The sequence below is a fragment of the Rhamphochromis sp. 'chilingali' genome, assembly GCF_963969265.1.
Source record: "Rhamphochromis sp. 'chilingali' genome assembly, chromosome: 4".
Lineage (NCBI taxonomy): Eukaryota > Metazoa > Chordata > Actinopteri > Cichliformes > Cichlidae > Rhamphochromis > Rhamphochromis sp. 'chilingali'.
Window position 1 is genome coordinate 5,695,494 of NC_137948.1, and position 121,896 is coordinate 5,817,389.

Sequence of the window (121,896 nt, forward strand, 5' to 3'; positions counted from 1 at the left end):
ATATCTATGTTTTTGTTCACGTGTGTGTACATGCATGCATGCATATCTAGTCAAGTGGGGGTGTGGCGACCTCTACAAACCCTCTCCATCTCGCTGTGGTTCCATGGGAACCTGTGTGCAGTTAATCCCCCTTTTGGTTGGAGAGGGCTTCTCCAAACAAATCATCCAGCTCTAAGACCCGCTGCTCGTCAAGTGGGCTCCTGGCTCTCTTTGCCAAGCCTCACCAAAAAACCTCTTTTTTCATATGCTACACATAAAACAGCTACCTACCGTGAGGCAAATCCCCTCGTCTCTGTCTCTTTTCTTCTAAGAGCAAAGGAAGGAGGAAGGAATGGGGTGTGGATAAGCCAGACCAGCAGGAGACTGTCAAGTTGAAGAACTAAGATGACCTGTTTTGGAAATGGGAGTGAGTCTGAATAATGGCTGCTGGTAAAGGGGTCATTGTTTGATAGCAAGAAATTGAGGATAAAGGTATAGATCTCAGCACTTTGATGTACTTTCCTTTATTATACATAACAGTACTGTACTGTGTAATGAACTCTGTGTCAAAGTATTTGTCTGGACTGGACTCATTTTCTTTACTGTGTGTTTTTTTTTTTAATATCTGCACAGTCTGAGAGGAAGGAGTGTATCACTCTAGTAAATCCGCTGATTCTGACAAAGATAAGGAGTAAATCCGTCATCGTTTATGTATGGTCAGTTACGTATACTAATATACCCATTCGACAGTATCATTTGGTCTGTGATTTTAGTCCATTGTGGTTGGTTACCAGTAAACATGATGATGTATCGTGTGCCATTTAAATTTTAGGTAAATGCTATTGTTATGAAATGAAAATGAAAAAATGCTTCAAAAAGCATTGTATCATATTAAGTTTTAGATTTGGATTAATAACTTGTTACTAGGCAACACAACCATATACAATACAATACATATCATCACCACCATCACCTCTGATACAGGTTGGACCCTTCACAGTCCTAAAATATACCTGTGTGCCAATTTTATTTGCTCAGCTCCTCATCTTACCTCCACCAAAGAGCTCATGTGCTTGTTTCTGATTGTAGGAGGAGTTTGTGGGCAAACAAAGAGATTTTATAAATGATATTAGACCATCACCCGTTTCAAAGAAACATGAGTATAGTTACTCTTAATAATACACACTGTTTACTGATTTAAAATGGATTTAATCTGAACCAATGAAATTTTCAGTGGACAACCTACATGTTGCTGTGAGTGTGCTTATTTTTATCAGCTAATACCACTTAGGTTGGTTATGAAGTTACATATCAGATGTAGTTAGCACTAATTACATTACTATTTACTAAATAATGTATTATGAAAATATGAGAATTTCACCACATTAACTGAAATACTTCTTGGATGGTTTGTACGAGCAATAATCTTTGTCACGTATTCCATGAAAAAGGGTCCAAGAGTGGAAAGACGTCCACTTCAATGGCATGAAGCAGAATTGTGTCAAGCAGATGCTTTCCAGGTAGCTCACCAGGTAGATTACAAAACTCACCCCCACTGTTATGAAGAGGCAAACTATGCAGGTCAAATTCATCATTTGTACCATTCTCTAAATATCCATTTAATTCCATAAAGTTTAACATTTAAATGTTGCATTCTGTGAGAACTGCTTTTGTAAATAAATTCCTGTTTTCTTATTTTTTTTTCTTCTGTATTGTCTTGCATCCCTGATCAGATTGCATAAAATAATTCGATTATTTATTACTGACTCTTTGATTTGTGTAACCATCCACTTAAGAGTCTGGAATAGGGATTTTAATTCCACAGATTTATCAAAACCAAAACATATGGTAATGTTGTATGAATCTGGAAGTGCACTGGCAGACTCTTCGGGCTTCTGGTTTTACCTCTTCATTTATTGGTCTGCTCGTTATTGTTCAGCAATGCAAATATATTTTTAAAAGGTACTTATTCTACATATTCCTGTGGCACTCCTTTAAGACAAGCAGGGCAAGCAGTACTTGTGTTGTGAAGTCTAAATATAGCCATAAATTAAAATGTACCAAAGTAAATCTGTGTAATGGTATACATGTCTGTATAGCCACCAACAGTTCCTAAAACATGGAAACACACCACCTTTGAAATATAAAATCTGCAGTAGGCTGAGATAACAGTCCATCCCAGTTTAGCTGACTCCTGCACCACAGCGCAAACACCAATGCTGAAACGGTCCTTTAGGCATCTGTTGTGTACTGTGCCATCTCACGCTAGCTCCAAAATCATGTAGTGGGAAGTTGCCTAGAAATATTCAACATTACAAGTCCTAGCGGGAAAGGTTCCTGATCCTTCAAATACTGCCACATGATCAGGGACTTTCTTGGGGTAAAACAATGTCCCTAGAGCTTCATTTGGACCCTGGTCCCTCTGGTTGAAACAGGAAGACAATTTGAATTCTTCAAAAGCTTCTTGGTCCCTGCAGGGACTTCCCATGGGGGAGGTTGCTTCAGCGGCAACACATCCCCTCATGTTTTAGATTCTGAAGTTATGACTGTCAGCACCGAGGACAACACAGAGTGTGCACGCTTGATGCATGCTGCTACTCTATACGATGCAAAAGCTTTGATGGACCTTGAATACACACAATTGTAGCCCTTGAAACCCAGTCTTTTTCAAAGCCTGCAGCACAGAGGTTACTGCCTGCCCTGACTGCTTAATGGTAACAGGCTAAAGCTGCTGGTATCTGGGCTATTTATATGTGCAAGTAGGAGTCACGTCTGCAAGTGTAATCTGTCTATACTTAATAAATTGCATTCACACATTTTTGTATTTATTTATTTTAAAGTATTTAAAGATGAGATCCCTTTGTAGAGACGATGCACTGTAAAGGAAAAGAAAGCTCAAAAAAGCTTTATTAGTTCTTTTAAAGAAGGCTTAAAAGGGTCTTTGATGTTACATATTAACATTAAAGGATGGTTTATATTTAAAAGTTAATGCACCACAAAGCTGGTATTTTATTTTTTTTTTATTTTATTTTTACTATTTAATTTTTTCTTGATTCTTTTTCAAGCCTGTTTGTTAGGATTGAGGGACAGTTATATTGGTAGTTATCAAGCATCCACAAGACTGAAAAATGAAGCCAACATGGAAGTGTCAAAACTGCAGTTCATCTCATAGCAGGCTGCAAAAATGTACAAATACCGTAGACGTCATTTTAACGATGGTGGCCAAACGTATAGAGAAAGGTGTTATTCAACTACATAACACACACACACACAAACACCCAAGGAGCTGAGCACAGTATGAGAACTAACTCTAATATGAACCTGTTTAGATTTACTTGTTAAATGTTTTGTTGTCATTGTGTAAAAAAGCCGAATGCCATGAAGCCTGTCAGAATCTTACTGAATATTTTAACACAGTCTTTGTTGTAAACATGTCTTTATTTATTAACTAAGTCTTTGTTTATTTCACACGCAGTAAGACATTCTGAATGCAGTAAGAAAAATAAACCTGTAACCTAACACTGGTAACACTAACTAACTAACACTAGTTAGTTAGTTGGTAACACTAACACTAACTAACCTAACACTGTAACCTAACACTGAGCTTAAGCAGTTAAAACAAGACCTATCTGCAGGCTATTACATTAGTGTGCTATTATTAATAAAAACATTTAGCTGTGATTTGGCAATATTATTGAAATAATTGCACTGAATAAGAAAATCACACAAAAGCAGCGCTGTCTTTGCCGGTGCTTTAATTTGCAGATTTTGTAACATTGATAGTACAAAGAAAAGCCTGAAAAAGAATCAACAATTCTTTTCATAAAGCTGCCTCTGAATGCATTTGATGAATTGCAAAGATATGTTTTTACATAAAAGACAAAGCAAAATGAAAAAGCAAAGAAATAACATCAAAGGTTAATGAAAAATCAGATTTCGGTATCATCATTCAGTCTTTTAGCATAAATCTTTCCTGGCTCTACAACAAGCATCTCATAGCTGTTGGCGAAGGCCTCCGTCAAAAAGGGACTAGAAGGTATCGGCACATAATCTTGACAAAGCCTACCAGCAAGATTTGGCGCACACTCCACTTTGTATGAAAAGAAGAAGGTGCCATGCTTAAACATGCAGCTTTCGGTCACGTTTCCGCTACGCAGGTCAATTGAACACTTGCCAAGCAGATCACTGTTCCAGTATGTGTCTTCATCATAAACCACAAAACTTAGTTTATTTTTACTGTTGAGCTTGATGGGTCCAAACTCAAATACCTCTGACCATTTGGGATTATCATTGTTCCGTATAATGGCAGTGCGCTTTACCTGTTTACCATATTTAACCATCACTGAACCATCTGTCTTAGTACAGCAGTCACCATACAGGCCCTTTGCATAAAGTTTGAACACCTTCAATGTTGCGAGGCCTTTCCCAGCAGGGCAGCAGTTCGCCTGGACATTCTGGTTACTGTTGCAGACACAAGCACAAGGATCTCTTTTGTTCACTCTGTGGCCAATCTTACAAGTTTCTGAGCACTTTTTCAGCAGAGCATTTCTCTTAATGTACTTCTCCACCTCCAACTTCAGTCCAGCAATGGCAGAATGATTAGTTGGCAGTATGGTGTGCAGTGGCTTTAAGTTGTATTGGACCACATCAGGTGTAGTTTTTAGTGAGTTGAGCCATTTCTTATAAACAGAAGCATCTGACTGCGCTTGAAAGAGTACATCAGCGCCATCGATGTTTCCACCAGTGACCTCTGTGAACCGCTCATGAAATTTACCACTAAAGCTTGGCATGGACAGCTTTTTCTTTATTGAGTTACAGTACTGCATCATTGACTTAATGCTACTAGAATGAGCAAAGCGTCTCGAAGCCTCGACTAACAAACAATCATTGATTACTGTTGCTGACAGGCCGTTCATGGTCGCTTCGCATGTCCTGACAGCAGTGATGGCCTTCATGTCTCCTCCGAGAAGAACTTGTGTTATGTAATGCGTGCCATAGGTATCGATCAAAATGCGATATGATTCCTCTGTTTTTTGTGAATAAGCAGGAAGGGAGTTCACAGCTGATTCAAATTCATGCGTCAGTGGAGGTTTTGCTGCCAGTCTGTAGCTGTAAAAGACATGGATCACAAACAGTGGTTATAACTTCTTAATTTAAATCTCAATCAAAGAAAAAGTTAATTCTTTGTCTTTTTTTAACCAATTTGCTTTTTAACTGCTTTTGCTATAGGTTTAAAAAAAATGGAAAAATTCAAGCTAAGGATTTCCAAGTTAAGCAACATACACATTTGGTAAAGAGCAAACCACACTCACCGGTAAACATTACAAGAGAGAGAATGACGGAAGAAGGTGTAACGGTCTTTCTTTGACTTTTGCATGGCAAAGGTGCATTCTTTTGACCGGGAACCTCCATAAATTGGCTGAAAAGGCAGAGTGGCGTCTACAGAGAAATTAAGGCCGCTTTCCCAGTCATTGGAGACAGCTGACACAGAATCATTGGCAAACTTTTCAACGGAGTCGTAGACTATGCTGTAGACCTTCAAATCACACCTGGGGATGATTCTCCAGTCCACCACAGCAACAGGCACCTTCTGCTTTTCTTTTTTCATGAAGGGGTTTCTCTGCAGCTTACAAGAGCCATTCCCAGTCTTCCATGTTTCAGTGTCGATGATGGAGGCTCCTTTCCTCTCCATTTTGACAATGTCAAAACCTTCTCCACCCAGATTGTAGCCGGGGATGAAATTAGCCTTTTTACACTCGTCTGGTGTACCAATGAAGCTCACGCTGGAAGGAAGGCACGGAGGACTCCAAGCCCAGCACAGGAGCAGGAAGTGCCACAGCATAAACATCTGTGTAGATGAAATAAAAAATAACAGAAGAACAAAAATAAAATGGTTAAACAAAGCAATCTTTAAATTGACACTTTCAGCCCAGTGCAATAGTTTCATAATGACTATGAAGAAGACCTTACCTTGACTGTGAACTGCAAACTGTGATCGTGCTGTCAAAGTCCGACTGACTGTATACTGTAACATTAATATGCAGGAGGTGGAGTCAATACTGTCTCATCTAATTATCAGCATTCACACATTATGTGCACTTCACCATGTTCAAAAAGTCTCACAGAGACTTTTTTAAAACAGTTTTTTTTGTTTTTTGTTTCACATGAAGAATTTTCTGAAATTATCAATCTGAACAAAAACAAAAAGAAAATGTTTACTTGTCAGACTGAGTCCCAAATAAATGGATTCGTTTAGAAAATAAATACGAATGCAAAACAGAAGCAAAATGCATCTTTCAAGACATCTTTTGTTTAAAGGTGTCCTTTAATATGTCCTGTATCCCAACCCAAAATGAACAAATGTGAAGTCCAGAGAAGTATTTAATAAATAAAAAATGTGAAGAGTATTGATTGTGGGCGTGCAGAATAAAATAAATCGTATGTGTGGAACTTCTCGCTACTGGATTCCGCATTTTTAAAGGAGTTGGTCGTATAAAAACTACTATACACAAGAACCTAAAAATGTGAGGGTGAAAAGTTGAAAACGGGCTGAGTTAACATCACTACGGCTCGCCTCGCCCTTACACGTACACAAACAGCCTGTTTGCGATCACAGGGCGTAGTTCTGTTTCTGAGAAAGTAATGTGATACTGTGTTCTTTAAATGTGTTGCACAATGTTAGAGGAAAAACTTCCTATCAATGTAACATGTTTGTACATAAGCTTACGGAATCCTAATCCTGTGTATATATATATATATATTTTTTTTTTTTTTAAAGCTGGTGAGATCAAGTAAGCTTTTGACATCCTTGAACGTCTGAGAGTTAAACTATTTCCACTCCACCTTTACTTTGACCTTTTTGTAAAATATTTTCACAATAAAAAACAGAAATGAGTCCAAACAGATTCCTTCCATCAAAAAAACAAACAATAAAACCATCCATCTGCCCATCCATTTTCTTTTGTTTCTCCAGTTACAGGTGTACTGGAGCCTCAGGTGTCATAAGGCGGGTTTTCACACCTATAACAAATTTAAAATCACCAGTCGCTCAAGCATGTGTGTCTTTGCTCTGGCTGAAGAAGCCAAAAAGCCCCAAAGATTTTATCAAATTACCAGTACCTAGACCAGCTATATTCCACTACTTCTGATGTGTTTATTTTTTTTTGTTGATTTTTTTGTTTGTTTTTTTGTTTGTTTGTTTTTTTACATTTCTTCATTCATCCATCCATTTATTCATTTTCCTTCATCTTATTTTTTTTGAAAAAATTGTGGATTGGAGGAATCTCTCTGTATTTAAATACATATGTTGACATAATAGTTGCAAAAACAGTGTGTATGTTCAGATCATGACTGGTGGGGTTTGTACAGGGAAATATCTGGAATTTTGCACATGTGCATTTAGAACAAAGGTTTCCTTTATTTGCATAAATGTGGCTGTTTGGTTTGCATAAAGATGTTCGGCTTCTTCTGCTGCTGTCCATCCTGTGCTGCAGTGTTACTGCACACATCCATACTGGATTTCTGCTTCAGTGCTGTAAGTAGTTGCAGTTCACATATGTACCACAAAGCGGCGCTAGTTTCATGTAGAAATGATGGAAACACACATAACAGACTTCAAACTTTTCCATAGCTTTTTTTTTTTTTTAGATTTTCTGTATAATTTATAAACCTTCCATGTTTCTCTGTGCAGGAATAAATAATGCTATTAATATTTCAATGTGAAATCGATGATTGGTCAGGATGCTGCTGGCTGCATAACAGTCAGAACTATAAACATGCATTTTACCCTTCATTATGCAGTTAACACATTATAACGTGACTCTGTAATAGCAGGGTTACACTGTTTACCAGCTACCGTCTGTCTTTGTGGAGTGTGCCTTTTCCCTTCTGTCAAAACAGCCAGATGAAGTTTTTGAACTTGAGCTGTTTGACCCGAGGGAATTGATGCATCTATTCTCTATTTATAACACAGACAGGAGGTGTGCCATCACACAGAGGCAAAGTGATTGGTCGGGATCCTCGGAGGACTCTTTGTGCTTCTGTAAATACGCAATACACATGGGGAACATAGTTGCATCTGCTCTGTGAAAACATGTATGCATGCAACCATCCACGCATTGATCTACCGAAATGAATTCTTTGGAGATTGCAGATGTGTTCATGCATGCCCTATATGCATACAAGAAGGCAAACAAATTCACATGTATGCTTTAATGCCTATACACTTTCACAATGAAAGAGTTACAGTTTGCTGCTGGCACTCCCACATTATTGAAGCATACGTACGTATTTTCAAGATGTTCTGCACAAAATGAGCTTTTTCTTCCTTAAAGGTTCAAAGAAGCTCAACAAATACACACATATCATATCCACCAATGATGTCTGTGAATGTGTATATCATACCTAATATAAGTTTCCCACGTGAAGCTTTAAACTTCACGTTAACAGATACTCACGGAGAGAACTGCCTCGGTTTTCTTTCATTTAAGAGTGAAAAGTGGCACATGTCAAATCACTACCCACAGACCTTTAATGCCTTAAAACTGGCTCATGGATAGCTTTTAGTCTGACATCTACTGACACAATAATTCAGATAGATAATGTAGATTTTATTGGACAAACAATGCAAGAGACACATGCAAATGCACGCAATGATGTTGTTTTACAGAGTACAAGAATGCTGGGTTTTGAAAGTGTCACAAATATGTTTGTCATTAATAAATTAAGCAAAAATAAAACCCCAATTCTAAAAAAAAAAAAAAAAAGTGATGCTGTGTAAAATCTAAATAAAAATAAAGTGTTATCATCTGAAATCTCATGAACCCATATTTTGTTCATAATAAAACAGAAAACATAAACAAAAATTTCAAGGGTATTTTGAATTTGATGCAACATATCGCAAAAAGAGTTGAGACAGGGTCACGTTTACCCCCCTTTTTTAACATCTAAATGTCTGGGAACTCAGGAGACCAGCTCAGAGTCTTTTGAACTTCTCATACAAGATTCTAGCTGCTCAACAGTCCTGGATCTTCTTTCTATTATTTATCTTTTCACAATGTTTTCAAGTCAATGAACATCACCACAAATGAAGCAAACGCACAGACACCGATGTTGTTTTTGTGACTGCTTTACTGGCACGTTTTTAATAAGAATACATGAATGCAGTAATATTGCAATATATTTGCGATTACTATATGAGGCAGGAATGGTTCCACATGATAAGCAGTTAAGCAGAAATGAGAAGCAACAATATAAAAGTAATGTATGCATCACATATTCTCCCTTTGTCCTACTTCAAGTCCCGGCTTGACTAATTTGCCATGCTGCTCACCAGTTTCTCCAATGAGGATACCATTTCTGGTATGAAAGACTTTGGCCAAAGAGGGACTCATGGGTGAGGGGATATACTCGTCACAGTAGTCACCACCTAGGCTTGGTGCACACTCTACTTTGAAGGAAAAGAATAATGTACCATGATTAAGCATGCAGCTGTAATTAAACCAGCCTTTGCGTGGTTTAACCTGACACTGCCCAAGATGATCACTGTTCCAGTATCTATCCTCGTCGTATACATTTAACACCAATTTGTCTTTCGTGTTAATAGTGATTGGTCCAAACTCAAATACCTCCGACCAATTGGGGTTATCATTGTTTGGTATAATAGCAGTGCGCCCTATCTGGTAACCATATTTAAGCTCTACTGAACCATCTGTCTGAGTACACTGGTCTCCATATAGATTCTTTGCATAAAGATTGAACACCTTCAATGTTGCACGACCTTTCCCAGCAGGACAGCAGTTCGACTTGATATTTTTATTACCATTACAGACACAAGCGCAAGGATCTCTTCTGCTGGATCTGGATCCAATCTTACATGTTTCCGAACATTTTTTCATCAATGCGTTTTTCTTAATGTACTTTTCCACCTCTAGCTTCAGTCCCGCAATGGCATAATGGCTGCTTGGCAGAATCATGTGCATGGGCTTTATATTGTATCGGACCACATCAGGTATGGATTTAAGAGACTTGACCCAGTCCGTCATAACGGATGTTGATTGCCCTTGAAAGAGGATATCAGCTCCGTTAATGTGTCCACCAATGATCTCTGTGAATCGCTCACTAAATGTACTGCTGAAACTTTGCCCATGGTTTAACTTCCTTTTCATTGCCTTGCAATTTTTGTTCATGGTTTTAATGCTGGCAGAGCTCATGAAATTAACTGAGGCCTCCACTGTGAGACAGTCGTTGACATCTGTAGCTGACAGGCCATTCATGGCCGCCTGACAGGTCTTGATGGAAGTGACGGCCTTCATTTCTCCTCCTAGATACACTTGTGTGATGTAATGTGTGCCATATGTCTCAACCAAATTCCGGTATAAATGCTTGGTTGCAGATGAGTAATAAGGAAGGGCCTTCACAACCGATTCAAAATCATGACTCAGTGGAGGATTTGCTTTTAGTCTGTAACTGTAAAGGACAGAAATAAAACAAAAAATTAAAAAATGTAAGCAATAATATAATAAAGGTAATAAAATTTTACCCATATGATAAAATACTGTGGATGAGTTTGTCTGTCTGCAAATAACATAACTACTGGAATAACATAGAAAGATTTGCATATATAGGACTGTTTACTATTTGTAGTTTTTAGGAATTGAATTAATTCTGTTCAAATACTCACCTGTAGAAGTTACACTTGACAGAATGGCGAAAGAAAGTGTAGCGATCTTGTTTTGACTTTTGCATGGCGAAGGTAGATTCTTTGGAGTGGGAGCCTCCAAAACCAAGCCCAAGTCCAACGCTACCAGAAACAGGAATATCAAGGCCAACTTTCCAGTCATTGGACACAGATGATGTGGAATCATTAGCAAGCGTTTCAGCAGAATCATAGAGTGTACTGGAGACTGATAAACTGCACTTGGGGAACATTCTCCAGTCCAGCACGGTGACAGGGACCTTCTGTTTTACCTGATTCATGTAGCTGTTTCTGTACATTCTGCAAGTGCCATCTTGAAGTTTCCACGTTTCAGTGTCGATGACATAGGCGCCTTTTCTTTCCATCGTCACAATGTCAAAGCCTTCTCCAGCCAAGTTGTAACCAGGGACAAAGTGAGCCTTTTTGCACTCCTCTGGTGTACCAATGAAGCTCACACTGGATGAAAGACACAGAGGGCTCCATGCCCAGCACAGGAGCAGGACATGCCACAGCCTTCCCATCTATATGAAGGAAATAAAGAACAATAGAAGGAAATATAATAAAAGGCAATACAAGTTAAAATCTTGGGAAATTTAAAGCCATGAAAACTGGAAAATCTCAGAGTTTCACAGAATGAAGGTTTTGGGTGTCTTACCATCAGCATTAACAGGAAGTTCTGGTTGATGCCTCAAAATGGACAGCTTAAGATATTAGTGTCCAGGAGGTGGAGTCTTGAAAGGGTATTTAAAACTAGGTTCCAACAAATTTCTCACAAGTTTTATATTGAATCAGTTTTGTTCACACATTTTTACACACCCCACACCCTCCATTAGGCGTTGACGATAATTAATTAAACTTCTGCTAAGAACTAGAAGAAGAAAGAAGGCGACTTGTTAAAGACAAATAAATAAATAGCCAGAGGGTCAAACAGAGACCAGAATGAGAGGTTGGAACATTATCACGCAATACCTGAAGTGTAAAGTGTAAAGCAAATTATGGTGATGTTGATGATTATGTTTTGTGTATTTGATCTTCATGTTTGACCTCCTCCTTTTAAGTTGCTGTCAATATTTTTTGGTTATATATTCTGTAAAATATTTATTACATTTAACCTAAATGTTTTATAACATTCATTTTTTATATCTACTTTATATCTAGAAACAAGGATTCAAGCAATTTATCATCCTGGAAGCAAAAGTGAATGTTAAGTTGTAAATCTAATTGTAATTGTTCTATTTTGAATTCTGAACAGTACTGTATTGTAAATGGTTTTCCCCCTTTGGTTAATGCAAAGACTCACTGAAATTCAATGGCTAACAGCATAAAACTTATATTTTCTTGACAACACAGCATCATAACCCAGTAAAAAGCTTTGCTCTTGCAAACCTGTTGTGCAAACCATGAAAACAGAGTTTATTGCTGGCAAGCCCAGCTGCCAGAACTCTGTTGCAATTTGATACAATTTCTTATAATGTGATTTTGAAAGGATATTAATAGCTTACACACAGATGAGTGTTATCATTCCTTTTCTTACTGTACCTAATGTTTGATAAAAAATACAGACACATTCAGGCACAAGGAAATTCCAACATGCCTACCAGGATACGTACAAAGAATTTTGAAATATAAACCTGCTTGTCATGTTTATGAAGTACAATAGGAAAGCATATTTTTATATATCCCGGATAAAAGAAACATTGGTGTTTTGTGGGGTGCGTCAGCTAGCTCACAGTTGGTTAGGCTTTCAGATGGAGGTAGTTAGTGCCGTAATCAGCTTAAATAAGTTTCTGTTAACGTATTGTAGTAATAGCCCTCGAATCAGAGACTCGGACCCTTTGAACGGAGAGACACTCAGGACTTCTGTCCAGAGGTAACTGGGCTGAGCAGATGTTATTATAACATTGAATATTAAATAAACAGATGCAAGAGCAAGAATTCACACCAACACTTCACACCTCACCCTTACAAGTTCTTAAACACGCTGTTTATGTTCACAGAGCGCCGTTCAGTTGAAAATTAGTCCTGCATTTAGTTGACGCTTTGCAAATGTGTTGCACAGTTAAAGTCTTTTGCAAAAGTTTTCATCTGTGTTTTCTTGTTTATGCAAAAATGACAGTTTCCGATACTCATCAGACAGTGTGGACTTCACAGGAGTCCCACATCAGGAACACACTTGTTTATTTGTTTGTTTGTTTTTCCATGTGCAAAATTTCAAGACAGGAAACAATGCTTCTAGAATGTGCATTAACGAGGGGCATATAATTGAAAACAATGTAATAAAATCGCAGTTTCAAAAATGTTAAGCATGTTGTCCTGGGAAGTGGTGGAGCGTCACTAGGCAGAATGACTCCAGAACAGTTCAAAATACTTGAGTATTTTACCTTCAAGTCACTTCATACTTACTTATCAAAAAATATAAGGAGGAAAAATACTCTTTACTGAGTTACATGTACGTGTCTATTTTCAGCTCTTTGGCTTTTTACTTCTTGAAAATAATTAAGAATTAAATTAAGAAACTCTTATATAACTAGTGACTTAATAAGAATTGTCTAAAAAGTAAAGGCTTTACAAACATTTTGTGAAAACTTCAATAATATTAGTATTATTACAATATTTCTCTGCTGTAATAGAAAAACTCATTGCTATAGGCTCTTGCATGCTGCAGGCTGATATGAGTATGAAGAATATGTAAATGGCAATAACCAACTAAAAGGTTTTAACCTTTTAGATCCTGTATCCTGATGTTGGGAAATTTACAACTTTGTGTTTCTGAATCTTATATATTGTTTTGTTTAATAGAATGTTTAATACTTTTAAACAATGGGGACTAAATTTTGTTATGCTGTTAAAAACCCCACTGTCACTATGTGAGGATGTACTTGTTTTGTATCTTGTTTTGACTTTGGATGTTTTAGGAGATTAAAGACTCCTATGAGTTTTGTTTTTGTTTTTCAAATATGAGTAAATGTAAAATAATTTGACCAAATTGTGTTTATTTACAGGTTGGCTTAGTTCATTAGTTCCAGTGAAAGAAACTCTTAATTCTCCAGCATACCAAGACATTTTGGACAAATTCATGATCCCAACTTTGTGGGAACAGTTGGGGTTGGCCCTTTCCTGTTCCAACATGATTGAGCACCAGTGGACCAAACAAGGTCCATAAAGACATGGATGATGGTTGGTTTGGAAGAAACTGACTGACCTGCAAAGAGTCCTGACCTCAACCCAACAGAACACCTTTGAGTGGAATTAGAGTGGAGACTGCAAGCCAGGCCTTCTGTAACATCAGTGTGTGACCTCACAAATGCACTTATTGAAGAATCAATCAATCAATTTATTTATGAGCACATTTAAAAACAACACAGGTTGACCAAAGTGCTGTACATAGTAAACAAGTAAAAAGTAGATCAAACACACACAAAGAACAAAAAAAAACTCAGTCACAATTAAAAGCTAGAGATCAAAAATGTGGTTTTAAAAATGTCAAGGCTTGGAGAGATCCTAATTTCAAGAGGCAGACTTTTCCAAAGTTCGGGCGCAGAAATCGCAAAGGCCCGATCTCCTCTGTCTTTTAGCCTGCTTCTAGGAACAACTAGAAGCAACTTATCAGCTGACCTGAGAGTTCTATCGGGAGCATTTTTAGTTTAGAATGGTGAAAAATTCCCATAAACACATAAATTCCTCCTAAATCTCTCCAGAAAAGTTGAATCTGTTACAGGTGGAAAGGGTGACATCATATTAAACCCTATGGATTAAGAACAGGATGTCACCCAAGTTCATATGTGTGTGAAGGCAGACGAGTGAGTATTTTTGTCAATGCAGTGTACGTAAAGGGAAAATCATCTTCTCATCTTGTTACTTTAATGAGTGTCCAGCAGGTGGCGCTGTTGATATAAATTTGCACTTTATGCTGATCTTATTTCTCAGTTATGGCACATGCATTACAAGCCTAGTGCAAAGAATTGACAAATATAACTTTTCCTGACTTTTTAAGAATAGTAACTTTGTTTTTAGTTAAATAAAGTTATTATTTTTTCCAAATGTAAAAAAAATAAAAATTAAAAAGAAATAGGCGAGTATTTGATCACAACCGTATGTTAACTAAATGATATGACACATACCGTATATTTTATATATCTGTTTGTGCAAACTTTGCGAGACAAAGTGATGACTGCCAACTGCATCAGCAAAATTGGATTTTTCCTGCTGCCATGTGAGGGTAAAAGATTCTGCTTCATTTTCTAAAAACATTATTAAAATTACAGTTCATTTGAACTGCCACATTTTCTTTTATAATATGACCACAATGGGACACCAAACACAGTAATATGTGCAGACTTAATATATGAATCAATTTGACTGAAGCCATACAACTAATTGACATGAGTCATCTTAAGGGTTTTTTATATTATAAGGTTAAAAAACACACATAGCATATTAGATAGAGAGAATCACAGTGATCAGATGATTCCCTATGAGTCAAACACTTGGCGATAGTAAGAAAGAAGAAATCCCTCTGTGACGGAGGTGTGGTTTGCGGGCTCGAGGGACCGAGCCAAGAAGGCTGGCAGGGCAACTGAAAACCAGTAATTGTGGTCTCTCTATTTCAGTTATGCCGGGACCTCGATGAGCGGGAGAACAGGTGGAGGACACAGGGCAGTGGAACAAGATTTGTAAATAAACCACGTGGCTTGCAATGCTAAGTGATGTTACAAATTTTAGTGCTGGCAACACTCGAGTCTTTACTGGTGTTTACATCCTTTTAACAGGAAGATTTGCTATGAATGGTGCAGAAGGCCAGGAAATAGAAAGCACAAACAACCAACGGAAAAGAAAGGAAAACACAAACTGTGGTAACGTTTAGATACAAGTTAATGGCGTGCAGTAGTAGCATGTAAACACAGCAGGACAAAAAGTGGTGAATGCAGAAGAATATAATGCTAATAGATCAATGGAAGTCCTCCAGCAGCCTGAGTCTATAGCAACATGACTAAGATATGTTTGAGGGTGAGCTGAATGACAAAGGATGGTTTGAACCCAAACTGGCAACGGGATCAACAAAATAGCGCTCTGGTTGTTTTTCTGGTTGTAAGGTGCTATTCACCCCTCCACCCCCTCTGGTGCTTTTCTCACCAGGCCTTTATCTCTGTAGCTATACTGTTTGTGGTTTGTCACATTTGCTGTGTGTCATTTTTCTTTTTTCATCATTTCTTTCTCTTAGCTTTTTCCTCACTCGAACACGTCCCTGACTCTTGTTCTGCTGGAGCTCTCCCCATGCTGAAATGGACTTATTCACTCTCCGCTATCACCAAGTGCTGCTCATAGGCGTTTTCTCTTGCAGGGACTTCATCTGTAAGTTGGCACTATGTAAATAAATAATAGTTTTAGTGAAATAAGTTTATAGTTCTCAGCAGCGGCTGTATTTCCTGAGGAGGCTGAGGAAATTTAGTATGTCGGCCAAGATCCTCTGCAGGTTCAAAGACCCCACACACCCCCAACACAGACTATTCACACTTCTGCCCTCGGGACGAAGGTTTAGAAGTGTGAAATCTAGAACATCTTGACTCAACAACTCCGTCTTCCCCACTGCTATCAGACTCTTGAACAGCTGACCTATTTTAAAAGTAATAATAATTTTTGCACATCAGGTCATCTTACATATCAAACCAGCATATTAACCTAAGATATTCAGCATAAAATCAGATTGTTATTTAGTCATCAACTCATTTCACATCAACAGCTGCTCTTACACTGACTGACTCACCATACTTCTCCCCTGACGTTCCAAGAAGGACTCCGTTTCTGGAGTAGAAAACGTAAGCCAAAGAGGAGCTCATAGGACAGTGGTTCTTAATCTTGTTGGAGGTAGCGAACCCCACCAGTTTCATATGCGCATTCACTGAACCCCTCTTTAGTGAAAAATAAAATAGGATTTTTTTTCAAATTCAAGACATAGATATGTTTTTTACTGGTGCACAAAATGAGCCATGCATGTCATGGCGGAGGCTCTGCCGAACCCCTGAGACTGACTCACCGAACCTCTAGGGTTTGATCGAACCCAGGTTAAGAACCACTGTCATAGGAGAAGGGATGTGCTCCTACACCGATGCTGTAGAATCATTGTCAAGACTTTCAACCGACTCATAGACCGTGCTGGAGACTTTCAGATTGCATTGGGGGAGGGTTCTCCAGTCCACCACAGCAGCAGGGACCTTCTGCTTCTCTCCATTCATGTAGCTGTTCTGGTACATCTTAGTGCCATTTCCAATCTTCCATGTTTCAGTGTTGATGACATAGGCACCTTTTCTCTCCATCGTCACAATGTCAAAGCCTTCGCCACCCAAGTTGTAACCAAAGGGAGCTTTTTCAAACTCCTGTGGTGTACCAATGAAGCTCACACTGGAAGGAAGGCACAGGGGACTCCATGCCCAACACAGGAGCAGGACGTGCCAAAGCTTTGCCATCTATATGAAAGAGTCAAACAATAAGAGAAGAAAAAAATGATGGAGATAAACAAAGATTAATCAGTACACTAAAGCAATGATTGTCAGACTTCACAGGTTCACATTCGCATTACAGAAGTCATGAAAGTGTCACAACAAATAAGAGAGCATCGCAAATCAGTATTAATAACATCAAGGACAAATCAAGCACAAATAAAGAATCAGAACAAGTGCACTAAAATGAGAATGTGCACAACTTAAAAAAATAGTGCAAGGCAGGACTTAGCAGTCTTACCTTCAATGTTGACTCTGCTCTGATCAGCAGCTTCTGACCTATTTTATAGTTTTAATGTAGGGGTGGAGACCTGATCGCTAATCTCCCAAATATTAACTTAAGAACATCCAAGATAACAATGTGTGAATTTTACTTCCTTCCTACCTCACACACAGAGAGTATCATCTTCATATTTTAATGGATGCCCAGTGGATGGTGCTGTAGACATAAATGGGACTTTCTGCGGCTCTTGTTTCTCAATTATGGGATATCCATTGCAAGGCTGATTCAACGAATTGAAAATAATTTGATAAATTTTCTTAACTGTCTTCAGTTAAAGAACCAAAAAAGTATTTCTGTCTTAAAATGTTAAATATATAAAATTAATAATGTGACTGCTCCATAAAACCATATTTCAAGGCTAAAGGCTAAGGCTTTGCAACACAAAGTGACGATTGCAAACTACATAAACAAAAATAGATTTTTCCTGCTGGAAATTTTAAAAGAATTTAAAAAAAATCCCACAAACTATGGCAAAGTTTAGATACAAGCTAATGACATGAAGTAGTCTCATATACACACATTATGAGCAAAAAGTGGTGATTGCAGAAGAAACTGATGCTAATAAATCAGTGGAAGTCCCCTTGAAGCACACGTCTATAGCAAGGAGGTGGAGACTGAGAGTGACTTGTGCCATCGTTCCCACCTGTCTGAAGGCCTCCACCATCATTCCCGTCCCCCAAAAGACTGGTACAGACAGCCTCAGTGACTACTCACCTATAGCCCTCATATCTGTAGTCATTAAGTGTTTCGAGCGGATAGTCTCTCAGCACATCAGACATTGTCTACCCCGCTCCCTTGACCACCACCAGTTTGCTTACAGAGCAAATTAGTCCACAGAGGATGCCATCACCGTCTCCCGTCACGGAGCACTGACCCATCTGGAGAACAGGAAGAGCAATGTGGCGATTCTCTTCGTGGACTACAGCTCAGCATTCAACACCATGATCTCAGACATCTTCGCCACCTTCAAATCCCTCCCTGACACCTGCATCTGGATCAAAGATTTCCTCGTGGCCTCAGTCACCATGGTTGGGGTCATGATGGTGATGAGACAGCGTACAGGGCCAAGGTAGAGATCTTGTCCCACTGGTGCTCAGGAGGCACAGACAGGTGCATTGCCCTCTCATTATAAATGGCGAACAGGCAGAATCTGTAAATACTAAATACAAGTGTGTCTTAAAGCTGGCTGGGCCTTAAGGACCATTGTTTTGGTTTAGTTTGTTTTTTTCTGATCACCATATGTCACCTGCACCTTCTGTTGCAGACACAAGCACAAGGATCTCTTAAATTTTTATCTACATCCAATCTTACATATTTCTTAATGTGCTGTAGTGTGCAGGGACTTTGAGATGTATCAGACCACACCAGTTGTGGGTTTAAATGAGCTGAGCCCATTTTTGAATAGAGATGATTCTAATTGGATATCAGCTCCATTATTGTCTCCACTAATGACCTCTGTGTGTTTCTCATTAAATTTACTCATTAAACTTGATAAATATATAAATAACAGGAATAAAACAGACAAGAAATGTTCTTAGTTTTAATTGTGGTCAGTTTGGTGCAAATTCTGATTGTAAAGGCTGTCATCTTGTAGATATCCCAATGTGTTGCCGGTAATCACTTTTTTGCACCAGACAAATGCTCACTATATTATAAAACTTAATAAAAATAATAAAAACTAAAACTAATACTGAAACCAGTAAACACTGAAAGGTAACTGAACAGTAAAAAATAAAAAGCAGAAGTAGCTCATTGCGGCACATAGAAAACTTAGCACACATACTTGTAACATGATTCAGTGACCACGACTCCTTGCTCTCACACCACATTAACCAAACTGTCTGTTTTAGTTTATCTCTCACATGTTTAAGTACTTCACACTGAGACTCATGCCTGACTCATTTACTTGAATGAGGAAGCTTCATTTTGCAGGAGATCTTATCAGTTTTCTAATAAAATGCTTTTATGTGTGACGATATTAAAAACATCATTTTATTTATATTTATTCTTTATGTTGCATATTAAGGTTTTAACTATATGTCCTTCTACAATAAAACTACTGAAACCAGTTCCTGATAAGGAAGCAACCTTCAGTAACCTGACATTCTTTCTGATTCTGATTCCAGACTAATGCGTTCTTGTCTGTAAGGCCGTTGTGCATGTGTTTTGCTTTGAGGCAGCTGTTATGATTTAGCACTATATAAATAAAATTAAATTGAACTGAATTTCAGCTGTGCACTATATAAAACAGCTCACATTTAAATAAATGTGTCACTCTTTTAAAGGTTCGTACCACTTCCTCTGTAAATTTATTTCACTTCACTTTGCATACATTTTTGCTGTTAAGTGTACAGAATCATTGTTATTTTTATTGAGTAGGCAATAAAAGTGAATGAAGTCTGCTTTCTTTTCTACTGTTAACACCGCACTGGTTTGAGTCTTGATAATAGAAAAAGGACTTTTCAAATTTACATCTATCAGTGCTTTGAGCATGAGATTCTCCAGCAAATCCCTATTGATGATTTGCATATGACACTATTTAGCAGTAAGTATGTAGTCATTCAGAGTATATCATCCAGGGCAGTGGTCACCCTATGATCGGAAGGTCAGGGGTTCGAATCCACTGAACGGCTACCCTGAGGTACCCCGAGCAAGGTACCGTCCCTACACACTGCTCCCCGGGCGCTGGACTGGTGGATGCCCATTGCTTCACTGAGTGAATGGGTTAAATGCAGATGACTAATTTCCCTATGGGGATTAATAAAGTATACATAGTATACATTATTGCAATGAAGTGCTAATAGCATTCAGAGTTAAAAGTAAAAAGGCCCATGACAGTCATCTCAAGGGAACGCCCTATCTTCTCTGTTAATACTGAAACTGTTGAGTCAAAACTTTATCAGCTCTTTATCCTCTGAAAGATAATTGAGTTTCATGGGAGTTTTGCCCAACCAGTGTACGGTGTACAGGAGAAAGCATTCGATCGTGTCCCTCGGGTTTCCTTTATGGACAGGATTTTTAGGCATAGCCAAGTGGCGGAAGGCTTTCACTTGGGTGGTCTCAGAATCTCATCTCTGCTTTTCGTGGATGATGTGCCTCTGTTGGCTTCATCGGGTGATGGCTTCACCCGATGAAGTCGAGTGCAGTCGAGTATGAAGCGGTGGGAACAAGAATCAGCACCTCCAAATTGGAGGCCATGTTCCTCAGCTGGAATAGGATACCTCCTGGGCACCTCCTGGGTGAGGTGTTCTGGGCATGTCCCACCAGGAGGAGGCCCCGGGGTAGGCCCAGGACACACTGGAGAGATTTTATCTCTTGGCTTGCCTGGGAATGCCTTGGTGTTCCCCCATACAAGCTGGAGGAGGTGTCTGGGCAGAGGGAGGTCTGGGCTTCTCTATTTAGGCTGCTGGTCCCCACAACCTGACCCCAGATTAGCGGAAGAAGATGGATGGATGGATAGTCTTTGACTTGAAGAAATTTATTTAACATTTAAACCTATTTAAAATAAAATATTTTTTTATGTTTACACTCACTCTTTCAAATAGATGCAAGTAAAACACAGCAAAAAATAGATAAAATCAAAGAGTCGGCAGCACTAAGTCCTGTTGTTCTTAAATCTATTTTCACCTGTTTAGAAGAAGTGGAGCAGTCGGAGATTTGCCCGGGGGGGGATCCGGGGGGGGATCCGGGGGTTTCTCGGGGAATTTCACATTCTCGTGGCAGCGTGCTATGTGTTTGCTCACATTTGCAGTTAAATTTTTCTGTGTAGAAAGAAGTTTTCCTCCCAAGTAGAGTGTACAGGATGCTAATGTTTTTGTCACTTTTTACGGAATCAGGCTCAAAGTAAGGTCAGTACTTCCACACATTAAACGCTACATGGTCATACTCTCTAGTAGTAGTAATCTAATTACTTTATTGCAATAGTAATCTCTTACTTTACTTGTTACTTGAAAAAAGTAATTGGATTACAGTAATGTGTTACTTGTAACACGTTACTGCCCATGTCTGCTCTTGACACTGGTTATCACTAAGACTTGGTGCACACGCTAAAATGTAGGAAAAGAAGAAAGTTCCATGATTCAGCATGCAGCTGTCACTCAACTTCCCTGCTCGTAGATCGAGATTAACTCGTCTGTCCCAAATCAAGTCAGAATTATCAACATTAAAGGAGTCACTTCTCCAAACTAATACTGAGGATATCTCTAATTCTATTCTAAAACTAAAACTTCAATACAATCAGATTTGGGATCCAAGTCAAAAGCGATATTCTTAACTTTGAATTAGGAGATAAACCCCATAAATTACTTGCCAGACAATTAAAAGATGTCCAAGCCCAATGGACCAAACATAAAATTGTCTCCTCTACCGGCATTTTAATTCCTGACCCAAAGGTCAGGATTTTTTTTTTTTTTAAAGAAGAAACTGAACAAACAGTTACCAATATAAACTTGCAATAAAAAGTTTGTAAGTCGATTAGTTTGATTTTTATGTAAAAAGGATCTTATTCAGGGGGCTTGTTTTGATGTCTTTGTTTGTCTTTATATTGGAATTCACTAATTCTGTGACACATTTTTGATCATTCTAATTATCATGTACATTTAGTTTAAATACCACTATGAAATTTTGTATATTTTTAATACATGATTACTTTATGTCTTTGTTTCATCTATGTCAATAGCTCAGTAGGTAGAGCATTTGCCCCATGATTGGAAGATTGAGGGTTCAAATCCACCGAACGGCTAACCTGAGGTACCACTGAGTAATTTACCCTCCCTACACACATCTCCTCTGGTGCTGAATTGGTGGCTGCCCACTGCTTCCCTGAGTGAATGGGTTAAATGCTGAGAATAATTTCCCAACAGGAGATAAAGTATAAGAAAAAAATACTTCATAGTCCTTTCCTTTGAAACTTTAATAATTCCAAACTGGTGAAACCCTTGTAGATTCATTACTGTTTCTGTTTAAACTCCTGATGGCCACGAGGTTATCTATGAGTCTCCTAGTATTAGAGTTAATGATGGGTTGTTTCGATAAGATGCTAAATTGGATGTTTCTGCTTCTGGCAGAAACATTTACTTGTGTTTAAGGTGAATGTTAGATTCAATTCAGTATTCTAATCTTTTTATATAGATAACACACTTTTGCACTCTCTATGCAAAAAATGGATAGAACACCCTTCATTGCCGTGTTATATCAAAACCAAAAAAATAACGCAATATTTTTTTGAATACTTAAAAGAAACACAGGCGTTGTCGTTGCTGATGCTTTATTGCTAGATAGTTGAAACAATATGGAAAAAGAAGCATAGGAAGTGCATTACAGTTCTGAGTTCAAAAAAATATTTTTTCACATAAAAGTTAAAGACAGAATGCCATGAAGTACAAGCACATAGATATTCAGCATGTCGTCAAATCCATACCGGCTTCTTTCCTAACAACAACATGTGGCTTTAAAGTCTCTCATTGGCTGGCTTCTCATACTTATTCCACATCTTTCCAAGAAGAACCCCATTTCTGGTATGAAAAACCTCAGCCAAAGACGGACTCATGGCCGAGGGGATATACTCCTGACACTGGTTCCCACTAAGACTTGGTGCACACTCTACGATGTAGGAAAAGAAGAAGGTCCCATGATTCAGCATGCAGCTGTCGCTCACCTTCCCTGCTCGCAGATCAAATGAACACTCGCCTAACAGATCACTGTTCCAGTAAGTGTCCTCATCATACACAGCAAATTTAAGTTTGTTTTTCATGTTGATGGTGATGGTTCCAAACTCAAATGTTTCTCTCCATCTAGGGTTGTCATCATTACTTATAATATCAGTGCGCTTTTTCTGATCACCATATGTCACCTTCACAGAACCATCTGTCTCAGTCCACTTGTCACCATACAGACCCTTTGCATAAAGTTTGAACACCTTTAAGGTTGCCAGACCTTTCCCAGCAGGACAGCAGTTTGACTTGATGTTCTGGTTACTGTTGCAGACACAAGCACAAGGATCTCTTGCGTTTGATCGGTGCCCAATCTTACAGGTTTCTGAACATTTCTTCAGCACTGCATTTTTATTAATGTACTGCTCCACTTGTTGCTTCAGTCCCGCCCTGGCAGGATGATTTAATGGCAGTATGGTGTGTAGGGGTTTTAAGTTGTATTGGACCACATCAGGGATACTTTTAAGAGAAATGAGCCAGTTTTTATAGACCGAGGGGTCAGATTGACCTACAAAGAGGATATCACCTCCATCAATATCTCCACCAATGACCTCTGTGCGCCGCTCATTAAATGAACTGCTGAAAGTTTGATTAGACCCTAACATCTTTTTCTTTCTCTGACAGTGGTCAATTGTGGCATTAATACTGGCAGAATTTGCAAAAGAAGCTGAAGCTTCAACTGACAAACAGTCACTAACATCAGTATCTGTTAGTCCATTCATTGTAGCCATGCAGGTCCTGACAGCAGTGGTTGCTTTAATTTCACCTCCAAGAGACACTTGTGTGATGTAATGTGTTCCATAAGTGTCAATCAGATTGTGATATAATGGCGCAGTTTTAGAGGAATAAGGGGGAATGGAGTCAACTGCCGGCTTGAATTCCTGACTCAAAGGAGGACTTGTTGCCAGTCTGTAGCTGTGGAACAGAAAAGCATATAGATAAGTTTAACTTAATTGTGAAGATGGCCAGTATTTGTATAGCGCTTTACTAGTCCCTAAGGACCCAAAGCTCATGTACATACACACATACAGGTGATGGCAAGCTATATTGTCCAAGCCAGGGCTCGAACCGGCAACCTTCCGATTACAAGGCAAACTCCCAACTGCAGCTTCAGAGTCTGTGCGATGTTGACTTTCAGCACCCAAAGGCATGTCTGCATATGTGAATGAGCTGCGCTTTGTGTTTAAATTTTTGGGGGAATCCGTTTACCTGTTCTCATTTGCTGTTTTAGCTGTTTGGTGGTTGCTGAAATAGTGTTGTGAGCCTTAACCTGAGATACTTGCGTCTCTGGCAAAATTCAGGATTTAATAAATCGATATTGCATTATTTAAACTAAAATCTTGAATCGGGAAAATCAATTTTTTAAACGCACTCTTTTCACATCGTACAAAATGTTAATACACAGCTTATAAAATGATATGATATTCCAGTACACTCCAGATCTGTATGTATGTGTTCTGGGTGACCCTATGGGGGGAAAAGTGTTTAACATCAATGCAGTAAATGCAATAAATACTTCAGTGACACAGAAACCATTTGATTTTGAATCACGCTTGATGCTAAACTAAAAAATAAATAAATACATTAAAAAATAAATAAATTAAAAATTATCAGCAAATTACTCAAATAAGAAAAATATCCACTGACATACTCACCCATAGTAATGACAGTTGATCGAATGGTGTAAGAAGGTGTAGCGGTCTTGTTTTGACTTTTTCATAGCAAAGGTGGAATCTCTTGAGTGAGAACCTCCAAAGCCAACCCCAACCTTTGCTGAAGGATCTACCGGGATGTCAAGGCCAGTTGTCCAGTTGTTGGATACAGATGATGTCGAGTCACTGACAAGAGTTTCAACAGAATCATAGACCACACTGGAGACCTTCAAACTGCACTTGGGCAGGGTTCTCCAGTCCACCACAGCAACAGGGACCTTCTGTTTCTCTCCATTCATGTAACGGTTACAGTACATCCTACAGCTACCATTTCCAATCTTCCATGTTTCAGTGTCGATCACATAGGCACCTTTTCTCTCCATCGTCACAATGTCAAAGCCTTCACCACCCAAGTTGTAACCAGGGACAAAGTGAGCCTTTTCACACTCCTGTGGTGTACCAATGAAGCTCACACTGGAAGGAAGGCACAAGGGACTCCATGCCCAACACAGGAGCAGGACGTGCCACAGCTTTGCCATCTGAATGGAACCATTTAACAATGAGAGGAGATTAAATTACATGAACAAAAGGGAAGTTAAACAGTGCAAAATTCCATTCCAGCTTTCTTAGGGCAAGAGGCAGGGTACACCCTGGACAGGTCACCAGTCTGTCACAGGGCTAACACACAGACACAGACAACCATTCGCACTCATATTAAAACCTATGCACCATTTAGAGTTACCAATTAACTTATCCCCACTAGCTGCATGTGTTTGGACTGTAGGAGGAAGTACCCAGAAAGAACCTACGCAAACATGGGCAGAACATGCAAACACCACACAGAAAGACCCTGGACTGATGGTGGAATTCAACTCGGGACCTTATTGCTGTGAAGCAACGGTGTTAACCACCATGTCACCGTGTTGCACCCCAGTGTAAACTTAATACCCAAAATATCCAATATACCTCACCCAAAGTTCTTATCATTTCTGATGAAGTATGTGCAGGTAACACTTTGGTGAATTTATAGCTAGCAAGCTGTCAACATATACAGTGGCTTGCAAAAGTATTCGGCCCCCTTGAACTTTTTCACATTTTGTCACATTACAGCCACAAACATGAATCAATTTTATTGGAATTCCAGGTGAAAGACCAACACAGAGTGGTGTACACGTGAGAAGTGGAACGAAAATCATACATGATTCCAAACAGTTTTTACAAATAAATAACTGAAAAGTGGGGTGTGCGTAATTATTCAGCCCCCTTTAGTCTGAGTGCAGTCAGTTGCCCATAGACATTGCCTGATGAGTGTTAATGACTAAATAGAGTGCACCTGTGTGTAATCTAATGTCAGTACAAATACAGCTCAGGTGGGGGAATCTAATAACAAAACGTAAAATGTTTTGCATTTATCTTTAAAGCCCACATCATATTTTTGGACACCACTCAGGCAGCCAGCAATTTAGTTAGAATATTTGGCTAAACATGTTACTCTACTTTTAAACAACTAAGAATATATAATATTTCACGATTACAAAATAAACTGTAAGCAGTTGAATTTTGAAATAACTCTTGTTTTGCATAGTTTTGTTACATTAACCATCTTATCTAGTTTCTACTGGTCATGCAGTGATTTCATGCACCTCCACGGGAGCATGACCACTTTTTTCAGAGCCACTACACTAAAGTATTAACCAAAGGACAAAAAGACAATCATATGGAACAAAGGACTTGTTGGTCTTACCTTGACAGCTGTCAGAAAGCTTTGGTCAGTACCTTCTATTATCTTACCTAGAGGGTAGTGAAGATGAAAGAGTGAAGTTTTAGATGCACCACGCTCTTTTATACCTCACGATTTTAACACCCACAATCCAGCAATGATGTGTTTTACTTCTTTCACACCTATTTCACACATGGGGAAGCTGTCTTTTTATGGCTTGTTAATACATAATAGTAAGCGAAGTAAAAATATACATACAGTCATTTGAGAAAGAAAATGTTCTGAGAAGTGTACAAAATTCTGTGGAAAGAAATATGTACACCCCTTGTAAAACCACATTTAGCAGCAAATTCTTGCAGTAATTGTTTCATATATGGCTTAATGGTCCTTCACATCATTTTGAAAGAATTCTAGCTCACGTTGGAGCCTTGAAAATTTTTTATCATGTATATGCCCACACACACATATAGTCAGGGTCAAAAGTCAAAGTCAGCTTTATTGTCAAAGACCATATGTACAGTCATACACAGGAATTTGAAATAGCAATGCTCCCATGGCCCTGAGTGTACACTAAAAATATAAAGATAAAAAAGTAAAAAAATAAAATAAAATAAAAGTCTTATGTACAATACAATACAATACTTAATTATTTAAGCAGTAGTGTCCAAAGCAATCATAGTAAATGTGGGCAAGTGCATGTGCAGTGGGAGTGGGCCAGTCAGTGAAGGGGCAATGGTGGTGGGTCAGAGTCGAATGTTTGGGGGGATGGGGGGGGTTCAGAGGAAATAAGTGAATGCAGGTCTGGAGATCATGAGGGTGAGAGCAGGGGAGTGAATTCAGCATCCTGACTGATGGAGGAAGCTGTCTTTCAGTCTACTTGTTTTGGCCCGGAGGCTCTTCAGTCTCCTTCCTAATATCAGCAAACTGAAAAAGCTATTGGACATATGAGTGAAGTCACCTGTGATTTCCAGATGAGGCGGGTGCAGTAGATGTCCTGGAGGGAGGGATCCTCTCCGCTGCTCTCACTACCCGTTGTAACTTTTTTTCAGCAGGACCCAGTGCAGGAGCCATACCACACAGTGATGCAGCTGGTTAGGATGCTCTCAATGGTGCCTCTGTAGAAGGTTGTAGGGGAGTTTGCGGAGGAAGTAGAGTTGCTGTTGAACTTTACTGACCAGTGATGCAGTATTTTTTGACCAGGAGAGATCTTCTGAGATGTGTGCACCCAGGTAAGGCAAGGCAAGTTTATTTATATAGCACAATTCAACAGCAAGGTGATTCAAAGTGCTTTACAGAGACATTAAAAAACAGAAACAAATAAAAAGCATGATTAAAAAAAAAAGAGTACGTTTTAAATTTTAAGCTTAAAAGTAAAACAGTGTGGATTTGGTGCTTTAATCAAATGCAGAACAGGTGAGTCGTCAACCTGCATTTAAATAAACTGAGTATTTCAGCTGATCTGAGGCTTTCTGGGAGTTTGTTCCAGATATAAGGAGCATAAAAGCTGAATGCAGCTTCTCCGTGTCTGGTTCTGACTCTGGGAACTGATAAAAGACCAGATCCAGATGACCTGAGGGATCTGGAAGGTTCATACTGGGTCAGGAGGTCACTGATGTATTTTGGTCCTAAACCATTCAGAGCTTTATAGACCAGCATCAGAACTTTAAAGTCTATCCTCTGACGGACAGGCAGCCAGTGTAAAGACCTCAGAGCTGGACTGATGTGGTCCACTTTTTTGGTCTTAGTGAGGACTCGAGCAGCAGAGTTCTGAATGAGCTGTAGTTGTCTGACTGATTTTTTAGGTAGACCTGTAAAGATGCTGTTACAGTAATCAAGCCTACTAAAGATGAATGCATGGACTAGTTTTTCCAGGTCCTGTTGAGACATCAGATCTTTTACCCTTGAAATATTCTTGAGGTGATAGTAAGATGATTTTGTTATTGTCCTAATGTGTTTTTCTAAGTTTACGTCTGCATCCATCACTACACCCAAATTTCTCGCTGGTTGGTGGTTTTTAGGTGTATAGATTGAAGTTTTCTAGTGACCTGTAATCGTTTTTCTTTGGCGCCAAAGACTATTACTTCCTTTTATTTATTTGGTTTTTTTGTTTAGCTGGAGACGATTGTGGCACAACCAGTCATTAATTTCCTCAGTGCATTTACCAAGAGCCTGTACAGGGCCTTGGTCTCCTGGTGACATTGTGATTTATATTTGTGTGTCATCTGCATAGCTGTGATAGTTTATTTTGTTGTTCTTTATAATCTGTGCCAGTGGGAGCATGTAAATGTTAAACAGAAGAGGTTCCAAGATGGAACCTTGGGGAACTCCACATGTGATACTTGTCTGCTCAGATGTGAAGTTACCTATTGATACAAAGTATTTCCTGTTTTCTAAGTATGTTTTGAACCAGTTTAGTACAGTTCCTGAAAGACCTGTCCAGTTCTCCAGTCGTTTGAGTAATATGTTGTGGTCAACTGTATCAAATGCTGCACTGAGATCCAGTAAAACTAAGACTGACATTTTTCCACTGTCTGTATTCAGACATATGTCATTAAACACTTTGGTCAGAGCAGTTTCAGTGCTGTGATTCTGTCTAAAACCTGACTGGAAGGCATCGTAGCAATTATTCTGTTTTAAGAAGTAATTGAGCTGTTGAGAAACTGCTTTTTCAATTATCTTACTTAGAAATGGGAGGTTTGAGATCGGCCTGTTAGCTGTCAAGATTGTCCTTTTTCAGTATAGGTTTAATTACAGCAGGTTTTAGTGGTTCTGGAAACACACCTGACATTAAAGAAAGGTTGACGATTTGTAACAGGTCTGACTCCAAAGTCTTTGAGACTTTTTGAAAAAACTTGTTGGCAGGACATCTAAACAGCAAGAGGAGGACTTCAGGAACGTGGTGCTGCTTATCCTCTCCACAGCAGCACCATTGATGGTTAGTGGGGTGTGCAGGGTGTGAGTTCTCCTGAAGTCTATGAGGATCTCCTTAGTCTTCTCCACATTCAGGGACAGGTTGTTGTTGCTGCCAGATGGTTAACTTCACTCCTGTAGCAGGTCTCATCGTTGTTGCTGATGTGACTTACCACAGTTGTGTCATCTGCAAACCTGATGAAAAGGTTGGAGCTGTGTGATGGTGTGCAGTCATGGGTCAGGAGAGTGAAGAGCAGGGGGCTAAACACACATCCTTCGGGAGCCCCTGTATTCAGTGTTCTTGTGCTGGAGGTGTCTTTCTGTCAGGAAATCCAGCAGCCAGTTACACAGCGAGGTACTGATCCCCAGCAGATCCAGTTTGTGAATGAGTTGCTGGGAAATGATGGTGTTGAATGCTGAACTGAAGTCTATGAACAGCATTCTAAGGTATGAGTCTCTAGTGTCCAGATGTGTGAGGGCTGAGTGAAGGGCAGTTGAAATTGCATCATCGGTTGAGTGATTTGACAGGTATGCGAAATGGTTGGGGGGAAGAGATGTCTTTATTTGAAGCATGACTAACCTTTCAAAGCACTTCATAATGATGGAGGTGAGTGCGACCGGATGGCCGTCATTAAAGCAGGAGGGAGATAACTTCTTTGCTACAGGAGTGATGGTGGAGACTTTGAGGAACGTGGGAACGACAGCCTGACTCAGTGACGTATTAAAGATGTCTGTGAAGATATCTGTGAGTTCCGCAGCACAGTCCCTCAGTGCTCGTCCCGGGATGTTGTCAGGTACTGGGGCTTTGTGTGTATTGATCCTGGCAAGGAACACACTTTCATGGGAAAGTGTCACCACTCGATCGTTAGGGGGGGTGGCGTCTTCTGTCCACAGTCTGCTTGTAGCCAAGTGGGCTTGTAACCTTTGATGGTCTATATCCCTTGCCACAGCCTCCGAGTGTCTCTGCTGTCACTGAAGCTTTGAGAAATCCTCCTGGAGTACTGCCATTTTGCCTCTATGATGCCACGTGACAGTTTTGCCCTTGCTGTTCTTAGGCTCACCTCATCCCCAGCTCTGAAGGCTGCATGCATGTGACTGCATATTTATATAATTATTAGCTAGGGTTAGGTCTGCAACAATCTGCAACAAGAGTGGGGCACAATCAAAACTCAAGTTCTTTAACAGTGATTAGTGAAAAAGCATTCAGCCAAAATATATAGACAGGAAACATCTGATCTAAGTCTCATCTTTTAAAAATAATTATTAATCATCGCCTCACGTAAGTGTGAAGTACAACCAAGGTTTCCTGTCTGTACTTTGCGGGAGGTCTGACAAGAGGCTTTTAAATTAGATTTTCATCATGTTTTAAACTGTTATATAAATAGTCTTCTGTACTTTGTTCGTAGGACTGCGCTAAAATAGCAACCTAACTGCGTTAAGATGCTCTGATTATCTATCACACACTTTTTTGTCTTCTTCTCTTTTTTTATTTAGCCCCTGACATGATACGTGTATTTACACGTAAACTAGTTTAGATTTTACTACCACTAAAATCTAAACCAGGGTAAACTCAGCAGCCGACTGTCTGTAACGGGCTGAGAGTCACGTTAACCATAATATAACAAGCAGGAATAAACTGATGGACCTCTCCGTGTCTCCACCATTAAACATGTCTCTGGTTGCAGCAAGTCATGAAACGTTTCCCTGTTTCTCTACTATATAATATAACATGAAATATTCAGATAACCAGAGATTGGTTTGCTGGATGTTCTCAGATGTGTGTTATCTCATTTGGATAACTTTCCTACAAGATGAACATAGTGGGAAAATGAGCATTCACTCGCAATTTTTAAAATATAATATATATATTTTTAAATAAATCTTAGTTTAACATGTACATAGCTTTTGGAACATTTTTTTTATCGTTATTATTTTTCATTTACTTTTTTCTGTTGGTGTTACAGTAAGTTCACCTTTCAACTACTAATGTTTTGATGTGCAGTGAAAATCGGATATTGTGAGGCCCTCTGCATCAAATAGGTTTAGCCTACACAGATAACAGTGTGGTGCTACTGAGTTGATGGGAAGGACTCATATTGTTAAAGCTGAGCAACAAAGGCCACAGAAGCCCTTTAACACAAAATATACTTAAATGTATAAGTTACATTTTGCACTGAATGTTCTGACTGTATTCTGTGACCATGTAGATAAATTGTGTTTCTAAATGATTTTATGATTTTTATTTATCTTTGTAAAAAGCCATGCAGACTGCTGTTGTACTCTGTATTATTGTTTGGCCCCTTTACAAAGGCTAATTAAAACCTCACAAACACAACTAGTTCACCTATGAATGGATTTATTTCACATTTCCAAAATAAGCTTCAAACATTCGACCCACAGGCCAACTGCTGGCTTTGTAGAGTGGACAGTTTCAGAGAAGGAGGGCAACAATTTCTGCTTCTCATTGTTTTGAAACCAGGAAGAATGATCTTGCAAGTCATAAGATCACATCATGAGTGAATCTCATCATCAGCTTTACATCCTTCTTACTGACAAACACATTATCCAAAAAGAAACAGGAAGAACTCAAATATATTAATTTTCTTTATAAAGTATCATTTATTAAATATCAAAGTTTTCAGCAATAGTACTTTTATTAAAATAGTTTTTTGTTGTAATTCAACAGTTTGATCCCGCATAAATTCACACTGGGTTGTATGTGACCCATGAAGTAAAACTCAAAGTGAACTTTATTGTCATCTCTGCCATGTAAATGTATGCAAAGAGACAAATTATAAAGCTCCAGGTTTACACATAGTGCAAATGGCAGGATACTGTACTCTGACATAGAGAATAAGTTCACACAGACAAAGATACAAAATATCAATACAAACTTAAACTGTATGGTTAGTCTGCAGTAAACTCCAACACAGAAAGTATGGAATGATGCTTGTATTGATCAGCCATGTCCTGAGTTTATATACCGTACTCTGCAAGACACAAATGAAGTGGACAGTTGTAACTTATATGAGCTACACAGTTACAAATTTGCAGTACGTGAAAGTCATAGTCTGGATATAAAATGCAATGTCTGAAACTTGAATAGACATGAACATGACAGATGCAGTTTACATTCTAACCAGACAGCCCTGCACAGAAGCAGGAGCTGCCACAGCTTTGCCATCTGTATGGCAATGAGAAGATATGAAATGACATGGATAAAAAAAACGAAAGTTAAACATTCTTACACATCTCACACTGCAGCCCTAAACCTTTTCAGGCATTACTTACTGAAAATACATGTGAGACTATTAATATACAAAAAATGCTCAAGTCAAGGAATGTCTTTAAACAAGAAATAACTCTGTCGTCTTACCCTGACAGCCAGCTCAGATCAGTACCTGCCATCGTCTGAAGTATGCTCTAGTACTGATGTAGAAGTGGAGACTTCCTTGGGCTCTTTTCACAGATTGTATTTTTAACTGCTCTAACACCCACAGAAACAATGTGCACTAGTTAATTTCCCCTCACACATAAAACACATAGAGCCACTGTAATTTGTGATAACCTGTTGATGCATTACAGAAACTGAATAAACAGTTACCAATATAAACTTGCAATAAAAAGTATGTAAGTCCATTAGTTTTATTTTTATGTGAAAACGATCTCGCTCAGGGAGGTTGTTTGGATGTCTTTGTTATATACGGTGTAGCTCGGGCAATAGAGCAGGTCATCTACTGATCAGAAGGTTGGTGGTTCAATTCCTGGCTTCCCCTAGTCTTGGTTAAGATACTAACCCCAAATTGCTCTCTGATGCATCCATCTGGAGTGTGAATGTTAGTTAGAAAGCACTAAGAAAATTGTGCAAATGGGTGAATGCACAAGTTGTGTGAAGCACTTTGAGTGCTCAGAAGAGTAGTAAAGCACTATATAAGAACCAGTCCATGTATATTGGAATTCCCTTACTCCTCAACACATAATTCTTATAATGTAAATTTAATTTAAATATTACTATGAAATTTTGTACATTTTTAATAAATGATTACTTCAGATAGTTGTTTCATGTATGCCAGTAGTTTATAGTCCTCTCTTATTAACCTTTATTAGTTCCTTTATTAGTGGCCAAAGGAGACGGAGCCAACAGTGTGGACAGCCATGCAGACGAAGGAGCTCTGCAGGACGACCTCATGCTGGCGGTGCAGGCAATGGGGATCTGGAAGGCAACCAGGAGGCCAGTGACGAAGACAGAGCACAAAAGGTAAAAGACTAAATGAACAACTAATTAGGAACTAGAAATATAAAAGATTAAATTAGGAAGCAAAGCTCAAGACAAAGAAACCAGGAACTACACAATAACAAAAAATGACGGTCCAAAAGTCCAAAAACACAAAAACAGGCAGCCAAAAACACCTTAGACCATGGCAATTTTTTTAATTACTCAAATGAAACACACGCATTGTCTTTGCTGATGCTTTATTGCTAGATTTTTGAACGACTATGGAAAAGAAGCATAGAGAGTGGCTTACATTGCCCACAAGCATGGCTGAAATATTTTTGCATATAAAAGTCAAAGACAGAATGCCATGAAATACAAGCACATAGATATTCAGCAGATGGTCAAATCCTTATTCTCTTATTGACTCATCTCTCATCAGTGACATTTAGCATTGAACTCACACATTTACTGACTCCTCATACTTATTCCCAATCTTTCCAAGAAGAACCCCATTTCTGGTGTGGAAAACCTCAGCCAAAGACGGACTCATGGCCGAGGGGATATACTCCTGACACTGGTTCCCACTAAGACTTGGTGCACACTCTACGATGTAGGAAAAGAAGAAGGTCCCATGATTCAGCATGCAGCTGTCGCTCACCTTCCCTGCTCGCAGATCAAATGAACACTCGCCTAACAGATCACTGTTCCAGTAAGTGTCCTCATCATACACAGCAAATTTAAGTTTGTTTTTCATGTTGATGGTGATGGTTCCAAACTCAAATGTTTCTCTCCATCTAGGGTTGTCATCATTACTTATAATATCAGTGCGCTTTTTCTGATCACCATATGTCACCTCCACTGAACCATCTGTCTCAGTCCACTTGTCACCATACAGACCCTTTGCATAAAGTTTGAACACCTTTAAGGTTGCCAGACCTTTCCCAGCAGGACAGCAGTTTGACTTGATGTTCTGGTTACTGTTGCAGACACAAGCACAAGGATCTCTTGCGTTTGATCGGTGCCCAATCTTACAGGTTTCTGAACATTTCTTCAGCACTGCATTTTTCTTAATGTACTGCTCCACTTGTTGCTTCAGTCCTGCCCTGGCAGGATGATTTAATGGCAGTATGGTGTGTAGGGGTTTTAAGTTGTATTGGACCACATCAGGGACACTTTTAAGAGAAATGAGCCAGTTTTTATAGGCCGAGGGGTCAGATTGGCCTGCAAAGAGGATATCACCTCCATCAATATCTCCACCAATGGCTTCTGTGTGCCGCTCATTAAATGAACTGCTGAAACTTTGATTAGACCCCAACTTGTTTTTCTTTCTCTGACAGTGTTCATACTCTGCTTTAATACGGGCAGAATTTGCAAAAGTAGCTGAAGCTTCAACTGACAAACAGTCACTAACATCAGTATCTGTTAGTCCATTCATTGTAGCCATGCAGGTCTTGACAGCAGTGGTTGCTTTAATTTCACCTCCAAGAGACACTTGTGTGATGTAATGTGTTCCATAAGTGTCAATCAGATTGTGATATAATGGCGCAGTTTTAGAGGAATAAGGGGGAATGGAGTCAACTGCCGGCTTGAATTCCTGACTCAAAGGAGGACTTGTTGCCAGTCTGTAGCTGTGGAACAGAAAAGCATATAAATGCATTAATGTCTGAACCATTTTATTTGAATCACTTTAGATTTTTCTTTCTATTAATTCAAAACAGAATCACAATACTAAGGAAACTGCCTCAAACTGTTGAGAAACAGGTGTGTCAAACATATGACCCACAAGTGAATCTGATCCAGTGTTTTGCACCAGGAAGCATTTTTAAAAAAAAAAAAAATCATTATGAAATGATTGCATCTTTACTCAGTCTTAACTAGAGGTACATCATCAGTTTTACATCGTCTTACTGAAAAATGCATTTTAACCATGGCCAGCAATACTGAGGAACAATAATTAAGCTACAGACAGAAACAGGAAAAACTCAGACTTAATGATCTGATTAGTAAAAGTATGATACAATGAATATAAAAATTTTCAGTATATCATTTCTTTACATTTGACAATGTTTTTAATAGTTTTTTATGCGATGGTTTGGCTGCTCCACGCCACATAAAGTGCAATTGGGTTATACATGGCATATACAGTACTGGGAAGGTCACCTTTAAAATGTATTCCACAGAATACATGCCCCAAAGTATATTTTGTAACATATTCCTTTACCTTACTCAATGAGAGTAACATATTCTGAATACTTTGGATTACTTAATATATTATCATGCTTTTTACAACTACATGAATGTACTATTGCTGTGTGATTTATTACTATTACTGCAGGTTACTCGCCATATCAATACCAACTAGATTTTTAAATCTTAATATAAATGAGTAACAGTAGGGGGGACATTAGGTAAGGCTGCACTTTTTGCAGCTCGTATAGAAAACTATTCCGCGCGTATATAAAACAGGTCCACGACTCCGAACCGTAGTAAAGGGACCTCTGACTAATACGTCGGGTTCTGTGTCAGGCTCGTAACCGAAAACTAGCTTTACTTTCTTGTCTGGGTCAACTTTGCTAGCGAGAGACAGAGAGAGGCGTTGAAAGGCTGCTTCAACGGAACTTATTGTTTCGGAGGAAAAGACGAACACAGTGTACAGTCGAGTCTTAATAGCTTACTTACAACTGCGCTCGTCGGGCACTCTTTTTGGCTGCAGTGGTTATTATTATATTTACATGCTTCCATCTCCCGTTTCTGGTTTGTCACAGCTCGTACTTTTTGACTCTCCTTTTTCCTCTCTCCCTCGCGCTCACAGACACATAACGGGAATGGCAGTCCATTCTCCCTGCAGCGCGGACTACACTGCCCATAAGGCTACATTCTTTAGGGCTATGCCTGTAACACTCTGCCTATTGCCTTCATATTAAATACTTTTTTGAATAATGATTTTTAAAAATATGTCTTCACGACATTATGCGGGCTGCAAGTAGGGGTGACATGGGGCGCGGGGTTGAGACACAAGATTTTCAAGATTCAAGATTCTTTATTTGTCACGTGCATGGTTATACAGGTATAACACGCAGGGAAATGTGATGTGATACGCTCCTCGACCGTGCAAAGAAAAAAAGAGAGAGGGACAGACAGAACTTTATATACAGTGAATGAGTATATACAAAGATGACATTATGTGCAGCAAATGGGTGAGTTATGCAAATTATATAAATAGAAATAAAATAAAATAAAACAATGTGGAAATTTACAGCTTGTGTACATTGCGTGGGAAGGGCGTTAAAGTGTCTTGTGCTTTAGCGAGGCCAGAAGGGTCAGGATGATATGAGAATGTGGTGATGAGTCCTGTCTCAGTCACTTAAAGATGATGGGTGGGTGGGGGGGGCTGATTCAACACACAAGCAATAGAGCCTCTTAATGCGTGTTTTGTTTGGGTTTCCACCAGCGTGGAATTACCAAAAATAGGGAACAGTCTAACACATGAAACAGGAAAAGACCACCGTGTACTCCATTTAATTCAACAAAGTAACTGTATTCTGAATACCACCTTTTAAACGGTAACTGGAACGGAATACAGTTACTCATATTTTGTATTTTAAATATGTAACGGCGGTACATGTATTCCGTTACTCCCCATCACTGGGCATATAATTACGAATTGTTTGACACCACTGCTGTAAAATAAAATAAAATAAAAAGTCTCAGTAAATTTTAAAAAAAGAAGACAAATATCCCCTGACATACTCACCTATAGAATTTACAGTTGATCGAATGGTGTAAGAAGGTGTAGCGGTCTTGTTTTGACTTTTTCATGGCAAAGGTGGAATCTCTTGAGTGAGAACCTCCAAAGCCAACCCCAACTGTTACTGAAGGATCTACCGGGATGTCAAGGCCAATTTTCCAGTTGTTGGATACAGATGATGTCGAGTCATTGACAAGAGTTTCAACAGAATCATAGACCACACTGGAGACCTTCAAACTGCACTTGGGCAGGGTTCTCCAGTCCACCACAGCAACAGGGACCTTCTGTTTCTCGCCATTCATGTAACGGTTACAGTACATCCTACAGCTACCATTTCCAATCTTCCATGTTTCAGTGTCGATCACATAGGCACCTTTTCTCTCCATCGTCACAATGTCAAAGCCTTCACCACCCAAGTTGTAACCAGGGACAAAGTGAGCCTTTTCACACTCCTGTGGTGTACCAATGAAGCTCACACTGGATGGAAGGCACAAGGGACTCCATGCCCAACACAGGAGCAGGACGTGCCACAGCTTTGCCATCTGAATGGAATCATTTAACAATGAGAGGAGAATAAATGACTTTTTTTATATGTATAAGTTTGAATATTTCATTTTTTCTAATACAGAAAAGTAGTTTTCACACATGAACAGCAGTGAGACCAGAAATCAACCAGAAACGTACAACAAATGCTCAAGTCAAGAAATTTCTTTAAACAAGAAATAATTCTGTCGTCTTACCCTGACAGTTGACAGCCAGCTCAGATCAATAGCTTCTGTCATCTGAAGTATGCTAAAGTACTGATGTAGAAGTGGAGACTTCATTGTGCTCTTTTCACAGATTTTATTTTTAACTGCTCTCACACCCACAGAAACAATGTGCACTAGTTTTGTTTCCCCTCACACCTCAAGCACATGGGGCAACTGTAGCTTGTGATAACCTCTTGATGCATTACAGAAACCTAATAAACAGTAACACATTATTTTTTGAATAATTACATGAAACACACATGTTGTCTTTGCTGATTCTTTATTGCTAGATTTTTGAACTAAGTGCATTACAGTTTTGAGTTCTCACAAGCATGTTTGAGTTCAAAAAATATTTTTGCACACAGAAACACAGAATGCCATGAAATACAAGCACATAGATATTCAGCAGATGGTCAAATCCTTATTCTCTTATTGACTCATCTCTCATCAGTGACATTTAGCATTGAACTCACACATTTACTGACTCCTCATACTTATTCCCAATCTTTCCAAGAAGAACCCCATTTCTGGTGTGGAAAACCTCAGCCAAAGACGGACTCATGGCCGAGGGGATATACTCCTGACACTGGTTCCCACTAAGACTTGGTGCACACTCTACGGTGTAGGAAAAGAAGAAGGTCCCATGATTCAGCATGCAGCTGTCGCTCACCTTCCCTGCTCGCAGATCAAATGAACACTTGCCTAACAGATCACTGTTCCAGTAACTGTCCTCATCATACACAGCAAATTTAAGTTTGTTTTTCATGTTGATGGTGATGGTTCCAAACTCAAATGTTTCTCTCCATCTAGGGTTGTCATCATTACTTATAATATCAGTGCGCTTTTTCTGATCACCATATGTCACCTCCACTGAACCATCTGTTTGACTCCAGTCATCACCATACAGACCCTTTGCATAAAGTTTGAACACCTTTAAGGTTGCCAGACCTTTCCCAGCAGGACAGCAGTTTGACTTGATGTTCTGGTTACTGTTGCAGACACAAGCACAAGGATCTCTTGCGTTTGATCGGTGCCCAATCTTACAGGTTTCTGAACATTTCTTCAGCACTGCATTTTTCTTAATGTACTGCTCCACTTCTCGCTTCAGTCCCGCCCTGGCAGGATGATTTAATGGCAGTATGGTGTGTAGGGGTTTTAAGTTGTATTGGACCACATCAGGGATACTTTTAAGAGAAATGAGCCAGTTTTTATAGGCCGAGGGGTCAGATTGGCCTGCAAAGAGGATATCACCTCCATCAATATCTCCACCAATGGCTTCTGTGTGCCGCTCATTAAATGAACTGCTGAAACTTTGATTAGACCCCAACTTGTTTTTCTTTCTCTGACAGTGTTCATACTCTGCTTTAATACGGGCAGAATTTGCAAAAGTAGCTGAAGCTTCAACTGACAAACAGTCACTAACATCAGTATCTGTTAGTCCATTCATTGTAGCCATGCAGGTCCTGACAGCAGTGGATGCTTTAATTTCACCTCCAAGAGACACTTGTGTGATGTAATGTGTTCCATAAGTGTCAATCAGATTGTGATATAATGGCGCAGTTTTAGAGGAATAAGGGGGAATGGAGTCAACTGCCGGCTGGAATTCCTGACTCAAAGGAGGACTTGTTGCCAGTCTGTAGCTGTGGAACAGAAAAGCATATAGATAAGTTTAACTTAATTCAAATTGATTCCAACTATCAACATCAGAGAGATGTCAAACATTTGACTCACGGGCCAGATCTGGCCCACCAAAAATCTGGTCCACTGGATGGCTTTTCAAAATGGAAAACTGCTAAGAATAAGCTTTAGACTTTTCACATTATTTTGCACCAGGAAGCACTGTCTTGCAAGTGATGAAAATAATACTTTCAACTGAACAGGAAACTCGTCATCCATTTTAAATCCTGCTGACAAACACATTACTCATGACTATCTACACCAATTAATAATGGTTAAGCCATAGAATGAAAAACTGTAACATTATCAGCTGTTTTGTAACATGGTGAATGCTTTTCACTAGGGCTGGTTATCACTTTCGATTTCTATAACTGATTCGATTCCAATTCAATTCGATTTTGACTCAAACATTCATAAATATTTCATTTCTGACCATTTATCAGTACATATCCATATTTTTATATCTATGTATAAAAACAAAGCTGACACTTGTGAGACCACATCAGTGGTGTAATCATCACAGCAGATACCTTTGTGTCAAAGTAAGTGAAGATAAAACAGAAAAATATGAATGAGTTTTTCCTATCCTGACTTTTTATTGCAGATACGCACCTTAAAAATATTCTCCAGTAGATCAGGTAATGTGCAACATATGAACATTATCTGATGCTGCTGAAGTCAAGCAGAGCAAAGTTACAGAGGTTTTATTCGGTTTTGTCATTATTATTGCAAAAGCTTATATTTCTTCGCTATTGAACAGCAGAAATTCGGCTTTCTTGGCTGAAAGCACTGAATAGACGGTAGACTGGTGCATAACAGAGTAATGCAGAAAACAGAGATTTTTAATGGCAAACTGGTCTTGAAGTACAGAGTGAGAGAAAGCCATGCAGGAAGTGTGATTTTTTTCCTGGTGCAAGCAAAACAGCAAGAGGGAATTTGTTATGTATAAGCCAAAATATATTGTGTGCTATACAAGCTATCACCAGTAGTGGGCACCACGCCCTGTTATGTGCTGTGAAGTCTGGAAGACTTGGCCGTCTACTGTGCATGTACTGACTGCGTGGCCAAGTGTGGATGGAAAACAAACAATAGCATGGTGAAAGGACTTCCGAGCTGTGGATTCGGTGAGCTGCTTTTTCTACAACGAGTCAGAAACGACAGTGTTGGCTGTAGATGCATCATGGCTGGAATGATTGGGCAGATGGATCCCTTTGATGATGCTGGTAAGCAGTGGGCAACATATATTGAACGTTTTGAGCATTGCATCCTGGCTAATGACATTCAGTCTGAGAAACGAGTGCCAGTGCTGCTGTGTGATGGGTCCCAAAACGTATGGTCTGCTGCGTAACCTGGTAGCTCCAAACAAGCCTGCAGTATGACAATATTGTGGGAGTTTTGCAAAGGTTCCGGTTCCACAAGAGGAATCAGGGGGAACAGGAAACAGTCGCACAGTATGTGGTGGTGTTGAAAAGACTGTCAGAACATTGTGAGTTTGGTGTGTATCTGGAAGATGCTCTACAGGACAGATTTGTTTGTGGATTAAAGTGTGAAACTGTGGAGAAGCATCTTTTGACAGAAAAGGATCTCATGTTCTGCAAAGCAGTTGACTATGCCATGTTGGCAGAGACAGCAACACGTGAATTCAGCAGTTAAGTGGCTCTCTTAAAGTGAACACGGTGCTGTCGCAAAAAGGTGATGGATGCCATCGCTGTGGGAAAATGAATCATACTGATGATGACTGCTGGTACAAGGACCGTGACTGTCACCAGTTGGGGAGGAAAGGCCACACGAAACGCATGCGTAAAGGTAGAGCCAGAAGCAGCCAAGATTGGAACAGGAAAGAGAAAGACGGAAAACCTGAACTGAAAGGTAATGCAGTTAAACACAGAGTTAAGGACAAAAAGAGAAGAATTCATCATGTTGCTGGTGAGGAAAGTGAAAGTGAAGGAATCAGATCTGACACTGATAGTGAGTTGGAACTGTATTCATTGTCTCGAAAAGAGAGGGATTCACTTATCTCCCTGATGCCTGTAGTTAACGGGAAGAAAATGAAGATGGAGCTGGATACAGGGGGTGGCGTGTCTTTGCTCCCATGAGAACAGTACAAAAGTATGCTGAGTCAGTTGCTGCTGCAACCCACTGACATCATGCTGAAGACATACACTGGGGAACCGCTGGCACCAGAGTGGTTGAGAATTATTAAACTGAACTTGAAAGACATTCATGCCAGAGAGCAAAGTGGAAATGACAATCTGGGGGCTGTGCTAACAAAACACTCAGCTGTTTTCTCTAAGGAGTTTGGGTCAATGAAAGGAATTAAAGCCAGATTGATTCTTAGGCCTGATAATGTAGCCAAATTCTGTCCACCATGTAACATGCCTTATGCTCTCTGACCTCGAGTGTAGGCTGAACTGAAACGCCTGACTGAACTTGGGGTCTTCACACCAGTGGGGCATAGTGCCTGTCAACAAGAAGGATGGCTCAGTGAGACTGTGTGGGGCTTTCATGGTCACTCTCAATTCACAGCTCTGTGTGGATAAGTACCTACTTCCACGCATTGAGGACCTGTTTGCTTCTCTGGCAGGGGGTCAGCATTTCAGTAAGCTGGGCTTAGCAAATGCCTATCTACAGATGGAGGTAGAAGAGGAGTCTAAGAAGCTGCAGACTATTTTGACTCAAAAAGGGCTGTTCCGTATCAATCATTTACATTTTGGTGGCATCACCAGTGTTGTTTCATATTGGAAAAGATTGGGCCAGTGTCATACAAAGTGAATGTGGGAGCACAAGGAGTGTGGAAACGTCATGTGGATCAGATGCTGACATGTCCTGAGCCAGTATCTCAGCAGGTTGCACTGGATCCTCTGACAGGCACTCTTCACCCTCCTGCCCTCTGCGAGGTGCAACAGGAGTCACCGGACTAAGACCACCAGGTACCAGTACAGCTTCTTCCCTACAGCTGTCAGACTCCTGAACTCTGCCTCCTGACATCTGACCCACATTAAACTCATGGACTGAACAATACACACACCCACAACCACCCATTACTGAACACACAATGGACAAAAACAAACAAATGGCCAACTGTACCATCATACACACAATAATAACATGGACTGAACCACCACTCACAAACACTAGCACTTTATATAACCTCTGTGGAAATTAGCCACATATCTCACTGATCTAAACTGCACTACTGTAAATTCTGTACAGACAATCATTCTGTACAATAATAATTATAGTTCTACAACTGTTTATAACTTGTATAGTTCATATTTCTGTATAGTTTCATATTTTTGTATAGTTTTCATATTTATACCCTGTTCATAGCCTGTACATAGCTTGTACACTCACTACTGCCTGTACATACTTGTAGTTATAGCATATTCATAACTTACCTTCATACCGTGTACATTGTAACATACCATAATAGACCCATATTTTGTACCCTCATACCTATAATAGATCCATTTTTTATTGCTAATATATATTTTGTAATATATCTATATTATTGCTAAAGCACTTTCTCGATAGATGCAAACTGCATTTTGTTGCCTTGTACTTGTGACATGTGCAATGACAATAAATTTTCTATTCTATTCTATTCTAAATGTCACCAGCCCAGAGTGATAGTGACACCTTGCTCCACCCTGGTACATCTCATCAGGAAAAGACTGTTGAACAAGTTCTGCGGACCACAATACCTCCAGAAACACACCAGTCTATTGAAACACTGAGTGTATACAGGTTACAGAAATTGTTAGACATTATCTAGTGAGGGTCACTAAGCCACCCACTTGTTACCGTGTTGTAAAAAAAAGAAAGAAAGAAAGAAAAGAAAAGAAGAAAAAAGAAAAGAAAAAAGTACCATTTAGGTTAAGTGAAATATTTCTGCGGGCAGTGCTGCGGTCGCTTACCTTAGTGGGGAGAAGATGTTATGTATGAAATATACAGTGTGCTATACAAGCTATCGCCCCTGTTATGTGTGTGTAACTTTCTGAAGTCTAAGGAGCTTGGAAAGAAAAACACCGCACTTCTTTAAGTTGCTTGAAGATGTTTCACCTGTTTTAGCTATTTGGTAGTTGTTAAACCAGTTTTGTGAGCTTTAACCTGAGATTCTGGCGTTTCTGGCAAAATACATTAATATTTAAAAGTCGATTCGGGGGTTTAATAAATCGATATCGCATTATTCAAACTAAAATCAATTTGAAGGGTGAAAATCAATTTTTAAAAATTACCCTTACTTTTCACATCATACAATAAAAACATGTAAAAAAAAAAATAAATAAATAAATAAAATATATATATATATATATATATATATATATATATATATATATATATATATATATATATATATATATATATATATATATATATATATATATATATATATATAATGATTTGATTATTCCAGAACACTCCCTGACCCTGTGTGTGTGTGTGTGTGTGGGGGGGGGGGGATGTTTGACACCACTGCAGTAATTGTAATAAATACTTCAGTGACATTTTAAATCACTCTTGATGCTAAACTAAAGAAGAAATACATTAAAAAATAAATAAATAAAAATTACTCAAATAAGAAAAATATCCACTGACATACTCACCCATAGTAATGACAGTTGATCGAATGGTGTAAGAAGGTGTAGCGGTCTTGTTTTGACTTTTTCATAGCAAAGGTGGAATCTCTTGAGTGAGAACCTCCAAAGCCAACCCCAACTGTTACTGAAGGATCTACCGGGATGTCAAGGCCAATTTTCCAGTTGTTGGATACAGATGATGTCGAGTCATTGACAAGAGTTTCAACAGAATCATAGACCACACTGGAGACCTTCAAACTGCACTTGGGCAGGGTTCTCCAGTCCACCACAGCAACAGGGACCTTCTGTTTCTCGCCATTCATGTAACGGTTACAGTACATCCTACAGCTACCATTTCCAATCTTCCATGTTTCAGTGTCGATCACATAGGCACCTTTTCTCTCCATCGTCACAATGTCAAAGCCTTCACCACCCAAGTTGTAACCAGGGACAAAGTGAGCCTTTTCACACTCCTGTGGTGTACCAATGAAGCTCACACTGGATGGAAGGCACAAGGGACTCCATGCCCAACACAGGAGCAGGACGTGCCACAGCTTTGCCATCTGAATGGAATCATTTAACAATGAGAGGAGATTAAATTACATGAACAAAGGGGAAGTTAAACAGTGCAAAATTCCATTCCAGCTTTCTTAGGGCAAGAGGCAGGGTACACCCTGGACAGGTCGCCAGTCTGTCACAGGGCTAACACACAGACACAGACAACCATTCACACTCATATTCAAACCCATAAGTAATTTAGAGCTACCAATTAACTTATCCCCACTAACTGCATGTCTTTGGACTGTAGGAGGAAGCCGGAGTACCCAGAAAGAACCCAAGCAAACACAGGGAGAACATGCAAACACCACACAGACCCTGGACTGATGGACCTTCTTGCTATGAGGCAACAGTGCTAACCGCCATGCTGCCCCCCAGTGTAAACTTAAACACCAAAAATATCCACTATACCTCACCCAAAGATCCTATCTTTTCTGACTACATTTGATTTTGCTCATGTGAAGTATGTGCAGGTAACATTTGAATTCATAGCTAGTGAGCTGTCAACATATATCCTGCTTCTTCCTCACTCTATCCAGGCAGCTTTGTCTACTTTGATATTCTAATGTACATGAATCCTCAAGAGTGAAGAAGCAGTCACCATGTCAGCCTGGCGACAGTGCTGAAGAGAAGCCTGGGGTTGTTCTTATTTTCTTTAATCAGTGATGAATGGCAAGGTGTAGCTTTACAGGGGGTTTTATTTTATAAAGCAAGAAACTCTTTTTCCAGCATAAATAACATAAGATAAGATAAGATAACCTTTATTAGACCCAAATTTGTTGTAGACCTTCTAAATTACTCAGACACCATCTCCTCTCCAGCTAATGGGTTATCTGCTTTAAGATGTGAGTACAAGAGTTACACCAGCAAGCCAAGTACTTCTGATTCAAGGCTTTCAAATTCTGAGGAGCTAAATATGATGTAAATTATAAGTAAATAAATATGATGATCAACTAGTAAATAATTTACTAACAGGGACTGTGAGGGAGATTATATCTCTCGGCCGGCCTCAGAACACTTTGGTGTCCCCCAGATAAGCCACATTTCTAGAAATAATAGTTGCTCCCTCCAAGTGGGATGGATGCTGTGTCTAATAACAAAACATAAAAAGTTTTGCAGTTATCTATAAAGCCCGTGTCATTTTTTGGACACCACTCAGGCAGCCAGCAATATAAATAGAATATTTGGCTAAACATGTTACTCCTTGTAAACAACTAAGAACATATAATATTTCACGATAACAAAATAAACTGTACGGAGTTGAATTTAAAAAAAACTCTTGTTTTGCATAGTTTTGTTACATTAACCATCTTATCTAGTTTCTACTGGTCATGCAGTGACTTCGTGCAGCTCCACTGGAGCATGACCAATGTTTTCAGAGCCACTACACTAAAGTATTAACCAAACGGCAAAAAGAAAATCATACGGAACAAAGGACTTGGTGGTCTTACCTTGACAGCTGACTGAAAGCTTTGGTCAGTACCTTCTATTATCTTACCTAGAGGGTAGTAAAGATGAAAGAGTGAAGTTTAGGTTGCACCACGCTCCTTTATACCTCAGAAATTTAAAACCCACAATCCCACAAAGATGTGTTTTACCTGGTTCACACCAATATCACACATGGGGGAACTGTTTTGTTGTGGCTTGTTAATATGTTCCAGTAAGTGAAGACAGTCATATGAGAAAGAAAATGTTCTCAGGAGTAACAAAATCCTGTGGAAAAGAATATGTACACCCCTTGTAAAACCACTTTGAGCAGCAAATTCTTTCAGTAATCGTTTCGTATATGGCTTTAATGGTCCTTAACACCATTGTGGAGGAGTTGTGGCTCATGCATATTTATATAATTATTAGCTATGGTTAGGTATGAAGTCTGCAACAACAGTAGGGCACAATCAAAACTGAAGTTCTTTGTTAGTCTCAGAAAAAAACCTTTTGTGAGTCTTGGGGAAACAGTGATTAGCAGAAAAGCTTTTAGCCAACATATGAGAATTGCTCATCAAAGTACCTCAAACTCAGCACTGCACATTCTTAGCAATCCACAAACAGTTATCCATATAGGCAAAGAACAAGAAAGATTGACAGGAAATAGAGACATGATACCCTTTTACAAACATAGAATATCAGACTTTGAAACATCTAAGTTTCATCTTTTAAAAATAATTGTTAATCCGAGCCTCACGTAAGTGTAAAGCTCAACCAAGTTTCCTATCTGAAAGTGTTCGCAGGTCCTCCCACCATCACCACTGCAACTTGCTCAGAACTTTGTGGGTCTTTAAAGTAGGTCAGTGCCTCGAGAGGTGACAAGAGGCTTTTTAAATTAGATTAGTCATGACCTAACCGCGTTATAATTGAATGATTATCTATCGAACACTTTTTTACTTCTTCTTCTTCTTTTTAATCTGTGACGTGATACGTGTATTTAAACGTAAACTGGTTTAGAATTTACTACCATTAAAATCTAGACTGAGGTAACCTCAACGGCCAGCAGCCGACTGTCCGTAACGGTCTGAGAATCACATTAACCTGCCGTGAACAGCAATGAAATAACTGACGGATCTCTCCGAATCTCTGTCATAAACACGTCTCTGGTTGCAGCAGGTCATAACACGTCTACCTGCTCTTCTACTATATAACATAACATATAATATTTAGATAATCAAAGATTAGTTTTGCTGGTGTGGCGGAGGTGTAGTCTCTGGCCTGCTGCAGAGGAGGGGTGACGCAGTGAGGTCACAGGGCGGGAAGAACAGGTGTGCAGGAAAGAAGTCGGTGGCAGCCATCCAGTGTGTCTGCGTGCTGAACTGAAAGGCTAAGAAACCGCAGTCCATGTTGTCACAAATAAAAAGGCTGTTGCTCACCTCAACCTGACACCAGTGTGTGCGTGTGTTTCGGGGATCTTGCTGATATTCCCAGATGTGTGTGTTATGTGGTTTGGATAACTTTCCTACCAGATTCCATTCACTCACAATATGGCATATTCTTGTATAGTTATTATTTTTAAATTACTTCTTTACTATACTTTTCTGTTGATGTTACAGTAAGTTCACCTTTCAACTACAAATGAATTAATGTGCAGTGAAAATCGCATATTGTGAGGCCCTCTGCATGAAATAGGTTTAGCCTACACAGATAACAGTCTGGTGCAACTGAGTTGATGGGAAGGACTCATATAGTTAAAGCTGAGCAACAAAGGCCACAGAAGCCCTTTAACACAAAATATACTTAAATGTATAAGTTACATTTTGCACTGAATGTTCTGACTGTATTCTGTGACCATGTAGATAAATTGTGTTTCTAAATGATTTTATGATTGTTATTTATCTTTGTAAAAAGCCATGCAGACTGCTGTTGTACTCTGTATTATTGTTTGGCCCCTTTACAAAGGCTAATTAAAACCTCACAAACACAACTAGTTCACATATGTATGGATTTACTTCATATTTCCAAAATAAGCTTCAAACATTTGACCCACAGGCCAACTGCTGGCTTTTTAAAGTGGACAGTTTCAGAGAAGGAGGGCAACAATTTCTGCTTCTCATTGTTTTGAAACCAGGAAGAATGATCTTTTTTTTTTTTTCTTTTTTTTTTGGCCTGTCCCGTTTGGCTCTTTTGCCATCAGAATTGTTGTCTAAAGGCAAAGAAAGATGCCCAACGGATTTACTTTACCAAACTGACCATCCCAGCCTTGCCGTAATGGTCCATTTGATTCACCTTTTATTGTTTATTTTATTTTCACTTACTGCATACGGGACAGACTTGACTGGGGGAAAGAAAGGGAGAAAGAAAGAGGGAAAGAGAAACAGCTGAGAAGAGGGACGGGGGAGAAGGGCAAAAGACAAAAACCAACAGAACGGGCAGAGAAAAAAAATGCATATATCAATCACCTGGATCACCTGCTGAGAAAGAAAAAAGAAAGCAAGCAGAAGAGAACAAGAGTAATAGAATAAACAACATCACAATGATATATGGGAATATGACAGTAAATACTAAATGTTAAACATTATTGTGCAGCACATAAGATCAACAGAACACAGTGTGCTTTGAGGTAGGAGCCAAAAAGGGTGTAGTTTGTGGGTGTGATCACCCGTGTGTACACCTGTGAGCATGGACGCGCTTGTTTTTTTAAAAGGTTCCTTCATGTAATAATCTGCTAGAGGGTGTGGGGGGGCCACAGCCCCGTCCTCCAGGGCATGAAGCAGGTGTGGAGGAGATCAAAACTCCAGACATCCAGAGGCCCCCAGAACACAAGAGACCAAGGAAGACCAACAGAGGGGCAGCTGCGCCACTGTCCCGGAAAGAGCTGAGGAGAGTCCCAGATGAGGGCTCACTCAGCAGCCGCGGAGCAGAAGCCAGGGGGAGTTGCAGTGACGCGCCCGTGAGCTCCGCCGGCAGCCAGCTGCGCCTGAGTGACCGAGCCCCAGGCCGAGAGGCCGGGGGCACCCCACCTCCGAAGTGGCCCGAGCGAGCCCCAGGCTCCAGGCCCCGATAAGCGGCCGCCAAGGAGTGAGCCGGTGTGTACCTGGACGCCTATCCCCGGACACAAAGAACCACCAACGCACCGATGTCTGAGGGGGTCCGCCACTGGCAGGGGAAGTGGTGGTAGGGGGAGATAGGCCTCCAAACCTTGGAGGGCCTGAGATGTCCCCAGAGAGGTGGCGCCTGACACCCAACCTGACATATAGACACAGACATACAGGCACACACAGATACAAACATCCATTCCCACCCTCATGCTCTCATATGCACTTACTCCACACTCAACCAACGTGGAGACAGACATAAAGAGACGTTGTACACACGATCACACTCCCCAAGCGTACTCTACAAACCGGGTCTAGGTGCCCCCGCCCCTGGAGGGGGGAACTGCACCCAGACCCAGGTGGTGTTTCCCTTTTCCCTGCGGTGGGGGGAGGCAGACCGCCCCGACTCCGCAGCAGCAGGAAGGCTCCACACTCCAGACCGCAGTCGGACGGCCAACTCCTCCTCCTAGTCCTAGCCCCCCTGCTCCAGCAGGTCGCAGAGAATGGGGGTGAGAGAAGACTCCAAACCTCCCTCCACCCGCTCATTGTAATGTTGATGCATGTGTGTTCTAAGGTGCATTTAAAACCCAGGAGGGCTTGGAGCTACCTGCCAGAGAGCAGCAGGTAAGCGCATGGTCCCTCCTGCTAGCCCTCAATGTCTACGTGTATTTAAGGAAGAATGATCTTGCAAGTCATAAGATCACATCATGAGTGAATCTCATCATCAGCTTTACATCCTTCTTACTGACAAACACATTATCCAAAATGAAACAGGAAGAACTCAAATATATTAATTTTCTTTATAAAGTATCATTTATTAAATGTCAAAGTTTTCAGCAATAGTACTTTTATTAAAATAGTTTTTTGTTGTAATTCAACAGTTTGATCCCACTTAAATTCACACTGGGTTGTATGTGACCCATGAAGTAAAAGTCAAAGTGAACTTTATTGTCATCTCAGCCATGTAAATGTATGCAAAGAGACAAATTATAAAGCTCCAGGTTTACACATAGTGCAAATGGCAGGATACTGTACTCTGACATAGAGAATAAGTAAAAAGATACAAATTCTAAATACAAACTTAAACTGTATGGTTAGTCTGCAGTAAACTCCAACACAGAAAGTATGGAATGATGCTTGTATTGATCAGCCATGTCCTGAGTTTATGTACCGTACTCTGCAAGACACAAATGAAGTGGACAGTTGTAACTTATATGAGCTGCACAGTTACAAATTTGCAGTACGTGAAAGTGTAATACAGAAGAAGCAGCGCAGTCTGGATATAAAATGCAATGTCTGAAACTTGAATAGACATGAACATGACAGATGCAGTTTACATTCTAACCAGACAGCCCTGCACAGAAGCAGGAGGTGCCGCAGCTTTGCCATCTGTATGGAACCATTTAAGAATGAGAAGATATGAAATGACATGGATAAAAAAACAAAAATAACAAAAGTTAAACATTCTCAACTTTTTCCCAATACATTAAAACAGTTTTCACACATGCACTGCAGCTCTAAACCTTTTCACACATTACTCACTGGAGACGCACATGTGAACAATTGTGCTACTCAAGAATGTTTTAAAAATGACAAAGCATTTTGTAGTATTACACTGACGGTGAACAGCAGGCTCTGATCGATAGAGCAGCATAGATCTATTATTCGGCCTATGCTTTACTAACTGATCTAGAAGTGGAGACTTGAGTCTGCTGTTGTCACAGATTTTGTTTTTAACTACTTTAAAACCCACAAAGGCGTGTGCTAGTTTTACTTCCTTCACACCTAAAACAAACTGGGGCAACTGTTCTTTGTCATGACTTCTTCATGCATTACACCCACTGAACAAATAAATGTAAATATTTTAGCTGCAATAAAAAGCAAAAACATAAGCAAACAGATATCCAGTACATAATCATCTCCCCCTGACTCATTTCCTAACAATGACATTTGGTTTAAAATCACTCATTTACTGACTCCTCATACTTATTCCCAATCTTTCCAAGAAGAACCCCATTTCTGGTGTGGAAAACCTCAGCCAAAGACGGACTCATGGCCGAGGGGATATACTCCTGACACTGGTTCCCACTAAGACTTGGTGCACACTCTACGATGTAGGAAAAGAAGAAGGTCCCATGATTCAGCATGCAGCTGTCGCTCACCTTCCCTGCTCGCAGATCAAATGAACACTCGCCTAACAGATCACTGTTCCAGTAAGTGTCCTCATCATACACAGCAAATTTAAGTTTGTTTTTCATGTTGATGGTGATGGTTCCAAACTCAAATGTTTCTCTCCATCTAGGGTTGTCATCATTACTTATAATATCAGTGCGCTTTTTCTGATCACCATATGTCACCTCCACTGAACCATCTGTCTGAGTCCACTTGTCACCATACAGACCCTTTGCATAAAGTTTGAACACCTTTAAGGTTGCCAGACCTTTCCCAGCAGGACAGCAGTTTGACTTGATGTTCTGGTTACTGTTGCAGACACAAGCACAAGGATCTCTTGCGTTTGATCGGTGCCCAATCTTACAGGTTTCTGAACATTTCTTCAGCACTGCATTTTTCTTAATGTACTGCTCCACTTGTTGCTTCAGTCCCGCCCTGGCAGGATGATTTAATGGCAGTATGGTGTGTAGGGGTTTTAAGTTGTATTGGACCACATCAGGGATACTTTTAAGAGAAATGAGCCAGTTTTTATAGGCCGAGGGGTCAGATTGACCTACAAAGAGGATATCACCTCCATCAATATCTCCACCAATGACCTCTGTGCGCCGCTCATTAAATGAACTGCTGAAAGTTTGATTAGACCCCAACTTGTTTTTCTTTCTCTGACAGTGGTCAATTGTGGCATTAATACTGGCAGAATTTGCAAAAGAAGCTGAAGCTTCAACTGACAAACAGTCACTAACATCAGTATCTGTTAGTCCATTCATTGTAGCCATGCAGGTCTTGACAGCAGTGGTTGCTTTAATTTCACCTCCAAGAGACACTTGTGTGATGTAATGTGTTCCATAAGTGTCAATCAGATTGTGATATAATGGCGCAGTTTTAGAGGAATAAGGGGGAATATCCAAAGCCGACTTAAATTCTTGACTCAAAGGAGGACTTGTTGCCAGTCTGTAGCTGTGGAACAGAAAAGCATATCACAGAAAAGTGAATCACCTTAGATTTTGTTTCCTTTAAGTCAAATCATAATACTTTATTAATCGCAGAGGAAATGGCAGCAAACTATTAAGAAACAGTGTTGTCAAACATATGACTCACTGGCCAATCTGATCCAGTGGATGGCTTAGCAAAGTATACAGACTGGGAGCAGGAGGGCATCATTTTTAGCTTTTCACAGTATATTGCACCAGGGAGCATTGTCTTAAAAATCATTATAATAAGTTTGCATATTGAGTTCATGTCAACTAGATGTTCGTCATCCGTTTTACATTATATCTGCCAAATACATTAACCATTGCCAGCCATATTGAGGAACAATAATTAATCCAAACACAGAAACAAGGAAAACTCAAACTTAACGATGTGCTTCAATAACTGTGAACATTTTCTATATATGATAGGGCTTTTTTACACTGATGTTTTTTTCTGTAATGTTTTACATACTTAAAATTAAAATAGGCTATATGTGACACATAATTGAAAATCTGTTTGACGTCACATAAATTCAAATGAAATAAAATTTGTTATTATAAAAAAAAAGTGCATTTCTGTCACTAAAAAAATGTATCCATAACACAAAATTTAGAGTTATTTTATCGAAATTTAGAATAAAAGTAGCTCGAAATTTTGACTTACTTTTCTCAAAATTTGGAGTTATTAACTCCAAATTTTGAGCTAGCACTGCCAATCAGTAATCTATGTGAATTACGTCATTTCTTTGTTACCCAGAAGCTGAAGCCCTCAGCTACAAATGCTACAGCTAAGCTACCACTATTACAGTCAGTCCTGAATACACAAATTGCTGATTATTTTCAGTGTGGCTTCACAAAATATGAAATCCTTGTGTTATTAGCTGAATCACATGGTGTTACTATCAGCAAACATACTCTCGAAAGCGCCGATTTGTTGCGATCCAGTTTTGAGTGCGCATTCCACGTAGATTACTGATTGGCAGAGCTAACTCAAAATTTCGAGTTACATTTCTCAAAATTTCGAGTTTCGGAAACGGGCTTCCATAAATATTCCCTGACATACTCACCCATAGAATTTACAGTTGATCGAATGGTGTAAGAAGGTGTAGCGGTCTTGTTTTGACTTTTTCATGGCAAAGGTGGAATCTCTTGAGTGAGAACCTCCTAAGCCAACCCCAACCTTTGCTGAAGGATCTACCGGGACGTCAAGGCCAATTGTCCAGTTGTTGGATACAGATGATGTCGAGTCACTGACAAGAGTTTCAACAGAATCATAGACCACACTGGAGACCTTCAAACTGCACTTGGGCAGGGTTCTCCAGTCCACCACAGCAACAGGGACCTTCTGTTTCTCGCCATTCATGTAACGGTTACAGTACATCCTACAGTTACCATTTCCAATCTTCCATGTTTCAGTGTCGATCACATAGGCACCTTTTCTCTCCATCGTCACAATGTCAAAGCCTTCACCACCCAAGTTGTAACCAGGGACAAAGTGAGCCTTTTCACACTCCTGTGGTGTACCAATGAAGCTCACACTGGAAGGAAGGCACAGGGGACTCCATGCCCAACACAGGAGCAGGACGTGCCACAGCTTTGCCATCTGAATGGAACAATGATAAGAGATTAAATGATGATTAAACTTTAAATATAAAAAAATGACCAATATAATAGAGTATTTTTCAAATGTTCACTTCACCCCCAAATAATTTGTCATTTCTCAGTGGAGATGTATGTGAAACCAGAAATCACACAGTTAAACTTTTGTGTCTATGTAGTGGTATGAGTATGAGTGGTCAACCTATATCCTGCCTCAGTACCTACCTCACTCTACCCTGGCAGCTTTTTAAATTAAACCAAACAGTGGTAAAGTTGTGTTTACTGTGATTTTCTATTGTACCTGTGCATACTAAAGTGAAGTACCAGTTCTTATTTAGCACAGTAAAGATACAAAAAGAGACGAAGAGAAATGTTAAAGTAGACCACTGCAAAACAATGTAATATAAAAGGAAAAAAAGACAAAAATTGCTTGCTTTTCTTAATCTGGTGAGAAGTTGAGTACACTTTGAAAACATTTAGACAGACTTTACTGTCCTAAAAAAATTCCAGAAAACAAATGCTGCTAAGATATCTTTAAAAAAAAATCGAATTTCTCCACGTTCATAAAGTGTGGGCATGCAAACAACAATTTATAGATAAAAGGCTATTAAACTTGTTAACCCTGCATGTAATCATTCTTAAAGAAACAAAGGACTTGGTGGTCTTACTTTGACAGTTGACCGCAGGCTTTGGTTAGTACAGTCTATGATCTGATCTAGACTGTTGTACAGATGAAGACGTTGAGTTTTTATACTGAACATATAAAAAGTCAATGTCATATGCGCACCAGTTTTACTTCCTTCACACATATTTAATGTGTGTGGAAACTATTGCTCTTTACACATTATTGAAATAAAACAAAGGTTAAGTACACCCATTGTGAAATCCTCCTTACCAGCAATATCTTGCAGTTATGCAGATATTGCAGCACTCAACAGCATTTCAGTCCCCTGAGTTCTGAACTGGGCCTTGATTCTTTTTTTTTTCCAGCCAAACTGTGCTTTGGATTATTGTCCTGCTGCAAGACCAAGTTTCGGTGGATTTAGGTGTCAGACTAACTTTGGTATACAAAAAAGTTCATGGTCGATTCAGTGATTGCAAGAATGAATGCTGAATGCTGTGGATGCAAAACAAGCACAAAACAACACCCAAACAAATTTGCTAGAACATCCACTCCTAGGAAGATTGCGACATTGTGTTAATATACACCTGAATACTGCAGACCAGCCCAAACTGCCAAATCCTCTGCTTCTATACACATGGCCAGACATGCTGATAATCAGTTAATCAAGTGCACTGGATTATCAGCACCTGGCCGTTACTTACCTTGCATTCCTATGGAAGTAGTAAGGGTGTCGTTTTTGACCGGCCTGCAGAGTCCCATGACAGCTTTGCTTTTGTCAGCAAAATTATATAATAATTTCTTACAAACTATTTTAAGAATATATTATATAAAATTTATTATATAGAATTACAAATTTTAGATAATAAAATCTTACTAAGAAGAAACATTTATTTATTAAATGTGCAACAATAACAAGGCACAATCAAAACGCCACTTCTTCATCTGTACTAGAATCTAGGTCTAGTCAGTTATGGGGCAACAATAATTAGCAGAAAAATTTTTAGCCAAAATATGAGAACTTGAAGAAGGTGATAGCAGTTAGACGAAGACAATACTATGGACCAGACCTCATACCACAGGCTATACCCAGGGGAAGCTACACCAAGTCTATATGGTTTACCGAAGATACATAAACAGGGTGTACCTTTAAGACAAATTGTCTTCGTGATCAACTTGGTCACCCAAGTTTCTGTCTTGGATCTTCAACCTGCTGGCAGGCAGCTCTAAACACCACAACCAGAACACCTTGGATTTTGTTGAGAAGGGAAGTGAAATCATTATGGAGGCAGATGAAATATTGGTCTTGTATGATGTTACATGTCTGTTCACTTGTGTTCCAGTCACTGAAGCAGTGGAGGTAGTTTGTAAGAGATTACAGAAACACGACCACCTTCAGCACCAACCAAGTGTGTTTGCTCTTGGAACTGTGTCCGAATCCCTCCAATGTCACATACAAGGGTCAGTACTACAGGCAGAAACATGGGTGTGCCATGGGTTCCTCGGTTTCACCTATTGTGGCCAACTTGTACATGGAAGAAGTGGAAAAGAGGGCTTTGTTATCCTACCCTGGAACACCATCAAGTCATTGGTTCAGGTATGTGGATGACACCTGGGTAAAAATTCACAGATAACATTAATTCGGTGGACCAACACATCAACTTCACTAGGAAGGATATGAAAAATGACATGTTAGCCTTCTTAGACTCTGAGATTTCTATCAGTAACGGGGGACATGTAAGAGTTTATGTGTACTGTAAACCAACATATTCAGAACAGTATTTAAGGTTTGACTCTCATCATCCACTGGAGCACAAACTGGGTGTCATCAGGACGCTACAACACAGAGCGAACACCCTCCAGTCTATTGTGCAGTCTATTCACACCTATTCCAACGTAACTCCACCCCACTGCACAAAGCAAGTTCCATAAAAACATGGATGAGCATGTTTGGTGTGGAAGAACTTGACGGGCCTACGCAGAATCCTGACCTCAATCTCATAGGACACCTTTGGGATGAAATAGAGTAAGCCAGGTCTTCTTGCCTGAATATAAGAGCTGATGCTGTTATATTAGCAAAGTGTGGGTCAACACCATATTAAACCCTATGGATTAAGATTGGAATGTTACTTAAGGTTATTTGTGTATGACTACAGACAAGTGAATACTACTGGGCACTGCCTAACTGTGCTTAATTTAATTCTCCCCAGACTTCAGGCCAAGGTGGGGGAATAGAAACTGTTTTTTGGAGTATATACGACTGTAAGCAGCTTTCTCCCTCATTTTCCTCCAGTGTTTAATTGACCTTATTTGAGCAGGACTGCTCTAACCCAGTGTTATGTGTTGTGATTTACTGTCCACCTAAATACAATAAGGACTTCTTATATGACTTTTTAAAAAGCCTTAGCTTAATCTCACACAGTGGGTGGCTGGGCCTGCACATGCATGTGGGCATACAGTGAACCTTGTCTCATCCTATAGCCTGCTTGTTTTAAACTTGATGATTTTAGATGCAGTGTTTTCAGATCATAAGTCTGTGTTATTTGACATTGTTTTGTCGACAGGTTGTGTTAAGAACCACACTCCTGAATATAACCAGATGTCAGCACGTTTCATGAATTGTCCCAGCTAATTTCCATCCTCCACACTGCTTATGCTGTCTTTTTACTAAATGGTAAATGGCCTGTATTTGTATAGCGCTTTTCTAGTCCCTAAGGACCCCAAAGCGCTTTACACAACCTGTCATCCACACATTGGTGATGCCAGCTACATTGTAGCCACAGCCACCCTGGGGCGCACTGACAGAGGCGAGGCTGCCGAACACTGGCGCCACCGGGCCCTCTGACCACCACCAGTAGGCAACGGGTGAAGTGTCTTGCCCAAGGACACAACGACCGAGACTGTCCGAGCCGGGGCTCGAACCGGCAACCTTCCGATTACAAGGCGAACTCCCAACTCTTGAGCCACGATCGCCCCACATTTGCTAGTGGCATAAAGAAGCACATCCCTTTGATTAATTCCAAATGAGCATACGGCGGTGTCTCTGGGAGCGCGCAGGAATTTTCAGCTGGGAAGAGCAAGTAACTGCTCATAAAGTCGCTGCTCATAAAAACCAACACTCACGTGTTCTTAAAAATATCTGTAATTCCGGTATCACGCTTGTAACAATTTTTGCGATTTGAATTTTTCGCTGCATTTGTTTTCGTTTACCTTATTTCTGACTGGCTGCAGGGTGAGGGCGCTGATCGAGAGCCCGCCTGTGTGTGCGTGGATTAACTTTTTAATTAGATCTGCGTAGGGTTTTTAAACTGTAATGTAAAATATTCTGCTGTTTTAATGTATTTTACCGTAGGACTCCACTAAATGAGCAACCTAACAGCATTAAAATGGACTGATTATCTAACGACTGAAGTGACGCGCGTATTTACACGTAAACTCTTTCGTGCGCGTTTTAGTAAATACTTTACACCGGTAAGGTCTAAACAGTAAAGTAAACTGACTGTCCGTGAGGAGCACCGTTCCGGGAATCACGTTACTGACGGACCTCTCCGAGTCTCCAACATAAAACGTCTGCGCATGCACCCTCTCTCGGCAAGCTGTGAAACGTCTACCTACTTCTCTGCTACATTAATTAGGAATTGGGACATTTAAAAGACTAGGGCTCAGATATGCAGCTTAATTCTAGATCAGGCGAAACGACTATACACACAAATGTAGCCTCTTTACATGAGGTAACCCGTGTTCAGTTTCAGCCAGTAGCGCTTTTGCATGACAGCAGAAAGTGAAGGTAGTCAGCTGGACTATTGCGCCAACTTGCCTCTCACTTTTTAAAAAAAGTTTTGGGGTTTTTTTTGTTGTGTGTGTGACCTTGTGTGTGCCAGTCAGCCACATCACACCTTGATTAGTGAGGTTGCCTTGATTGTTACTCCCAGAGATTTATATGATGATTGGACTAGAGAGTCTTATGCATGCTGCTGTACTAAATAAATGTGCAATTTTTGATTGCTGTTGTAGCTGTTGTTTTTCGCAGTTTCCGTAGAAACCATAATACAGGAACAACTTGTTTTTTTAAATATGAGTTTATTCATGCTTATTTTTGTCAGTGATCCAAGAGTCATCTGAGAGATGCTAGCATCAAACCAGGAGCCTGTGTTCTTGTCAGCATCTCTAAACGTTTGTCTTCATCTCGCCCAGGTTGCCCATTTATTATTTTATTATTCCTAGCTACCCTTGTTTTTTTTTCTTTTTTTAAACCTGTCTTGCTCAGAAGCAAGCAGAATAATGGTCCGAATGCTTTGTTGTGCCAAACATGTTTGCTTTCCCAAGAGGAGCACAGTAGACTCTTCTTGTTGATGTTTTTGCTTCATTCATTTATTTCATTTTATACAGTGGGGCAAAAAAGTATTTAGTCAGCCACCGATTGTGCAAGTTCCCCCACTTAAAATGATGACAGAGGTCAGTAATTTGCACCAGAGGTACACTTCAACTGTGAGAGACAGAATGTGAAAAAAAAAAATCCATGAATCCACATGGTAGGATTTGTAAAGAATTTATTCGTAAATCAGGGTGGAAAATAAGTATTTGGTCAATAACAAAAATACAACTCAATACTTTGTAACATAACCTTTGTTGGCAATAACAGAGGTCAAACGTTTACTATAGGTCTTTACCAGGTTTGCACACACAGTAGCTGGTATTTTGGCCCATTCCTCCATGCAGATCTTCTCGAGAGCAGTGATGTTTTGGGGCTGTCGCCGAGCAACACGGACTTTCAACTCCCGCCACAGATTTTCTATGGGGTTGAGGTCTGGAGACTGGCTAGGCCACTCCAGGACTTTCAAATGCTTCTTACGGAGCCACTCCTTTGTTGCCCGGGCGGTGTGTTTTGGATCATTGTCATGTTGGAAGACCCAGCCTCGTTTCATCTTCAAAGTTCTCACTGATGGAAGGAGGTTTTGGCTCAAAATCCCACGATACATGGCCCCATTCATTCTGTCCTTAACACGGATCAGTCGTCCTGTCCCCTTGGCAGAAAAACAGCCCCATAGCATGATGTTTCCACCCCCATGCTTCACAGTAGGTATGGTGTTCTTGGGATGCAACTCAGTATTCTTCTTCCTCCAAACACGACGAGTTGAGTTTATATCAAAAAGTTCTACTTTGGTTTCATCTGACCACATGACATTCTCCCAATCCTCTGCTGTATCATCCATGTGCTCTCTGGCAAACTTCAGACGGGCCTGGACATGCACTGGCTTCAGCAGCGGAACACGTCTGGCACTGCGGGATTTGATTCCCTGCCGTTGTAGTGTGTTACTGATGGTGACCTTTGTTACTTTGGTCCCAGCTCTCTGCAGGTCATTCACCAGGTCCCCCCGTGTGGTTCTGGGATCTTTGCTCACCGTTCTCATGATCATTTTGACCCCACGGGATGAGATCTTGCGTGGAGCCCCAGATCGAGGGAGATTATCAGTGGTCTTGTATGTCTTCCATTTTCTGATGATTGCTCCCACAGTTGATTTTTTCACACCAAGCTGCTTGCCTATTGTAGATTCACTCTTCCCAGTCTGGTGCAGGTCTACAATACTTTTCCTGGTGTCCTTCGAAAGCTCTTTGGTCTTGGCCATGGCGGAGTTTGGAGTCTGACTGTTTGAGGCTGTGGACAGGTGTCTTTTATACAGATGATGAGTTCAAACAGGTGCCATTCATACAGGTAACGAGTGGGGGACAGAAAAGCTTCTTACAGAAGACGTTACAGGTCTGTGAGAGCCAGAGATTTTCCTTGTTTGAGGTGACCAAATACTTATTTTCCACCCTAATTTACGAATAAATTCTTTACAAATCCTACCATGTGAATTCATGGATTTTTTTTTCACATTCTGTCTCTCACAGTTGAAGTGTACCTCTGGTGCAAATTACTGACCTCTGTCATCATTTTAAGTGGGGGAACTTGCACAATCGGTGGCTGACTAAATACTTTTTTGCCCCACTGTAATTCATAATATTGCTGGAGTGGAGGAATGGACGAAGAAAAGGACCAGGAAAAAAGAGAGAAAACAGTATGTGTGTGTGTGTTGGGGGGGGGGGGGGGGGGGGGGGGTCAAGGATGAAGCAAACAGATATGCTAGGACTCCAACTGCTGCATCGGTAACAAAGCACATTCAAACAATACGCAGCACCTAAAGGCCGAAACAAAGAGAGGAGACCGAGGACAGTCAAGAGAGCTGAAGATCTGAGGCCACACTTCCCGATGACAACCGTGTGTCCATCCCAGCCAACCCCCGCCAGAGAACGGCCACCTCAGCACGAGCTGAGGATGGGGTCCCAGACCCCGAGTACCACCCAACACCTAGCAGAGCCCCCACCACACGACAAAGAGGCCCAAGCCACCCCTGGCCACATCCCCCAAGGAAACAGCTCACCAATCACACCTAAACACTCAGTCAGACACCCCGGAGCCACCAAGTACCCAACAAAGGCCTAAAATACCCATAGGTGACCAGTTACAGTGGCCAAAGTGTGAAGCTGGAGACCGCAGTTTGTTTTCTGTTTCACCCACTGTTTAGTTTCATTTTTAATCACTGCCTGGTTAGAATTAGGCTCAAAAACTATTTGATTAGACTACAGAGAACATCACAATTTGAGTTAGAATATATAAGATGCCCTAACAGTAACACACATTTCAGGGTCTTAAACAATACACAACCAACCCGTAGTATTCAACCAACACAGACTGTGTTATTCTCATACCACATAAACCAAGTACTTACACCATTTTCCTTTATTCAAATGCAGCTTATCTTTCTTTAGTTTATTTTTTAGCTTATCTTGTTTTCAATACTTTGTGGTCTGATGTAATCTGACTAATTTAGCTGAATAGGGAAACCTTATTAAGCTTGCATTAGATTTATATCAATTATAGCACATATTTGTCTTATAAATGTGTCTCATCAATAACCACCATTTTAGTTATAACTGTTTTTTATTGCACATTAAGAATTCAAGATTAAGTTCTTCTGCAGTAAAACCACTGAAGCCAACTTGACATTTCTAATGCAGTTCCTGGTAAGAAGTCAGTAAACATTAACACAATTCCAGCTTAAAGCTTATTCAGAGTTAAATCCACCCTTTAGCAAAAAAGAAAGCTCGTGCTCTTTAATAATCTTGTCATTGAGAAGAGGAATTCAATCAAGAGATATTATCATTGTCCTTGTGAGTTTATTGATTTCTTGGCACACTGCAGTATGTGTATATTTTTGCCATGAATTGTACCGAAAATTTCCATCCAGTTAACAATAAAAGTGCATATGAAGTCTGCTTTTATGGTTTGTTTCGTGTTTTTCGTTTGAACGCTGTTTGTTAACACTACCACCTACATCCATCAGACTAGATTTTAATAAAGGGTATCATGAAAAAAAGTTCATGTCTATTATTGGTTTAATAGTATGATGAAGTTCAAATTGTCTAAACTATGATTGAGGGTTAGAGTGAGCATGTGCGTGTCTGTGGGGTGGGTAGGTGGGGGTGTTTACACTGTCAGTACATGGTGTTGGAAAACATTTCACAGAATTATTAGGCAGTCAGTGTTAAAATTACACAGTGTTAACAGTGTGAACTGTGCTTTGTTGTTGCTGCAACTTTTCTGACTAAACAGTACAGTACAGTTTATTAAAAGAAATATAAAGACTGATCTGACACATGATCAAACATACTGCAAAGTTCACAATATGTAAAAGTTTTTAGTATGTTAATGTCGACTTACTTTCAGGATTTCAACGGAATAAAAGCACACAATACTATTTATTGTAAAAAAGAAAGGCACTCAAAGGTCACAACACTGCATCTTATTAGTTTGCTTTGCAGTGAATTGTTAGCCAAATGCCCAATACGTCTGAACACATACAGGGAAGATGCACTTAGTTTGAGACCTACAGAATCTACTTTTTCCATAACTGATTACTTGTGTCTCCCAGAGTTTTTACAAGTAGAATGGAAGCAGTTTGGTTGTCAGAAAAAGCTCTACTTGTCAGAGTTTAAAATTTCCTTTTTGCTAAAGTTGGAGCTTAAACTGCCGCTGAGTTATGCTACCATGGACTCAGGCTGCTAGAATATCTCTCATGATTCATCAAGCATCAAAGAACCTCTCAGTAATAAAATAATTAGCTGTACAACCACTTACAGCTTTCAAGGCTCAAAACTAAACGCAACCATGAAATCATAAAAACAAAAGGCATCAAAATTTGAGGAAAAAAAATCACCAGGAAATGGTACAAGCCATTAGCGATTGACTACTCAATACTGTACTAAGTACGTGGTAAAAACATATGAAGTGAAATGTACGTTAAGCCTTTTTTTATTGTCGTACTATTTGTAATTTTCAGGTTATCATCACAATGTCGATCGGAGGGTAAAGGTTTTATTTAAACTCAGTAGGCTACATGGCATGTGAAGGCATTTCAGAGAATCGTGCTAATAACATTCAGAGTAAAAATGACTCTCACAGTCATCGCAAGAAAGACATCACTTCCTGTGATGTGGTGGAACCGTGCACTGTCAGTGCTGCAGGTTTGCAGATGCATCCCTAAAACAGTATAACAGCATATAAAGACTGGTATACATATATTCTGCTTTGCAAAGTTTATAAGTCAGTTAATGCAACAAATAAATGCATCAGCTGACAGATTTAAGCAGAATAAAAACAGCACAGTTCTTCTCTTTGTTGCCATATACCTACTTTGTAACAGCAAAGCTGCTGCAACACATGAACCAAAATGTCACACTTTTCACACTAGACTCATATGGCTCAACCATTTTTAAAACAAGCAAGCTTAATGTTTCCAGTCTTCTTTGTAAGTTTTCATTCACATATTAATATTAATAAATGATCTTACACTATGAATCAAGCATCATTGAGGATAGCACAATGACCAGGAGTTTACAGAAAGGGGAATTCAGTATATAAAAGATGACATGACGAAAGGGTTTCAGATGAAAACCTGCCACATTTCCCAAGTAAATTGTAAGAACTTGAACTGTTTTTAATTTTCCCTGTCTTAAAACCATCTATTAGATTCTTGTAATTGAATGGAAAACTACTAGGGTATAAACTAGTGTATATGTGCAATTACTCAGAATTTTAAGGTGGATTTTCTTTGTTCATATTATAAACAAGTTCACCCTCTGCTGCTGCTTATCCATAACTACAGACAGCCTTCCATCATTACTGAAATTCTGTGGTAAGTTTAAAAAGTTGCATTTCATTTTGTTACCACATGAGGGCACTATAAGGAATCAGAAATGTAAGCCATTCATCATGTGGGTTTTTACAGTAACATCTTGTAAAAAGAGATTTTTAAAAAAGGAACTTCTGAAACTTATCTTTGAAACTGAGACAAGCCTTGGTCTTAGATCTGGGTTCTTGTTAAGCTATATACAGATGTGTTCAAAACCCTGATACACGCATCATAGCCATTACCTCAGCTGCTTATCAGATGTGTCTTTAGCTTTCTGTCAAAGTTTTTGCCTTGAGACTGCGGTAACTGGGGAAATGGTGTATACAGCATCTATATATAACACAAACAGGACATGTGGCAAAACACAGAGGCAAAGAGATTGGTTATTTCCACAGAGATTATCTTGTGCTTGTATAAATACATGTACACACGGGAACACTTTTATATCTTCCCTGTGAAAACATGCATGCAGATAATTATGCACGCACACAGTGATTCTACATCGTAAATCTATTTACAGTGTATGCTAGACAAAGTCACACCCATGGATGCAATCAAGCAGTAAAATGTTTACAGCTTTCTTCTAGCTCTCAACACAACTTATTTCCAAATGTTACAAAAAAGTGAGGGGTGGTAGTGGCAGGGGGGTAACAGATGCTCTTTACAATATCAGCCTATTCTCCCCTGAGAGTACAGCAGGGCACACCCACAAACAGATCCACCAAGCAACTCTAAATGATCTACAGCACTCCGCAGATCAGTGAATATTGTCCTAAAACAAATGCACGACATACATCTTCAAACAATAAAAAAAAACCCGCTCTATCTTATTACTGCTACTTCAGAAGAAAAAAAAGGAACAACGCTTCATGAGAACTGAAGGTAGGAGGAAGATTGCTCTGTTTGCATTTGCTTTTTGTTGTGGCCATTTGCACCTACCTCCACTGAGACTGAAAGTGCACGGCTGCAACCTCAAAAAGGAAGTAGGCGAGGTCTATTTTGACACCAACCGTGCTTCGAAATATATTCCAAGAGGTGCTGTTTTGAAGTTTCATTTTACACATATTTAGGTGCTGGAGAACGGAAGGAAGACAGTGAAATAATTTCAAGATTTATTAGGTTTTTTTGTATTATTATGATCTTGTTGAGTTAACTGCTTCCATGGACACTACTGGACTATTCTCCAAAACCCTGATTAAACGGATATTTGTGGATTTATACAAGCTGGCTGAACTTTTGAACTACAAGATATAAAAAAAATAAACCTTGAGGAACTGAGACTGAGGTATTGTTCAAGACGCCTAAATATACTGCTGGATGCTAGATCGCTCAGAGTGCACGGTGTGACAATGCCTGTGATTGTACTAGAGGCCAGAGACTTCACCAGTCCCCTTTTCCTGGTGCGCACATTGGAAGTCCTAACAACCTGCACAGCATTCAGTCTTGTGGCCTCTGTGGAACATAGTAACACAACTTGGAACAGAACCTTTAGGATCTTCTGTATGTTCATCTGGTGCTTCTTCTTCACCATTACCCTGCTCATCCACATCCTGAGCATCATCCAGTTTCACAGTCTTATCCGAGTATCCTGGAAGAACCTAACTATGACGGTGGCAGTGTTGGGGGCACTGATGACTTTCAGTACATCTGTGATTTTCCCTTGGATGGTGATGGATCATAAGGGGGAACTACCACGTCCTGTGGCGGCTGCAGTGGCCTCAGGTCTCACCTTCCTGGCCTACACCTCAGAGTCAATTGTGCTCCGCACCCAAGCGCACGAGCAAAGAGGCTACATGAGCACCATGCCGGGTCTCCTCAAGATCACCCAGCTATGGGGGGGCTGTATGATCATACCTCTGGTTGTGGAGATGGTCCATGAACTCCTTAATGGAGTAGCATGGCAGCTATCGGTCTCTGGTGTGTCATATGGTGTCTGCATCCTCATGTCTCTAATTACACTGGTGGTTATAGTAGGTGACTTTGCTGGACGATGTCTTCTGCCTTTTGACAGATTTTTGGCTGGCTTCTCCCTAATTGGAGTACTGCTCTACATGTTGGCCACAGTGATTTGTTTTACCAAGATACTGCAGCTGAATGAAAACAAAAACGCCATAACACAACAGCTGGTTATTATGGAAACCGTTATATCCAGTATTACACTATTAGCTTACACAGTGGATCTCGCTTTCTCCATCAAACTGTTGTGTGACAGGGGTCGTATGTGAAGGTCCTCATATATTGTGTGAAAAGTGTTCTGAAGGGTGTAATATGGGGAAAATAACATGTTGAATGTATGATAACTATAATTAACTTCCTAAACAGTTACTCATGATGCTTAACAAATCAAACTGTAAATTAGTTATTCAGAATAAAGAGTCTAAAAAAGAAAATTAACCCAAAGGCATTCAGACTAATAATAAAATTGTTTCCAATGTAACTGATACATGAAAGACTAATTATTTTCTTTTTATTACATACCTTAACACAACCTGCAGTACCATCAGTTTAATGGGGCCAGTTGCCAGTTGCTAACACTAGATGGCAACACGACATTAGCAGTACCACTATTTAAATCACAGGAGGGAACTTTTAACTGTACATTACACTCAATGTTTATTTTCAGCAGGTGTCAGCTGCGCCTTTTTGTGAAGATAAAAACTGCTGTAAATAACATCCTTCTTTAATGCATTTAGCTCTTAAATACTAATTAGATGTGACTGTTATTCACACACTTTTTAACTGATTAGCCTGCACACAAGCAAAATAAAAGATGGATTTGCTTTCTTTTTCTTTTATGATAATCTACAAAAGGAGTTTATTTTAATTTAGTAAATTTTGTGTCCCCAAGATAAGCCAGAAAAAAAACTGTACACTAGTGTTCCCGACTTATTTACATTTTACACTGTTTACCTTACACATCTGCCTCACCAGCTCAGGCCTGCAAAGCAGCTCTGTCAAAACATCGATTGGCTATCCCAAACCGCATTGCAATGGAGTTATCCGTCTGCTCGGTTTCGATTACTCTGGCCTCCCGTGACTCCAGCGTTTTTTTCCCATTCTTCTTTAAGGAACTAAGTGCAGTTTAGTCGTTGTCAACAGGGTGAGGTAGAAGACGGGTCGAAATAAGTTGGTACGTGGAACTGAATACACACACATTACTGTGCGTGAATCTTTGGAGCCCGTTTGGAAGTTTTGCTTTTTTCGTGTGTGTCCAGGCGAACATGGAGACTCCCACAAACGGTAAGCTATCATTACGAAACACATTTTTCCAGTTTTGGTGAAATAAGCTCGTCTAAAAACAGACTTGGGAACAAATTCGGGATTCAGTTTTAAACAGGAAAACTATTCTTTTCCGTCCACTCATTGTTTATGGTTTGATATTAAGTCATGTTTGGGCTAATGGCAGTGAAAATAAGTGTAAGTTAATGCTGTCGTGTTTCACTGGTCCGTGTAAGATCATAATTAATATTATGACCACGTTAGTACCCATATTAGTCCATATAGCACCTCCCAGTATCATCCTCATGCTAACTCCTACTGTCAAAGCCTATATTTTGCCATATGGTTATATTCCATCCACAAATGGCTACCAGCTAAACGCTGAGCTACGAAGAACACACTCCCTTTATATTTTAGGTCTCTGTGTTTATATTTTTTACAGCCATAATTATCTTTGGCCCTTTAATTCTTGTGTTTCTCAGAAGCCCCATGAGCACCATGGACATGTGATACTTGACTCTGCTCTAGGCAGATGCAAGTCCCAGGCTGGATTGAATGGCACTGAGGATACAAGGTAAGCACTTAGCCAGTAAATTTGGACTGATTATTGATCGGTTTCCTGAGCTACAAATGACCTCAGTGGGGCCAAAGTCTAGATGGAAAGAGGAAAGCTTAAGAGAGAGTGCGTGTGGAGGATAGGAAGGACAAACATAGCTCTGAGTGGTGAAGAACTGAGTAGTACTACAGAACAGCTGGCATTCACAGAATAGGGATCAGATAAAACCTCTGAGTTAGAAGCAGGCCTCAGGTATTGGTGACCTGAAGATAAAGTGGAAACGTGTGTTTGTCTTACCACATAGGATTAAAGTGCCGGGATTCCCAGCTTTGTCATTCACAAAACTGAACATGTTGTCACAAAACCAGATGATTGGTAGCACCGTGGTCCTTAAAAGCCTTGCACAAGCATGGAGTCTTATATTCGAACATACAAATAAAAGCGATGAGCCCAAGGCTCCCTTCTGAAGCTCTGACTTTAAATTTACATTTCAGCAAATGCTTTTAAACGCAGATAGTTAAAGTTGAGTTTTACCATTTTTCTTGGGTTTTATTTTGTTTGGTTTGATTTATTTATTTATTTATTTTTGTTTTGCACATACTGACTTAAGGTTATATTTAAAAATAATTTCTTAGACTTGCAGTGCATCTTTTCTTCTCATTTAACTGGTTTACTCATCACCATAGACACTACAGTGGGGCAAAAAAGTATTTAGTCAGCCACTGATTGTGCAAGTTCCCCCACCTAAAATGATGACAGAGGTCAGTAATTTGCACCAGAGGTACACTTCAACTGTGAGAGACAGAATGTGAAAAAAAAAATCCATGAATTCACATGGTAGGATTTGTAAAGAATTTATTCGTAAATTAGGGTGGAAAATAAGTATTTGGTCACCTCAAACAAGGAAAATCTCTGGCTCTCACAGACCTGTAACGTCTTCTGTAAGAAGCTTTTCTGTCCCCCACTCGTTACCTGTATGAATGGCACCTGTTTGAACTCATCATCTGTATAAAAGACACCTGTCCACAGCCTCAAACAGTCAGACTCCAAACTCCGCCATGGCCAAGACCAAAGAGCTTTCGAAGGACACCAGGAAAAGTATTGTAGACCTGCACCAGACTGGGAAGAGTGAATCTACAATAGGCAAGCAGCTTGGTGTGAAAAAATCAACTGTGGGAGCAATCATCAGAAAATGGAAGACATACAAGACCACTGATAATCTCCCTCGATCTGGGGCTCCACGCGAGATCTCATCCCGTGGGGTCAAAATGATCATGAGAACGGTGAGCAAAGATCCCAGAACCACACGGGGGGACCTGGTGAATGACCTGCAGAGAGCTGGGACCAAAGTAACAAAGGTCACCATCAGTAACACACTACAACGGCAGGGAATCAAATCCCGCAGTGCCAGACGTGTTCCGCTGCTGAAGCCAGTGCATGTCCAGGCCCGTCTGAAGTTTGCCAGAGAGCACATGGATGATACAGCAGAGGATTGGGAGAATGTCATGTGGTCAGATGAAACCAAAGTAGAACTTTTTGGTATAAACTCAACTCGTCGTGTTTGGAGGAAGAAGAATACTGAGTTGCATCCCAAGAACACCATACCTACTGTGAAGCATGGGGGTGGAAACATCATGCTATGGGGCTGTTTTTCTGCCAAGGGGACAGGACGACTGATCCGTGTTAAGGACAGAATGAATGGGGCCATGTATCGTGAGATTTTGAGCCAAAACCTCCTTCCATCAGTGAGAACTTTGAAGATGAAAGGTGGCTGGGTCTTCCAACATGACAATGATCCAAAACACACCGCCCGGGCAACAAAGGAGTGGCTCCGTAAGAAGCATTTGAAAGTCCTGGAGTGGCCTAGCCAGTCTCCAGACCTCAACCCCATAGAAAATCTGTGGCGGGAGTTGAAAGTCCGTGTTGCTCGGCGACAGCCCCAAAACATCACTGCTCTCGAGAAGATCTGCATGGAGGAATGGGCCAAAATACCAGCTACTGTGTGTGCAAACCTGGTAAAGACCTATAGTAAACGTTTGACCTCTGTTATTGCCAACAAGGGTTATGTTACAAAGTATTGAGTTGTATTTTTGTTATTGACCAAATACTTATTTTCCACCCTGATTTACGAATAAATTCTTTACAAATCCTACCATGTGAATTCATGGATTTTTTTTTTTTCCCCATTCTGTCTCTCACAGTTGAAGTGTACCTCTGGTGCAAATTACTGACCTCTGTCATCATTTTAGGTGGGGGAACTTGCACAATCGGTGGCTGACTAAATAATTTTTTGCCCCACTGTATATAAAAACGTATGTAGCTCATCGTTATGTCACTCCTTGGTTAGCCTCAATATGACCATTTTCTTGCCTTGATTTTAGCGTTTTGACAAGGCGAGGTGGCTCAGGTTCAGAAACTGAGTGATACCACAGTAACTTCCCAGTCACATGGTAAAGTAGACAAAAAGGCTGTAAACTTCTGTTCAAATTAACTACTTTATGCAACCTGAAGAGTGCAAAAATGCATTGACTTCACTTTTTAGACAAGAAACTTACTTCCATCTTTTGTATAAAGTCTATGCTCCTCTCAGTGGTCTCTATAGGTTATATTGAACAATACTACTTTTGTCAAGTAGCCATTGCTCATACTAAAAGAAACACTAGTGCTGCATAGTGTTATAAGGAATAAGAATTCACTTGTTGTCATCCAAACCGCTTCATGGAGCTTATTGTTTTGGTGCTCAAGAAGCTTCAAGTCATGTAGTCATTATTTTTAGATGACTAAAGCTGCTGCTTCGTGAAATTCTATTCAAAGCAATACCCACAGGCTGTGGTAAAAGCCCGCACACCAGAACACGTTTCTTTTCCTTTAAACACATGTTCAGTTTCAGGTTTAATGCAAGTAATCCAATAATGCTATCTTCTTTAGGCTTCCACTTCTTTAAACTTGCATTGTTCTCTTTTGCAGGTTGTTCCTTAACTGCCACATTGTCTCATAGTAGATCTTAAATAAAGTGTAGCAGTTAGCTGTGTTGTTGAGCCAGTTATTCACGGTAATTCACAGAGGAATTTGACTTTAAGATTTGCATGAGGCTGTTCTAAAAGAGCTCGAGTAATGCAGCCAGACTCCTGCTGACTTCAGTTAAGCCTGTTTCAAGGTGGCAAAAAAAGTGAACGTTATGGTCTCTCTTCCTGGTCGGGTATTTAGGCATTTATGCAAATCAGTTAACTCTGTAGTCGTAATGTTTATGTTGATTTTTGTGGTCATGTTATAATGTTCATATGTCTGTATAAGAAAGTGAACCCATTCTAGATGTAGCTAAAGAATAAGATAGATGTAAAACATTTTGGTTTTAACACACGAAAAGTTTGGTCTGATGTAGGCTGTCATTCTCAGAAATGTTTTTTATTGTATTTGTTTCTGGTAAGGATATATGTAACGGATATGGTCGTGTCTGAATCAGAATTAATATAGGGTTTTTTTTCTGATTAAATTAATTTCAGTTAATTTTCAAAATTGGTATTTCTCATTTCATTTTAGTTTTTTTTATTAGAAAATTTTATGTAATTGAAGCTTTTTTATTTTATTGGTAGTTGGTATGGGATGTACTTGTATGATTTAAGAAGAATTTCAGAATGTAAGTATTATAAAGTATTTTGTCAAGGCAGTCAGTTAGGTCATTCATGCTTATGTTCTCAATAAATATGTGCATCAAAGCCTCTTAATGCTTTATGTAAAAGATTAAAACTAAAGACATTTTTTCTTTATTTTCATTCATTTTGTGACTACAGATTAATTGTTTGGTTACTTTTCATCTCTCTAAACTCTATTTTTTGTTTCTTTTCACTCTGCCTTTTAGTTTTAGTTTAGTTTTAGCTAAATTTAATAACTCAAAAAGTTTATTCTGTTCATCTGAACGTAGCGTTTCCTGTGGGGAAAACATCTGGCTACTCGTCCAAGAGACTTCTTCAATAAATCACTTGGATGAGTGAATTACTGAATAAGTAATAACGGTGGCCTGAATAGCAGACATGTCGAACGTAAACCTGAGAGAAGCATCCAGAGCCACAACCTGTGGCGTTTTGTTTTTTGTTTGTTTTTGAAGCCTACATGGTATGAAGTAAGGTACTTTGTATCCTAAGCCTGATTTGGCATATGTCAGCAAACACATTAAAAGCCACTCAGACCTCGGCGGCACAGACAGCACCTGTAGGAAGAATTCATGCTGAAAGTGCTGAAACTAAAGGACAGGATGTGGTTGAAAGGATGCAGAGAGAAAGGTGTCATTTTGGCAACCAAAGGAGAAGTAAAAGCTGCCGTAACACCTGTGAGCGACAGAACGAGGCTTAGGGTTTGAGTGTGTCTGCAGCATATCTAAATGATTTGGATCACGTTTTCATTTCCTGTCTCAGAAAGCATGTCACAAATAAAACTGCCGAATGAAAGCCGTTCAAAATGGAAGCCTTTTCCACATGTATGCCCAAACAGAATTCTGTACCGACTGGTAAAACACACACCAACTAGTTTGTGTTGTGGATGTTTTACTTTCCGAGCCAAACATGTTCTGATGCTGTTGTAATGCAGTAGAACAGGTAGTGGCTGTGTGTCTTTATCACCTCCTTAGTGTTGCTCCTCTAATAGAGTTTGACTTATTCATTTTTCACTGTGAGACAAAGAGCATGTGCTGCTCATATGTACCTGCACCCTGGTGACTCGACACCTGTTCATAGCTTTGAGACACTTTCTTGTCTTCCAGGTTCTCAGCAGACCAAATCTATTTTTCTTACATCAGGAATATTTGTTTTTTTATTTTTCTTACATCAGATTTTTCTTCAGCTGAGATGTAGACACACTTCTTTTTTTTTCTTTTTTTTTTAAACTATTTTTTAAAAGGTAAAAAGAAGCAGACACTCTCTGAATGAAATGAAATAAAGTTTTAGGAAGAAAAAAAGTTTTTTTGGCAGAAAGGTAAGCAAACCTTATCATTTTTTGTTTTGGTTTTCTGTGTTTGGCTTGTGATTGATTTTTCTTCATACATGTTTATGTCATGGCCCTCACCAGAATTAAAAATAATTTATGTATCATACACAAAATAACTACCCCGATGTGCTCCAAGACAGCTGCCAAGTGGCAGGAAGTTTATTGGTGGCATTTGTATCTACAAAGCCTTGAAGAAGACAGATGATTTGGACTTAACATGACAAAATATTGACATGAAATTATTGTACTTAGGCTACGTGGGCCAGTTTTACACAGGGTACACTCTCTCATTGTGATTTACAGCTTGCTCAGTTAAACAATGAGTGAGTGAAGGCCTCTGTTAAAGGAAACCAGTGTTTCTCCATGAACCGTGGCCCAGATTTGTAATAGTTTGTAATCTTTACAACAATGTAAAAGGCAATAAGCCGAGCCCATTGTCACATGTGAGTGTGCTGTTACAGGCAACTTATTTTTTTTTCTGTTATCAGATCAATTTCCAAGGCTTTGTTGAGCTTAAAGAATTCCAGATAGGGGTGTGATTTGTTGATTTTTATACAAGTCCATTGAGACTTCAGTAGATAAGAGTGATCAGTAGTTTCCATGGCAGGGCAACCATACTGTATGACAGAGTATTAGGGCCACATTAACATAAACATAAAGTTGATTATTTTGGGAACAAAGTCAAAACTTTGAGATTCAAAGTTAAAGAAAAGTCAAAATATTATTCTGGGGAAAAAAGGTTGAAATGGGGAGTGTGGAGATTACCGTTGTTGTTTCAAGACAAACTGCCACATTTGCAATACCCCCTGCAAAATGCCTTGTTTTGACGAGTTAGTGAAACATGATTGGCCGTCTTGTGATGCAACATACACCCTCTTTATTGTATGAGGGTTTAACCACTGATAACCTTGCATCTGTGCACTGCCAGCCATTTCATTTTGTACGAATCCACTCCTCTGAGTTTGTGAGTGGTTTTTTTTGTTTGTTTGTTTGTTTTTTATTTATTTTTTGTTGTTTGTTTTTTGACCAGACTCGGCTTTCTGCATCATGTGTTCAACATCCACATACTCATCACCACAATGAATTAGAATTACAAATTTAATCTCAAAAATATGACTTGATTCTTGAAGTGATCGATAATAGTTTTTTCTTAATGTAGCCCTAATACTTTACAAAAAAAAAGATAAACTAGCTCTTTCCTGTAGTAAAGCCAGGAACCTTTTGTAAGCTCCGTCATCTTTGATGCAGGTGCCAGCAGACGCCTTAAACAGGTGCCGCTCCCTTACTGGAATAATGGCCATTACTGGGACATCAGGAGAATGTGTCACACTATCAGCCATCTGTGATTTCAGGCTCTGCCTCACTTGTGCTCTGCTTGCACAGTACTGAACACTCAGTTCACTGTTGCCATCATAATAATCACCTCTGTTACCAGAGGAGAGAGACACGGGCAAGGTAGGGGGCGGGGAGGTGTTTAAATATAGCTTTTCTAAAAATATTTCTCTCTTGGAACTGAGGCAAATTCACAAAGCCGCAGGCAACAGATTGTATGAAAGCAAAAATCAGAGAGATTTCTGAGAATCTGTGAATTTATTTACAGTTTTAATGTCAGCCCAGAGGAGCAGCACAGCTTCATAAGATTAAAGCCACTCCTTTGCAGTTTCAAGCAGTCATTTGCTATTTCAGTCTCCAATGAGCTTCTCTCACAGTTTCACAATGTGGTCTTTTGTCATCACAGTTTGGCTGGGACCTGCTTTGCCTAATTCCTATTGCTTTGAACAGCACTGAAAAATATACGATTACAGCATTCCCGGCTTTTGCTAAAGTTTTTATTTCTGTTCACTGTGCAAGTGGGCAACAATTAAAGTGTCTGCTCAGAGGGAAAATGTTCTTCTTTTTTACCACATTATTTTACATTTTCTATTAATTGCATCAAATGTTGGAAATCATTTAAAATCATCAGTGTTTTATTGATTAAATGTGCAGCTGTGCAATCTGTAATACTTGTGAAGTGGCTTCTCAGCAACGTTTGATGTCTCACGTGGGCCTCAGAAGCTCACTGTTATGGAACTGCATTGAGTAGCATGAAATGTAATTACTGCAGACAGATTAGCTGCCTTTTACAGTTGTGGTGGATGGAATCAGAAGCAGGAAAAACCCACAGTCCCAGTTTACAGATGGGGGGGGGATTCCTCAGGGATGCTTTTTAAGCTTTAAAATGATCTTAAACTCTGAGAAATGATCAGTTTTTCAGTCATAATTTGACAAAATTTATTAAAATATTATGTTGACATTTGACAAGAGTTTGTGCTGAATCCTGAGGAGACCTATGCCATTATTACTTAATCAGTTTTCTCAGAAACTAAGCACTAGGTCAGGGCCTTATGAAAAGAGTCCTTTGCCTTAATGGCATTTGCACAAAACATGATGTGGTTTTCTTCTTCAGCAATAAAACGGTAATCCTCCTACTCTAATAAGTGTCTCGCTTTTTACAGGAAGAACTGCCTGTGTGACTCGCTGCTTCAGGGCTATTGCTTAGTAGCTAAAAAAGGTTAAGAGCAGCAAAAGCTTTAAAACTACTTAAAGTGCTGTAGGTCACAAATGTTGTTTAGTTTATTCTGAAAGAATAAAAGGTGACATGTCTCCTGGGAGTTGGGGCTGTAGCTGAACGAGTCTCTGTGACTGGAGCAGAGAGGCGGATCTGTTACCGTTTTGTCACCGCTGCTGCCAAGAAGCTCATTCAAAAAATAATGAGGGCTTGTTGATGAGCTTAAGCAGTTAAGTGAGGAGTGCATTATTTAGCAGGAACAACTGGCAGGGTTTGAAATGCATAGGAGCAAGTATAAATTGGATTTGAAGTGCTTTGTTTGTGAATCATGAGAATAGTGATTTGTCTGGGTAGATGTGGTTGTGTAACGCCGGGGTCACTGTGCTCTGAAAACCTGCTGTTGGCCTTGTTCTTTGCCTTTCTCTCTGTTTGTTGCTGAAAACAGGCTTTTTTTTCTTTCTTTTTTTTTAATTTCCTAGTCTCGATAGACGGAACGTCACATGCTCTTCATGAGTCTTCGTGCTCTTTCACTCTATTGATCCATAACACCAAACTATTGCGTGCCAACTGTCATAAAAATGCCTGCATATTTGCAAAGAAAGATGGGAAAATGTAAGCTAGTTGTACTTTCTGTAGTTATAAAAGGTTGTTACTCACATATTAAAAGCTTGGCAGTCTTGTGTGCACAGCTTAACTGATATATATTGACGCTATATACTGAAGTTTTATTATACTGTCGTTATAAAGCTTAGACCTTTGGAGCATTTGATTCTACCTGCTTAAAAATATAATCGTAAAACAAACTGTTTAAATGGGACCCTTTTATTAGCCAGTCTAAACCTGACGTCCTGTGGAGCTGGTGTGCAGGATAAGTTAACATTAAATGTGCACTGCTTAGCAATACTGCCTCAGAAAAAAAGGTTTAGGCTTCAAACATTGTTCTTCCTGTACATGTGTGGTTTCTACAGATTTGCATGTTGGGTTAATGGTGAAATGACTAAAGCCCTTAATGTGCACACAAATTCTGTGTGAATGGGTCACTTAGAGGTGCTATGTAAATTCCCAAGTGTCTGATGGAATATATAAATAACCAAATTAAAACTGTAGTTAATATACTTTTAATTTGGGGATCAGAAACTTGCCTCTTCAGTTTCATCATGCATTATGATTGCACACTGCATGAGTAGTAATCACAACCACAGTCATACTAACCTTTATAGTGTTTATGGTATATATTTTCAAAGCATGGCACTTACTCTCTGATAAAGTGGCATCAGAAACTTTGCACCTGGAAGGAGTTTAGCAGAGGGTGAAATCAGATATAATTTATGGACGTCATATTTCACACACTACTGATTTCTCGGTTTTAATCAGGGCCAATGAGTGAGGCTCGTTCACCTTTCCGACTGTAGCATTAGAATTTAAAGGAGCCTCGCTCATCACCAGTTTTACAGCAGTGACGAGTGAGGCCTGAGCAGAATATGATCACGGTTGGTAGTTTGTGTTTATCCCGACTGTGCAGGATAAAAGAGCACACTGACCTTCAGATATCAATGGCATAATCGTATTTTCTCATTGCTTTATGCTGGTTGTGTGATTTCAGTGGCTTTAGCTGGCCGAGGAGTGCTCGGAGAGGGCTGGTACCTGCAGTGATACCAGTGCCTAACATTTCAGTCCGTGCCTGTCGCACCAGTTCCTCAACATTCTTCAGAACAGTTTCTGTTTTGTTGGGCTGCTATTGTTTGTCTCCAGCACTTGGAATGACTCCATGTTGATGTTTAGAGAAAGATTTTTGCTATTTGTGTTGTTATTCCCATGCCCCACTTTTGTGCTTTGGAAACAAAGATGGCCTCATTTTAGAGAAATAACTTTTGTAAAAGCCCATATTAAACAAGCCAATGTTTTGAAACAAAAAGGTGTTTGTGGAAACCAAGAGCTCAGGCTTTAGAGTGCTCCAAACGCACCATTTTAAAGACTTATTGGTTTGTTTTTACTCTCAAATCTGTATGATGTCAGTGACAGCACATGTCCCTGATTAGTGCATCTCAGGTAGACGTGCACAGAAACCCCACCCACCCACTGTTCGAGATGCTTTGCTGAATAAAGTTGGACTAGTGTCCAGCAGCCTCACCTCTGTCAGTGCGCCCCAGGGCAGGTGTGGCTACAATGTAGCTTGCCATCACCAGTGTGTGAATGTGTGTGTGAATGGGTGAATGACTGAATGTAGTGTAAAGCGTTTTGGGGTCCTTAGGGACTAAGTAAAGCGCTATACAAATGCAGGTTATATTCAAATGCAGGCCCTCCTGATCCTCCCACACCAATGTGATAGTATGTGCTTCTGTGAATATTTAGGCCTCCTTTAAGAGTCCGAATTATGTCAATTTTGTCATTGAAAGTTAAACCTAAAGCCCAGTGTGGATACCCATGTAACCTTCAGCTTGTTGACACGACCGCACAGTCACAGATAAGAACAGTCTGTGGTTTCTGCAGCTGTCCTTTTCTGTGTCAGAAATTGAGTAAAATCTCAGCCTATCACTCAAATATTCATACAAAATGAAGAAATGTATTTCTTATACATTACAATCAAGCTGATCATTGGACCCCAACCTCTTTTAAAGCAGTCACTCTAAAAGTGACACTGAACCATGTAACAGGTTTCTTCAACTGAAACATTTTGGATTGTAACGTCGCTGATCACTAATGAGTTTCCAGGACAGAGCGGCGAGGTAGACTTTTTGCCTTTTTCTTTCATCGCCTTAAGTTTTAAACTTTTGATATGTCAATGTGGATTTGCTGGGCTACTGTTTTATATATGCTAATGCAATGTTATAAATTTGGCATGTTTTTCTTTTCTCTTGAATTTATAATGATCCTTCAGTATTTGTTACTTGTACTATTTTAACTGGTGTGTGGCTTCTGCTTTTTTTTTTTTTTTTTTTTACCCCTGACCCATAAAAGGTTCACGGAGTGTTGATAACACTCTGCCAAGTGGGCGGGCAGCCTGAAAACCAAGGTTTGTGAATGGGAGAGCTCGAGAATGAAGTGACTTAGGACTTTCAAATCGACGCCATAGCTGCGTCTGCTAAAAATATCAGACTAGTTCAAATCTCAGAGACGTCAAGGTCGGAGGTCAAGTTTCCATAAAATCTTTTGAATGCGATAAAGAAGAAGGAAGTCACTTAGGATTTTGTAATTGAAACCTTTGGTCAGGGATGGGGAACTCCAGGCCTCAAGGGCCAGTGTCCTGCAGGTTTTAGATATCACCCTGGGTCAGCATCGAATGATGAGTCAAATGATTGGTTCATTACCAGGCCTCTGGGGAACTTCAAGACATGTTGAGGAGGTAATTTAGCCATTTACATCAGCTGTGCTGGATCAAGCACACATCTAAAACTTGCAGAACACCAGCCCTTGAGGCCTAGGGGTACCACTTGCTACGACCAGTATTTTTTTTTTTTTTTTTTTTTTTTTTTAGTGCCATCTATGAGTTATATACCATGCCAGATGTGTTGGGGCTGGTATTTGATTCTGTCTGATTTTGTGTTTATTGAAGGCTGATGAAGATTAAACTGATTTTTCTACATATTGGTCTAAGAAACATGAGGTATGATCTTAGCAGAAGACACGGTGCCTCAGTAGTTTTCTATTGTTATACTCGCACTGCAATATTCAGAAAGCTTTTGTTTTAACTTGAGCCACATCAGTGCCATACTGCTCTGTTTGATGTGTGCTCTTCTGCTTTGTCTGTGGAAATATGTACAAAATCAGGGCACAAGAATCAGAACCGTAAAGGCAAGTTATTGAGCAGCCTTACACCTTCACATATATTGCTGTGGTGAGAGAAGGCTTATAGAGGTACAGGGAGCCATTCTCTAGAAATGAGTTGAGTCATTTCTCCCACTTCAACATTAGTTTTTATTATCTGCCACAAAAAATTAGGCATAAAATGTTGTGTGCAGCTATTAGATGTCTGTACCCATTACTTATTGTTTCTGCAATGTTGACATTAGTGTTTATGGGGTGTGACACTTTCCTTAGCCGTGAGTGTCGGCACTGGGAAAGCTATTAACTCTGCAAATAAACAGCTGGATTTAAAGCGGGACTGCTTCTAATCCCTTCCCTGGCAACTTGAAAGTGTTCTGGGATTTCATTATACCTCCTACTGGTGTGTTTTGCCGTTGTAGTTTCATCTCCATCCCTTAGCAAGCGTCATCTTAATGCTGCTGATTATCTGAAACAGTGGAGCATGACATTTGAGATTCTCTGAGGGGGTTGGCTTGTGGTGCTGTTCTGGCAGAGAGCATCAAGCACGGTGACTTGCAAAAATACTCTTGTAGTGAAGTTACTGAGCTGCAATCAGTGGAAATGCTGTTAGCCCAATTTAAGATTATTTTAGGCTCAAATGCTCAGAAAAATCATTTTCGGTCTTGTTTTTTTTCTCATATACCATAGAGGCAATTTACTTAATCAACGTAAATTGAACATTTAATTATAACTCAGTTACAAATTAGTGGTTTTGAGAAAAGTGAACAGGTGACCATGTCTTGGGAAAACATTGTATGAGAAAATGATGTCCATCACGTGCCGGATCATACTGATCATCGGGGGGAAGAAAACATGAGGGTCACGGGTGTTTCCACCGTATTTTGGGTGTCAGGCACATAATTAAAGAAGTGACTGAAAAATGGAAAAAGGGAACTTTAGGTCAAAATTCAAAACCTAGTCACTCATGCACAAGTCATTCCTTGATGGTTTGTTGTTTGCTAAATATTTATTTATTCACACTGGAAAAATAGGGTGAAGGTGACGTTGCAACAAACACCCTGCAGTGTGTAGAAGTGAGAACAATAATCAGATTTTGTGCAGCACACTAAAGCTACAGAATTCTGTATACCTCAAGCATGATGACGTATACATAATGTGGAAAGGCATATTCTCGCTTTTATAGCCCTCATGTTGGATCATTGATGAATTAGTTATGCCATTTAACCCCAAAAAAGAAGAAGAAAGATTTTATGGCACCAATTTTTTTTTTTTTTCATCATGTGACTGCATTTACTGCTTCACTTGGGGACTTCCCACATTTATTATTTTGACATTGTGAAAGTTCTGGTTGTGAACTTTCATTGAACTCAGTGGTCAGAAGTCAGGTAGTCTGATAGCAGCCCTCAGAGTTTTAACTGCGCTTGTTTATATTCCCTTATAAAATATATTCATTCACCATAATTTCACTTTCTTCATCTTATTGTCCACACTGTATCATTTAGGTCTGCCTGACACATCACCTATTCAGGTGTCTTTATTTCCCTCAGTTCACCAGTCAGTTTAATGTTAGTTCATGATAGAATAAACACAGCAGTTATTCACATCTTTTTGTGCATTTTCACAAAAACTGTATAAAAACAGTAGTTGTTTATACACTTTTTAATGGTTAACTGATTTGTGATAATAGTTTCTGATGAATCTTAAATAATGCATTAAAGGAATTATGCTTACTATTGTAGAGTGTAGGCTTATCTTTATTAAGCTCCTTGTTGCAGCATCCAAATAAATAAGAAAAATGACACTAATAGTTAAGATTATGACAAGGATTATAAACTACAGTCAGTTGCCTCTCAGTATTATAGTCAGTACTGTGTGACATTTTTACATAAATAAGGATACAAATCTTATTTTTATTGTATGTATTTTTGTGTCTGTTTTCATGTTAGCGTGGTTTATTTTACTTTATTGGTACAGATTTTTGTATGGTATTATATGAATGAAGCTACAGCACAGGAACTAAGGTGACGTCATTTTTCTCCAGTTCATTTTAACAACACTAAACAAGCAATGCTATGAATAGCCATTCAGTGCATGCAATAGCTCTGTGGAGCTTTTCTCCTTGCCAGTGTATGCTTGCTTTACAAAGAAGTGAACTGTGAACATGTCCTTAATGAGTGCAAAACATGAGGGTTAATGAGGCTGGCTTGCTTCACTGATTAGCTTTATCAGCATCAGTGGCATTATTCATTCTTCTCTGTCCACCAAGTCTGGACATTGGCTCAAGGAAAAACTCTGGAGACGCAAGACAAACAGGAATCTCCATGGTTTGTGTGTACAGATACAGCCTCTGATGGACAGGCCAATCATAAATATGTAAATATACAGCACATGCCCACTTTTTTTTTTTTTTTTTTTTGAGCTGTTTGTTTGTTGCATTTCCATAGTGCTCGATTAGGAGATAGAACCAGCTTTCAAATCTGACCCAAACAAGTACATAGTTACCCACTATCAATAATCCTAATGTGTTGCTGGCAAAAACTTCCAGGTCCTTAGAGTCTTGTATGGTAAAATGAAATTCATGTCCAGCTGGCAGTCCACTGAAATGGCCTCATTGTGTTGCTGCTGACTGAAGGCTGTCTAACTGGGGGCAGAGGTGGCTGGCAGACTGCCTGACTGGGTAACAAGCTCACTCGTGACCCATGTGACAATGAGTGGTCAAGTTGAGTCTGTAAATGAGTGAGCCAACATTCATTCCACCTCTGTCATCCAGACAAAGCACAAGGACGCCAGTGCCAAATGTCAACAGGATATTACCATAATTCTGTTTTGACTACCAGAGGATGTAAGCAAAGAGCCAGCAGTTAGACTGACAAGTCACTGTATCAACTTTTAATCATTAGTTACAGTGTTAGTAATTGCAAATTGTGTGTCAGTGTTGTCATTTGACTTTTATCATAAGCCACATACAAAGTGTTGAATAGCAACAAGGAAGTGTGTTGGTAATAAAAATTTTAAAAAAAAGCATCTCTACAGTGGATTCTTTTTACTGTAACAACCTTGTTTTATGTTACACTAGGCCTAAATCCATAAGTTCTGACATATGGAAACCTGAAAATTGATCCATGACTTCGATAAAGCTGCCATCCTGAAACTTCCAAGGACAAATACAGTTAAACTGGTAATTTCCCTTGGTAGGCTATTTGGTAGCAAGGCAATACAATGCTGCAGTTGCATATACTTATTTGTTTTTGTTCAGTTTATTCCGATCATGTATTCGGAAGGTCATTTTAGGAAAAAAAAAAAGAAATTCTATATAAAATCCAGCAAAGTAAGCTCCAATATCGTTTCACTTATTCTTATTCGGTTACATATCAAAACACTGTTTCAACACCAGCTGTCCTTTGATGAACACGACCCTCCTCCACTGAGTTTCCACCTTCTTTGAGAGCTTTTGACCATATGCCACATTGCAGCATCTTGGGTTCAAGTCTGATCCACTGCCCTTTGCTATGTGTCTTCCCCTTCTCTCCCCACTTTCCTGTCTATTTTCACTGCTCTCTCTGTCCAGTACAGGCAAAACTGCGAGGATCTCAGGGCTGAATTGGTGGTAGTGGTAATTTGGTCATCCAGATATGAAGTCTCGGTATAGACCCTTGTTTCATTTACTCTCATAAATTAGCCATTTTGACTCCTCTGCCTTCAAACGAGCTTTCTTCTTATTGGTTAGCCCTTACAAACGGAGGGTTAGAACAGTCGATGGGTGGAGACCAAACCTGTAAGTCTACAAAAGTCAAATTCGGGATATTAGGGATAGGATATCATGCAGGTTTAAAAGTAGGGAAGAAAAGACTCTGAAGCATAAACCTTTTGTCCAAAAGGATTACTTGTACATACCCTGACTTCAGTATTTGAAACTGTTTGATATGAGCAACCACCAATACAATGGTACATATGAAAATAAGAAAAAGCCAAATAGGGTCAATTTGAAGTCCTGTGTTATGGCTCTCTTCCACAGCATGCCTTTTATTCTGTCTTCCTTCTCTCTCCCAACCGGTCACAGCAGATGGCCCCGCCCCTCCCTGAGCCTGGTTCGGCCGGAGGTTTCGTCCTGTTAAAAGGGAGTTTCTCCTTCCCACTGTCGCCTAAGTGCTTGCTCATAGGGGATCATTTGATTGTTAGGTTTTTCTCTGCATGTATTATTGTAGTGTCTACCTTACAATATAAAGTGCCTTGAGGCGACTGTTGTTGTGATTTGGCGCTGCATTAATAAAATTGAATATTTCATTAAAAATGTCAGTCATGTTACATATACTGTTTGGAAAAGCTTCTTCAGTCTATCAGACTTTGGCAGTGATTACTTCTAAGGATGCTCCTTGATTTTTGCTGAGTCATTTGCTAAGTATTTGAAAGAAGTGTTAGTGGTAGCAGGTAATGCGTCAGACGTCGGGTTCTAATCCCTAAATGTGTTTTGGTGGTAATTTAAGATGCCTGATTGCCTCTTAAGTCTGACATAACAAAACTGATTGAGCCGTAAAAAACCTTTTCTTTCTTTCCTTTTTCTTTGAGCACCCACACAGTAATAGATATAGACGCACATTTTCTATATCTATGCTTCCGATGCTGATCGCAAGAAGCTTGATCAGGACTGACTGGTTGTTCACATAGTCTCCCGGCTCTTAGTCCCCATCTGTGCTGGTGTTCAGACTGCTCAGTGGGATTTGCTGATGCACTGACAAGGAAGTGCTCCCTTACTGACTTCCTACTGTGGAATAATACCCCCCATGTTTGTGCATGTCCTTTTAAATAGCTTTTGCATGGATTTGAAGATTTGTATTGTCATATTGCATATCTTTAAAATGGTCATCTCATGCAGACAGCTCTGACTGTAAGCATGGATTCTCCACCCACCCACTTTTTAAGCCTTCTGTTTTTGAGTTTAAGTGTCAATCAAATTAAAGAAGCTGTGCTTAAAGAAAGAAGAGCTAAAACAGCTTGATACTTAATGAGCGTTTGTATCAAGACAGTCTTTGCTGATTTATCTGTTTAATGGACTGACCGTTCCTGCTGTAGTGTAGTGAAATCTCTCTACCTTCTTTTCAGTGGGAGTATTGAGATGACCAGCCGGCATCCTGGCCATGGAGAGAGTACTCACTCCACGGATAAACAGCCACCTGCCTTCACACCCAGGCTCCATGTCCAGCGGCCTCTGTCAAAGGAGAACATTGCCATCCACTTCTCAGCCCTTGGGAAGGAGGAAGAGGAGGAGGAAGAAGAGCTATACTGTACAACTGTCTCCACTCCCTCAGCTGCCATGTATGACTCAGATATCGTGACAGCCTTAGAAGCAAGTGAGGAGATGTTTGATGGGGTGCCATCAGGCTCTGCAGCTGGAGCTGGTGTTATTCCTGAAACATCCAGACTTTCTTCCCCTTCAAGACATCACACTATCAATTCTACCACTCAGACTCTGTCCTCAGCCTCAACTTCAAACTCCTCTCCTACAAAATCTTTGAGCTTTCCCTCCAGTGACAAACCTTTTCTAAGCCTAGCGAAGTCCATCTCCTCTGATGCCGAGTCACGTGATGGGGTTTCCTCTATTCCCGCACCATCACTAAGGCACACGCATCTCATGAAGACTCTCGTTAAATCTTTGTCTTCAGACACATCCCAGGATTTGTCCTCTTCGTCAGCATCCTACCGTCTTCCAGAATCCCGCCTTAACCTGCAACTCTTTAAGCAATTTGCTCAGTCCCGGTTATCATCTGCTGCCATGTCATCAGCTAGTGATTCTAAAACTGCCCCCTCCTCACCGTTGACATCACCAGATAACCGCAGCTTCTTCAAAGTCTCAGAAGTGGAGGCACGAATCGAAGACACCAAGCGTCGTCTATCGGAGGCAATTTCTGAACCGCTTCAGCTGTTGAGTAAGATCATGGATGAAAAGAGTGGCAACTTAGTTGGAAGCAGCATTTACCGGCCCAAGGTACTTTCTGCCAGTGCCACAGAACTGTCAAGTCTTGGTTCTATCAATGGTCCAATGGAGACTAACAATAATTACTGCATTAAGGAGGAAGAAGGAACTGAATGGGAGGGTGAAAGCCCGAGCAGACAGGCCTCTGCTTCAGCAGAATCCCCGCTGAGCACTGCCTTTGCCACTAAAAGTCCCAGCAAATCATCTTTGCTTTACATGTCTGCTCTAGCAAAGCAGGCAGAAGAGGACTATTGCATTCTGTCCAATGAGGAATTTGAGACTTTTACAGACACAGAAGGTGAAAGTGTTGATAAAACTGATAATACTGGAACCGGTAGTCTAACTAAAGTGCCACTAAGTGGTAGTACTGAACCCTGCAGCAAGGATGAATCTGAATATATTGAGCCCCTACCTAGTGTTCCATACTATACTCTCATCATCCTTACTCTACTCCTCTATGGGTGTTTTATATTGCCTCTGCCTAGTTATATTGGAGGAGTGCTGCTTGGGATTGAGCTGGGATTCCTTTTAGCCATTGGTTTTGTGTGGCTGGCAGGACCAAAACGTTCTGGAGGGAACAACATGGGACCTAGACGGCATGGAAAGCTGCTCAATGTGACCAAGTTGGACATTAAGGAACCAGATATCTACAAGGTCAGTGAAACGCTTTTAACAGAGAGGAGCCAACATGGCTTGTTTCAGACAAACTTCAAATCACATAATCTACATTTATCAACACATTTTCTTTCCTTCAGGAAAGATTTGTACATAGTTACAACAGCTGTGCGATTTAAAATCTTTTTTTTTCTTCTCAACAACAAAGCAAAAAAGCAGCAAATAAACGTAGAGAAGGATCCTAGGAGAACTATATCCAGATCAATTTAAAAGCCTTTGAATACAACAAGCCTTTTGTACTTTCAGTTGGTGGTTAGAACACATGGTTCATGGAGATACTTGGGTGACCTTTTCAATCACTGTAGAAATATGTTACATAAGTGTAGAGTTTACTCCATTTTCCAGGTACAGTGATTGATTTTGTCTCTGTGTTTGTGGCTCTTCCAAAAAGGTTTTTCTTGTTTGAATTCTGGAAAGAATATACAGTGTGTAAGGATAGCAATAGCTTTTCTAGTAAAACTATTTTGCAACACATTCCTTAAACATAATCAACTCCACGTAAAATCAGTATATCTTTGCAGGGTTGGATGAATGAGATACAGAACTACGACCCAGAGACGTATCATGCCACACTGACGCAGTCCGTCTTTGTCCGATTGGAGGGATCCATCATTCGACTGTCTAAACCCAACCACAACATCGCCCGCCGTGCCTCGCACAATGAACCAAAACCTGATGTTAACTACATCAGTCAGAAGATTTATGATCTTACATACAGCAAAGTAAGTAGTTACATGCATACATTAGAACAGAATTTATACATTCTTCCAGCTTAACTTTTTTTTTAATGTATCATAAGTCTTTTATAAATTTTGAAATTGTTACCAAAAGAAATTTAAAGAAGTTAAACTTTTCAGTTTGGCTATTATCTTTTTTTGTTAACCAAACTCTTCCCTCAGGTGTATCTCGTGCCTCAGGGTCTCGCCAGGAAGCGAGTCTGGAACAAAAAATACCCTATCTGCATTGAACTTGGCAGGCAGGATGACTTCATGTCAAAGGCAGAAGGTGAAAGAATGGAGGCCAGTGAGGGCACACGGGAGCGAGGAGAGGGAACGGGGGCATTCCAAGAGCGGAGATCATCATCATCATCATCTTCTTCCATTCTGACACTCTACCTATTTGGAAGGACTGGCAGGGATAAGGAGGAGTGGTTCCAGCGGTTTCTGTCAGCCTCTAAGCTAAAGGTGGGCTTGAAGAAAAGTTCCAGTGTTGTAGGACTTAAGAAGGGTGAGTAAGGGCTAAAAGGGCCAGAAGTCATTTATTCTTACAATATAGTTATGCTCTTATAGCAGGAATTCATCAACTCTTTGTTACTTTTGCTGTGACCCACAGCTTTGAGCTGTCACAGTCGCAACAGCAGCCGCAGCAGTCTGGATGAAGCCCTGACATCTCAGACCAAGTCAAAAGACTCATCAGTCTCTTCCACAACAGTGGGCAGTGCCAAAACCAAGCCTCTGCTGGACTACAGTGTCTACATGGGTTCCTTAATGCCTAAAGAGTCTGCAGTCAGCCCTACAGCTGCCAGCCCTGTTCTTCAGAGTCCACAGAGCAGCCCTGGAGCTGATAAGAAGGTAGCACATACTCATTTCACATTCATACTCGTAACACATTTCTCTCTAATTTCCTTTTTGAGGTGTTGTCTCATTTGCGGTGTAACCTCGTTGGACTAAACAGTGACTATACGCAATAAAAAGATCATTCTGTGACATATAATAATACATTTTACATTTGCACATATCCTTGCAACATTGTACCCATAGGAATTCCCCTTTGAGATCAATAAAGTTATTTGTATTCCTAATAAGAGGGGCACAATATGTTGTGTTGTTTGGGGATTGGGTGATATTTTGGAATCCCTTTTGGGATAAAAGGTTTATGTGGTGTTTACAGTAACTCATCTGCTCTGTCTTTAAGCTTCAGAGCACCACATCGGCTCAGGTGCAGCCCGACGGAGAAGAGGACGATTCGGTTGCCTGGGTGAATGCCACTGTAGGCCGGCTCTTCTGGGACTTCCTGACTGAGCCCTATTGGATTGAACAGGTCTCCAAGAAGATTCAGATGAAGCTCAGCAAAATACGGGTGTGTGGAACAAAGCACATAACCTTTTCCCTTTAGGACCGAGACAGGCATACAAGAGAAAAAGGAGTCATGATCAGCTTCCTGTTGATAACAGGTGTCTGGCCACACACAGAGAAGAGACAAACAAACTCTAAATGTCAGTGTGTGTGTGTGTGTGTGTGTGTGTGTGATGCAGTGCAGAAGCTCCATACCGGGTTTACAAGGAGAGGGAGAGAGAAAGAGGCACTGCATCATTTATTCTATCCCTTAACCAGCATTTTGCACATGTAGACTTTATTGGGCAGGCCTCCTCGGTATATTTTGCGAGTCATGTTTTTGTTTTGTATTTTTTTTTTTTTTTTTTTTTTCAAACCCTCCCCGCCTCCAAACATCCATCCACTCATATTTTGAAAGTTCAATTGTTGTTTACCGGCTAGCGTCTTCCGTGAACTAGACGCCCACTCTAACCACAACTTGCAGCTGCACCATGCAGCAAACTGGCTTGTGTGAATATGTCAAAATCAAAACAGAAGTTGGAGACCCCCTCCCAGCCGTCTCGATCCTGACCCCCCTCTACAGCGCCACATGCAGTTTAGTGCAGTAGAAGAAGCTGCTCGGCCCCTCAGTTTCACTCTAATCCTGTCCCCCCCCCCAGGCAAAACCTATTTCACTTCATGAAAAATATTTTGATACTGATTTAGATTTTGAAAAATGATACTCTAACTTCTATATCTGCTGTTGTCAAGGTTTTTTGTTTGTTGTTTTGTTATTGCTTACTAAGTATACTCGGAGAGTATCTTCAGCCAAATTGTATGCTTGTGTCTTTCAGTTGCCTTACTTCATGAATGAGCTCACCCTGACAGAACTGGACATGGGCTCGACCACTCCCAGAATCCTCAGGGCATCTAAACCCTGCATTAACTATCGAGGCAAGAGACAAATCAATTTGGAACCATAATACACTTACACACACACACACACACACACACAGTGAACAACTAAAAGATGCACTGGCAAACATGAGCTCTGTGCACTTTATTTTTTTTCTCTCTCAGAAGACTCTAGTTATTGTGCAATATTTGCCACGGAGAACATTCGAGTATCTCGTGTTTTTAAAAACACAGCACCTCCACACAGGCCATTCATAGTCAGATAGCTATGCCCATGGTAGAGATAACAAAGATAAGGGGTAAAATTCTAATCTTTGTTATCTATAAAGTTACAAGTGGTTTGGTGTTGCTTGTATAAAGCTGTCACAGATCTGGGTTCCAGCTTTCAGGGGATTTTTCTTTTGTTTGTTAACACTTAATGGCTAATGGTGAGCTTTGTTATCAAGATACAGTGCTAATTAGCGCTAAGCAAAATACAGATTAGATATTGCAATTTCACTAACCATGATAGGATGACAGTTGACTGTTGGTGAGCAAAATCATATTTTGTAGCATGCTGTGAACATGTCTGTGATCTGTTGGGCATTTTACCATTGAGTCTCGCTGTCGGGGTCTTCCTCTAGTGGCCATTTAAGGAACTGCAGGGTTTGGCACTCAAACACTGGTTTCATTTCTTAGTTCTGGAGATGTCTCCATGGTACAAACTGAAAAATAATTTAACTTTACTTTTGCAAAATTGCTCCCTTTTGGAAATCTCACTTATGGAAACACAACTTGAATTAAGACATATTCAGCGTTTTTGACCATTTATAAATATAGACAGTTCTGTACCACTTAGAGTAGCTGTTATCTATAGCTGATATTGTCTGAACATCAGCTCTACTATAAATGTCACTGTAATCTCTTGTCAAACATGAATGTGACTAACCTCAAATGGACTGTAGCCTAGTTTTATTTACTGTAGTTTTCTAGGTCACATAGACAAGTTTTTCATAAGCAAACATGACACTATATGTCAAAGCTTTCTTTCTACAAAAACTCCTACTCAGATTTTTTTGCTATGACTTTGCTTTTTATATTTGGTGGCAGACGCCTCTGCAGTCCAGACTTCCAGACTTTAAACTGTCAAAACTTTAGATAATGTCATTTTTAAAGCTTGGTGGACAAAAAAACTCAGAAATGACATTTTGCCTCATGACTGGCCGTGGGTCTCTTTCCCAGACTTTTTGCCGTGACTAATAAGTTCACAATTCTGAGACTGCGCTCTCCATCCAAACAACAACAACACCGGCGATCGCTGTGCTAACTTTACTGAAAGCAACCCTGTCCACACTGACAACAAAAAAGAACTAGTTAAACTGGAACGACTCAGCTTTTTCATCTTTATTTAAATTTTTGTTGCATCAGTTCACAAGAGTTGCCTCAAGTGAGTTGGAATATCCAAGCACGACTGCTGTTTAGTCCTTCTAGTTGTGAGGCGAGCCAATCAGAAGAATGTTGGCCCAGATCGAGGGCAAAAACGAGGGGCTGCAACAAGACCCAGAACAAATAAATAAGGATTATTTTTGACTGCTGCGCTAGAGTCCAACAATAAAAATTTGGAGCAGGAAATGATATAATATGTAGTATAGTACAGGTCTTTTTAAAAGTATTTTATAGCAGCAGTAGAAACAGCAACATATGAAAGTTAGGGCCACATCATTACCTGGTATAACTTCTGTGGTTGTGGTTGGATGTGGTTGCTGCTAATTATAATTTAAAAAAAAAAAAAATAACCCAAAGGAGATAACACAAGTCTTTGCTAACACCTATAAAAAGAAAAACTGCTCCATTCAAGAACATGCAAAATAGAAATTTTTGTACTGGGCAGTAACAGCCGTTTATTCACTCAGTCTGTCAGGCAGGGGCAGGAGTCGGTTCAGTAAAGCTCATAACCCTGAGCTCCTGTATTGTTGTCTTGAGTTTGGCTAACTGTATGGATGTATGAGTGGAACTGGTGTACAGTAACATTTGATTCATGCAAAAAACAAAAACGACAAAAAACCCTTTAGCAGACATGCTACAGACTGTTGTACAGAATACAACTTATTTAAAGTGTAAGGCTTTGTTTAGAAGTCTAAAGAAATTTAATTGTGTTCTCATATACAGCACAGTCCATACAGGTAGGTTGTACTTCACGGCTCTTTAGCAGGTTTTATGGTTTTATGTGCTCCAGATAAATCGAGGCTTAGCTACAGAGGTGTGGACTCGAGTCACATGACTTGGACTCGAGTCAGACTCGAGTCATTAATTTTATGACTTTAGACTTGACTTGAAAAAATGTTCTAAGACTTGTGACTTGACTTGGACTTTTACACCAATGACTTGGGACTTGAATTGGACTTGAACCGGTTTACTTGAAAAGACTTGATATTTTACCCCAAATATAAAATTTAACATGCATATTATATAGAGATTGAAAATGTGACGTCATTCACGGGTAGAACCGCAAAGGATTCTGGGAACTCGTGGCAAGCGGTACTAGCGCACGCAGGCTTTCAATTAAAATCAGTCACACAGCGATAAAAAGAAACACAAAAATGTCAAGAAGCTGTTGTATTATTAACTGCAATAGCCGGTCGCATGACAGCCACGGGAAGCCGACGGGTAAAGAGATCGGTTGTTATCGGATTACGTCGTGGAAGAGAAATTGTTCGAGCCATGTTTCCGAAGTAACAAAGAGGCGACTGGATTGCAGCCATTCAAAGATCAAATATAACGTCCTAGAACACTCCAGCTCACAGGTTAGTCTGCTCCAAGCATTTACACAAAGGTCAGTCTGCTGTTGTAGTTAATGCGTCATTTTTCTTAACATAATTGGTGATATAGGTTACAAGCAAGTCTGGCGCTGAACAGAAATTGTCGCGCTATGCTTCTTTGTTTATTGTGCATAAATAGTAAATTATCCTGACACAATATTGCGTTTCGCTTCTGTTATTATGGTACACTGACAAAAACACATACTTTTATTCACAGGATAAAACAGGTTTTTTGTATCACTAATTGCCCAGTACGATTACAGCATACAATATTATTGTCACTGCTACATTTCTGTGATGCTACCAGAAATTATTTCCACTACTAATTAATTACCGTTGAGCTCAAAGGTTATATTAATAAACGGTTAACGAATGTGTATTTATGAAGACGATTTGTGAGACTGGTAAACTTATGATACGTACGATGGTCTTTCGTTCTACACGGTGCATTTCAAGGTCCTGCACCCATCCGTCGGTAAACTGTACCTGGGCTTGTTGCAGTGACCGGAAGTTACTAAACTTCATGAGTGTATGCACTCACTCCAAGAACCGTATAATTATAAATATGCATATAAATATGCTACGATGTGATGGCTGACTTCATCTAACTAGCAAATGTTTTCCAGGCTACGTTGGTGATACAGTTTTTTTTAATGTGTATGATATTTTTGTCATGCGATTTTAAAGCTGGTCCTACAACCGCATCCAAGAATAACATGCAGCTTATCTCAGAACTGTCGGTGAAAATTATTCTTGGAGCTAAGTTTAATTGAGCTGCATTTTAAAGAGGTGCAATTTCACAATTTGTGTATATTTTCTAAGTTCACTATTTTGTATGTGTTGAGAAAAACACAGATTTTAAAATTACATGGTCTAATATTTACATTTAGCATATAACTGCAACATTTTTCATTTGTTTTTTTTAAAGACTCGAAAGGACTTGAAATTCAAAGTTTCAGACTTGTGACTTGACTCGGACTTTTACACCAGTGACTTGAGACTCGACTCTGACTTGCCTGACATTACTTGAGACTTGACTTGAGACTTGAGGATAAAGACTTGAGACTTACTTGAGACTTGCAAAACAATGACTTGGTCCCACCTCTGCTTAGCTATGTGAGGTCTTAGCTCTGCATAACTATGCATGTTCTAGAGCACAAGCAGCTTTTACATGAATACTTCTGTGACTATTCAGTAATGCAGGCGCACTGAGCTTTCCTTTCGCTTGTACAACGTAACCTTTGTCATTCTACATTCTGTAACTGATCTCTCTTTTCATCTGTTTCGCATGCACAATCTTCTATTTCTCTTCCTGGTTTTCTCTTCCCCTTGCTTTCCCTTTCATTTCATCTTCCTCTTTGTGCCTCTACTCACTCTTTTCTCATCCCAACGCTATGAGTCACTGCTTCATTTTCATCACTGCAGCAGCACTCGCATAACTCTATAATAAGGGCAGGAATTGATTGTGTCTCCAGCTGAGATGGCAACAGTAGTTCTTGGTTCAGTTCCAGACAAAAAACCCATCAGAAGTCTCTCTAAACATAATCAGTTCGCATGGAGCTCGTTTTCACTGATGATGTTGATATTTTGTCAGTTTTTATCGCACTTACTCCCCAAACAGCTAAGGTTGCCAGAGGTTTCTTTTCTTTATCACAGACAGTAAGTGAATTGACAGATATCACTTACATTCAATCAAAATTTGTGATTTTGATTTTTGTTTTAGCCATATTTCTTGGAGGTCGGGGGCAAGTGTTTTATCTTATTTTTATGCCAGGTATTTCAGGTTTTAGGAAACTTGCAATCAAAATGGTCAGTTTAGGTTTCCTTTGGAAATTTCCACTGGTGTTGTAGGGGCTGAATCCTTCAGGCAGCTCAGGTCCTCCTTTATCTCGTCTCATGCCGCTCCTTCCTGTAACAATCCTGCTGAGTGCAATGGATCGATGAATCTTTTCAGCTGTGCATGTGTGCATGTCTTGGCAAGCAATTGTATCTACGTGCCTGCACATTTGTATTCATGCATGTTTGTTGTTACATGCTTTTTTTTTTTTTTTTTTTTTTCTCTTAATGTCAGTTTCTGATGGACACAAGAAAACAAGTACCCTCCCTGTATATGTGAAGGTATTTCTTTGCAGTTTGTTTGGTGGGGCTTCACCCTAATTAGGGAAGCACTGCTCTGATCCAGCTGCTTGCACCGAGGTCATCTTCTTTGTCCAGACTTACAAAAACTCTGTGCTCCTAACCCAACCTGCCTCAGCTCACACCTCTCCAAATTGGTGGGCCCATCAATGCCCTGTAGGCTCAGCTGATCGAAGCTGTTCTTTCAGCCCCACAGTCTTTCTGACTTCCTGTCTATTTTTAACCAGCTGTTTTGTCAGACATTACTAACTCTCTGTACTTTCTGTACTTTCATTTGTTCCAGGTCCTTTTTTTTTCACCCCCTCGACTTTTGGTTTTGTCTTTAACGGCTTTAACTCTGTGTTTCTGTCTGGCACAGCAAACTTATGGCATTATCTAGTCATTTAACACAAACCAACGGTATCAAGGCAGCAAAACAGTGAAAACAAAGCATGCAGTTTCAGTCCTGTGTGTACTTTCCCCACATGTCAGCTCTTGTTAATATCTGAACAAGTTTCCATCATAACCTTTCCATTTTGATAGTACTAATACTTAAACAGCAACAACAAGTATCCAAAGCCGAAATATCTGTATTACAGATGATTTGTTAAGTAACAACCTATATTAACATCCCAGCATGTTTGGTCTTTTGACCAATCATAGCACTTCAGAGGCTCTAACAGTCAAAACCAGGATCATAATGTGAACCCTGAAGCTAATGGGGATCCATTGCAGCCAAATTAGCAACAGTGTGACGCATAAGTACTTAGAAGATTTAGTCAGAAACCTCCCACTGGCATTTTGAATAACTTAGGGAAGCTTTGTTAAGACAAATTAACAGTGAATTGCAATAATCCAAATGTGATGGATATAAAGGCATGATCATCAAGCTCCAGTTCAGCATGACACAATGGAACTTCACTTGGCACACCAAGGATACAAAGTTTCCATTACCTTACCTACCACAAAAGTGTCGGGAGCACAAACAAGGACTTCTGTTTTCCCATCATTAATGTGGAGACAACTGTCAGCCATCCCAACGTCTGAGCACCTGTGCAAGATCTGCAACTTAGTCCTTAAAGGAGAGATATAACTGATTGTTATCTGCATTGCAGTGATAAGAAAAAGTGCTTGAAATGTGCTAAAGTCAGATCCAGCATCAACCAAAAAGAGCATTCTCCTACATCACAATGTTACAGGACCTTTAGGGGTCAGTATCTTGCCAAAGGCATAAACTTGAGCAGCCAGGAACCAAACCACCAACATTCCAGTTATTAGAACACTTGTAAAGGTGTGGGGCCATTATCTGCTCCAGGACATTGATTCTCCAAGTCTCTGTATCTCTGTTGCAGGGATTAAAGACTATTCTTTCAAAAGATATTTCCTTTTTTGGTGTTTTTAATGATGATGTTGGACAGTGTGGTCTAACACATTAGTCAAGAATCTTCCTCATGTATAGAACTGATGACTATGAAGGTCATATATCATGCAAATTATATTGCACTTTTTTTTTTTTTCAATCCCAAAAATGTTTCGTCAAGGATAAAAAAAGATCACTTTTGTTTGATGGGGAACAAGTTGACCCACAATAGCTGTCTCGCCCACCTGAGCCCACTGTAGGGAAAAAGGTTTCAGATTAGACCCTTAATTCATCCTGTTCAGATTTAAAAGCCTGTTCTCGATGGGCTGTTGTCACGAAGCTGTTAAATAACTACCCAGGTTGTGGACTTTTTGGCTCCCTACTGCTGTTCATCAGTTCCTCATCTCTCAAACTTTGCTGCCCTCTAGTGGTGCCAAGAGAAACACACTAACAAGTTTATAGTAAGTCTTTGCACACAAAGACCATGTGACTATTTTATAAGGAGAGAATTGGGGGTGGAAAAAAATGGGGAAACATGGGGGGGGGGGGGCATACACAGCCTGCCCCAGTCAAGCCAAGCTTTCTATGGAGATTTTTAACAAGTTTCTACTATCAGATTACAGCAAATTTGGTAGTACAGAGGTAACAAGAAAAGAGGAGGGAAAGGAGAGCCCTGTTTTTTGCAGCCAGATCTCCCTGCTGTTATCAAACAGAGGCTTAGGGAAAAGCTGTGTGCTCTCCAACTGTTCCGCCTACGTTTAAAGGATGTCTTCCAGTTTTTCCCTTCCTTCTCGGGGTGCTTCAGTGTGTCTTTCTCATCTAAGCAGAGAGATCAAGAAAATAAAATCAGTTGGGTTCCCTGCTTTAGTGATGCTTGGAGGGGAATGAGAGGTGCCACAGAAAGAGCAGCACAGCTTTATGAGAATAGTGAGAGTAAGTCTGAGACGAGAGGTGGTGAGGATGACTGTGAAATGGAAGATTCTCAATGTTTTAGCTTCAAAATTAGTAATTATGTTTCTTTCTACTGTCACTAATAGACTCAGATTGGGAAGCCATTTTTTACAATATAACAGTGATCTGCTAATCTTACATTTTGCAGTTTCATATCTTACTTTTTTTTTTCCTCATATCGACCTTCCTAGTAATTTTTTTTTTTTTTTTTTTTTTTCCCCCTCAGGTCTGTGGTTTGACCTAGAGATGACCTACAGTGGCTCCTTCCTGATGACCCTGGAAACCAAGATGAACCTCATTCGCCTGGGCAAGGAGGGAGAAAGCCTGCGCCCTGGCGAATTTGGCAAAGATGGGTAAGACAGTCGATCTCCACCACAATACTGTGTGCACCTGTTGGAACAGCCTTTGTTGGATTTAATGCAGAGTTTTGTGGGGGGTGGGGGGGGTTCTCCTGGGACTTAAACAACGCGTGTGGTCTTTAGTATCTAGTACACTGTCCGGTACCTCACCTGTTTCTCTCAGTGTTTTGTCTTTTCTGTCTCCTATACCTCCCCCCCCCCTCTTTTTCCCTGCTGTTAACTTTGGATTCTGCCTATATGGGGTTGTTAATCGGATGCATTTCTTCCCTCGGTGAGTGCTTTAATCAGCATCAGCTTTCATTTTCCAGTTACAGTTTCTTTAGTTTGGGAGTCGTCATTTCCTAATACCAGCTATAATCTCATTAGCTTTTACTTCATCTCTCTCCATTTTCATCCCTCGGATTACGTCTTTGCACTACAGAGCAGTAACATGTTAGTATGTTAATGTAATACAGATCAGGAGGCACAGATTCCACTTTTTTCAAGTCCTGGTATGTTGTGACACTCTGTACTACTGTCAAGAGTTATTAGAAAGCTCTGAAAGAGTAAAAAGTATCTGACAGCATTGATTTTCTGACATTAAATAAGGATAAGGTCATGTATTGACAGTCATCTGTGCCATCCATCCATTTCTCATCCAGTCACTCCTGTCAAAGGATCACTTTTCTTGTGTTGAGCAAACGTCAGCTAACCATACAGATAACCCACCGTCTAAAGACAAGAGAAAAAATAATAATCTTTCTATCTTCTGGCTTCAGTCAGCTCGGGGATTTCAGCAACTGTCAGGAGACATTGGCCATTCTGCTAAGCATGCCAAAGAGGCATTTGGAAACTAAACATCACGTCTGAAAGTGATTAGACCACTGGGCCTGAACCAAAGTCGGCTGTCAAAAATTCCTCTGTCTCACAGTACAATCAAAAGAAGAACTGAGAACATGTCACATGACAGATACGGATACAGGTGTCCTGTCAATTCTTCCATTGCTTTTTGGTGTAAAAGGTGCAAATTAAAACCACTGGTCTACAATATGAATGTTTGGGGATTCCCAAAAATAATGGGAAAGGGGGCTTTTTTTTTTTTTTCAAGGTCTCATGAGGAAACAAGGTGTACACCACCTGAAAAATTGTGAAAATAATTCTCGTGAAGCTTTGTTTTTCTTTTCTTTTTTAGTAACTTACTAAGTTGTTTATTAAAACAGCGTTATAAGCATGTGTGCATGTGAGTAATCATAGATGGCATATTAAAAACGATAAAAAACACAAAGCAAAACCGTTTGCATTTGTTAATAAATGCATAGAAGCCAGCACATTACAATCCTCATTTATTTGTTCATGTGTTTCTAGATACAGGCCACGAACTTACTGCTTGGCTGACAGTGATGAAGAGTCATCCAGCGCAGGTTCATCAGATGAGGAAGACTCCTCAGATGTTTCCAATGATTTGACTGGAGCGGAGGGGTGAGTGTAAAGGGGCGTGCTTTTTGTAATCAAAGGACTGTAAATGTAAACAGGAAATGAGTGTTATGATTACTTCAGGTTACAAAAGTACTGGTTAAATTTAATTGGAACTGGGACTGTCTAAAAAAATGTATGTGTAATTCATTTCTGATCACTAATTCTAAAATAATTTCACCTGTCACATCTGTATTTATTTCACTAATAAAACTAAATAATAGAAGAAATCAAAATGAAAAAATAGAATTATTGGATTACAGGAAAGTTTGCATTGTTTAACCCAAATCTTCCTTTTAATAAATACAGCTTTGTTGGAGGACATAAATCGAGCAAGATCATGCGCTTTGTGGACAAGATCACAAAGTCCAAATACTTCCAGAAGGCCACAGAGACGGAGTTCATCAAAAAGAAAATGGAAGAAGTGTCCAACACACCGCTGCTGCTCACGGTGGAGGTGCAGGAGCTCCAAGGAACACTGGCAGTCAACATTCCCCCTCCTCCTACTGACAGGATATGGTATGTGAAGAAAGTCTTGTCCTGCTGTGTAACCTGTGGAATGCACAGAGTGAAGGTGCAGGTTTACCAGAATGACAACAACACGTTTGTTGTAAACAGTTTTTTAGACTCCAGATACCTTTACCCTAAACTTAAATCCAACTACCTTTGTTTATTAAGTAAACTGTGAGGATACCCAGAACTGGTGGAATTACTCAGCTAAATAAATGTGTATTTCTTTATACAGTCTCTTACTGCCCTCTAGTGGTGGCCATATGTCAGTCGTTAGCCGTGATGGTGAGGGTGTTGATTGTTTTCTGGTGCAGGTATGGCTTCAGGACACCACCTCACCTGGAACTGAAGGCACGACCTAAACTGGGAGAAAGAGAAGTCACTCTGGCTCATGTCACAGACTGGATAGAGAAAAAACTGAAGCAGGAATTCGAGGTATCGTAAACACAACATTTCTCTTTAATTTTTGTAAGTCACTGACACAGTCATACTTCGGAGCACAGCAACATTTATTTATGGTTCCGTACAGAAGGTAGAGCTAAAAAGACACACTTTGCTGATGTGCTTATGGTCTTCGTCTATGTATGGATTTATGTATGCATATTAGTATGTAGGGTAAAGTGTAGAGCAAGGCAGTGATGCCAGCAGTTGTAGTCCTCAACCATGCGCACAATTATGACAACAGCAGATGGTGTTTAGAGGATTTGATGCACTTGAGACGCATTTTTGGGTGCATGCACTTTTGTAATGGAGTGAAGGTTAAAAACAAGTGTTAACATCATTAGCTGTAGATTGTTACACAGTCAACATTTCAGCTCCTTAATTACCTTTTTGGCAGTTTTTACTCATCTGGCATGTTAGTTAGGGAGCTGCTGCTACTTCACATCAAAGGGATTCAGTTGAGTGGGTTCAAGCATCTGACTAGGATGCTTCCTGAACACCTACCAATGGAGATGTTTCACTCAGACCCAAGACACACAGAAATCCCTAGAAATTATTCAAATTTTCCACCCATTTTCAGTCTAGTCAATTAATGCACTAGGAACATGAGTGCATTTTATTAATAAACTGGGCAAATTAACCACTTCACTTTAGGTTTCACGCTGAATCAAGCATATTAAATACTGCCTGTCCATTATCTCTCCATCTTTTAGAAAATCCTTGTAATGCCAAACATGGATGACGTGTGGCTGCCGATCATGCATTCTGCCATGGACCCACGCACAGCTGGTGGCCCTTTAGTTGGCCCCCCAGTGGACCCAGAGCCTTCCCAGCCAGAGAGGGAGAGCACCAGCCAGCCATGATGATTGTTTACAGTATTTCCTAACTATTACAGCGTCTTAGAATGGAAACCGGAGCCAAAGTCGATAGGTCTGACGCTACTGTAACACGAACACATTCCCATAGAATAGACTATGAATTCTACAAGAACAAGGTAGAGTCGACCAAATAAACACTAATGACAAACAAACTGTTGCTTGCTGCTCCCTTAAGTGGTATTTATCAGAGGATAGATTGATTTGTCTTTTAGAGTTTAAGGATGGACATATGAAGGGAGTCACGTTTGGCTCAAAACCGGGAGGGGGTTAAGCTAATAAGAGGAGAACATATAAGTATATAATGTGCTATGAACATGTCAATGTGAAAGCATTCACCACATACCTTACAGCCTGCACGTGATGAGACAGTGAGACGGCGCATGGTAGGCCTTTTTAGTTTAGAGACTGAGCAAGTGGTGCTCACAGCGTGATGTATGTAGATTTTTCTAGAGAAACAGGCGAAATAAATCAGATACTTGATGTTTATTTACCGAAAAAGATTAAACCTTTAAGTGGCTTTGTGTCAGCGACTTTTAATCAGGTGTTAACTTACAGTATTGATTTGTGCTGTGACCAGATCTTGAACACCCCGTTCACTTGCCAAACCCTGTTCTTTTTTTTTTTTTTTTTTTTCCTTGTTTTTTTTATTAATGCCACTGATGCCATTATCCGTGTTAACATGGAAGAAATGCTCAAGAGCAAACATGCGTCATGTAGGAACTGTCGTTCACAGCGTAAATTTAATGCTTATGACAAGTACGCAACAAATAAGTGCAATGTTAGAAATGCTACATAGAATTTAAAATGATAGAGACTATAAGTGTATGTCTGAGAAGTAAGAGCCCTGTAACACGTCTGCTGAATGTACGTACGGGTGTTTGTGGCTTCAGTTGTTTTTGAATGGAAACGTCTTTTCTCCCGGCAAACATTTGACTGGGATATGCAAATTATTGCACAAATACTAATGAAGGTTTTCTTATGATAAACACTAGCTCTCCTTGCATATCATTTTAGACATGTCCTATTCGATAATCGGGCTTACGGAGAGCTGAGTGGCTTATTTATCGATGCACTTAACAGTTTTAATTAAGATATGTGACAGTGCTTTAAAACGACTTTAACCTCCACACTGTATGTAGAAGGACACTTCAGTGAAGCTAAGGTACAGACTGGTTCATAAACCTATTGCCAAGAATGTGCACCCTTCTGGGGGAAAAAAGAAAAAAAAGCTCGTTAACTTTGTTTCTAATCTTAACCAAAGTCCTTTAATTAGGCCCAGAGTTGGACTGCTCTTTCTGCTCACAGGTACACATCTTGTATTGACAAAGCATTGTGAAGTGACATTTACAGATGTACTACAGTACATGCGTTAATGTTGAGGGGGTTTTTTTTCCTTGTATTTTGGAAGTCTAAGTGGGTTATGGTTTCAGGTTTTGTGTCAATGTTTTTGGTATAAAGAGAATTAAAAGAGAATTTTTTGATGATATATGTAAAGCTCATGAAGTTATTTGTATCTGTGAATTATTCATGACTTTTTAAAATTTACATTTTAATTTCAAAGCCAAATCCAGTGATTATGTGTATCTGCCTTATTTATAGAGCAAAATAAATCTTGTCAAAGCTTTTTATTGTTGTTTTTTGCTTTCTCACAATTTGGGTTGCAAATGCTTAGTTTATCTTCTCTAGCAGTGGGTCTTGTTTTCATAATAGATTAATAATAATTTGATGTTGGGCTCAGTTCATCACTTAAATCACGTTGATTTTTATTAAAGCTTATAGTTGGAGCTGTAACCATCTCTTTATTGTACCTAAAGGTATTATAGGTAAAGAACTCAAGAACTTCATCGTTTTCTTTCACGTCTGGAAGTTTTAGTTGTGATGTAACTTTTTCCAGTCCTTACATACTGTTTTATAACTGTTGCCATCAAGAGACGGATATGTTTCAATGCACATATTAAACAAATATGTAGGACTGTTTTCTTCCATTTGCACAGCATCACTAAATTTAGAAATATTCTGTTTTAGAGTGATGCTGAAAAACTAGTTCATGCATTTATTACTTCTAGGCTGGACTACTGTAATTCGTTATGATCATAACTGACAGGAAGTGGAATTGATTCACTGAACACTTCTTCCCTATTCCTTTCTTTTCTCCTGGCAATTTTATTTATACAAGACATTTTATACATGAGACTGAATGTGTACGGAAACTGAAGGCATTAAAGACAGAACAAAGCAAAACAACAACACTTATTGACCTGTGTGAACAAAAAGGTTTTGAGTCTGTTTTTGATCTCAAGTCAGCAGGCTGCTTGTTCCAGAAAACTGAAAGCACCCTCAACAGACTGAGATTTGATTCTGAGAACAGTTAAAAGACCCAGTCTGGGTTTTTGACAGTCAGCAAGTCAGAGACATACTGGGTGGCCAAACCATTGAGAGATTTGTGAACTAATAGAAGAATGTGTATATATAGCACTGGGAGCCAGTGAAGTAACTTCAAAACTAAGTTAATGAGGTCAAATTTCCATCTACCTGTACGGATTCTGCCTGCTGCATTTTGAATAAGCCAGAGATGTTGTGCTGATGATTTGGTCCTTCAAATAGAGTGCTGCAATAATATAACCAACTTAAACCCATGAATGAGATGAATGCATCTCATAGTCAGTTTGAGACAGGAATTTTATAGTCCTAGATATAACCTTTAAGTGATAGAAAGCAGTATTTAAACCGTATTTATGTGATTATCAAAACAAAGATCACTGCCCAAAATGAGGCCATAAATTGCATCTAAATATTTGTCTACTCTCTTACAGGCTCCTCCAGCCCTCTCACAGTTGTTGGCTGGAGATAAAATGTTACCACAGCATTAAGAAATTAGCTTTGAACATGTCAGTAACTCCTAGAAATGACTTTTATTCTGTAAGCGGTCGTAAATAAGCGCGTACATCCTACGTGCTACCTGTGTGTTAAAACGCCACAGCGACTGATGTCTGACTGAGACTGCGCAGACGCCAGCTACGGAAGTTTACGGTTGCCTAGTAACCTTTATCGACTGTACCCGTAACGCTACCGTGGTAAGTTGTATCCTAAATGCAAAATTAAATTATATCATTGGTACGATATAGTACGATGGTATTGGTACGCAAACTCTAAATTGTTCTTTTGACTATTAAAGCGCCAAAGTCAGGTTGACAGTTATTATACTGTGATCCTCACAAACCCTCTCTATTGTTGAAGGACTTAGCGCGAAGCTAGCAAGAATACAGAAACATAGCTAATTTTAAATACAAGGAAGGTATTTGTTACCCATAAGCCCAGCCCGGAAATCTTCAGATTTCCACTTGATATTTTATTCATTTTCAAGTAGGCTCAGAAAAACTTGAATATATAAGGTGAGTTCTGGTCAACACATGAAATTGTAAAAATCAATAATGAGTGCAATGTATTTACTAATTTAATTTCATTGTGTATAATGAAAAACGGCAAATGGCCTGTATTTGTATAGCGCTTTTACTTAGTCCCTAAGGACCCCAAAGCGCTTTACACTACATTCAGTCATCCACCCATTCACACACACACATACACACACACTGGTGATGGCAAGCTACATTGTAGCCACAGCTGCCCTGGGGCGCACTAAAAGAGATAATGATTGTTTCTGATCATTATTATTTATTAATTACGAAGGACCCACCCTGATTCCATAGGTTAGGGAAGCAGACCTATATGGACCTTAGTGGAAGGGCAACACACAACAATATGACCTCTGTTTTGCACTCATTTAAGTGTAAGAAACCGTAGGACACTGTATTTTTTATATCCAAAACTCATTGAGCAGTCTTATATAACATTTCCACGATTCAAAGGTAAAATAGGCTGCAAAATCTAGACTGATGCTATTTTGACAAATAATTTGACCATGAGGGAGCGTGGACATAGAAAAAACTCGACCCCTGTGTACCTGTAGATGTGATAATGCTGGTGCAGAAGTGTATTATCCAATGCTAACTAGAAATTTCTGAGTTTAATATTAGATTAAACCATTTAAGAGTCAAAACTTGACTCCAACACAGCCCTCAAAGAGTAAGTCATGAGTGTGTAAGTCATGGGGTGTCGAAAGCAGCACTCAAGTTCAGCAGAACTAAAACTGAACAACCACCTGAACAGGTATCAACTAGAATATAATTTTTCAGTTTCAAGAGAGAAGATTTAACACTGTGGAAAAACCCTGAAACCTGATTAAAAGATTTCATAGATATTGTTTAGCCAAAAGACTCCAGACATCCACTTCCAAATTTTGTTTCTTTAAGAATGACTGGACTACTGTTTGGCAGTTTTGCATTTATAATTGAGAGAACACCACAGCCCATTAAATCAAAACCCAAGATGGCAGGCAGGACATCTGTTATAGAAGTGAAACATGTCATATGACATCTGAGAAAAGAAAACATGTTCAGAATCTTCAAACGTGGCAATAGCTGACTAATAAAAAAGGGATTAGCGCCACAAGTTAAAATATTTGCTCTTATATTTTCAGCATTGCTAAGAAAAAAGTCGGAAAATTTCTCAAAAGCCCTCTCTCTCTCACCATTAGCCTTTGACCTTTGGGGCAAATACACATATTAGTCACCTGGAGAAAATATAAATCTTCATGTGAAGTTTTAGGTCCAATGCAGAACCCAGGAGATGATGATGGAAGGGAGGAAAGCTCCCCCCGAAATGAGACAGATCCCAACCTGCATCATGGAAGTGACGACGCTGAAGAAGACATTGGAGCGACTGCCTCACATTACAAAGAGGTTTGATATGTGTATCTGCTGTGGTTTTGTTTCCTTACTTTGTTGCTATTTTAGCAACAGGTCATTGAACACTGATGCAGTTTGGATGTTTGGTCAGGTGCTGTGCTGCTGCACTCACAGTCTTAACTGTTGGATGCACAAAATATTGCAGTAGTGTTAGTCATTTGGCTCAAATGGAATCAGCAGTTTGGACTCTCATGACAGGATCCATTCTTAAAGAAGTGTGTCCTCCTTCTTTGCAAATTTACATTTTGCAAAACCACTCACTCAGCCAGTTTGGCCCCTTTGGTGGGCAGGTTCATGTTTGACATCTTCAGTCTAACAGTTCTCAATGTTTAAATCACAGCAGCTATTAAGGAGCTCTATTCATGCTTCATGTTTGTCTCCGGACTCACAGGCTCAGTCACTGCCACAGCCAGAGAGCCCTGCTGCCCAGCGTTACCATGACCTCACTGTAGTGGATGAAAACTTCCCTGCGGCCACAAATTTAAGTAAGTCCCACATTAATCCTCTGTGGGATTTACTTCTATATATTCTATAGCAATATGTACCCTTTTTACATGATTATTTATTTTTTGGTTAAATGATGCCTTTCACTGTATTTCAGTGCAAGAGGATATTGCTCAGATGGCTCACCGTTCACACACATCGGAGGAGATGGAGGATCATGAGCCACTGCCAGAAGATGAGGAAGAGGAGTTGATCATTCTTGATCCTGAGCATGTTTGTAGCTTCACCTTTAATCTTTACACGACCAGTGTGTTTACTAAATAATGAATCGATTTTTGTCTTAGTGCTCATCAGAAAGAAAATTGAATTATGATGGATGTGAAGCATTAATACTACATATCTTTGTCTTCCACTGGGACGTTACTGATACTATATTTAATCTGTTGGCAGCCCGTGGTCAGAAGACAACAAGCTGCTCTGACAATCCAGCTTAGAAAACAGCTGGAGAGGATTAACCATACACTGAGGGAAAAGGTCGGCCACTTCTCTGACCAAAAACTCTCTCCATCTTTGCTCAGTTAATACACTGATTCACACATGCAGGAGCAAACAAGCTAGTTTCTATACAAACAAATGCAATTTTTCTATTTAAATGCCCAGAAGATGGTGCTGTAGAACTGTATGGCAACTGCAGAACACTTCACATCTTCTGTATTACATACGACAGGTGTTTAGGAAAGATGCAACACCCACAAACTGTTTACCTTTCCAAGAAAAACACTTGTTGCAGGGTTAAGGTGTGAGGCCTTCATCACTCAAATGGGTAATGATGACAAACACAATATATTAAATGTCATGTATGGTATATATAGCGAATATTGATTTATAGTACAGTATATTTCATATGTAATGAGTTGAAATTTAAAGCACTTTGTATAAAACATTTTAAGAGTTCCCCTCATTATCTGAATATGTTCACATAATGGGTTCACATAATGTTCATATAATGACTAATGTTTGAAGGTCACAGATTTATTTTTAAAATGTCCCCAAAAGGGTTACAATGTTGGAAATAAGTTACAAATACAATAAAATCTTTTTCAGTTCCAGTTCCAACCGGCAACCACTAATAAGTAGAACCAGTACTTTTATACCAGGCTTTGTCCTGGATGAAGGAAAGCCATTTTAGTACCCAACATAAAAGCATGTATAAAGTCGGTTATCGTCTAGAATTATTGATTTTTCTGTGATTTCTAACTGCTCTCCTCCTCCATCAGCATGCAGTTGCGAAGGATGATGCTAGCCACAATCAGGAATTAGGTGTGGAGGTCTTCAGGATTCAGGAGCATCTGGTCAGACAGCAGAACAGGCTGCATGACCTCCATGAGACCAAGACACAAGCCGAAACCAAACACCAGCAGGTTCTGAACCAGCTGGAGGAGATAAAGAGTCAACATTCCAGCATGACCAGAAAGGTCTGCGAAGCCAGAGCCAATGGTGAGCCTGGACTGTCATTTAGAGGTTGTGTCTTTGTGCTGATCCAGGATTAGTTTTGATTTTATATGACTCTTGATGTCTGTCCCAATGACCACATTACAATTATGTTTTTGTTTTTTTTTAAAGAGAACTTTATTGCTACTATTATCCTCCATCCGAATCAAGCTTCATTCTCTGTTTGGGGTTGTTTTCCACTGTGAGTTCACTCGTACTACTTATGATTGTTACTCAGCCTGCAGTAAAATAAAATAAAATGCTGTAAAATTCAATTACATTAGGATTCCACTTTATGCAACTTCTTTATATTCACCCCTTAGGTTTACACGTTTCAGCCAGAAAGCTGGAGCTTTAAGATCAACTATTTTTTATGCATTTGGCTTTATGTTAGTATAAGTGAGAATCTGATGGATGTGAAACCCTAAAAGTTCAATGGCGCAAGTTAAGAAGTTAAAATAAATGTAAACAGATTTTATAATTTTTTAATCTTTCCCTTTTAAAAGCAGCCTTTGTTGGGCCTATGTAATACTGTTTGAGCAACAGAAAGGCAACATCTGTATCTGTTCATGTTTCTGAAATTGTGATTCGAGCCATTATGTTTATGCTCTCTCCTCTGTCCTCCCTCAGAGTCCCAGCTACAGGCGCAGTTAGACAGCATGACACAGTATCTCATCTTCATCCAAGGAGTCAGTGAAGGTCTGCGCTCTGAAGTCAAAACCATGAATAACGCTAGACGCAAAGCGAGAGCTGAGAAGACCCAGGCAGAAGACCAGAAATTAAAGCAGGTAGACACTCACATGTAAATTATTACGATTTGATTGTATTTGTCAATATATACACTATCTGGTATATCAACATAATTTTAACTAAGCGAAAATACTCATCTGTTACATCAGGATTTATATGTGGAGCGACTAACAAAGGAGTTGGACAGGCTGACGCAGCAGATAGCCATGTATGAGTCCAAAACCAGTGCTCATGCAGAGGAGACACAGACAGCCAAAGAGGCTCTCTCAGAGGTAACTGCTGTGCCGTAAAAGGTTATATGCTGCATCTTTACATGAAGAGATGAGCACTTTATCCCTGCAGCTTGAACAAGAATTAGTTGCCCACCAGACCTTTTTTTGGACATAAAAGCAAAATAGTGAGCTAGTGAGATAAGGTGCTAGTTAGTATTGGGTGATTTCACTATTAAAAGTGTCAACTTTCATATTACCCATAGCAAATAAATATTTCATTGATGTGAATATTGCTTTTATATCGATTAGTAAAACTGAAAACATTAAAACAATAGCCCAGTTCATTTATCCAGTGATTGATTGAGTGAAAATTTTCCTTGATATATGGATTCACATTCAAGTACTTGCATTTAGGTATCTAGACATGGACAAGACAACCTGCTGGAGTTCAAACTGTGCATCAGAACAGGTCTCTTAAAGGTGATTTAAGTGACCTTGAACGTGGCATGGTTGTTGGAGCACATGAGACAGTCTTTTTTTTAAACTGCTGATATACTGCACAACCAGGAGAAAATATTCTTTGAGCAGCAGTTGTCTGAGACAAATTGTTTGATGCCACAGATCAGAGGATAATGGCCAGACTGTCATGTTTCGGCTGTGTGCAGGCAGGAGACGACCCAAATGCAAACTCACGGGGAGTAAACTCGAAAGCACAGCTTTATTGCTGGGAAACAGGCGATACGACAATACGAAACTAAACTGGGAAAAACTAATTATAATATGCACAAGAAGACACAGCGAGAATCACACACAGCTATGAGGGACGACGCGACATGGAACAGAGGGTGATTCTGACATAAATATACAGAAGGTAATGAGTGAGGTGGGAACATATGGGAGCACAGCTGAGGACAATTACGCATAACAAGACAGGGAGGATACGGAACTGAAAATACTAACCCAAGGTGCAGACCTTAAACGTAACACAGGAAGAACACAGAGACACAGACAGGAGGGGAGAGAGAGCACGGAGAGAGGACTGACATCATGGGCAGGGGAAACATGGGACAAAACACGAGGGGAAACAACGCACAGGAGCTCAGAATTATATAAACACAAATATACAGAGGGAGACGTAGGAGCAATTACACAAGGAAATCTGACAACCAATAGCTAAACATAACAACCTAGGGACTAAAACGTTAAACTAACAAGGTGGACTCAAACCATAATACAAAATAACAAAACACAAAAATTCAAACCGCTGGGTCATAAGACCCAGGATCATGACACAGACTTCTTTGAGCTGATAGGAAGACAACAGTAAGCCAAATAAACACTTGCTAGAACCAAAGTATGCAGAAAGAGCACCTCTGAATGCATGATTTGAAGCAGATGGGATACAACTGCAGAAAATCACTAAGGGTGAATCTCCCTTCAGATAAGAACAGGAAGTGGAGGCAATTCACACAGTATCAGCTGTTCAGGATGGTGCTGGTGTAATGGTGTGGGGGATATTTTATTGGCACACCTTTGATCCTTCAGTATCGACTGAGCACTGATGAAATACCACACCTACCTGACTCTTGTTGGTGCTCATTCCTTTATGACCACAACCACATATTACCCATCTTCTAACGGCTACTTCCAACAGGATGTTGAACCATGTCACAAAACTCAGAACATCTCAAACTGGACTCTTGACCATGACAATGAGTTCACTATAGCCAGCAGTCACCACATCTCCGTCCAACAGAGCATCTGTGAATCTGTGCCACAATTTTAAAAAAGGCTGTTTTGAAGGCAAGTTTGTCCAACCTGAACTACCTGTAACTGATGAAGTGGCTGGTGGGTGTATCTTACTAGTTGATTTAATGATGTAAATGGATACAGTCAACACAAAAATATTTGGATGAGAGAAAAAGACAAACAGGTTATGTTTTTGTCTAAGTTTACTAACTCATGAATGAAATAAGAATTCTCTGATTATGGCAGTCATCAAACAACATCAGTCATTCATTTTTACATCTTTGTGCAGGCTGAGATGGAGATGGAGTCACTGTTGGTGGCCCGTAAACAGCTGCTGCAGCAGTGGAGCAGCTGCCTCATGGGGTTGAGGAGACGAGACGAGGCCTTCGGTGCGATGCAGGAAGTCATCCGGTGAGACTGATGGATGTGGGAAGCTGTTTCTGATTCATGTCCTACTGAGTAAACGTTAAAGGTGCTAATGCGCTTCAAGTGTACATGTAACAAATGATGACAGTGCTCTAAACATAGAAACATAGTCTATAGAAAATGACAGATGTCTATAAAAAAAATTTTTTTAGAACACTCAATGATAATATTAACCCTTATTTGATTTTTTATTCAAAAGTAACACAGAACAAAAAGTGAGCAGCCATTCATTTTTTTCTGTTCTTCTCAGTGAAACCAAGCACCAGGTGATCTTGCTGGACAAGGACATTGATGGCTACAAGAAGTCCATCAATGCAGAGCAGGAGCAAAATGAGATACTGACACTGCAGCTGAATTGGTCTCAAATGGACTGCACCACTACCAGAAAGCTCATCAGTGACAAGCAGGCTCAGCAAGAGGCCCTGCAGGCCCACTACAGCACATTCCTCCTCACTCTGCAGGAGACAGAGCGAACCCTCGCTAGACTCTCAAAGGTCAGTGTTTGGCCAGAGAGCAGTCGTGGTACAAGGTTAGAAACATTACATTGCCTGATTTTGTTTTTGTCTTTTTTTAATCTCACCCTTAATTTCTCCAGGAATTTGGGTCACTCCAGGCTCAAGTGAACGATCAGAGTAAGCAGCTGGAGAAAGAGAGTTCTGCACGGCTGGAGCTGGAAAACAACATCATGAGCTCCATGCAGCATAAGCTCCTCCACAACAACGCTGCCAAGTACTCCCAACTGCTCACTGAGAAGATATCCAGACTCAAAAAAGAGAAGGTAACTAAAAGCAGGAAAGTATTGAAAATGCTTAGACTGTCATAACACTCTTATGATAACACTCTTCAGACCATTCACACTAAATCCCCTTTCTTTGATATCTCTAGTATTATCATAAGAGTGTTATTCACTATACCCTACATATTGTCCAGGTCTTTGGCTTGGGCTTGTTTTAGTGAAAGACACACTCCAGCAGTATCACGTTATAGATAAAGAAAGAGAGAGAATTCACAAGCAACTGATGAAGTCTTTTGGTTTGAAATGACAGAATAATGCAAATAACAACAGCTCTACAGGATTAGTAACAGTAGTAGTAGTAGTAACAGGTGTTAAATAAGTACATGTATAAAGGTTAATGTACACTATAGAGCCATAGAGATTTGAATGCAATTTATTCATATTGTCAAATTAGCTTTATTCAATTTCAGTATTATTATTTTACTAGTTTTAACATTTTTTGTTCATGCTTTTACGTGACAGGATTACATTTTTCATTTTGATTCCTAGCTTTTTTTCTTTGTAAAATGTGTAGAGAATAAAACAAATATGTGAAGATATTAGATTTATGTGCTTCTCATCATTCCTTTCCCCCCTTTAGATGTACCAGTTGAAGCAGTCAGAGGAGGAGGTGTTGGTGGTGAAGCTGGAGAGCCAGCTGGTCAGCCAGCGAGTGGACAGCCTGGCCCTGACTCAGGAGGCCCTTGATCAGGAGATCACAAAGTACAACAAGTTAATCACAGCCATTGAGGCTAAGCTTACTTCATCTGTTAGAGTCATCGAGCAGAAGCAGTCAACGATCATCGGATACAACACGAAGATTTCTCAAATAGCGGCCACCACTGGGGTGAGTGGCTGTGGGGAAGCTGTGGTTTCTTGTTACTAAGATCATAAATAAATACAATAGAATACAATGCAATTTTATATATATAGCACATTGAAAACCAGGGGGTACACCAAAGTGCTTCACAGTAAGGAATAACGGTAAATAATTGCACTGAACAGTAAGTGATTAAAACAAGGTCAAATAGAGAAAACAGAGAAACAAACAAACACATTAGTAAGTAGAGATAGGGAGAAATCATGATTATCCAGAGAAATGAGTAGCGATACAGCAATTAAGGAGCGGTGAGAATTAGTGAGTTGGAAAAGCCAGGTTGAATAGGTAAGTTTTCAAGCATGCTTTAAAGTATTGGATGGAGTCAGAGGCATGAATGCTAGCAGGAAGACTATTCCAGAGGTTTGATGCTACAGAGGCAAAAGCACGATCACTCCTAGTCTTCAGACGGTGCCTGGGCTGGGCCAGAAGTAACTGACCAGATGATCGTAAAGAATGGCTGAGAGCATAGAGACTGAGAAGGTCGATGAGATAGTCATGGGCAAGGTTGTTTAGGCATTTCAAAGTAAGCATCCATCCATTTTCTTCCACTTATCCGGAGCCGGGTCACGGGGGCAGCAGCCCAAGCAGAGAAACCCAGACCTCCCTCCAAGGCCAACACCAAGGCATTCCCAGGCCAGCCGAGAGATATAATATCTCCAGCGTGTCCTGGGTCTGCCCCCGGACCTCCTCCCCGTGGGACATGCCTGGAAAACCTCACCCAGGAGGCGCCCAGGAGGCATCCTTGTCAGATGCCCGAACCACCTCAACTGGCTCCTTTCGATGTGGAGGAGCAGCGGCTCTACTCTGAGCCCCTCTCAAATGCCGAACTTCTCACCCTATCTCTAAGGGAGAGGCCAGCCACCCTTCGGAGGAAGCCCATTTCTGCCGCTTGTATTCGCGATCTCGTTCTTTCGGTCACTACTCCTCACCTTGTGAGGGTAGGGGCGTAGATCAACCGATAAATTGAGAGCTTTGCTTTTACACTCAGCTCTCTCTTCACCACAACAGACCGGTACAGCGTGCGTATCGCTTCAGCCGCTGCACCAATTGTCTGTCGATCTCACACTCCATTCCAAGGTGAGCTGGAGGCCATCACCCGATGAAGCCAACAGGACCACATCATCTGCAAAAAGCAGAGATGAAATCCTGAGACCACCCAAGTGAAAGCCTTCCGGCACTTGGCTATGCCTAGAAATTCTGTCCATAAAAATTATGAACAGAATCGGTGACAAAGGGCAGCCCTGTCGGAGCCCATCACCCACCAGGAACGAGTCCGACTTATTGCCGGCTATGCGGACCAAGCTGTTGCATCGGTTGTATAAGGACTGAATGACCCGTAGCAATGGGACAGACACCCCATAGGTGTCTATGGGGTGTCTGTCCAGCACCGCCCACAGGACCCCTCGAGGGATGTGGTCGAATGCCTTCTCCAAGTCCACAAAACACATGCAGACTGGTTGGGCAAACTCCCATGCACCCTCAAGTATTCTCGAGAGGATAAAGAGCTGTTCCACGACCAGCACGAAAACCGCATTGTTCCTCCTGTATCCAAGGTTCGACTAACGGACAGACTCTCCTCTCCAGCACCCTGGCATAGACTCTCCCAGGGAGGATGAGGAGTGTGAGGCAAGTAAGCAGCAGAACTTTAAAATCAATACGAAATTTAATAAGCAGCCAGTGTAAGTCAGAGAGCACTGGAATAATAGAGGCAAACTTTCTAGTTCCGGTTGCGAGACGAGCCGCAGCATTCTGAACGAGCTGTAATCGTTGTAGGTGAGCGAGTTGGAGTCCAGAGTAGAGCGAGTTACAATAATCTAATCTGGAGGTCACAAAGGCATGTATCAGTTTTTTAACCAATTAAGGGCAGAATCCTTGATGCCTATAACATGTTCTAGAAGATCATTGAAAACCCTCAGCAATGCCGTTTCTGTGCTGTGGTTTCAGTGCCAATAACATCGAACCCATCCTTTAAAATCCGGGATGGAAGGAAATCGTGAGCCAAGTTCAAACTTCTCAATTGATCAATTATGCTTTTAAAAGTAGAAAGTGAATGAAAATAATTTAGTGTCATTTTGAATTCTTTTCAAAAACGAGGCTGCCAGCTTTAATTTATTTTTCCTGCATTTGCAGCATGATGACCTCGGTCCTCTGCACATCAAGATACAGTCAATAATAGCTCAGATTGAGGAGCTGGCAGCAAATATAAAGAGCGACCAGCAGCTTTGGATGAAGCGACAGGGGATTCTGATGGGACTGACCCAAATGATAGAAGCCAACAGCAAGGAGCTGCTCAAACTGCAGGCAGAGTACACAGGATGGCAACAGACGAAACTCTACTTTGAGAGTATGCAGGACGCACATGCTGCATACTCCGTCCAAGTCACAACCTGTATGCTACTATGCTACTATCTCCACTTCATTCTCACACCAACTCTAACCCTTTCAGGTCAGATAGAATCAGAGCACTGCGAGGAGGCTGAGCTGGAGAAGAGCTCAAAGATGCTGAAGCGTGATCAGCTGAAGCTCAACATGCTGCTCAGCAAGAAAGGACAACTGAGCCAGGCTCTGCAGCAGGAAAACGCCGTGATGGAGACAGATTTCATTCACAGACTTAAGGCATGACAGGCGGGTTTCGTCATTTTATATTTTCTTCTTTTCTTCTGTTTTATATTAATATATAACTTTATGTAAAATTATGTGACCAGGATGCAGAGAGGGAGGCCGTTAAGATGCAGATGAAAGTCGAGAAGACGCAGGAGGAAAAGGAGAGGCTCCTCAACAGTCTGGTGGAAGCTGAGTCAGTCACTTTCTTTTTGTCCTTGTTTCTTCTGACTTAAACATATTCAATTTATTTATTATTGAGTTGATTTGCTAATTTGCTTAAATCTCTTAAATCTCTCTCTCAACTCTTAAGTCCTACTACTTATTCATGCATCTTTCAGGATCTTACAAAGCTTCAAACAACCCATTGACTATTAAATTAGTTGTCGGTGATTTTGATAGTCGACGTAATCGTGACTAGTCGACTAATCTTTTAAATTTCAACCCAGCTCCATGTAACTCAAATGCCTCTAACTCGAAACATATTCATAGTATGAAGGTAAAATTTTGCAGGGCTTCATTAAATATGCAGAGTTATTTCCGGAAGAATCACATACTCAGAGAAACACTTTGATTTTTAATGGAATAGTGTACTTTGTTCTGCATGTGTGTGTATTTTCTCTTTTTCTTTGGCACGTGTGGCATACAGGCGGCAAATCATGCTGTGGGAGAAGAAGACACAGCTTGTAAAAGAGATGCGTTCAGCTATGGATGTGGGGCAGGGAGAAAGCCACACAATGAAAGCTGAAATACATCGTATGGAGGTAAACACAGTACGATTACAGACAGACTATAAGGCTGATTTGCCATCTACATTTTAGCCTTAGCCTGCCATGTGCAAATGTGCTGTTTATGTACAATGCATAAACACATAAGAGTGGGATATGCTTTATTTGAAATGCATTCGATCACTTTGACCCTTGAATTAATTTTTTGGGAAAATTCACTGTTTATTGAACCTTTTGACAATTTATTTTATTAAATAAATATAAGTTTGCTAATATAAGTTTTAATTTGCATCCAGCAATTTTTTTTTATAATTTATTGCTTACAAATGTATTGTGCAATGTTTTTTTAGTTTTCAAGGGAAAAAGCCTCAAAGGTTCATGTATCAGGCATGAAGTTCAGCAAATTTTCCAATTTACAACTTAAAGAATAGAAACAACATGTGGATATGACTTTACAGCATCAGTAGTGGTGTAACGATTCTCCTAACCCACAATTCAGTCTCAGTTCTTCTTTAGATGGAATAAATATTAAAAGCTCAATTATATGATCAGAAATGAATAATGAATGAATAGTAAACATAGTCTTATTCGTTTCCAGTTTACTCATTACCTGAACAATCTTTAACATTAAAATGATTTCATCAGCAGGATCTAATTAAGCATTAACTGCTCAACATGGGTATCACTGTAAAGGAAGATTGAACTATATTGTGGACACTTTTATCAGTCATAGTTTCAAGGCTGTTAAACCTCTGAGCAAGGGTAATTTTATATATAAGGAGTTTCCATCAAAAAAAGGTATCTGAGACAAAAAAGGGCTCCAGGTCCAATTGGATGTGAAAACTAACAGCTCAGTCTTTTTATTTCTCGTACCTCCTCGGGGAAAAAATTATCTCAAGCTCTTCCAAACTCACAGTCATGTTATTTTCTCTATAGAAGCAGATAAATCTGTCAGCTTGGTGTCTGATTACAGCACATAATACTGATATATTCAGATTATATTCAGAATATAAATCAGTGCCTGCTTGTAAGAGACAAGGTGACGGAAAATATGAAAGCCGCAAAAATACATCTTATTGAAGCTTTTTGTAAATGTGTTAGATCTTATGGCTCATTTGCTTTCTCATTATGAACTACTGATGCATACAACGTATAACTGCAAAATTAAAGTATAGACACTTTAACTCAGTGCAAACTCAGTTTTGAAAGGACTAACACTGGGATCACATTAGGAGGCAGATTTGTTCAAATATTTTTAATAGACCCAACAAATACAAATATTTTTGATTGTATTGCTCCTTTTTGCCTTCAGAACTGCTTCAATTTTTTGAATCTAGAAACATTTGTCAGAGTCTTTGGTTCACATCAACATGATAGGATCACACAGGTGCTGCAGATTTGCCAGCTGCACATCTATGATCCCGTTCTACCACAACCCAAAGGTGCTCTTTTAGATTAAATCTGTAGATGCTGTTTGAGGGTAGTGAACTCACTGTTGTGTTCAAAGTCATTTAAATCACATTTCTTTCCCATTCTGATGCTTGATTTGGACTTCAATTCAATTCAATTTTACTTATATAGCGCCAAATCACAACAACAGTCGCCTCAAGGCGCTTTATATTGTACAGTAGATCGTATAATACTAGATACAGAGAAAAACCCAACAAACAACGAATTCAATTCTGGATTTAACAGGAAGCCAATGAAGGGAAGCCAATACAGGATAAATATGCTCACTCTTTCTTGTCCCTGTCAGTACTCTTGCTGCAGCATTTTGGATTAGCTGAAGGCTTTTCAGCGAGTTTTTAGGACTTCTGATAATAATGAATTGCAGTAGTCCAGCCTAGAAGTAATAAATGCATGAACTAGTTTTTCAGCGTCACTCTGAGACAGGATATTTCTAACTTTAGAGATGTTGCGCAAATGGAAGAAAGCATTCTTACATATTTGTTTAATATGTGCGCCCATCCAGGTCTTAACTAATTGGTGTGTGTTATCTGGCTTCATGGACAGATAGAGCTGTGTGTCATCTGCATAGCAGTAAAAATGTATGCTATGTCTTCTAATGATACTGCCTAGGGGAAGCATGTATAATGTAAACAGAATTGGTCCTAATTCATTTGAAAGCATCAGGCTTTCAAATGAATTAAAAGTCTGTCTAGGTCTTTCGTTGATTAATAGGCTGTTGTGATAAATTGCTGCCACACCGCCCCCTCGGCCTGTGCTTCGAGATTTCTGGTAGTTAGAATGACTCAGGGGTGCTGATTCATTAAAACTAACATAATCATCCTGCTGCAACCAGGTTTCTGTAAGGCAGAGTAAATCGATTTGTTGATCAATTATTAAGTCATGTACTAACAGAGACTTGGAGGAGAGAGACTTAATATTTAATAATCCACATTTCACTGTTTTACTCTTTGGTTTAGATTTATAGATATTTTTAAAATTGTCTTGAAAGTCGTAAAACTAAGTTGTAAGAATGCTGGATAACAATTTGCTCTTAGGGTGATTAATGTTTGTGAATTCTACCCAAAGTGTGTTTGTGTCTGTGCAGGTGCGACTCAGCCAGCTAATGAGGCAACGGGAATGCCTGCTGAGGGAAAGCGAAGCAACAGTGGCGAGAAGGGAAACCATCGTCTTGCGCAAGGAGGCCATGATGAGGAACTCCCTCAAACAGGCTACACAGGGTGACCTGAGCCTCTCTATACAGGGCCTACAGCGCAAGATCCGGGAAGCACACAAGGTAAAAGAGGCTGACGGAACATTAATTCATTTGTGCTTGGAGCAGGTTGAGCATTTATCTTACATGCAGGATTTGTCTTCAGCAAGTGGTAGAGTATGAGCAGGTGACTGGGGAGCTACAAAAACAGAAGGAGAGTTTGAGAGACAGGATCACACAGAGGAAGACTCATCTCACAGAACTGTGCAGCACCAGTTACATCCTCGACTCTGACTTTGTTAATCTTCAGGATACCAAAGAAAGGGTAAGGGTCACAGACTGTGAATGTGAATATGTGATTGTACTTTAAAATTGTTATTCTTCTGAATTGCACTGGGTTGCATGTACAGTGAGGGTGTGATCCACTTTTCATTGGCTTCTAATCCGATGCACTCTTCATTGTTAAAGGAACAATGATACCCGGTATGTGTCAATACAAATGTCTAATGGGAAGTGAAACTGTTACCATTGCACAACTTAATGAAGGTGTGGTGAGAATGTTTAACTTGGTTTTTTTTGGGTCACGTACACAGAACTTGCTCATCACAGTTTCCACTCTTGGAAAATACTCACACTTATCCGACCTATCAGGAATAAAATATAACTACTCATTGTTTGATTAATATGTCATTACTCTGTCATTATCGCTCCCTCTCTCTAGAACCTAGGACACCTAGTGGCTCTGCAGAGTCGGGCCAAGAGGTTGCGTACAGTGTGTGAAGGCAGCTATCGAGCACTGTCCACCCCCGAATCCGTGGAAGCCGCCCTGCAGAGGCAGACGGACCGCTTGCATGCCATCAGCACCATCTTGCACCGCGTATGTGAGGAGTTCCCCCAACATCAGGGGGCGCTCCGCAGGCTGTCACGAGCACTGTCTGAACATGCACAGGCTGTGGAATAGGAAACATCCCAAAGTCAGGAAAAGATGACGTGACAGTGCGCGCTGGAAGGACAATGCACAGGAATGACATGTGAGTGAAAAAAGGGAAAGCTTAGATAAGTAACAGCCAGGGAAGGATGACAACTTGTTCACATTGATGTGTGGTTTCGTTGATGCATTGAAATGTTGTTTGTGAAAAAATTTAAGAAATAAAAGGTAATGAAGTTTCTAATCTCAAAGTTAATTATGTGGCCCACTGAATTGTGTTAAAGTTGACCCCAAGGGCTTTTTAGACTGGCACATTTAAATTCCGGGTCTCCAAAAAGCCAGTTACAAAATACCTGAAAATCAAAAAGATGTTTTTTGTTGTATTAACTAATTATTGTGGAAAGTAAAAATCACAGTACTTTGGTGATCATTAAAATATGTCCTGAATTTACAAATTGATGACGATTCATCTGATAATCCATGACACACTGCTCTGCCCTACATAAGCTGCCTTTATAGGTTCAAAGTGTCTGCATTGGTATTGGCAACATTTGCAGCATCGTACAGCAGTAACTTACAAACAGAAGGTTTGAACAGCAGATGAGTGAAGTGTCTATGCTCACAAACTTCCATATTGGAGATATCTACTCACACACAAAAACTGAAGCCTGGCAGTGATTAGTTTTACATACACCATCCTCAGCCATGTTTAACATTAGCATTCACCAGTGTGTCACAAATATACAGTAATGTGCAAATATCTTAAAGCCACCAATTAGTTCTTTATGTTTTGCTATGAAAAATAGGTGCAGGTATATTGTTAAAAGATACTTAAGTAAATCTAAGTATATAAGGCAAAGTCAAAGTTTATAGAGTTCTGATGTTGTTGAAACACAATATTTGGTGTGACCAGTTTTATTCTTCAGCTCAGCTTGAACTCTCTTAGATGAGATTTCTTTTAAGTAGACTTCAGTATTGTTCTCCAGGCTGTCCTGGTCACAAATCTAAACTTTTGATTACAGACAAACTGGTTTGAAAGCAAACTTACATCACTTATAGACTTACAGTAATAGCTCTCTGTTGTTTCCTGTATTCATAGTTTCATCTTCTATTGTTGAAATTGATGGATCGAGGATTTCTAACTATTTCTGAAGTCTTTGACCTCTAAAACCCACAAAGAATTCCGATTGAGCAACCTTGGAAACAGCTTCCGTTCACTGTGTCATAACAGTTGTATTTAGCTCATTTCCTTCTCTTCTTCATTAAACCTTTAACTTTACATTTACAGTTTTGCAGATATTTTGTCAAACATGTGTTCCACATTACATAATAATATTAATCTGAATATATAAATCTCTGTTGTGTATTTTTTTTTTTCATTCTTCAGTTCTGCTTGCTTTCATACTGAAGAAATTATAAAAATGTTATATACTTCAAACAGTGTTCAGTAACTCAAAACCAAGAAACAGTAAAAGTACACTCATCACCAGGGAGTGAACTGCCTTTGTTCAGCTCAGTCCTGGAAGAAATTCTTGCATTTTGTTGTAGCAGTCAACTTCATCAGGCTAAGGCAGCCACGTTAATGCTTTCAGCGACGGTAAAGTGGAATCTTTAACACAATTCTGAAAAACCAGTGATCGAGCCTTTTCACTCGCAAATTGTGGAATGATCTCCTGCCCAGCCCCCTTGTTACCTCTTTTTAAAGTATATCTTAAAACTCTTTTTTATTCTTTGGCTTTTAAATCCGAATGAGAGTGGTGTACTCTTAGCTTTTATTTACAGTAGTATTTTTATCACTGTTGTTGTTGCTGATTTTTTGTGTAGTGTTTTGGTGATTTGTATAGCACTTTGTCAAAATTGTGTTTTTTAAAAAAGTGCTTTATAACTAAACACTATGTATCATAAAACATCGCATAACTATTAGATTGGATTTCACTTAAAAATATTTATTTTAAAATAGCCTGATATTCCACAGTCACACCTTTTTATATAATATTTTTCATACTGCCGTGGTAATGTGTTGATCAAATGGAAAACGTGCCACTTTACACGGTACACATGCCCTAAAGTACACAAAACGCTATATTATCAGTACTTGGTGCGACATGACGCAAGCTTATTTTGGTTTTCTATTGTCAGTAGTACACATGCTTTGTTTTTTTTCTCATTCCTTATCAGTTGATGTCAAAGATCAGTTGAAGATGGCACAAAACCGTAGTAGGGACAGAACTGTCACGTACCATCTGGAGTGACAGAGCAGAGAAAAGAACCTAAAGTCAGGTTAGCACCAGCCTTGTAATGTTGCAATGCTGTGAAACCTGCTGCTCAAATAGCAGACTCTTGCAAAGCACATGGAAAACCTTATAGTATTTCACCATCACACTGTTATAGCACAGGCTTAGCAAAACATGCAACTGATACAGAGAATTCAATTTCCTTGTAAATGATGTGTCCGCTCAGACACACCCAAATGACACTAGCTAAATTAAAAGGGAGAAAGCTTTTACATGACCTGCAGTATAAGTGGTGATTTTATCCATGAATGTTTAAAGCAAGTACACGAGTCTCCTCATGACAATTTCAAGCAGTTTTGTTATTTAGGTTTTAATGCAGAAATTTATTTTATTCTGTTTTATCTTCTGGCAGCTTCATTTTATTTTGCCACTTTACGTACTGAGCTACCAATGAGGACAAAATTACTAGCACGCCCCCCAATAACATTTTTGTCGAATCTTTCCTAAGTGCTTTTTTAATAGAGCAAGACATTTTCAACATAGCATTTCTAAACATGCTAGTTTTCTTTAGAAATGCAGATTGGACCTGTTCAGATTTTCATCACAATAATAGATTTATTTCAGAAAAATTACCATGGTCACTATTATTAGTCACGGAAAAACTGAGCTTTGTATCGAGCCATAATACAAACCACTGCTGTGCAATGATGTGCTTTTACTTTGTGGCACTCAGACTTTGTAAATCAAGTTAAAACTGAGGGTTATACACAGTATAAAAACTTCAGCATGGGTTTGAGTATACAGAGGACTTCAGTGTCTGCAAAGCGCTCAGGTCTTATGGCTGCAGAAAAAGCCCATATCATGAGCCCTGACGGTTGGTATATAAGGTGTTTGTTCTGATATGCTGTGTTTAGTTTCTGGCAAATGTGATTCTGTGCATTATTCCACTTGGTTTTGGTCTGTCCAAAGGACATTGTTTCAGAAGTCTTGTGGTTTTTTCAAATGCAACTTTGCAAACCCAAGCCATGCTGCTATGTATTTTGAGAAGAGGCTTTCTCCTGGCAACCTTTCCAGACAGTCTTTACTTGATCATTCTAGCTCTAATTGTACTGTCATTAACTTTAACACCTAACAGTTCACATTAATAATGATCAGTCCATCATGTCAATTTTATTAATAGCTCCTGACTGCTACTAATCCTTAATTCTTATAGAAGCAGTAGAGTATGATTAGTTTTTCACAGGCCTGCTTCTGCATCACGGTGTGATATTTCATGGTGTATACTTCATCTGAGGTTGCATTTGCCGAATTTTAAGGCGTGCTAAGGACCAGATTACATTCGGTGTACTATAACTGTTACCAACCCTGATTGGAGTGTTTGGTAGATTATCTCTCTACTGTCAAAGGTAAAAAAAAAACCTAAAATAAAACAAAATCAGAGACCAGTCCTAACAAAGAACAACCTCAAAGACCACAAATCAAGACAAAGAAAGAACACAAAATATTCATGGCAAAAAAAAGTGAAGAACTGAAATGAGGAAGCTTAATTTGAAGGTCATTTCTGTAACTCTGGATTTCAAAAAGGCAAATCA

General features: G+C 39.8%; 8 protein-coding genes across 10 annotated transcripts; 3 read left to right on the plus strand and 5 right to left on the minus strand.

Moving 5' to 3' along the window:
• Positions 1–3,908: 3,908 nt before the first annotated feature.
• On the minus strand, positions 3,909–5,827 carry LOC308395454 (perforin-1-like; the record flags this gene model as incomplete). The annotated part of the gene is made up of 2 exons (XM_080880320.1): positions 3,909–5,088; positions 5,292–5,827. 2 exons carry the CDS (start codon positions 5,825–5,827, stop codon positions 3,909–3,911), a joined length of 1,716 nt encoding a protein of 571 aa, XP_080736446.1.
• A 3,421-nt stretch (positions 5,828–9,248) lies between these two features.
• On the minus strand, positions 9,249–25,357 carry LOC308395970 (uncharacterized protein; the record flags this gene model as incomplete). Its single annotated transcript, XM_080881032.1, has 6 exons — positions 9,249–10,446; positions 10,661–11,196; positions 16,426–16,477; positions 16,778–17,074; positions 22,909–24,081; positions 24,822–25,357. 6 exons carry the CDS (start codon positions 25,355–25,357, stop codon positions 9,249–9,251), a joined length of 3,792 nt encoding a protein of 1,263 aa, XP_080737158.1.
• An 8,764-nt stretch (positions 25,358–34,121) lies between these two features.
• Positions 34,122–38,236, minus strand: LOC308396063 (perforin-1-like; the record flags this gene model as incomplete). The annotated part of the gene is made up of 3 exons (XM_080881122.1): positions 34,122–35,292; positions 37,419–37,954; positions 38,153–38,236. 3 exons carry the CDS (start codon positions 38,234–38,236, stop codon positions 34,122–34,124), a joined length of 1,791 nt encoding a protein of 596 aa, XP_080737248.1.
• Positions 38,237–38,630: 394 nt separating this feature from the next.
• On the minus strand, positions 38,631–44,981 carry LOC308395544 (perforin-1-like; the record flags this gene model as incomplete). Its single annotated transcript, XM_080880427.1, has 2 exons — positions 38,631–39,801; positions 44,446–44,981. The coding sequence occupies 2 exons, from the start codon at positions 44,979–44,981 to the stop codon at positions 38,631–38,633; spliced, it is 1,707 nt and encodes a 568-aa protein (XP_080736553.1).
• Positions 44,982–51,460: 6,479 nt separating this feature from the next.
• On the minus strand, positions 51,461–67,120 carry LOC308395414 (perforin-1-like; the record flags this gene model as incomplete). Its single annotated transcript, XM_080880264.1, has 3 exons — positions 67,025–67,120; positions 53,710–54,245; positions 51,461–52,628 (listed from the first exon to the last, which is right to left on the minus strand). The coding sequence occupies exons 2-3, from the start codon at positions 54,243–54,245 to the stop codon at positions 51,461–51,463; spliced, it is 1,704 nt and encodes a 567-aa protein (XP_080736390.1). The 5' UTR covers positions 67,025–67,120.
• On the plus strand, positions 65,446–66,321 carry LOC308395506 (myeloid-associated differentiation marker-like; the record flags this gene model as incomplete). Its single annotated transcript, XM_080880388.1, has 1 exon — positions 65,446–66,321. The coding sequence occupies one exon, from the start codon at positions 65,446–65,448 to the stop codon at positions 66,319–66,321; it is 876 nt and encodes a 291-aa protein (XP_080736514.1).
• Positions 67,121–67,182: 62 nt separating the features above from the next.
• On the plus strand, positions 67,183–101,246 carry LOC308395413 (testis-expressed protein 2-like). 3 transcript variants are annotated; one of them, XM_080880261.1, is made up of 13 exons: positions 67,183–67,336; positions 67,798–67,889; positions 84,265–85,789; positions 86,332–86,532; positions 86,710–87,037; positions 87,143–87,381; positions 87,725–87,889; positions 88,698–88,797; positions 96,209–96,335; positions 97,686–97,799; positions 98,103–98,312; positions 98,618–98,738; positions 99,458–101,246. In XM_080880261.1, exons 3-13 carry the CDS (start codon positions 84,278–84,280, stop codon positions 99,605–99,607), a joined length of 3,267 nt encoding a protein of 1,088 aa, XP_080736387.1. In that variant the 5' UTR covers positions 67,183–67,336; positions 67,798–67,889; positions 84,265–84,277; the 3' UTR covers positions 99,608–101,246. The 3 variants fall into 3 exon arrangements, with proteins under 3 accessions (XP_080736387.1, XP_080736389.1, XP_080736388.1); XM_080880263.1 differs by having other exon boundaries at positions 97,692–97,799; XM_080880262.1 differs by lacking the exons at positions 67,183–67,336; positions 67,798–67,889 and adding an exon at positions 72,536–72,839.
• Positions 101,247–102,640: 1,394 nt separating this feature from the next.
• On the plus strand, positions 102,641–119,381 carry ccdc40 (coiled-coil domain 40 molecular ruler complex subunit). Its single transcript, XM_080880032.1, has 19 exons — positions 102,641–102,696; positions 104,282–104,421; positions 104,819–104,912; positions 105,029–105,144; positions 105,322–105,405; positions 106,149–106,368; positions 106,993–107,150; positions 107,262–107,384; positions 109,363–109,484; positions 109,750–109,993; positions 110,095–110,277; positions 110,876–111,121; positions 113,285–113,498; positions 113,601–113,770; positions 113,860–113,951; positions 114,405–114,519; positions 117,038–117,226; positions 117,309–117,467; positions 117,864–119,381. The coding sequence occupies exons 2-19, from the start codon at positions 104,293–104,295 to the stop codon at positions 118,101–118,103; spliced, it is 2,898 nt and encodes a 965-aa protein (XP_080736158.1). The 5' UTR covers positions 102,641–102,696; positions 104,282–104,292; the 3' UTR covers positions 118,104–119,381.
• The last annotated feature ends 2,515 nt before the right edge of the window (positions 119,382–121,896 follow it).

Excerpts from the sequence above, each read along its gene's own strand:
- ccdc40 (XM_080880032.1), top strand. The coding sequence starts at position 104,293 with ATGCAGAACCCAGGAGATGATGATGGAAGGGAGGAAAGCTCCCCCCGA. Across the intron at positions 104,913-105,028 it reads CCCTGCGGCCACAAATTTAA|TGCAAGAGGATATTGCTCAG; the intron begins GTAAGTCCCACA and ends ACTGTATTTCAG. Across the intron at positions 107,151-107,261 it reads AAGACCAGAAATTAAAGCAG|GATTTATATGTGGAGCGACT; the intron begins GTAGACACTCAC and ends CTGTTACATCAG.
- LOC308395413 (XM_080880261.1), top strand. The coding sequence starts at position 84,278 with ATGACCAGCCGGCATCCTGGCCATGGAGAGAGTACTCACTCCACGGAT. Across the intron at positions 86,533-86,709 it reads ATGATCTTACATACAGCAAA|GTGTATCTCGTGCCTCAGGG; the intron begins GTAAGTAGTTAC and ends CTCTTCCCTCAG. Across the intron at positions 97,800-98,102 it reads GATTTGACTGGAGCGGAGGG|CTTTGTTGGAGGACATAAAT; the intron begins GTGAGTGTAAAG and ends TAATAAATACAG.